Raw genomic sequence first — 144179 nt, 5'->3', positions numbered from 1 at the left:
TTTAACTCTACTATACCAGAAAAACTTAAACAAGATAGTAGAGCACCTTCAATCATATTATCCAGCTAAACTTCGTTCATAATAGTAGAGCACCTTTGGTCATACTATTCATAATAAACTCGGTCAAGATAGTAGAGCATCTTGGGTTATATTACCCTGCCTAAACTCAGTGGTTGCAGCTAAGTGGTCAACATAGCCCTATACCTCTGATTGTGCACATTGACTATCGAGAGCTCGGTATATAGAGTACCATAATTTTCCTTTTAAAACATATTATTTAACTAATGATTTTCAATCTTTTTAAAACAATAAATTTTTCTATTTTAGAAACTCCAACATGCTCGTAAAGCATGACTTGCAAATATCCATAATTATCTATAATTTCATGCTTTGAAAACATTTCTAAATAACATACTTTAATACTATTTAAAACCTGCTTATAAAATTAGTAAATTCAATATTCAATCATCAAAGTTTGCTTTAAACATTTGATAGATAAGTAGATTTATAAATCAATTTAAACTCATTTTATCACTCACTGATCGTAGAACAAACCTTTGGTCGATATGCTTGTACGATTTCTTCTTGTCTTGAAATAATGGAAAATAATGGGAAATAATTCCCTGTTCTCCTAAAAACATAAAAAATTTACTTAAAATTTCCCAAAACATTAAAAAAAAAAAAAAAAAAAACTTAAAAACACCATTTTGGCATGGGTTGGTGCGCATGGAGGGGTGGTAGGACTTTGGTCGCGCTAGGCATGCCAATGTGCTAACCTCTCGCACAAGCACGCCACACACCTTACTTGGCCGCATGTCTGGCGTCTCGCCTACGCCTCCTTCGCGTGCAGGGTTGGCCGCTCGCGCACCTTGTGCCTACTATGCATCCAATACAAGCCCAATACGCCTCGAAAACCTCTTTGAGTCCAAAACGCACATCCATCTCGCCTAGTCTTACCTTGTCACTCGGTCAACCTCCAACCAACCCACAAACTCATAATTCAGCAAGAATCTTAACTTTACTTTAAAGCTTAATAACTTAAAATTCAGAACTCAAATAAAAATATTTCTTTCTACAAAGTTGTGAAAAATGTCTTAATATCTTTACCTCAAAATTTTAGTGAAAGATTCCACCAATTGCATCATGTAACCTCCTTGGAGTAAAGACTATCCATTATTAGACGATTAAGCAATACGAGAGCCTCGATGCGATATAACTTGCATAATCAACTCATGATTAAGGTGATCTTCTCTTGAAATATTTAGACGCCACATTTGCTCACTTTTTGGGATGCAAATGATTGTACTTGAGTAGGCAAAATATATCTAGAAGAATTCACTTATAATACTTATAGAACTTCTCGTTTAAGGAAAATAACCTGTTTGGCGCTTAATGCCGCACTTGTTTGTCTTTTGGAATACAAATGTTGGAAGTTATCTCGCTAAGGTGGAGTTTTTTGTCAAACTCCTCCTTGTGCGCATTAGCCTTATCCTTGCTATTTGCCCTCTCGGATAGTTGGCAATTGATACTGGTCAAGCGATGAATATAGCTCAACTCATGCAATAAGACTTATAAGCTAAACTTCTTACCAAGAACTTATAACAAACCTAAGTACTAATAACAAAAAGACATGTGAACAGTAGAAGCATGGATGGATTGAAAATGTGTAAATATGTAATATATGCACAAAGAATATAGGCCTTTGACCATTGTACAATATGAACAACATATATTACAATAAAGTGCAAAATTGAGAGAAAGAAGAGTTGAGAAATACTACAAGTTAGGGGAAACGGGGAATGGACTCTTCTCCTCTCAAACTCTAAGCTTTCGCATTACAATCTGGTCGAAGAAGATGAAGGAGCGTTGTACACACGGTGGTTAGGCTAATACTTTCCACCAACTCTCTAGGTTTTGGCCCATACAGGGTCCCTTGTGCCCATACAAGCCTGTTGTTTTGATGAAGGAGAAGGCTTTATATAGGCAACTTTTTGGCGGGAAAACTTTTATTCTTCTACGTATGTCAGCGGGCCGCCGAAAGGTGTCTGTTACAAGTCACATTATCTCCAACTCCCATTCTTTATCCTCTAGTGAACCTTCCTCGCGTGATGACGGGTTCCTCGTCTGGAGATGTTAATTGTTGAATGAGTTCCTATTGAATAGTTCTTGCGCGAGATGTCTCCTTTGCTTCACTAGTTTCTTCCTTTTTATTCATCCTCCATTTAGACATGAAAACCACATAAAACAGGTGTATGCTTAAGTAAAGTGTATTTCTAAATAATGCTTAAGTAAAACCACATAAAACATAAAACATAAAACATGAAAACCACATAATGCTTAAGTAAAGTGTATTTCTAAATACTTACGTATTTACAACATAAGTTACGCATTCTGATCATCTTCTTATGCGTTTTGACCTCATTATTCTATATAGAGGCTATAATAACAAATATATCTACACGTTATCAGTGAACATATTTAAGGAGTTATTAAACCAAGCACGTAGTGAGTTATACCCCGACTGTTCAGAATTTTCATCACTAAACTTTTTGGTTAAGTTGATGCATGTAAAGATTCAAAATGAAGAGTTTGATATAAAAAACATTAATGTTGGTTAAGTCTTGAGAACTTGTCAGGTTGCACGCACATGAGAAGGTCATGGCACAGCTAAGCGACAAGGCATGCGCTCAGGCTGCATGCATGACACTGCCTTAGAAGTTAGCGCGACACACGGTGGGTGAAGAACACCACCGCGTGCGTGCCAGGCATGTGGGGGGAACTGGGTAGGCGACAAGCATGCACACAGTACCTCTTACGAGGTTAGCACGTGACATGTGCCCCACTATGAGGTTAACATGTGCAAGGCCTCCGGGCCATGCACGCTCGACCAGCCTCTACACCATTACAATGGGCTTCGTTGGACAATTTTTGAACTATTTTAAGGATCTTTTGAATATTTCCATGTTCAAGGAATTAATTAAGGATAAAATATGAATTTTCAAGACAATGAGGATTAGGAAAAATTCTCGAGACCGAGGCTATTCAAGTATTGTGAGTAACATCATGTTTCAAACGTTATCTGTTAAACATGTTTTCAAGCTTACAAGCAATAGCTTGTGAGTAACATTAGGATTTTCAAAGTATTTATTGAACAAGATTTCAAGCTATACAAGTAAAATATTTTGTTAACATGATCTCAAGTTCTTATACAAGCCATATTATTGATGAATGTTTACTAAAATGATATTTCCAAGCTATGTTATGATTTTATGATTTCAAGGAAATGTTTCAAAACTTTCAAGGAAACATTTCATGTTTTCAAATGTTTTTGTGTCATGCCCGAATATAACATGAGACCTATTGTATACATCTGGTTAACTCCATACTAATGGTACGATTGACGAACCTATTTGCAATTATAGGCCATCAGAAAGGGTATATTTTTATGCCTTAAAGGAGGAGAGTTAGTTACCCATCAATTGTCCCATCTTCGAACGAAGGGGTTAATACTGCCCGTGGCTATGGAGGATTGTCTTCAAAAATACAAAAGATTTCAATGTTTCTATTGTTTCACGTTATGAAATGACTGTTTATTGATAAACGTATTTAAGCTTCAGTTTATTACTAAAATGTTTATGAAAACTTGTTTTCTAAAACTATTTCTCACTAAGTCTTTCGACTTACCCTTTCAAAAATGTTTTCCTACTTTTCAGGTACAAATTGTGTATCTTCGCGTGTTGAACGTATTGCTGCCAGGCCAACATAGTTTTTCTGTATACAAAGGACATTGTTTCAAAATAGTCATGTGACTGTTCAAACACTTATTTGATCATATTTTGTTCATTATCCATGTTATATTTTATAAAAGATTACAAGTGGGTCACACTACAAGTATTTTAAGTTAAAATAATTTTGTTGTTAATTCTTTCATGATTCCATGTCATGTGTTAGTTGAGGTTGTTCAAGAGGCAAACAACTTCAGCTGACATCATTTCACGTCTTGGGTCGAGGAAGCAGGTGTCTGGAGCGGGGTGTGACAGCTTCCTTAGTTGAGATAGGATTTATATCTAAAGTTGGACTACTAGATTTTGAACCCCCACTATTCCTTGATTTAAACAAAAATCTATATTCAAAGAAGTTTGCATCATTTTACTCAATGACTACTTGGTTTACTAGGTCATAAAACCTATAGGCTTTACTATTTTATTAACCTATAAAGACACATTTATAGGCTCTACTAGCAAATTTTCTTCTTTAAAGGTATGGAAACATAACAAAAGCTAGACATTCCCAAGTTCTAAAGCAGGACAAGTTTGGTCTTTTATTCTTAAGGATTTTGTAAGGTGAAGCAGTGTTCTTAGATTTTGCAATTCTATTGACAACACATGGTAAGGATAGTTTCACTTCACTAATAATATGTAGCTCTTGAGTTAAGTAAAATGGTAACTACTAGCTCAGCTAGAGTTTTATTTTTTCTCTTGGCTTTACAATTCATCTTAAGAGAGTAAGACAGTCTTTTCGTGTATATTCCATGTGAGTTATAGAAAGTGTTGAAATTTTATGAGTTATACTCAGTTCCCCGATTACTAAGAAGTATTTTAACCTTTCTATCATGGTGATTTTCTACTTCACACATAAATGATTTGTAAACATCTAATGCATGATCACTTTTATTTTTTAGCAAGTAAATAAAGGTGAAGTCAGAATAGTTATCAATGAAAGTAATAAAATATCTTTTACTACCTCTAGTCAAGATATCATCAAATTCATTCATAGATAACTTAAGGATAATTTCTAATTTGCTCATGTTACTTATTATCCATTTATTAACATGAAGAAACTCTAGCATGCCAAATATTAAAAGAACACAACATATACATAGAAGATTTGAATATATTTATTTCAAGATTCAATTTGAACATGCTCTTAGTTGCATAACCTTTTTTCTAATTTTGTTTTTCTAGTAAAGTAAAAAAGATTTGCCCTATAGTAAGAGCGAACATGCTTGAGACTATATTCTTCCTTATCTCTGGGGTGTGCATAACTTTCTTTAGTGTGAGAATCTTTCTAGAGGTAAACTTGAGCTCTACATCTTCTATACCAGCAACCTTTATTGAGTGGTGATCTTCCAACAAAATATTTTTATTCTTAATCTCCTTATAAATTTTAAAAACACTAAGATCGTGACAGACATGGCACGTAACTCAAGTGTCTACACCACCCTTCAAAGCCACTGATCATATTTACTTCTATGGTCATGGCAATTAATGCATCTTCTAACAAGTTCTCCTAACCACCGGGACAACTCTTGTTCCTATAATGCTTAATCATATGTCTAGGTTTATTACAATTCACTTGTTTCTCGTGAGTAGTATTTATGTTTCTTCTAATTTTGCTGGTTGTTGGATCCTCAATCCTAGCCCTTTCGCTTGTTTTCCTTATACCTCTAGTCAAGTTTCACAACTGGGAGCAAGCCTTCTTGGTAAAAAGTTTATCTCCTTCCTCTAGTCTTGCTTTCAGGTTTTCTCCTCAATCCTTAGGTTATTAGGCTCTCTCCAAGAAAAATTCATTGGTCTTGTGCCTTAGTCTGTTTTTGAAATCCTTCCATATAGAAGATAATTTGTCAATAGTAACAGCAATTTGGAACTATCCATCAAGGGATATACCTTCGCTGATTATTTCGTGAGCTATTTTCTACAATTCATGGGACTGAACCTTCACTGATTTGTCATCCATCATTTGGAATCTGAGATAACGGTTGACAGCATATTTCTTTGATCCAACCTCCTTGGTTTCATATTTTTCTTCAAGGCATCCCAAGCTAGTTTCATTGTCTTCATTGTGCTCTAATAGTCATATAATTCATTAGTCAAAACCATTTAATATATTTTTTTTTCATATAAAATCTATTTCTTCCAAATCAGTAGCCACCTTGATTCATTGAGATTTTTTTTTTGGAACCTTCAGTTTTTTTGTGGTACAAGCATCAACAACATTCTTGATAGTATGGAAAAACAACATCTTTTGTTTACATCATTTGAAATTTGTCCCTTTAAATCAGAATGAATGGTTGAGTTCACAAGACATAACGTTGAAGTGTGCTAAAGTCATTATAGTAGATGAGGTCATCTTAGTTGTTGTTGTAGGAATCTCCAATTGTCAATAAAAGGAAACAATATCTTGTCTGTCAAACAAGAAATCTGCAAAATAGAAACTTGTTAATAGCTAAGTCGCGAAGCTTGCTCTCTTTAAAACACTTCACGACTTTGCCTTTGTTTGTGTAGGCAGTTCTGAAAGTTACCATGTTGTCCTCAGGATAAAACATCCACAAAAATTGTATACAGCCAGTTTTGCATTGGAAATGATCGCCCAAATAGAACACCTTTTTGAGTTATTGCTCGGTACTAAAAAATGTAAATTACAAAAAAAAAAAAAAAAAAGAGAATAGGCAATTGAAAGAAGAGATAAGAGGAGAGGAAACTTTGTGCTATGTTTTTTTAAAGGGAGGAGTAGATGCCTTTATAGGCGTGGCAGAATGAGTAAGACAAACTATCAAAAAATAGTTTTATTTCACTCGAATTAATAAAATAACAACAATAAAAATAGTTTTTATTAATAAATTATTTTCATTTTGACCTCGACCGAACTGATGGACGGTAGCAACACACGTGTGGAAAGAACACCATACCCTAATTGGTCTAACTCCTCAAACATTCCAAAACATGGATACCCCTCGAACTGAATGACTCAAGAAGGTCCTTGAAATCTAAAATGTGTTTTAGGTCGGGTTGAATCATTGTACCGTTTATAATGATAATAAATTAACACTGATGATGCATTGGGTATTTTGAAAAGGGACCTGAAAGCCGTAAAATTGATAAACAGATATTTACATAGGACATTATAGCAATACTAAAATAGAGCTTTAAGTCAATAACAACTGTATTGATTTGTTTAAAGCAAATGCTCTCCAGACTGAAGTATTCAAAAAGTCACATGGAGAATAAGAATACACATTAAGAAATATTGTTATGCATTGAGAACAAATGGACAAATGTATAAAGGTGTGTTGTGTTGAACCAAGTGTCCCATCCACTTTAATACAAGTGAAAGATTATTAGAATCATGTAACCTTTTTTTATAAAAATTCTATTTCACTAAATCATTATAAAATCAATGTCAAAATGAATCTACTTCATCTAATATAGTATATCTATTAATCTTAAAATTAAAAATTCACTTTTCCTACAATATACTATTATAAAATATATATATATATTATAGTCAAAACAAATGCAACTCAACTAAGATATTATTCTACTTGCCTTCAATTTGTCGTTCATCTTTTTCACAAACAAAACATTAACCCGCTTTACTTAAATACTCTTAAAAATACCCATATTCAGGGATGTTTAATTTAAATATTATAAATAAAATAAATATTTCGAGAATTATTGTATTTTTAAAAATATTTATTATAATAGTGTAGTTTTTAATATTTTTAAAAGTATTTTGCATTGGGTTCAACTCAAGATATTACATTCTTTCTCCAATTTGGTTATTTTGTAAATTTATAATTGTATTTTTTAATTATTAAAAATATGAAATATTTAGTTATTTAAATCTGGTACTTGAAGATTTATTGTAGTTGAAAAATATTTAGTTTAATATTGTATATATTTAAATAGGTTCGGTGTTGATGACGTGACCAATATTAAAAAAAAGTAGATGTCTCGTGTTCAAAACGAGATATAGGCCCCAACAAATAATAATATATTCTTCTTCCTCCTCTCTCTACATTTTGAATAATAAAATAATAAAAAAAAATTATCTGAAAAATAAATTAAATCAATCCTTCATTTTTCTTTTACCTACATGTTTGAGATGGAAAATGAAGAATAGAATAATAAATAGGTTTTAAAAATTTTCAAAATGGGTTTGAAAACTTTTTCTTTTCGTAAAAGATTAAAATAATAATTTTTTAATACTTTAATTTCTCTTCGGATGAAGATTAAAAAAAAATAAAATAGAAAATAGAAAATATGTTAAGAAAATAATTCTAAATAATAAATATTTTTTTATATAGTTATATTGGATTAGATTAATATTAAAAAAAAGATGAAAAAGAGAAAAATCATCGTTAATTTGAGAAAAAAAGTATGATCGTTATTGAAATGATAAGTTTCTTTTCATTTAATATTAATCTATAATGTTACGATAATAAAATTATTAATTAGAAGCATATTAATAGTAGATCTATGATTTCATTTTGATACTAAAATTATGTTAAATAAATATTACGATATTATTTAGGGTTTTACATATTAGCAGTGGATCTATGATTTTATTGTTGTGTTATAAGTTATAAGAGTTATACTATTAAATCTATCATATTTTGGGTCCATATATTAAAAAAACATATAAATGCTAGAAGGAGATCCTAATATTAAATCAAGTTTTAAAATTAGATATATATATAATTATAAAAAAATCCTAAAGATGAGACTTTTAAAATTGAAGATAAATTAAATCTTTATGCAAAGCATCGAAGCAAGATGTTTGTAAAATTGCTGATCTGTTGATACTTTCTTCAAATATGGGCTTCGAGAACGATTTTCCACAACAGCTCCACAACTTGTACATGGAAACGATCATCTACTACTTGGATCATCAACTTACGCAATCCAATTTTGTAACTGTAATTTTTATTATATAAATTGTAATTTTTTTTATTATAATAATTTGTTATAAATTTTAATTGTTGATTTCGAGGCAGAATCGAAAACTTATTACTCACAATAACAAAAAATATATATATATATATATAATAAAAAATATATAAAAATTTATCTCGAAATATATAACATGTTGGCATAAGGGTTTTCCTTCGAAGTCCTTTCCATGACATCGGAGAAACCTTTCTTCGACGTCGCATCGGGACATCATTATCTGACATGAGGAGGTGATATCAGGCTTACCCCATTGTCGACGTAATCTTTACGTCGGCATCAACGACGTTAGAGATAATACACGTTTGATGTCGTTCCTTTAGCATGTCGGCAAAAGTTCTCTCGACATTTTACTTCTGACGTTCTGGCTGACGGGGTTTCTCTAACGTCAAGAGTACTTTTGCCAACGTTTTTTCCATTTTTCCGACGCGCTACTATGTTGACAATGCCCATTATCCTTGTTGTGATATTATGATTAAGGGGTTTGTTTTTCGTCTTTATACATGGATGTTGGCCGACGAGTCTGTCTATCCTTGTAGTGATATTAAGATTTAGGGGTCCAAATATTTGTACTATGAAACACCTGCACAGGTTTCATATCGACAAGAGTACCAACAAGAACTAGAGAATCAAGAGGAGCCAAGACAACACAAGAGTTCAGAATCAACAGTGACAACTAGCTCAAAATCGATAATGTCCAGATTGTGAGAAATACATTTATTTTATTTTATCTTTTAAATAAATGTAATTTGGTTATTAAAAGATATTTTAATTTACATTTAATTTTTTCAATTACAGGTCATTGTTAAAAAAATTGTTCAAAATACAATTATAAATTTTTATATAACTCGTGACAAATGAATGAAAGATAAAATACAATTGAAATTTCAATATGATTTGATTTAAAAAGCCAAAATTTCTCCTAATATAATTATTTAAATTTACATATTTAAATATATATATATAAAGGCAAGGCTGGGTTTAAAACCTCACCTTGTAGAGAGAAAAAAAAAAGAGATAAAAGTATTTAGGTGAAGTGAACCTTTTTATATAAATTTATCCATATTCAATTAAAAAAAAGAAAAAGAAAAATTGTTATTGATGACCATTTTAGGAATAATAATTAAAGATATAACAACATTTAAAAAGAATTGCAAATATAACAAAACTATCACTGATAGACTTCGTATGATCTATGAGTGATAGACAAGTATTTGCAACATGGTCTATTGGTGATAGAATTTGAAAAATTTTGCTATATTTGCAAATGTTTTAAAATATTGTTATATACTTAATTATTTTGAATCTAATTGTTAAATTTGTTACTATAAAAAAAATCATCCTTCCGAAGTGCGTTTCCAGACTTTTATACTTTTATCAAACTTTTTTGTTTTTTTTGGTTAGAGAAAGAGAAAGAGAAAGAGAAAGAGATATGCATGAGAGAGAGGAGACCAAGACAGGTAGATACCCTATCAAGAGAAGCTGGAAAAGAGAAACAAAAAAAACAAAACAACAAAAAGGAAGGAGAGACAGTAGAGTTTAATTAGATTAAGTACTGCCCCTTACTTTGATTTGAAGTTCATTATGTTTTGTGAATGAATGGAAGAGAGATGATTTTCAAGAATAAATGAAAAAAAAAAGAAAAGAAAAGGGTGTAAATGAAGAAGAAAAGGTTGGGTTATTATGTAAAGAGAAAGGATCCAAAGCAAATGGCATTTGGCAATTGCAATAAGGGAAGAAGCCATACCAACTTGGATTCCAGCCTTTCACTTTGTGTTGTATATCTCTTTTATTATTTTTGGCCTGACAGTCCTTTTGTTTTCTGACACTTTGTGGCCCCCCACACCCCCATGTGCTTTCCCTTCATTTCTGCCACCCCCTCCTCCACTCCTCCACCCTTCCCTTTGCCCCATAATCCCATCTCTATCCCCCTAACCAAATTATTTGAGACCTTATGCTTATCTAAACTATCAATACTACTCTTACGGTCATCCACTTGGATGTCATATACTCTACTTTATGTTTCCTGTTTACCTTCTAACTATAACAAACTTAGTATTACTCTATTAAATTTTTCCACTTTTATTACGTTTATTATTTCTTTCCTTTCTATTTACCTTTCCACTACTATAATTCACCAAAAATGGAACAATCAACCTAGCACCACAAATATTATTTTGTAATTATTTTGTAATTTTCAATTAACCACGTGATATAGTATTTACTATTTGCTACAATTTTTATTTTTTTACCTCTTAACATTTTTTATTCTTATCTATAATGTTTACACTTTCTTCCCAAATTAAAATAGCTTACATTTTAAATACATATTATCATAATCCAAATTAAAATAAGGAGTGTTTGCAAAAATAGCAAGGATAACTTTTTGGATAGTGATTTGATATCACTGGTTTTTCTGTCTTGTGCTGTGCTGTTTTTCAGTGGTTTGGTTAGTTTATTTTAGTTTATGTTTAGTAGATTTTGAGAGATTGAAATCTGGAAAGATTGTATTTCAAACTGGCATTAGAGTTTGAATCTACATTTGAGGAGGAGAATGAGCATTTTTTTAGTAGTTAAAACAATGTGGTTGACTATAGTAGATTGTGTAAAGTGTATCCGTGAGTTACCATTATCAACGAAATACATCCATTAATAACTTTTCTGTGTTCAAAGTTGAAAGTGAAACTACTCTCTCACTCTCTCTCTCTCTCTCTCCCCTTCTACCTTCTTCTTCTTCTTCTTCTCCATCAGCGTTCTAAGCTCTGCTTTAATCCATCTTCTTCCCATTTTCATCTCTCTCACACTCTCCTTCTCAATCTCTATGGAGAAGAAGAAAACCCATTTCGTAAACAAGCATTTTCTCATCTTAGCCATCTTCTCAATCTTCCACTCTGTTGAACCCCAAGAACTTAGCCCTGATGCTCCTGCAATGACGGCTCTCAAAAAGAGCCTAAACCCAACTGAATCCCTTGGCTGGTCCGACCCCAACCCTTGCAAATGGAACCACGTCCTCTGTTCTGATGACAATCGTGTCACTCGAATCCAAATCGGCCGCCAAAATCTCCAAGGTATGCTCCCTTTAAATCTCCAAAATCTCACAGCTCTTGAGCGATTAGAGCTTCAATGGAACAAAATCTCTGGCCCTTTGCCGAGTTTGAGTGGATTAACCTCTTTGCAAGTGCTTTTGCTTAGTGGGAATCAGTTCACTTCCATTCCGTCCGATTTCTTCGCCGGAATGACCTCTCTTCAGGCCGTTGAGATCGACGAAAACCCCTTTTCAGCTTGGGAGATTCCGGCCAGTCTACGAAATGCTTCTACGCTACAGAACTTCTCAGCCAACTCTGCAAATGTTACCGGTCGGATTCCGGAGTTTCTCGGCGGCGAGGACATTCCGGGGCTTACTAATTTGCATCTTGCTTTTAATAATCTTGAAGGGGGTCTTCCTTCCAGCTTTTCTGGATCTCAATTGGAGTCTTTGTGGGTTAATGGACAAAACAGCGCTGATAAACTTAGTGGGAGTATTGATGTTTTGCAGAACATGACTTCTTTGATTGAAGTTTGGTTGCATTCGAATTCATTTTCAGGTCCTTTGCCAGATTTTTCGAGGTTAAAGGATTTGCAGGCGTTGAGTTTAAGAGATAACAAGTTTACTGGTCCTGTTCCAAGTTCTTTGGTGAATTCTCCATCGTTGAAAGTGGTGAATTTGACTAATAATCTGCTTCAGGGTCCAATTCCTCTGTTTAAAACAGGGGTTGTTGTGGATATGACTAATGATTCCAACAGTTTTTGTTTGCAAGATCCTGGGGAATGTGATTCACGAGTGAATACATTGCTTTCTATTGTGAAATTTATGGGTTATCCTCAAAGATTTGCGGAGAATTGGAAGGGAAATGATCCGTGTGCTGAGTGGATTGGAATTTCTTGCAGGAATCAAAGCATAACCATCGTAAACTTTCAGAAAATGGGACTTTCTGGTATGATTTCTCCTGAGTTTGCATCTCTTAAAGGGCTGGAAAGATTGGTTCTTGCTGATAATCATCTCACAGGCTCTATTCCTGAGGAGCTTACAACTCTTCCTTTTCTAACTGAGTTGGATGTTTCGAATAATCAGCTTTCTGGGAAGATTCCTAAGTTTAGGAGTAATGTAATGATGACCATCACAGGTAACCCTGATATTGGGAAAGAAAAAACTGATTCTTCTTCTAATGGTGCTTCACCGTCAGCGAGTTCGAATGACACGAAGGAAGCAGGGTCTAATGGTGGTGGAAATTCCGGAGATGGGGAGAAGAAACCTAGTTCCATGGTTGGAGTCATTGTTCTTTCTGTTGTTGGTGGTGTCTTTGTTCTGTTCTTGATTGGATTGGTGGTTTTGTGTGTGTATAAAATGAAGCAGAAACGATTTAGTCAGGTGCAAAGCCCAAACGCTATGGTTATTCATCCACGCCATTCGGGTTCCGATAATGAGAGTGTAAAGATCACAGTTGCCGGATCGAGTGTTAGGGTTGGTGCAATTAGTGAAACACAAAATGGTGCTAGCAGTGAGACTGGTGATATTCAAATGGTTGAAGCTGGGAACATGGTGATTTCAATTCAGGTGTTGAAAAATGTCACCAATAATTTCAGTGAAGAGAACATTTTGGGACAGGGAGGGTTTGGAACCGTTTACAAAGGAGAGTTGCACGACGGGACAAAGATTGCAGTGAAGAGAATGGAATCAGGAGTCATTAAAGGCAAGGGACTAACAGAGTTCAAGTCTGAGATCGCTGTTTTGACAAAAGTTCGGCACCGACATCTCGTCGCTCTTCTCGGATACTGCTTAGATGGGAACGAGAAACTTCTCGTTTACGAGTACATGCCTCAAGGTACTCTTAGCAGACATCTTTTCAACTGGCCAGAAGAAGGATTGAAACCTTTGGAATGGACAAAGAGGCTGACCATTGCATTAGATGTTGCAAGGGGTGTTGAGTATCTTCATGGTTTGGCACATCAAAGCTTTATACATAGGGATTTGAAGCCTTCAAACATTCTTCTTGGAGATGATATGAGAGCTAAGGTTGCAGACTTTGGTCTTGTCCGTCTAGCACCAGAAGGTAAGGGTTCCATTGAGACGAGGATTGCTGGGACCTTTGGATATTTGGCACCAGAGTATGCAGGTACTTCCTTTGAATTTCTACCTTCAGCTTGGTTTGCCACTTGCATCTTGTAAAAATAACACATTCAATGTTAGATTTAAATTTACTAAGTTAGTCTTCTTCCATGTCTTAGTTAAAACTTAGAACGTACATATGGCGATTGTGTAGTGACAGATAGAAAGGAAGTGAATGGCCAATGGAACGAACTTTTGCCTATAGAGTAAGTTTGTTCCATTGGAATTTATCTGCCATTGTCCGTGAAGCTTAGAGTTTGTGCCCTTCAAGATTCTGAAATTCACCATCTTATAAGGATTCTTTGGGCTCGGGTATGTGATGACTTGATACTAACATAGAACTCCTTTTCTGCAGTTACGGGTCGCGTAACGACTAAAGTTGATGTATTCAGCTTCGGTGTGATTCTAATGGAGCTAATCACCGGGAGAAAGGCTCTTGACGAGAGCCAGCCTGAGGAAAGCATGCACCTTGTAACTTGGTTCCGTCGGATGCAAATCAACAAGGACTCCTTTCACAAGGCTATTGATCCAACCATTGATCTTACCGAAGAAACGTTTGCCAGCATCAACACCGTGGCGGAGTTGGCTGGTCATTGTTGTGCTAGGGAGCCATATCAAAGACCAGATATGGGTCATGCAGTAAACGTACTATCATCTCTTGTTGAGTTTTGGAAACCAACTGACCAGAACTCCGAAGATATATATGGCATTGACCTTGAGATGTCATTGCCTCAAGCTCTCAAGAAATGGCAGGCTTATGAAGGTAGAAGTCAAATGGAATCGTCTTCATCGTCCCTCCTTCCAAGCTTCGACAACACTCAGACCAGCATACCAACAAGGCCTTACGGGTTTGCAGAATCTTTCACATCTGCAGATGGGAGATGAAAACTATATCCAGTGTAAAAGGTTATCTTCTTCACTTTGCAAGTTATTCTTCATTTACTTCTTGCAAAAATAGTGTTTATATGTAATTGTTCTCGACCCTTCAATTTGCCCCAATTTTTCATGTTTTTAGCATGGATGCAAAATAGTTCTCGACACTTCAATTTGCATCAATTTTTCATGTTCTTAGTATATGCATGTGTATTAGTATTTTGAAAAAAAAAAAACAAAAACTTGTGAAAAGGATTATTTAGATTTATCTCTTCGATCCTATAACAAACATTTTGGGTGCAACCTATTAGAACTAAAACCTCCATTTTTGTTCTCTAGTATCCAAGAGTTAATTTGGTTATACATACAAATTACTCAACAATAAGTGACATCAAACTATTTGTAATGATGTTTTAAATTTTTTTTTAAAAAAAATCTTAGACAAAGTAAATCATAGAGTTCAATTTTCTTTTGCAAGTTAGTTCCTTCTCTTCAAACTTGTACATATTGTTCGAGTGTTGTCAAAGATTACAACGTAATGTATTGGAGACACGACCAATGTTAAAAGAAAGAAAAAAACTTTTTTGATATTAAGTTTTAAAATGTTAAGCATTTTTTATTTCAATTTAATCTCTAAATCTTAAAAGGTTAGAATTTTACATTTTCAAATTTGAATTTCATTTAAATTTGGTCTATAGAATTCTAGAATTCAAAATTATATATTATGAATGTAGATATTCATAAGAGACATTTTTAAAAATAACAAAATAAATTAAAATACTTATTAGTTATAACAAAATTTTGGATTCTATTAATGATAGTCTTCTATCACTATAGTAAATCAATGACTATCCATTAGAAAATTTGCTATAAGTTATAAATATTTTTATAAAATTTGCTATTTTTGAAAATTCTTCTATCCACAACCTATATAGGTTATCAATTGTTATATAGCTACCATTCAATTCCAATATGTAACATTCAACCTATTAAATTTTATATTGTAACATATACCATCACATGTCCTATAAATAGAGATATATGATGTATTTGTAATAGAAATCACAATTGAGTTCAATTGCTATTTTTTCCTTTCTCTCTTCTACTTCATTGTAATGTTTTGCTTCATTATTATTACTGTTTATATCATTCTTTATTTTATAACACATTATCAGCACGAGTCTCATCATTTTGAAGATTTTGTGAAAATTGGTTTTGATTCATGTTAAAGACCCATTGAAATCTTTCCTATAGTTTTGAGGTACTTAGAATCTCATTCAAATATGGTGGGTATCATAATTTTGGTTATTTTTTCATATGTATGTACTTGGTGTATTCATCGTTTATCTTCTCCCCACCATTATTCATCTTTCTTGAATTTAAACATAAAGGTCAAAGAATGTGGATGCTCTACTTTAATCATATATGTAACTTATGTGTTTGCAAATTGATTGTTAAAATATATTTAATTTTACATTTTATATTGGTTTAATCAAATGCTAAAACTCGCATTGAAATAATCTTGAACCGTAGATTGAAAGGCATTAGGTCAAATATAAGACATATACTTGGTGGATTCTAAACCACACTCTCTAAAAGTTTAAGCTTTTTAATCAAACTTATTCACATACTGAATATATGCATCAGTCTTCCTCACAATTTTTTGCATGGTTGAAAAATAAAACAAAATTTGAAAAACTGAGTGATCCAAAATAGAAAAGAAATTGAAAATCAACTATTTCTTGAGTTTTAATTTTAAGTTAAATTTACATCAATATATTGTTTATGTTTATGTTTAAAGTTGCCCTTTTAGATTAAAAGTTATGATAGATGGCAAGTCATATATCTTATTTTAAATATAAACTTATTCTTTTTATTATTGAAAGATTTGATTGAAATGGTTTTTGGAATTTATATTTTTATATCTTAGAATAAATTGTTTTATATAGCAAATTAAATTAGGATATTTGTTTTCTTAAATTCGATCACATTATTATTTTTATAAATATTGTGGTAATATTTATCATTTATATGCCTTAAAAGACTATATAATGTTAATATTATTTTTCAAATATGAGTTTGCTAGAAAACAAATGCACAACAAAATATGGAACCAATATTTTACGCTAATTACACCTAGTTAAAATGCATTACCCTAAATTATAAGAATTAGAGTTTTACAAGAAATTACCTTTGTAGTTTTCGAATCACTTAAATTTTCTCTAATCACAAAATCAGACCACCACGAACGAAGAATCGGATTATGGGATCGAAGGAAGTAGGATTTGAGTGAGAGAGATTGAAATTTAGGAATGGTGAAACATTATGATTAATTTTTTAAATTAGATAAAATAAAATAGACAAAAGATTTTAATATTTGAAAAAATCATTCTTTTATAAACAAATTACATGCAAAAACTATACGTAATTGAATCACCAAACCTCAACCCCTCACAGTTCACTAATCATTGGTGGAATTTTCTTCCTTTGATTTTTCTAAATTTTTCTTTATCCCCCAATTTCTAAAACACGTTTAGGGGGCGTTTGGTGTACATGTTTGAAATCAAATGCGTGAGAATTAAATGCATGTGGGCTTATTTTATTGAGTTTTGATATCTAGGTATTACACATGCCTATGTGCGGAGTACAAAATTTGGAAATTTGGATTTTTTTTATGGCTGTGTTTAGAGTGCTGGTTTTGAATTCCTGGACTTAGTTAATTTGTTTGGTTTTTTTATTCATTGTTCGTCCTAAATTTATTTTGTATCAAATTTTTAATTAATTTATTTTAATATTTTGTACCTCTAATTCAATTTTTTGACTCTATTGGTTTTGATGAAAATAATGTAAAAACGAAAAATTTTAATATTAGATAACAATAATTTTGATTACAGTTGCATTAACATGAAGGGTCTAAGTAAGAATATTATAAATCATTCACAAAATATAACAAATCATGTAATTGAATGGAGTTTACGAAAGTTCTAGTTAAACAACATTAAAAATAGTTTAATAGGTTTCAAAAAAAGTATAATAAAAATGGTCATGGAAAAGCGAAAGTCAAATAGAGATACATTTAACCATAGTTAAGGTTGTTTTTTTATGACACATGCAATGTATTATAAACCACTTTTATTAAAAGAGGTCTAAGTGAAAATGAGTTTTTGTTTTTATAAAAATAAATTTTTCTTAAGACTGAATAAGTCTTTTAAGTCTTCTGATTAAATTGATTAACAAAAGAACAATTGAAAAATATTATTAAACTAAAAAAAATGGTATATATGTGATATATAATTACACCTTTTAATATATTATCAATATATTAATATTTGATTTATACTCTAAATCACAATATATAGCTAATCAATTTTCACCTTGAAAAATATAAAAAAATAAATAAAATCTACTAAAACAAAGGAAAAATTAATTTTAAATAAATAATTAAAAAGAGATAATTAAAAAATGATCTAATAATAATAGTTATAAAAAACCTCTGTAAGAAAAGCAAATGAAAAAAATGTGAATTTTAAAAAATATTATTGTGATTAAATCAAACACATATATGCAATGATTCAGATAAAAAAAGTTTTCAAAAATTCATTTTTATTAATTTTTCAAGGTTTGTAGCAGTTGCAAAAGTGGTGGTCGAAGGTTCGCTGACCAAGTTTGTCAGAAATGACACCTTGGTGGTCAACCGATAATGGTCGCTAGGGTGGTGTTTGGAGTTGTTTGATTAATTTTAAGATTGAATTAGAAAAAAATGTAATTCGATTGCTTGAATAGTGTTTACTATTCAATCCCATGGGAAAGAGGGTAGGAACCCTTAGTAAAGACACTTGTTGATCAATGGTGAAGACGATCAATGGTCGTCAATTTTAAGACGATTGGTTGGTTGTTGACCATCATAGCAATCGGTCGTCAATGGTTATGACTATTGATCATTGACGATCACTACGATAATTTGTTAATAGACATGAGATCGATAATTAACGATAATGATTGGTTGTCGTCGATCAAGATGTTCACCCCATGACAATAACGTCAAAAGTTATAGGTCACAAGCAATTAAGATTGATCATCGACGATCAAGACGATTGATAATCAACGGTCAAGATGATTTGAAGTCGACGATCAAGAGCTAAAGTCGGTGGTTAAAACTATCAGTTGTTGTGACCATGATCGTTCATCATGGTTGGTCGTGAAGTTAGCTAACAATTGTTGCCAACGATTATTGATAAGATGTTGAAGTGAAAAGTTTTCTAAAAAATATGACATTCAATAATTAAATATATATATGTATATATATTCCAATCCTAAACCCAAATTCGAGAAGTTTTATTCCAAGTGGACAAACGTAGGTTCTGAGCGGATTTATTTTAATTGAAGGTTCTGAGCGGACGTATACCATTGACACTGTGAGTTTGTTTGCTGCCTCTTTTTCTGCTTCTTTGTCTATATGTTACTATACCATTATTTATTGGTCTTCTAATTAGGCCTTCCACATAGAAAGTTAACAACTTAGCCTTTTACTTGTATGCCTAAGGTGATCACTAATGGAGCCAAGTCAGGGCCCTATGAACTCTAAGCTAAATTATGATCCACAAAGTCAGGACCCTTAAGTTTGGGACCATAGCTATTAACGCCCAGAAATCAGGCTAAAATCTTATAACATGAAGCTTAAAAGACCAAGGGAATATTCTTCACTAGAGATTTTTTAAATCTTTTGCTGTGAGAAAAACACTAAATCATTTCCACTCTCCCCCTTTTGTAGCTAGTTGGAATATGTCAATTATCATTTCCAACCTGCAGTTATTAGATCATGATTTATTTTTAAAGATACTTGGTGATTATGTTTTTAACAAAATGTATCCAGATTTCGTGTGAATGTGGAATGGACAAAGAAAACATCTATTACCTACTGATCCAACCTTACAGTCGTTGCCTTGCTCATTCTAGTTCTCTTCAATTGTGTTTCCCATTTCTATAGTTACTCATAGATCTGAGTTGCTACCTTTTGGTAGCTGTGTAGGATCCATCATTGGTCAATACATCTATTGTCATCTATATTACCCTTTTATCTTCTCTTGGTAGTTGGTTTAAGTTGTTATACTTGACGGGGAGTGTTAGGATGGCAAATAAATTTCCACATTAGCTTGGAAAGGTCCCACATTGGCTAAGGTAGAGAAAGATCGATATTATACAAGTAAGGACAATTATTTTCATTGGTATGAAGCTTTTCAATTTTACCAATCGGAAATTCTATATGAAAATATCATATATGTAACCTATCACATGATAATTTAGTTTTATTTGGAGCATTGCAATTGGCATGATGAGATTTTGATACTGTTGGCAGTGCAGACATTTAATGAATCACTAGTTACAGCTGGAGCAAGAATTTCTTTAGTTGATTCAGTGGTGATTTCTCAACCCAGCACGTTAGTCACTTCTTAATGATAATTTTTTAATTTTTGTATGTTATCCCATATATTTAGCCAAACTGCCAATTTGGAGGGAGATTCTAAGCTTTCTACTTTTAAGCATTGAGACGTTAGATTTTAATTCATATTTCCAATCATTCACAGATGCATAAGTACTTAAAGTTTCATATTTGTTATACTTGGTTTCAGATCAAAGCGTCACAAATCTACAAGAATTCACCAATTGATTTTGCATTAATAAGGCCTCTAGAACATCGTGTTGTCCCCAAGGGATCGATGGGATTCTGTGTTTATTGGGAACATGGCTATTGCACCTTGTTATGCTCGACTTGAACCCATAATGATGAAGTAAAAGAATCGTACGAAAGTTTCGTTGGAACATTTTAAATGAATACAGTTCTTTATTTCTTTTTTATATTATAATTTTGAAGATTTTCATTATAATTATTATTGTAGATTTTGTTGAAATGTGAATTACATAGGCAAACTACTTATATAAATGTGTACATGGTTATAATATGATTTTACAATATTATTTGCAAAATAAAATTGTAAAATAAAAAAAGTTCATTAACATTAAAATTGATGAATCATGCTCTAATAAAAACAAAATACTTTCAATAACGTATATAAAAATATCTGTAGAACATCTTTCATAATGTTTTTTTATTGCTATAAAAACTTTTTATAGTACTTTTTAAAATATAATGGAATGTTTCTATAACATTGAATTAAAGCTACTATATATTAACTTTCCATGGTGCTATTCATAGCTCTACAAAAACGCTATGAAATGACAAATATATTCAATAACATTGATTACGACATCATATACAAAATGCTACAAAAATAATTTTATAGCGTTTTTCAATATCATTAAAAAGGCTATTGAAACGTTTTGATAGCGCTTTTCCATCGCAATAAAAGAATGCTAGAAAAATTTTTTAATAGCGCTTTTCTTTCATGCTATGAAAAGTCTTTATGGCAACAAATATGTGCTATCACAACCAGTTTTTTATAGCATTGTAAAAACGCTATGGAAAAGTCATGAACTTTCAATAACATTGGCTACGACAGCATTTCGAAAACGTTATCGAAAGTCTACGATAACTTTTGTTTTAGGCTTCATAACTAAAATTTCTTGTAGTGTGGAGGCAGTCAAGCGTCAATTTACTGCCCTTTCTTTAATATTTTGTCTTTCTTTTTATTTTGATTTCTAATTTCTAGTTTTTACATTATAATAAAACTAAGATTTTTTTTTCTTTTTACAAGAATAAAATTTTGCCCAAAGACACTTTGCATACACGGAGGAGTTAATGCTTTCTTCATGCAAGCTTTCCATTAAGCAAACATCAAGATACATCTAGGGGAGTACACCATTCCCTTTTCTTTTCTCTTCCTCTTTACTTTGCTCTTCAAAAGCTTGAGGGCGAAGCAAATTTTTAAGTGGGGGGTGGATAACATGTTTCTTGATACTTAGCTTGCATGTGTATGAATTTGGGGTACCTTTTTCAAATATTATTAAATTTTTTCACAAAAATTGCAAATCTTCCCAACCCTTGTGCTGAGCTAAAAAATATATATATAAATAAAGGATGTAATATGCATTAAAGAAAAAAGCTCGTAAAAAAAGTGAGAAGTCAGGTAGGTCAAGTAATTGTGTTGAGTTCCCTAACTATTAGAATTTTTGGGAAAAAAACTTCACTTTTGACCTAAGTAAAATTAGACAACCTTCTCTTAGTGTTCTAAACATAACATTTAGTTGGACGAGGACTTTGGAAAGAGGAGGAATCCTTTCCGATTTAGAAGTAGGGAGAAAACGAGTATAAGGTATTTTAAATCTTTTCATAGCATGTCGAGCATCCGAGTAGCAAAACTTGAGTGTCTTTCTAAAATGTGGTTGTTCTACACGAACTTAGTTAAACCCAAACCTCAATCGATAATTTGTAATCTCTTTGATAATTTGAACTAGGTTTAAGCATAGGTTTGGATGGACTGTTAAGAAATTAAGTCAACTAGGTGTCAAGTTCTATTGGATTCAAGATAGTCCATTTCATCATTGATTGCTTCTTACCATAAGTTGACATCTACTGAGGATAAGGTTTCTATTAGATCTTTTGGATCTTCTACATTATACATTTCAAAGTCTTCTCCAAAGTCCTTTATGGTTCTAGATCTCTTGCTTCTTCTAGGTTCAGGATCTACTTCATTGTTTTCTTTGTTTAAATCCTAATTGAAAGTAGACTACTTGAACTTGAGCCCCCACTAGTTTGAATATTTAAGCTCCCACTATTTCTAGATTTAAAGGAAATCTATCCTCGAAAAAATCTATGTCATTTGATTCTATGATTACTTTGTTTTCTAAGTCATAGAACTTATAGGTCTTATTATTTTCAGCATATCCTATGAAAACAAATTCGTAAGCTCTACTGGCTAATTTTCTTCTCTGTGGATCAAGTATTCTAACATAGGCTAGACAATCCCAAGTTCTAAGATAAGACAGGTTTGGTGTTTTATTCTTAAGGACTTTGCATGGCGAGGATTTACTGTTTGATTTAGGAATCCTATCAAGAAAATAATTAATAGTCTTAATTATTTCACCCCACAAAGATGGTGTTGCTTCTGATTCAAGTAAGATAGCAACTACTAACTCCGTTAGTGTTCTATTTTTCTTTTATGCTTTTCCATTCATTTCAGGAGAATAGGGTGCAGTACTTTCATGTATTATTCCTTTTGAGTTATAAAACTCATTGAAGGCAACTAAATAATATTATGTTCCTCTATCACTACGAAGTCTCTTAATTCTTTTGTTAAATTGATTCTCTATTTCAGTTACATACACCTTGAACATGTCAAAGGCATCACTTTTATCTTTAAGTAGATAAATAAAAGTGTAGTCGGAAGAGTCATCTATAAAGGTTATTACATACCTTTTACTGTTCCTAGTTAATGTGCCATCAAATTCACATAAGTCAGAATGTATTAATTCTAAAGGCTTTGTTACTCTATTTATAGACTTATGTGAGGTTTTTGTTATCTTAGCTTGACTACAACATGCACATTTCTCAAATTCATGCATAGATAACTTAGGTATGAGATTTAATCTACTCATGTTGCTAGTTAGTCTTTTATTAATATGACAAAGTCTAGCATGCCAAACATTAAAAGAAGATAACATGTGAGCGAAAGTTAAATTCTTATTCGTTTCTAAATTTACTTTAAACATGCCTTCTGTCACGCAGCCCTTTCCCACAAAACATTGTTCTTAGTTAAAGTAAATAAATATGACCCTATAGTTTACAAGAAGCTAGCTTTGTTGAGGAGATATCCAGAGATCAAATTCTTTCGAATTTCAGTCCTGTGAAGAACTTCCTTTAACACAAGCATTTTGCCAGATGTGAATTTCCGTTCTACTTTTTTAATGCCTGCCGCCTGAGTCATGTGATGATCTCCTAGAAGGATATTCTTATCCTTTATCTCATTATACTTTCTAAATAAATTAAGGTCATGACTGACATGGCGAGATGCACCTGTGTCTAGCCACCAACCTTCTGATCCCCCAATGAAATTAACTTCAGAAATCATAGCTACATATTCATCTCCTACCAGGTTTGCCTACGCAGTAGGATAATTTACGTTTCTACAATTTCTAGCTAAAGTGTCCAAGCCTTATTACAATTGTAGCAAATAATTTGTACTGTACTTCTGGACTAGGGTCTTTGCGAATTTCTTTGCTTGTTGGATCCACATTTTATTTTATTTCCTTTAGGCTTCAGATCTAGTTTCAGCATTGCGTTTGACTTCTTTCTAGAAATTGTGTTCCCCTCTTCTTTTTGGTCATGTCTTCTCGCCTCTTCCTCAATCCTTAATTGTGTGATGAGACTTTTCAGCGAGAACTCCTTGGTTTTGTGTCTTATAGTATTTTTGAAATCCTTCCACAGAGGAGGTAATTTATCAATAATAACCGCAACTTGAAATTGATTGTGAAGCGGCATATCTTCGTTTATGATTTCATGTGTTATCTTTTAAATCACATACTATTGATCCTTCCACTGATCTATCATTAGTGATTTGATAACGCAAGTATCGACTTTCTGCATACTTCTTAGATCCAGCTTCCTCAATGTCATACTTCTTTTGTAACGCATCCCAAACTTCTTTCGCGGTAGACATTACGCTGTAATAATCATACAACTCATTAGTAAGACCATTAAGTATTAAATTCTTACATATAAAATTGGTCTCTGTCCACGCGATATGAGTTTTGACTTTCTCTTCAAATGGATTGGAGTCTGAGATTTTTTGCTCTGTAGAGGTACATGCGGTAGCCACCTTCTTCAAAGTAAGAAAAAACAGCATCTTTTGTTTCCACCTCTTAAAATTTTCTCCTTCAAAGAGAAAAGGATGGTTGAGGTCAGAGGAACTCAAATCGCCTTGTAATGATCCGGCCATTGCAGCAGATCGAAACGTCTTAAAATTGTTCTTGCACTTCGCCCTATATCTCACTTAAGATACCGTTTACTCAAGTCGCATATTGATTATCTCGTCAAGTGGTCAAAATGCAAAGCTAGAAAACAAAGAATTGTTAAGTAATGACTGAGTCATGGATCACACTCTCTTTAAAACGTTTCACGACACTGCTTCTTTATGCAAACAAAATTATTGTCTCGTCGTCCCTAGGATAAAACAGTCTTTGTTCTTCAATTGATTTTACACAAAAATCAATTGGAATCTCAAAACAGTCTTTGTTCTTCAATTGCTCGATAAACTCAAAAGGAGAAGTTTGAGAGAGTTTTTTTTTTCTTATGAAAATTTTTCGCTGATATAATGAAAGAATGATGAAAGTGTGTATATAGTGTGAGGGAATCCATAGACTGTTAGAAATTATTTTTTGGAAAATTAATTTTGTAGCCTTTTTATTTATGGAGAGATTATGTTGACTTATTAAATACAAAACGATAATAAAATGTTTGATTCTTTTAGATATGAAATAAAGATCATGACATTAATATATCCCATCATGCTTGACCATCTCTCCTAGGATGTTAACATATGCGATGAGATATTCTAACCTTTCACATAGCTATCTCGCATAACTCATGTTATCGCATAGTCACGATCAATATTACATAGTTGAAAATTACAACACGAAAGACTCAAGTTTTCATTCACATAACATTTGAAACATAGCTATATCGCATAGCTTAGTCTTCTTGCATCGCATAAATAATTAGCATTTAAAACATAGCTATATCGCATAGCTTGGTCTTCTCACATAAAGAATTTTTCATTCAACAGTTAAGGTACATAACAACAATGGAAATTCATATACCGAAACATTAGAGAGTGATTAAATCCAACCCTTGTTAGCTAGCATATCAAACAATGAATTACAAGTTCTAGGTGCAAAAGAGAAGGAAATTTCTTTAAATAACCAAGAGAGGTCCAAAATTTTCGTTAGCCAGTAGGAACTTTCTCCTCTTGTTAAAACTTTCCTGTTGATTAGATTCATGGTTTCTAAACTATAAATTCAACTATAAGTTTAGGAATGCCTAGATTGACAGCTGGTGCTGTAAACAAACACTCATGAAAGACTAACTTGTTCTTATTCGTCTATTTTCTTGGATACAAAAGTATCTACAGTGAGAAGCGTGTAGTTGTAAGTCTTCAATGGAGTGTACATATAGTTAACAACATATAGTTAATGAGCTTAGCCAATTAATCTCATATCTTTGGATCTTCTAATCTGTTGGTCCATTTAGGTCATTTTCCTATGTCTGCCAGAGTATTGAGGTTATTATTCCCTAAATCAAGTACTTAAGAAAATGTAGATTATAATACATGTATTATTGTAAACCCTAAATCTTGTAGTTTTAAATACCACCATTTTTTCTAATTTTTTTTTTAAATCACTGTTTTTTTTCCCAAATCACTCATGTAGTATTGAGGTTCCTATGTCGGCAAGAAAACGTTGTTGTTGTTGCTATTATTGTTAAAAATAAAGGTAATAGGAGATGGAAGGATAAATTGAAGGACATGATATAAATCAATAATAAATCAATTGTGTAATTAAAGAATAGAAAGTAAAATATTTTTTTAATTTTATGAAAAAAATAATTTTTTTTACATGGATTTTGTTATTTTAAAATTTTATAATAATAATAATAAAGATAACAATAATATGGATAATAATAATAATAATATAAATTAAATGAGGTCCGCTAACGCCGTTCTTTTCCTTGTTTTCCATGGCGGAAGAGAGAAAATTTGAAAAAAAATAAAAAAAGACGCATTTTAATAATGTCCAAAAAATTACCGCTTTTATCAAAATAGTTTTTGAGTTTTTTTTTTAAAAATCACTCTTTTTTAAAAATCACACTGTCCATTTGAAAATTCCGATCTCATAATTGACTTTTGCTTTATTCCCTTTCTTTATTCTCTTCTCTTTCTTCTGCCCTATAACTCTGCATGTCTCTCCCGAAGAAGACCAATGAAAATCATTTTCTTTCTTTACATTTAGTTAGTTCTCTCTCTCTCTTCTATAACCCTTTTCTCTCCCAAACTCAAATCTTCTCTTAATAATTTCTTGCCCTATCACTTCTTTGTTTTCATATATGATTGGTTGCTTTTATTATTATTATTATTATTATTATTATTATTATTATTATTATTATTATTATTATTATTGTTTTCAGTTTTTGAGTTTAGGGTAATTTAATTTAAATATGCCTAATATTCAAAGGGTTATAAATATTGAATCTTCTTCTTCTTCCACCCCATTTCTTGATCTTTCTCTTCAAATAAGTCCACCCACTATCATTAATCATCATTCTACCTTCTCTACTAATACTATTGAAACCTCTTATGGATCAATTAACCAATTGTTTACTCCTCATTACACTAATAAATCACTCCATCAAATTAATAATGGGGTTTCCCTTGATCACCATCATGCTTACCCTATTAATGCATTCCCAATTCATCCCAACCCTTCAATTTTCTACTCTAAACAAAGGCCTACTTCTCCTGCTCTCTTTGGGGCCTCTTCATCTTCTTCAATCTCATACTCCGAAACCTCTACTTTCACTTTGCCGCCGTCCTATCTCCACTACCATTTGAACTCTGATCGATTGTCAGCTATGGCGAGAGGACGATCCATGAGGGCACCGAGAATGCGGTGGACGAGCAGCCTCCATGCTCAGTTTGTTCATGCTGTTGAGCTTCTTGGCGGCCATGAAAGTAAAATTATTTTTTTTTTCTATCGTCTTTATTTATATTTATATTTTGCTCTTTGTTCTTTGTTCTTTCTAATTTGATTAAATAATGTTGTGTTCGTTTAAGGAGCTACGCCTAAATCAGTTCTAGAGCTCATGGATGTGAAGGATCTAACATTGGCTCACGTCAAAAGCCATTTACAGGTTTTTTTTCTTCTCTTTTTTCTTTTTTCATATAATTTTTAATTTAGTATATTAAATTCAAATTATTAATCTACAATTTGGAATAAAAAACAATTATTAAACTATGCTCGATGGACAGATGATATATAGGGAATAATTGAAAATGCAAGGCTACAAAACTAAATGAATGCAAATAATAAATGCCCGTCGTCCCTTCTCATCTGACACAGTAAGCCCTAATTCACAAAGTGAGAAAAAGAATATATGATTTATCATTATTTCTAATCAATAATACAACCATCATGGATATCACTCTATTTTTTTTTTTTTTAATTGTTTTTCCAAATACTGTTTCAAATTGTGAAAGGATAGAAGGAAGTTTCAAATCGTGAAAGAATAGAAGGAAGAAGGAAGAAGGAAGAGCCATTGTTAATTTTTCAATTTGTTTTGGGTTAAGAAAGTTTTATAAAAACATTAAGTTCTCGTTTACCAACTTTATTTTAGGGTTAATTTTTATAAATATAATCTAAATATTTACTAACAAAAACAAAAAAAGCCACCATTTTTTCAAATATTTTAGGTTTGTTTTTTTTTTTTTTCTTTTCATCGTCTTTTTTTATTTTTGCAGTTTTTTTTCGAACGGTTATTTGGTTCAAGATCGTGTACCAATATAAAATATCATTTTTTTCTTCAAATTGCTATTTGGTTGTTCCACATATAATAGATTGTGAAAAATCATTGAGATATTATAAAAGACCGTAAAACAATCGTCGAGATATTGGATAGTAAAATCTAAACGATTGTATACTAAAATAGCTAAAACTAAACAATCGTGTACAAAAAATCTTTAAAAAATCGTTTAGATTTGGGTAGCCAAATTTAAACGATCAAATTTAAGCGATTGTATTTCTAAATATAAATGATCGTATACCAGATGTAAACGATCGTTTTCTAAATATAAATGATTATATACCGAAAAATCTTGAAAAAAATTGTTGAGATTTTGACTATCTAAATTTAAACAATTAAATCTAAACGATCATGTAACAAAAAATCTTGAAAAAAGATCATTTAGATTTAGACATATCTAAACGTAGTAAAACCTAAACCATCATTTTTCAAATATATTATGCGTTGGATATCAATTAATCACGAGTATTTTTGGTATTTCTCATTGTGAACTTTTGTAAATATTTTGCCACTTTGTTATAGTTTTAAAAATATCATTTATTTTACTCTACAAAAATTATAACTATACATTCTCTTTTCATTGTTAAAATTCTTATTTTATTCTCAGATACTTTTTTAAATCAAGTTAAGAATTTTAAACTAAAGAAATCAAAATATATTTTTAGAATTTGACTAGGAAAACAATTCTTTACTCCATAAAGAAAAGGATGCTTAGTTTTAAGCTTAGTTAAGAAAATTTATGACTCCACCATGCACAACGAAGGGTTAAAACAAAAAAGATAAGAAATATAGTCATAATCATAATACACAACTTTCTAAATGAAAATTATCATAATACTTTTACATTTTGAATCCTTAACCTCAGTCACTTTTTTTTTTCACTTAAGACCACTTTCTACATGCTAATTATAATTATTCTCTTAACATTTTGAATCCTTAAATCTCTCTTTAATTTTCAGCTTTTTATAAGCTAAGAAAAGCAAATGAGTAAACTAATATCAGCTCTTATGTTATAGTAAATAAATGATTACTTTTGACAAAAACAACTTTTGATTTTAGATGTTTCGGGCACATAAGACGACCGAAAAGCCTGCAGCTTCTCCAGGTAATTAATCACTTAACCTATCCCCTTTACCCCTTTTCCTTTTACCAGCCTTATCTTTTCTTCATTTCATATTATTTTTACTTTAGGAAACAATTAAAGTAAAAAAAAACCCTTCAAAATAGGGTGATATCTACATTATACGAGTCTCAAATTTTACATAAGTGTTTTTCAAACCTACACCTAACGCAGATTGATCAATAGGTCCTACTGTAATTCAATTAGATTATGTTGTTTGCAAGTTGCCTAAAAGAAGTGATGCGTTGATAAGCTTTAACGTTTAGACAAAGATGAACGCGTAATCTGTTGGTATATCGTCTAGTCAAAATGCCTTCTCTCTAATTAGTTTGTGTAGTGGTTAAATCACCAAACGATCACTTCGCCTACTGATCAACTTCCCTACTAGTCAAAATGCCTATTGATCACCTCTCCTATCACCTAGTTAAAACGTCTAAAGATGAAAATGTCTGATCAAATCACCTGGTCAAAATGCGTACTGCAAAACAAAAACAAGTTAGAAAGTGCCTGAGTCGTGGATCTCGCTCTCTCTAAGACGTGGATTTTTAAGCAACAACTCCTCATGTTATATTAAAAATATAACCACTTGTAGCCTTTGACCGATCTAAAAGGGAGTTCCAATCAGTATCGTTGTAACCTTCAAGTACAGCAAAAAAACTTTTGATAATGTAATCCTAGGTTTTTATCTCATTACTCTTTCTATAGCGTTCTAGTGTTCTAGACTAGGTCTGCGAGTAAACCTGCAACATATGTTATGCAGTCAGTAACATATCTCAGACTTCCTATGATGCTCGCATATTCAGATTGATTAACACTGCTTTAGTGTTTTTGAACAACTTAACACTTGAATGATAGAGTGTACAAGCTGGTTTGCTTTCAAATTAGTTGTATTTTTTTAGAATCTTCTCTATGTAATGAGATTGATATAAAAAAATTCCATTTACAATCTTAGGAATTTTGATGCCTAGGATTACATTCACTTCTCCTAAGTCTTCATGTCAAAATTTGCACTCATCATTGATTTTACATCATTTATGGCGTGCAAGTTTGATCCAAAGATTAACATGTCATCTACGTATAAGCATATGATAGTATACCAATCTTCAGTCTTATAGTAGATACATTTGTCATTCTCATTTACTTTGAATCCTTTGGACATAATTATATTGTCAAACTTTTCGTGTCATTGCTTAGGAGCTTGTTTTAGGCCATAAAGAGATTTATCTAATTTACAAACTTTAGATTTTTTACTATGAATTATGAAATCTTCAAGTTGTTCTATATATATTCGCTTCTTCTAAATCACCATTTAATTATGAAGGCAGTCTTAACATCCATTTGATGTATTAAGTGAAGCGATAAAAGACTTATAGCAACATAAGATTTTATAGAACTATTACTCAATTTCATTTGGAAATCCCAACATACAAGCACATTGGCAAAAATTTAGAATCAAAATTGTAAATAAAAACTAAGCGTGTTTTTTATTTAAAAGATACAAATAACTTATTTTTGTTGACATCTCTGAATCTGAAAACCACCGACTTTAGGACACTACCCGTTAAAGACCTTCTTATCCTCTGAGATGAGATTAATTTGTGGGAACCAATTGGGATAGAAAAAAGTTATATTATCAAATCTACTAGTTAATTAAAAATTAATCAATTAATTAACAATTAATGAAATCATATTTAATTAATATTTGATTCAAATCTTATTTGATTGAATATCTCTCCAATATCTTATAGATTTAAATTAATATAATTAATTAAAATGTCATTCGAATATTATTTGAATGAATATCTTTTCAATATCTTATAGATTTATATTAATATAATTAATTAAATTATATTTAATTAATATTTCATTCAAATAAGATTTGAATATCTCTCCAATATCTTAAAGATTTAATTAAATAAAACTAAACTATTAATTAATTCACCAATTAACAGATTTAATTAAATAAAACTAAATTATTAATTAATTCTTCAATTAACTAATAGCAAAATTAAACATCTTATATTTAACTTAAATTAAATTTAAATCATATTCAAATATAAGTTTCTCTCATGACCAATAATTTTAATATGAATCCAATTCACATTAAATTAATATTTGAACTCATTCAAATAATTTACCTCTCATAAATTAATTTTGAATCATATACAAAATTAAATATATCTAATAAAGTTTGATAAACTTTATATTAATGTATCACTATACATTAAATTAATTGCCAAAGTAAATTTGAACATTTCAAATTACAACCAATATGAATAAATTTCATTACCCTGTATGAGCTAGGAAGAAGACCTAATGGATCTACAGATCAGAAGCTACAACGATATGAGATTAATTGGCTAAACTCATTAACCACATTAATCAATATTTGTTAACTCTGTGTACACTCCACTAAAGACTCATGGTTGGACTCTTCTCACTATAGATATATTTATGTGTCCATGAATATAGATCAATAATAGTAAGTTAGTCCTTCACAAGTGTTTGTAACACCAACTGGGTCAATTTACCGTTTTACCCCTAAGTTACCTCTAATCCTTAAATATCAGCGCTCCTCTAATGAACAACCTATTTATGGTCCTACCAATAAAGAGAACCCTTCTCGTACCATAGAGAGGGTAGAGCCGTTTGTTCAAGACCTGAAGACACCATTTAAGGGAATACTCATCTACTTACCCTAAAATACGGAAAGAGTTAATTACGTCTCTTGTGTAATTATGTTCCCAGCTCTTCACTTGGTCTTGTTCCCAAAACTAATAATATAATCAATACCACTTTATTAATAATGGTCAATGGATTATATTTACAATCTATGAGTTTCAGCTATAGAAATAAACACTCTAATTGAGGTGATTCTAGTAATTGGAGAGAAAGTGTCGAAGAAATCTATGTTTTTCCTCTTTCTAAAATTTTTTGCTACTAGTCTAGCCTTATACTTATCTACTGATATCCATTGGGTTTGAGTTGCTTCCTCAAAACCCATTATTTACAACCTATTGTTTTTCAACCAAGGGTAAGTCAACCAGATGCCAAGTCCTATTAGATTCCAGAGAGTTTATTTCATCATTGATAGCTTCTTGCTATAAGTTTCCATCCAGTAAGGATAAGACTTTTGTTAGATCTTTCCAATCTTCTACATTGTACATTTTTCGAAGTTTTCTCCAAAGTCTTTTATGGTTCTTGCTCTCTTGCTACTTCTAGATTCAAGATCTACTTTCTTATTTTGGGTTTGGATCCTAACTGGAGATAGACTACTTGAACTTGAGCCCCTACCAGTTTGACTATTTAAAGCCCCATTATTTCTAGATTTAAAAGAAAATCTATCCTAAAAAAATCTACATTATTTGATTCTATGATTACCTTATTTTCTAAGTCATAGAACCTATAGGCTTTATTTTTTTTCAGCGTATCTTATGAAGACACATTCATAACTCTACTAGCATAGACTAGACAATCCAAAGCTATAAGATAAAACATGTTTGATGTTTTATTCTTAAGGACTTCATATGTTGAAGTTTTACTCTTTGATTTAGGAATCCTATTAAGGACATAATTAATATTATTATTTCACCCCACTAAAATGGTGTTGCTCCTGATTCAAGCAAGATAGCAACTACTAACTCAGTTAGTGTTCTATTCTTCCTTTCAACTTTTTCATTCATTTTACAAGAATAAGGTGCAATCATTTCATGTATTTATTTTTTAGTTATAAAACCCATTGAAGGCACCTGAATCATACTCAGTTCCTCTATCACTAGGAAGTCTCTTAATTCTTTTGTTAGACTGATTCTCTATTTTAGTTACAAATAGTTTGAACATGATAAAGGTATCACTCTTATTCTTAAGAAGGTAAATAAAGAGTAAAGTCAAAACAATCATCTATAAAGGTTATAAAATACCTTTTACTGTTCCTAGTAACATGCCATCAAATTCACATAAATCAGAATGAATTACCTCTAGAGGTTCAGTTACCCTAGTTACAAATTTATATGAAGTTTTTGTTATCTTAACTTGACTACAACATGCGAATTTTTCAAATTCATGCAAAAATAACTTAGGAATAAGATTCAACCTACTCATGTTGCTAACTAATCGTTTATTAACATGACAGTCTAGCATGCCAAATATTAAAAGTAGACAACATGTAAGCAGAAGTCATTTTCTTATTCATTTCCAAATTTAACTTAAACATGCTATCAGTAGCGTACCCATTTCCCACAAATACATTAGTTTTTATTAATATAAAGAGATCTAATCCTATTGTTTGAGTGAAGCCAGCTTTATTGAAAAGTCTCATCACGCGTTTTACTTCCTTTCGGCTTTAGATCCGGTTTCAGAATTGTTGTAAATTGCTTTCTAAAAATTGCGTTCACCTCCACTTTTTTTATCATGTCTTCTCGCCTCCTCCTCTATTCTTAAACGCGTGATGAGACTTTTCAGTGAGAACTCCATGGTTTTATGCCCTAGAGTATTTTTGAAATCCTTCCATAGTGGAAGCAACTTGTCAATAATAACCGCAACTTGAAACTGATCGTCAAGTGGCATACCTTTGCTAATATGTGTTATCTTCTTAATTTCATGTGATTAAACCTCCACGGATCTATCATCGATCATTTGATATCGCAAGTATTGGCTTACCACGTACTTCTTGGATCCCGCTTCCTCGTGTCATACTTTTCCTATAACGTGTTCCATACTTCTTTTGTGGTCGACATGGTACTGTAATAATCATACAACTTATCAGTAGGACCATTAAGAATTAAATTCTTACAGATGAAATCTGTCTCTATCCACGTGGTAAGACTGATGATTTGCTCCTCCATTGGGTTGGTTTCTTGAACCTTTGATTTTTCAGTAGAACATGCGGCGACAACTTTCTTCAAGGTGAGGAAGAACAACATCTTTTGCTTTCGTCTCTTAAAGTGTGCTCCTTTAAAGCGGAAAGGGCAGTTGAGGTAAAAGGACATCAAATCGCCTTGGAAAAGATAAGCCATTGCAGCAGAATGAAAATGTCTTAAAATTGTTGTTGCAAATCGCCTACAAGGAGTGATGCGTTGAGAAGCTCTGGTGCCTAGACAAAACGCGTAATATGTTGGTATCTCTCCTTGTCAAAATGTCTTCTCTAGTTAGTTCGCATAGTGGTTAAATTACCAAATCATCACTTCGCCTACTAATCTCGCCAACCGATCAACTCGCCTAGTGGTCAAAACGTATAGTTATTAACTCGCCTGTCGCCTGGTTATAACGCCTAGTGATGAAAGTTTCTGATCACACCTGGCCAAAATGCGTATTGCAAAACAAAAACAAGTTAGAAAGTGGCAGAGTTGTGGATCTCGCTCTCTCTAAGACATTTCGCGGCACTGCTCTTTTGTGTAAACAGATTTGATCGCCCCGTCGTCCCTAAGATAAAACAGCCTCGTTCTTCGATCAGGATTGCACTATAAAACTTATCAAAATTCTCAACACTCAAATAGACACTCTAATGCTCAGTATACTAAAGAGAATTTTGGGAGAGAACAAAATCGTTGTGCTATTTTTCTGAGTTAGTAAGAAGAGAAGAATGAGACTCAAATATATAGTGAGTAGGGAGAGAGATTCCAACAGCTATAATATTAATAACAAAAAAAAAACCAATTAATAATTGATAATTCCCATTTATTTTGAAAGGTTTTGAAGATTTAATTTACAAAGACGTTTATAACATAAAGAACGGTTTTGATAATTAAAGATAATTTTTAGCAAAAGGATAATATATTGTTATTTTATTCTTGTCCTCTCCTCAATGTTTGACAAACGGCGACGCACGTGTAAATATATCCGAAAACCTATTTTTGCCTATCTCCTCACCTCTTCCTAAACTTGGGTGTTCTTAGGACCCAAACTCATGCATAAATATTTGAATTTATAAAGGAGACTTCCACGTAGCGACATGAAAATGCATATTTAGAATAATAATAAATATTTGCTTACTCAAAATTTTCATTTAACAATCTTTCACTTAAATTTTTTTTGTACTATCAGATGGACACATCTTTAGTACTTTTATCCTATCTCAAAACCAAAAACCAAATGTATTGAAAATAAAAATATAGGCAATAAGCTAGAGAAGTGCTTAAGTTTTTTTTATGAACCTTCATACTATGAAAAGTAGAATTTAATATATACATTAAAGAATATATACATTAAAGAAGATTTAGTGCACCAAACACTCACTTATATATAATGATAAACATTATATACGGTTGAGATTTGGTTCTTCCGCTTATAATAGTTGTAAAAATTAGACCTTAGCGAATAAACAATGATTCTTGAACATATATAATTGTAACAACTTTTACAATCAAATTTTTTAAATTGAAAGCTTTAGAGTATAATTTTAACCATCAAGATACTGTTTAATTTCTACTGATTTAGTTATATATATTCTTTATTTTTGTACCCTCCCTCATGCATATTTACCAAGTTCTATTGTTTGTTTGCTGTTTTCAATAAATTTACAAATATGAAACATATGTTCTCTGTTTTTCCAAACAAGGTTCTAAGTTATAGGTCAAGTACCTTCTAAGTCTATATAAATTATGCATGCACATCATATTGTTCTTTATATCTTTTCATTTGATCTAATTTGTCAATGTGTACAAATATATGACGTTTAAAGAGTGACAAATATTTTTTTTCGTACTCGTTAACTATAAATGATATTTTTAAAATTGCACCACATACGTTTACATGTAGTACTAAACAAGTGTGTTTAAAGGTCGCTCAAAAGGCAGCTCGGGCTCATTGGAGGATGATATGTTTTCTACTCAAGGGGATAATGTAGGCTGTTCTTCCTCCATTACACCTCTTTGCTCTATGAACTCCATTGAGTAAATTATAAAATGTTTTTCTTTCTTTAATCAAATCATTTTTAATATATATTAAAAAAATGTATACAAAAAATTAATCTTTAAAGTTAACTATTTGATAAAAAGGTTATTTAATGTTGATGATACGTGAGAGTAGGTTGCCTTACTATAGATTTGCCAATAATATGTGATTTTGACTTTTCTAATAAGGTTTAAACAACTACCACAATATTTTATTTATCTAGACATTAAAGAATAGAATTCTTAAAAGCAAACACAACATGGTTGATGGACCAACATAATAAAGTGCATTTTGGCTCTCGGGTTGGGTGAAAACCCAACCAATAGTTTGATTCTCCAACAATTAAAGAGGATTGTTTATTGAACTCAACTATTTTTCCATCTCATTATTTGTGTCAAATCTTCTAATTACTCACCTTTTATAATATAATTACTAGCTCAACTTTGCACGTCAACCGTTAAATTTGAGTCTCTCTTAAAAGGATGTTTCAAGTAGCAAGTCTTCCAAACTCCACTAATAACGTAGGATAGCCATTTAGTTTTTTTATTTTTAGTTTTTTAAATTGAGTTCCATACATGTTGATTATTTTAACTCTTTCTTTTTTGTAATTCTTATCCATTTTTTACTGATGTTTTCAAAATTTAATCCAGACATTGAAAACTAAATGAATAGTTTTTGTTCTCTTTTATCCTTAAATATTAATATAATGCAAACCATATTAGAAAGAGAGGGAAAATAAGTTTGATTTTTAAGAGCTAAAAGGAAAAAAAACGTCTTAATTTCTAAATTATTACCTGTATATCTTATGTCATGCTATAATTAAACTCAGAAAAAGAAGATAAAGAGGGGAAGTTTTCCTTTTCAGATGTTTTGAAACTTGTTTGAGCTCTTTTATGTAAGTTTGATATTTATAGTTTAAAGAGTAAAAATGAAAAGGGTGTGACGGGTTTTGTAAGATTCATTTTGCTTTGGATTCTGTATGGATCTTCAAAAAGAAGAAGATGAATAATTTTATAAATAAAGAAAACAGTGGTGTTGTATGAACAAAACTTGGCTTTATTTTGCTTTCTTTATGTATATCTCTCTCTTCTTTCTTCTTTTCTGGAAGTTTTCTTAGTTCTTTATTACACAAACGTTGCTATCAAATGTCCTAAAAGAAAAATTACACAAACTGAAAGCTCACCTTCTATAGTTTTTTACTTCCATTCCATTGTTACTTTTTTGGGTTATAAATCATTGAGTTCTAAGTTTGAATTGTTTGCTACCCTCTTTCAACTTTCTATCTTTATTATTTCCTTTGTTTTAAATTAAGTCTACAAATAGGTATTTTCATCTTTTACGTTTTAACAAGGTATTTTCAAATTTCAATACAAAAAATAAAATTAAGAAAAAAGGTTTAATAGAAAACCAATGTTTCTTAATTTGTAGTCTTCAAAATTTGTAGAATATAAACGTTTGAGTGTGTTATTGTAACTCGTTAAATATATGTTTGATTTCCTATTATTAGGGTTTAAGATTATAATTGTTTTAACTGACACTTAACTCTATAAAAACTATTTCTGTGTTTTAATAAATGGGTTTATTGAGCCTTCTGTCTCCTAAACCTGCTTGTTTCCTCTAAAAAAACTATATAAAAACTATTTAGACATTCTCTTTAACTACAGTGAAAATATTGTAGATATATTTTTTCATAATGACCACTTGCATGGCTTTTGTTTTCTTTTTGTACGTTCAATTATACATAGAAATACGTTCACTTAAATTTTTATGGTTTTCCTATTTTTACTTAAATATAAAATAGTTTAGAACGATAAAATTACAAAATATTGTTTTCTTAAATTAAAGTATAAAATGTAGACAAATTTGAAGTTTTTGTAATTAACTTTAACTTCTTTTTTGTTTATATTTAGTATAGTTAATGAGAAAAATAAAGTATAAAATAAATGTATTCAAAATCCTTACTTAAATAAAGTATATAAAAATATAATGAAAAAAATTGAAAAAGGTTGACTTTTAAAAAAATTTAAAAATACAGTTATTAAAAAAGTTGATAGACTTCTATTACTATCATAATATTTTGGATTTTATCAATTATAAAAATTGATAGACTTCTATTACTGTATATCAATATCTATTATTGATAGAAATATAAAAAAAATTTATATATGGTAAATATTTTGTCAAATTTCTTATTTTTGGTAACTGCTCCTCATTTCTAATACTCTTCTTCTCCCCTTTGACTCAAATTTATTTAAAACAAGCGAACAAATAAATAGACAAATATCAATTTATATCTCTAAACTTTGAGATTGTATCAATTCAAAACCACAAACCAATAATTGTATCGATATGAACCCTAAACTTTTGAGATTCTATTCAATTTAAACCCTAAAATAATAGTTGTATCAATTTGAACCTTAAATTTTAAAAAATGCATCAATTTAAATCACCAACTTTGAAAAGTCTCCTCAAATTTTATATACATCAGTTTAGATGGATGTATTTATATAAATTCAATGACTAAATTGATATACTTAAAAAATTTAAATTGCAAAGTGATAATTATTAATGTGGGGCTTAAATGGATAAATGTGTTGTATTCATAATTATCATATATGAATGTTATTCATTGCAATTGTTCATAAAATCAAATTTATGAATGTAGGGGGGTTGATTTGAATGTTGATGAAAAGCTAATGTGAAGATCATCAGTTGCATTTGGATTGTCACAAACTCTAATTTGGAGGTGGGTTTAGGCAGAGATGATCTAATTTGGCATATACTCAAGCAGATGTCTAATTTCTCTTTTTAATCTTTTTTTTGTCCTTTTTTCAGTCACGTACTTAAGTATAGGGTCACTCAATATATCTCATTAATTCATATGTATTTAGGGGTTGGGAAGAGAATTCAAATCGATTTTGCATTAAATTGTTTGATCACTTTTTAGTTGTTTTTCATTTTTTTAGTACAGTATATGCAGATAGAGATGTTTAACTTTACAAGAGAGTAAATGCCAATTTTACTGCTTAACTATGCTTACTATCACATTTCTCGATTGATTCTTATATTGGGTTACTTGTTAATTATTTGTGATATTTTATTTTTGTAGCTTTCGAAATAAGGGAAATAGTTGCAATGTCATGGTTGAAATTATTGGAGGTATCAGGTTTTAATCTTTCATTGTTCACAATCAACAAAAGTCGTCTCCAAAACATATATATAATCAAATATGGATTGTTTCCCTAATTACTTGCCCATTAAAATAATTGTAAAATCTAGCTTAATTTGAATTCATTCGCAGGTGTTTGATTCAATGACATCTTGGCCTTCCTAAAGAAAAAAAGAAAAAAAGAAAAAAATTCAAACAAGTTGTACTCAAATATCTCAATACTTAAAGTGAAGGATAGTTAAAATAAAGGGCATTTTTGGTGATCCATTTGTTATGTGTTTTATAAATTAATATTTAAAAATAATAAGAGTTTTTGGTAACTAATATTTAGAGGAGAATTTTTAAAAATAGTAGATTTTACGTAATATTTACAATCTACAGCAAATTCTATTACTAATTGTCATTGGTATGCTAAGTGATAGAAGACCGTAAGTGATAGAACCCAAAATTTTGCTATTTTTAAAAATGCTTTAATAACCTACTTGTTTTTAATGGTGGGAACGAAAATTGAAAATGAAAAAAAAAAGAAAGCTTTCAAAAAATACATTTTACTTTTTTAAAATTAAAAATAATAACTACCAAATATCATATTTGATTTTTGTTTTTAATAAATAGAAATAAAAAATAAGGCGTAAGAAACTTATAAAAGATTAGATAACAAACCTCACAAATTGAAATAACGAAAAGGCTTATGAGTTGAAATCATGAAGACATCAATAGTTTGATTTTTGACAACATTAAAAGAAAGTAAAGTAGATAACAAATCAAGAAACTTAGAAAAAGGGAGCATTTGTAAAATTAATTTCCATAATATGACGATAAAAAAACGTCAAATAATTATTAAACACACAACTTTTAACATTATCGGTATTATTTGAAAGACCACGAGACGTAATACATCTACTTGGAAAATTAAAAGAGCTTTAGAAAATTACCTAAATTTAGAAGAAGACATATATGTGGAGCCATGCTTACAAACTCAACCATCAATATAATAAGTGTTACTCCTTATGCAACCCACATGGTCAAGCCAAACAATGACAGTAGGGGACATATTATGAACGCAAATTGATATGACAACTCAATTTTCAATATCCAACATGTATTTGCATGCCATCACCTCTCTATCATATGGCATATGATCCATTTATCATAGCTTCAAATGAGTGACCACTCTATATCACATTTCTACCTGAACCATGTTCTTCCAATTGAAGATTTCTTAGCTTGAATTGTGAGGTACACCCCTACCTCTCGTTTAATACACCACAAACATTGAGGATTCCTTTGACTTTGAAAAGGGTTAGTGGCGACACCTCTCAATTTTGATTGGAATAAATATGTTTTTTTTAACTAACTTGAAGAGACGTGACTATTTGAATGACCACGAACTATCTATGAATATATGTCTTTTATTCAAATTATTCTTTATAACTTTTTCACATTAACTTTGTTTTAATAAAATATTTATCCATTTTGTATGCGTTTTCAAGTTTGGTTTATTTTTATAAAGTAGAATTCATGGGATCTTATGGATGAACCATTGCTTTCCTAAAAAAGGTAATATGTTATATCCTGAGAGAGGACTGCTTATGAAATTTAAGTAGGACCATTGTGGAAAATAGTCAAGGTAATTTTGTTCCTCCCTATGTTTTAAATAGTTGGCGCATGTGTATCAATTATAGAAAGCTAAACGAGGTAACTCTTAAAGGCCACTTCCCTTTACCTTTTCTAGATCAAAATGATAGAACAATTAGGAGGGAAATCTTACTTTTGCTTTCTAGATGGATTTTATGGCTTTTATCGTCAAATACCCATAGCATGCGTAGACCAACACAATACAACTTTTACATGTGAATTTGGAACTTCTACATTTTTTTTAAAAATGTCTTTTGGATTATGAATGCTTCTACAACATTTCAATGATGCATGTTAAACATATTAACTGGTTTCATATGAAAATGCATAGAAGTGTTCATGGATGATTTCACAATTTATGGGAACAATTTTGATTCTTGCTTGAATAGTTTAGAGTTGATTTTAAAAAGATATATGTATTCATACTAACTTAGTGCTTAACTTTGAAAAATGTCATTTCATGACTTCTCACAGTTTAGTACTAGGTCACTTAGTATCATCTAAGGGAACAGAAGTTGACAAAACTAAAATAGGTGTCCTTCAAAACTTGTCCTACCGCACTTGTTTAAAGGATGTTAGGTCATTTTTGGGTAATGCTGGATTTTATAGAAAAGTTCATTAAAGTCTTTTTAAAGATAGCTTTGCCCTTGACTAATTTGCTTCTTAAAGATGTCCCTTTTATCATTATTGATAGATATATGCATGCTTTTTATACTTTGAAAGATCGATGAGTTGACTTCTTCTTCTATCTTGCAAACACCTAATTGGAACTTGTCATTTGAGATCATGTGTGATGCAAGTGATTTTGCATTTGGTGCAGTGCTAGGACAAAGAGTAGATAACAAATTGCATGCATACATTTCAAGAGTTCAATTTGACAATCAAGTCAAATCTTTGCTCTTGACAACTGAAAAAGAGTTTATTTATAATCTTTGCTCTTGACAAATTTCGTAGCTACATAATTGGATAAAAATAATTGTGTTTACTGATCATGTAGCTATAAAATATCTTTGCAAACAAAAAGGAGAGCAAGGCAAGGATTATCAGATACTCCTACTTCAAGAGTTCAATTTGACAATCAAAGATATGAAAAAAAAAATGGACAACCCCATTGTCGATCACCTAGGTAGAATCATTTATAAACAAGAGAAAAATCCGGTAAGGGAGCATTTCTTTGATGAATATCTCTTCAAGTTAGATTTGCACACTCCATGGTACGCTGACATTGTTAATTATTTTGTAACTGGTAAAAAACTTCCTTCTCACTTCTCTTATAATAGAAAACGCAAATTAAAAAGTGAGTCAAAACATTATGTTTGGGAGTCTCCTTATATTTGGATAATAAGAATAAACCAAGTTGTTAGAATATGTGTTGCTGAAAATGAGAATGAATCTATTTTCTCATTTTGCCATGAAAGACCATGTGGTGGACATTTTGGTCCCAAACGTACTGCAAGAAAGATTTTAGATTTCGGATTTTATTGGAAAATATTAGTTCTGACTCTAATGCATATTGCAAATCATGTCAAAATGTCAAAAGTTTGACTATTTCCAAAAGGAATGAGATGCCATTGAAACAAATTCTCCCTTGTGAAGTTTTCAACATTTGGGGAATTGATTTCATGAGACCATTTCCTTCTTTAATTTAGAAATCCTTTTATTCTCCTAGCAGTCGATTGTGTCCAAGTAAGGATGAGGCAATCTTTACTAGAACTAACTCTTCTTTTGTTGTTTCCTCTTTCTTAGTTGGAAACATTTTCTCTAGGTTTGGTACTCTCAAAGCCATAATAAGCGACCAAGGAACCCACTTTTGCAACCGAACCATTGAGGCATTGATGAAGAAATACGGAGTACAACACCGAGTTTGAACTCCGTATCACCCTCAAACAAATGGCCAAGTAGAAACTTCCAATCGAGAGGTAAAGTCCATTCTTAGAAAAATTGTTAATCCCAATAGAAAAGATTGGAGCATTAGATTGAATGATGCACTTTGGGCTTATAGGACAACTTACAAAACACCCATAGGCACAACACCTTTTAAATTAGTGTTTGGTAAAGCATGTCATCTTCCCGTAGAATTAGAACATAAGACCTTTTGGGCTATTAAAAAGTGAAACTTATGTCACACCCCAATCTACAAAATAATCAGAAAGCATGAATGCAGATAAGACGTGATTTAGCTTAAAAGCTTAAAATTGGTCTTATCGCCTAGTTCAAACTCAACTCCTTTTAAACTATCATGCGATAGAGATAAACATAACGCTCAGAAGTCAACTTAAAATTTTATCCAACAACAAGCGTTTTGACACGATTAAACATCAAGACATTCATCTTAAATCTTTTACCTTGTTTAAACGCCAAATACTTTAAATAACATGCTTTATGCGTTAAATTTTAACGCAGTCAACATAACCAAAGCTTAAACTTTATTAACTGCAGGTGTTTCATACATAGTATACAATTACAACATCTTGACTATAACAAATGACATTAATCAAAACTCTTAAATGCCTGATACACTACTACAAAACTGACAATACTTCACGCCTGCAGTTTTGATATACTTGACAGTTTTTAAAAACTATCAAGTAGAAAAAAAAACGTCGAGAATAACCAAAAGTGAAAAAATGTATAATTTCTTATTTTTTACTTTCACTACTTGACAGATCCAAAGCGTCAAGATTAATTTTAATTACTTGACATTTTAATATGTTTTTTTCTATTTTTTAAAAGCAAAACTTTTTTTTTCCTAAATTTTTTCGTTTTTCTCCTATTTCTAAAATTAAAATTTTCCCTACTTTTTCCCTAAAATTTTCTTTTTCTCCAAATTGTAAAAAAAGCCCTAGTTTTTTCCCTAAAATTTTCCTCATCTTTCTCCCCATCCACGATTTCTTCATCCTCTTCATAAACTTTACTGAACGAAATCTCCACGATTTCTTTCCCTTCTTCGAGCGAATCTCCCACCATGCCCAAGCCTCAACACCTTTTTCGACGTCTTCATCGAAAGCTCTATACGACCACTCATCGTCTGTCTGTTCGCGTTCTACCTTTTTCATTTCTTCAGGTTTCATTCGATTAGTTTGTAATTTTTCTTTCATTTTTATGTTCTTATTATGATTTGGGTCTCAATTTTCCTAGGATTTTTAATTGTAGCTTGTTGTGTCACATTCCAACCTAAAGAGTTCTTCTTCGTCGTCTGTTCAAAAAATGTAACTTGCTCTTCTTAATCATCTACTGGTGTAAGTATTTTTTTGCTTTCTTTATATTTCTAATCAATTATCGACTCCTTAATTAATCAACAAATACTTGGTTGAAAATCAGAGTTTGTAATCTTGGATATCTTTTAGGAGAAGATAGTAAAACTAACACTACTACAAAAACAGACTCTCTTGACGTTTTTAAATTGTCAAGAGACCTTATTCTTGACGGTTTTAAAAACGTCGTCGAAGCCAGTGTCAATAAAGCCAAAGTTCTCGACGGTTGATAAAAACGTCAAGAATAGTGAAAGTTGACGTTTTATAAACGTCAAATATACATATTTTCATGACATTTTAAAACCGTCAAGAATGAACTTGTTTATGACATTTTAAACCCGTCAAGAATGCACCTGTTTATGACATTTTAAAACCGTCAAGCATGTTTCAAATTTTTTTAAAAAAAATTGCAATTCAATTATATTTTTGTTCATGTATTGTTCTGATTAAACTTACTAATTATGGTTTTATCAAATGGACACAAATATATCTATAGTGAGGGGAGTGCAACTACGGGACTTTAGTGGAATGACCCGTTAGTTAACGAATGTTGATTAACTCGGTCTAAAAGAGTTTAGCTAGCTAATCTTGAATCGTTGGAGCCATGATCTATAGGTCCATTAGGTTCCCCTACTAGCTCATATGGATTAAGCTTAGAACAGTGTGATGAAATAAGTCGAATTGTTCGAATTGGAAGAAGAAAGAGAAACCGACAAATATAGTGATATAGTCGTCGGTCTTCTAATTAGAAATAGAGCTTTATGTTTTACATACTATAAGTATGAATGCGGATTCATACTAAAAAGCTCGGAATTGATGGAATAGGTCAAAAATAGTAAAAAGTCAAAATGTTGACTTTTTGACTTTGAAAAGTCAAACTTTGACCGGCCTTATATTCAAATGTGATTTGAATTTTGGAAAAATGAATGCAGATTCATGCTCGGGAGGTTGGAATTAGTCAAGACGGACAAAATGGTAAAAAGTCAAAATATTGACTTTTGACTAAGAAAAGTCAAAGTTTAACTTTTGATTTGAAATATCTAATGACCATTTTACACTTTGACTAAGTTAGTGGGAAAATCCAACACTTTGTTGGATAACTCTTAGTGGGATATGTGGCTATATGAGATATAAACACCTAGCCCACTAAGTTCCACTAATTGTTAGTGGAACATTAGGTGTTGAGATTTGGCAAATTAATTACATGCATTTTTGCATGTAATTAGGTTATAAATAGGGAAGTTTTCAAATGGTTGAAGACTTTTGCCTTTTTTTATTATCCTCCAACATCTCAACAAAAGAAAAATTTCTACCTTCCAATTCCATTTTATCTCCATTTCTTTCTACACCAAATTGGGTCCCACAACCCGGTTCTTTGTCAAAGAGGATAGTAGTTGAGTACTAGTGGTGGTCTCGGTTTGAATTGACAAGAAGGTATCAAAGTTTTTTGAAAGCTTCAAAGGTATATTTCCTAAAACCCTAACTTGATTAGTTTAGGGTTACATGTTAATTGTGGCAATTAGGGTAGAAATTCTATTCTTTTTTCCGCTGTGCATGTCTTAGTTCTATCAAGTTACGCATTTTGATCCTCTTCTTATGCGTTTTGTCCTCATTATTCTAATAAAAGGAGCTATAATAACAAGATTTATACACATTATCACCCACTCGAAACACGTTCCTCCCTCGTATTCCTAGGTGCCACTACAAGAAATCAGACTTTTCCCGACGCGTGAAAAATTATCGGAAAAGCAAATGTCGGTAGAAGGTAGTTTCTACCGACGAACAAATACAGACGTTAGGGGATGCCATTTTCCCCCGTGCATATCAATGCACGTCGGGACTGTCTGTCATAATTAATTATACCATCGAATTTTTTTCGACGTGATGTCAAAAATGTTGGTAAAAAGAATATCTATTCCTGACGCATCCCTTACGGCGTCGGAAATATGCAAGTTCTCCCGCGTCGATAGTTCCGCGTCGGAGGTGGGGCAAATAATTAATTGTACCATTTTGGCCTTCCTCCGACGTGATGTCAGACACGTAAAAAAAAGGTTACCTATTCCTGACGAATCATTAATGGCATCAGGAATAGGGTGGCTATTCTCGACGTATTCGGGAAGCTTCAGGAGTTCTCCTTTCATTAAACCCACCTCTTTTACAAAATCGAAAGAGAAAAGAGAAAGACAAACGAGAGAGAGGGAGACCGAGAAGAAGAAGAGGAGATTCATCACTGTTGGTGCCTGCTGCTTGTTGCCATTTCATCGTTGTCTTCCATCGTTCCCGTCGCATATTGGTATATATTAGTTTGATGTGATTTTTTTTTATTTAGATTAGAAATTATGATTTTAAATTAGAAATTTGGTTTTTGTATTAGTTTTTGTTTTAGGAATAGGATTTTGAATTAAATTATGTTTTAGGAATAATATTATGTTTTAGGAGGGGATTAGAATCGTTGAATTGATGTGTTTATGTATATCTTTAAATTGATTTTAGGTGTAAATTCTACATGCCCTTCGAATTTACGTAGATTCTACATTGAAAAAAAAGTCTATATTATTTCACATCAACTACATTGTATTTTGTACATGTGAAAAAAAAATTATTATTGTTGTAATTTTGAAATTGTTGGAATGAAAGTTGGTGATAATTAAGATGAACATATCAAAAAATTAAGTAAATGTATATTAGGTTATTATATGTATTTTAAAGGTGTAATGTTTATTTAGTTGATGAAATTGTATTGTTGAAATACAAAAGTACTTATTGAGAATATTATCATCTAAGTGATTATTATCGTATTTATACGAGAGAGGTACAACAACGTAATTCAATATTTTTTTTTAGTTCAACAATGTAATTCAATACTTATATATGTTTTGAAATAACACCATTTAAATTTAATTGTATAATGGACATGTATATATATACTAATTAGATTTAGAAACTAATAACATATTTAAAAAACTAAGAAAATTGAAGAATCTAATGGAATAAATACACCTCCAAACCTAAATTCACATCTGTTTAGGAAAGGGATTAAAAGAAAATTAAATTTATTGTTTATTACATTAGTTGAACTAAGAAAAAAAAATATCTTTTATAAGGAGAAGAATAGTAAAAGTTGAGAGATTTTTAAAAAATGAAATTAAACTATATTAAATTTTTTGGATAATGATGCTTGAATTTTCTAAAAATCATATGTATATTCTTTTAATACTTGTAGAACATATTTTAAACTTTTGAAAACTTAGAGGTATATTAGAGTATTTTTTTTAGAATTTAATCAAATATATATTCGATATAGATTATAAAATTTTGGATGAGAAAATGAAATAGGGTAAAGAAAAATAAAGGACAACTTTTGGAGGTAGAATAGTAATTTGAGTCTTATCGTTGTTTATTTTCTTAACCGTTTCGTTTGTTATAACTAATAAGAATTCGTTGTTGATTTCTTATGACTATCGTGCTATTAATTATGTTAGATATAGAAGGGTGTAGAATTTGTGGTTGGTTCCTTATGACTATCGTGCTATTAATTATGTTAAATATAGTAGGGTGTTTGGTTAGTTTGTTATGGCTATTATGTAATTATGGTAGTTTTTTTTGTAGTTTGAACTTAGCTTTTAGTTAAAAGAGTGGGAGGAGGAGGATTTGACATAGCTTATTCATGGAATAATTAAGTTTAGGGTTTGATAGGAAGAATATAGACTAGTGATCAAACATATTTATGTTTTAGGTCTTTAACGATGGACATGAGTTGGATGAAAGTTAGGAATAAGTTATCGGTTGAGTATAGAGAGTGTGTGTCCCAATTTTTAGAGATTGCAAAGTTCTAGGTCGATGCTTACGGACGAATAAGGTATCATGTAAGAGATGTATGAACTCAAATTAGTACTCATTAAAGAGTGTGTAGCGACATCCATTGACCATCATAATATCCCCTCCTATATAGAATGGTTGTATCATGGAGATGCAGGGAACTTTTATAGAGGTATTGAAAGGTTTGGTGAAGGAATTGATAGTAACCCTTTTGATGAAGGAACTAGTAGTAAACTTTTGATGAAGAAGATGAAATATTGGATATGCTTAGGGATTGACACGCTAAGTTGAGTTTACCACTTTTGTACAGGCATATAAAAGGAACAATCAATCTTTTCCTTTCTAAAAAATTTAATGTCACCATGTTTTTCAATTTGTAATGCTTTTATAGATTTTATTTTCAATCTTTTCATATATTTCTATTCTTTTGTTTCAGAAATATTGCAGTAAAATTGTAGGAAATAGCCACAAAGATGGTCTCGTTTGGAAAAAATGGCCAAAATATTTTCTCCACGTCTCTGGCAATAGATTTGTTGGATTATCTCATCCCCTCAAATTTTGGTTTTTGATTTTTTGAAAATCTCATTTTGCATTTATGACATCCAATCTTTTCAAATCTATTACTCTTATTTCCCTTCACATTAGAAACCCAATTACAATTCCTTTTCCAATTCTTCAAATACTATCTTGATCTATCTTTTTATCTTCTTTATGTTTATATTTTTTTCTCAATTGCAATGAAAGTACAATAAAGGAAACAAGAGTAGAAAAAACAGAACAAACTGCTGTTATTTATTAGAACATCCATTCTAGCAGATTCCTCAAGTACATGTGAAAACAAGCATACATTTAGTACAAAGCAACCCAATGTTGGCTAACCAAGTCACTTCGAGGATACAAAACAATTTCCTTAAGATCAACATTACTTTGTGCAACATCCATTACCAATCCTTCATATTTTGGTGTTGAGATTGTCCCATCAGCCTTCAAAACCCATCTTTGTGAAGCTAAGCCATTGCATTTAGCAATCACAATTCTCTGTTTTGATTCAATTGAAGAAGCTGTCATACAAAGACTATGGTCGTTGTTTACTCTAATACTTCCATCACTAAAAACTGCCCAAGATTGTTCAATCTTGTTCTTCACACATTCTTCTAACCAAATATTTGTATTTTCCTCGGTTGCTTCCAAACACATTTGTTTCACCCCAATAATTGAAGCTATAATTGGTTCCACATAATTCCCAACTCTCCACCCTTGATTTCCACAATATTTGTTCTTCTTCATTGACAAACTGTTGTCATTGATTCCATTTTTTGATGTCAACACAAGATCATAAGCTGGGTTCATGATTGTCCCACTAATTGAAACATCCCAAGTTGCATCTTCTTGGCTGACCTTATTACAATTTTGAATCACAGCTAAAGGATTTGCTTTGGACTTATTCGGGATCAAACATTTGTCTGAGGATCGAATGGTGTGATCCCTATGAAACGTCCATTGTTGATTTGCTTGTTGTCCACATGGGGATGAAATGACGTGAGAACCATCACGAGCTACATCCGCACAAAGCCCATCTTGTCCGCTAATCCGCACGGTTCTTTCCTTGACATAACATCGAGGATTTTGATGATCGGCGACGGTAGCGGTAGGCATCTTGATGTAATCTTGGATATTGCAATGGTATAATTGCAATGCAAGATTAGAAAGTATGAGTGGGTAGTATATACTATCCACTTCAACGGCTTCATTCTTCGAGTTGTATAGCGTTACGCTACTCCCGAATAGTCCTTGTAAAGAATTCGATGCTTGGATTTCTAACGAAAGTTCCGACCAATTGTCTTCTAAGCTCAACATTGCGAGGTCGGGTGTGAAGGCTTCTCCATTCGTTATGCTATTAACGATGCGTTGTTCGATAAATTTGAATTTGGCGGATTCGAAGACCATTTGAAATACAATGAGGAACGAGACAGGGGCCAGAACAGGATCGTAATGAAACAAGTTGGCAATGGCTGCATTCGATGGTTTGAGACCAAGGGGAGTGGCTTCTCTTGTAGTATTAGCTGCTATTTCAATGGATTTAAAGGAATTATCGAAGTTGAGAAGATTTTGATTAGTTTTGGGGAAGAGAATATCAAAAGCAAATTTTGGAGCATTCGAAAAGAAGTAAGAATCATTATCTCCCGCAAGATATGCAACAACACTCATATCTTGTGCATCAACGGCAAAAGTGATTGTATCGCCGGGTTCGTTGCCGGCGTCAATGAGATGAAAACGATCAGAATTTGATAAGGAGTGGTGGAGCACTGGAATGCCATAGAGTTTATGGGTTTTAGACCCAAATTTTTGACGAATAGTTTGGATGTAGCTTTGGTAAACATCAACAACGGGTCTCTTCGATAAGGCGTTGGTGGCGATAGAGAGTGTCACAATGAAAGCTAATAAAACTCTCATTTTTGTTTTTGCTTAAACTCACTCCCAGACTAAGCTTCTTCACTTGCCTTTTATAGTATTTTAAATTTCTTTTTTTTTTTTTTTGTAATTTTTTTTATTACAATTTCTCTACTTCTAAAATAATTTTGGTTTATTCCATACTTCCCTTTTTTATTTTTTTTTTCCCTCTTTTACCCAATTTTTAATGTTTGTTTTTAGAAAATAAAAAATGTTAAATTAGTTTTGTTTAAAATATTGTTGTGTTTTAATAAAAATTACTAACATTTTAAAAAAGTATTGTGTTTTTTAACCTAAAATAACAACGAGAACTAAAATGGTGACTTATTATATCATTTAAATAACAATTATTGTTAATGAGTTTCTTTAGTGAAGTTTTTTTCTTTACAAAACTCCAATAATTCAAAATTGTCATACCTTTCTTTTAATTTATTGTACTAAGGTATGAGAAATCTTCTATTGTTAAATAATTTGAAATTTAAATATTTTAATTTCAAATTTTTATAATTGTGATGATAAAGAAAAATCACCCTTTTCGCTTTTTCTTGATTAGTCATTATATTTTCTTGTTTGATTGTATTTTTTAGATTTACAACATTGAAATGCATCTTAGCATTAAGAACCTATATTAAATAATTGCTACAGTTAATCTGATGGACAGTAAATTCTAGTTTTGCAAACTTTGTCATGGTAACCTTGTCTAAAATACTTTAATTACTAAATAAAGTCATTGATATGCTATGGTGATAAAATTCAAAATAAATATTTTAATTTATTTTGTTATTTAAAAAAAAATGTAATGATAGTTTTTGGTTTTGTTTCCTATTTTTGTATATATTTTGCTGTGTGTGCAGTTAGCATGCATTTCACGTGGTGATGCATATAGATTTGTCAATTTATATTTGTGTGGTTTGCGAAGTTTCCATGCTTTTCACGTGGTGACACTTTATACATAATACAAATACTTTGGGATTAGATACTTTTATATATTTTCACATCGTAATATGCAGAATATACAATGGTACAAATTTCCTAATTTATTTATCAAATTAAATATTCCATACTCAATAATATAATTCTTTTGCAACATAAACATTACTTTTAGTACACCCAAATTTCCCCATGTCAATAATATTTAGTAAATGGTAAATACGATCTTTTTTTAATTAATTTATTTGTCTTGTTTGCTAGTTGGGTTTATAGTGTGATGTCAACATGAACTTTGCTCAATTGACACCTCTATGTTTCTGTGAACTCGATTCTGGATTCAAATCTCCTCACCCTTGCACGTTTATTACAATAGCTTTCTCGAAAAAATAAATAAATTATATGTGATATCTTATTGTGAATACTTTCTTGTCGACATTTTGTTTTCAACCACCTAAAACAAATACAAAATGAACAAATTAGTGTAATATTATCAGAAGACGACCCAAATTTAAAATAACATATATGTATTAGATGATTATTACAAACTAATTAGATATATCATACGACTATCCAGAGAGCTAGATACATATCGAAAATGTAACTATTAGAAGGCTACCAAAATTTAAAACAACTCATATGTATCAAAGGGCTATCAAAAACTAATTTGATATATCATACAACTATTAGAGGCCTATTCGACATATATCAAAAACTATAAGAGGGCTACTCAAATTTAAAACAATATATATATATATATATATATATAGCTATAAAAAACTATTAGATGGCTACTCAAATTACGAAAAGATTGTGCGCAATAAATCTGGAAAGAGGGTAGTTTCATTTTTTTCTTTCCCGCCTATGGACGATTTTGGATATTCCTTTTAAATTTATTACTTTTGCAATTTAGAAAATGTACTGATATAGTCTCTAATATCATAATTGTTTTTTGCAAGCAACTCTTTAATATACGTAAATACATATACATATATTCATAGGTAGAAATATTGTACGAAGAAATTCTTATCCTCATAAGGTATCATCTTCAAAGTGTGTTCCTAATTTTATGATTGTATATTATGAAACTATTGAGTATTATTTGAGATCACTAATCACTTTTGCTCATATAATTGTAATAATGGGTTTAAACATAATCACAATGATATGTTTGTATACACTAAGAATAAATTATTGAAGGATAATAAGATGAAACATTTGAAAAAAATAGCAAAATATTATAATTATTTACAAAATATAGTTTAAAGGATTTTTTTATATTTTGTATTTCCTGTTTTCTTTCTTTTTTTCTTTTTTTGCTAAGTTACCACACCTTTCACGTGGTGGTGCTTATAGATATCTCTATTTATATTTTTGTAGTTATTGAAGTTTCCATGCTTTTCACGTGGTGACGCTTTATATATATATATACACACAATACTTTGAGATAAGATGGTTTTATATATATATATATGCAATATTTTCATTTCTTTTATTTGACAAATATAATACTATAAAGTTATAATTAACCATCTCTCTCTACTTTTTCATCCTTTGAAAATAAATGACTTATGCGGTTGTGTCTTCTTAATATGTCAAACTATTTATAGATATGACCAATGACAATAATAAATGTTGATACCAATATATGGATAAGGGCACTCACTTGTGACCATTTCTATGTTAAAACAAGAGATGACTTATAAAACAAACAAACGTGGCTTGGATCACCTATTTTATAGACTTTGAATGTTGGGTTGTTTCCTACTCGACCTTGGTTTTGGAATACGTGGAGCAAGTCTATGTTGGTGTTTTTAGTACCTTTATACTCGTGTTTGGCTCGAGTTGGGTCGAACTAGGCTACACCGTTCCTTTGGATTTAATCTCGACTATCATAACCCATTTCTGCTCTTCATTGCTTTGTCTAGAGATTCACATGTTGTCCTTCGATCAAGATAATCTTACAACATTAGCCATAATTTCAAATCAAAATCTATAATGCAACCTATACATTTTCTAACATTTGTTTTCACCTTGGTCAACCTTGATCGCATGATTATCCAATATTAAAGTTGAAAAGATGTTGAGGAAAGGATGCACAACATATGTTGCTGAAGCTTGGATCAAGATATTCTTGTGGTGAATGAGTTCTTAGATGTTTTTTTCGACTATTTATCATGATTGCAAACTAATAGGGAAGTAGAGTTCACCATCAAATTGTTACCAGGTAGGGATGTTCCTGATAAACCGACCACACCCACACACGCATGCACGCACGCACGCACGCACACACACACACACGTAGGCCGCAACACGTTACATGCCAACACTACGCGCAACACAACCTTCCCTCTCAGCCTCTTTGCATTCGGTGACCGTTCTCGTTCCGATGAGTGTGACTTGAAAGTTTGTTACCCTTCATGTGTGTTACCGTTCTTGTTCCCCCTAAACCCTCACATTCTGGCAACCTCACTTTGATTTCTTCCGTAAGTTTGCAAGTCTTTGTGATTTTTGCAAATTCCAATCCCTCACTTTTGTATTTCGATAAATTAAAATATTAAATCAAGTATAATTTTAATTTTCTTAACACTTTGCAACTTCAAATATTTGGGTTTCTTTAAAACTTGTCACCACAGACACGGTATCGGATACAGCATAATCACCATTATCTAACTCTATGGTAAGTTGAATGTTTTGATACTTAACTTTTTTGTGTCAAATTTATGTGAATTTTAGTTGGAATTAGATAGTTGTTCAAAATATTTATAAATGGTTCCTGAATTAATATCAAATGTCTACTAGACTGATTTGTGCTGACGTGAATTTTGATTTGCTACACTAAACTTGCCGCACATGATAGGAAAAACTGAAAAGTTGGTTTATGTTGGTGTTGAAATTAGATATGTATATGTTTAATTTGTATAGGTTGGTGTTGAAAGTTTCGTTGGTTTTTGTTGGTGTTCGAAGTTTAATTGTTGTATGTTTTATTGCTTTATTTTATAGATGGATAGCAGTAGTGAGAACGCAAGTGCTACCGGTAATAATGAAATGCCTCCTCCCCTTCCTCCTCCTCCTCCTCCTCCTAATACAAGCCAAACTAAAAACCATGTATCACCTCTACCTTCCAAGTCCAAAATAAAGAGACCTAATAAACAAACTTCTTCTGTGTGGGATCATTTCACAAAAATGGAAGCAAGTGTTAACGATGAAGCTAGGTGCATGTGTAATTATTGTGGCAAGGATTATGCATGTGATAGTAATAGTCGTGGAACTAGCACTTTGTGGAAGCATTTAAGAAATCAATGCAAAAAGTATCCATATAGAGAAGAGAATAAAGGACAAACTACCTTAACTCTTATACCTACAAAGGATGGGAAGGGAGCCAATGCTACTAATTTTGTGAGTACATTGTTTTTTTAGGAACTTGACGTAGGTTGACATCTACTCTAACACATCAACAAATGGGATATTGATGTGTAACTACTTCAGGACGTTGAAGAATTTGAAAAATTATTGTTCGTCGTCTTTCTTCTTTAGGCGACTATGAAATGGAGTTGCAGTAAGGAATTGGAGCTCATCGTCTGGTTAGACTAGTCGCCACGTTGTTATTCTCATCTCATGTACTCCATTCCTCATCCAGCACGTTTTTATTGTTCAGACTTTGATTCGCAGATGGTCAAGTTCCTTCCGCTTCTTAGTGTCATTGCTTGACACTTTTCTTTTCGTAAACCTCCTCCTTGATTTGGTGTTTTGGTATTTCTAGGAAGGGATCCCTTTGGTCTTTCGGAGACCTCCTTGGCGAGTTGCCCCAGTTGTGACTTTAGATTCTTAATGAATGAGGCTTTACTTTGTAGCAGTGCATCATTCCTCTACATGTACTCGCGAAAAAGGGCTTCCATTGATGATAATGAAGAAGAAGAAGGATTTGGGTTATAGTGGTGGTTGTGGCGTTGAGCTTGCTGTTGTGGCCTTTCCTGATATTGTCTTTGGCGATACCCAGATGCTTCACCGTAATTCGATTGGCCAATTTGTCACTGTTGAACATTTTGCTCCTGACCTCCCCAACTAATGTTGGGATGGTCTCTCGATCTTGCGTTGTATGTATTAGAGTAGGAATCATTTCTTATGTATGTGACAATCTCTTTCTTTAATGGGCATGCATCAACACCATGAGGTCCACCACATTTCACACAACCAACTTCAGACATTTGTTGTATCGATTGTACTAAACTCCCCGTAGCGTTGACTTGCGATCAAGCCATTGACTAAAGGAGTTTGTTCATTTCAGTACTTGTCCTTGCAGTGCCACCATTGTGTTTATGTCTGTCCCATCTTCTTAAAGGAATAAAAGACCTATGAAAGCGAAAGATTTTAGAGAACCATTACTCAATTTAATTTGGGAATCTCAAAATACCAGTAGATTGGCAAAAATTTAGAATCAAAATTCTAAATAAAAACTAAGCATCCTTTTAATTTAAAAGATGCAGAGAACTTATGATGACGTCTCTGAATCTACAAACCATCGAATTGGGGACGCCACCCATCAAAGCCTTCCAATCCTCTAGGATGAGATAATTGGTTTGTGGGAACCAATTGAGATAAGAAAAAGTTTAGAGGTATTTGAGATAAAGTATTTTCTTTTTCCATAGAGTAAAAGCTTTGACTTTATTTTATTTTATCAATTAGTTTATATAAAACTGTTTTTTTCTAGATATATATAAATCTTTTCTTCTTGGAATAGGAAAATGAGTAAGAGAGAATCATGAGATTCTATTATAAAATCTACTAATTAACTAAATCATATTTCATTCAAATTTTATTTGAATGAATATGTTTGCAATATCTTATAGATTTAATTAACTCAAATTTAATTAAATAAAACTAAACTATCAATTAATTAATAATTAAATTAAATATCTTATATTTAACTTAAATTAAATTTGAATCATATTCAAATATAAGTTTCTCTCATAGCCAATAATTTTAATATGAATCCAGTTCACATTAAATTAATATTTGAACTCATTCAAATATTTTATCTCTCATAAATTAATTTTGAATCCTATCCAAAATTAAATTTATATAATAAAGTTTGATTAAAATATAAACTTTATAGTATGATGTATTTTCCAAAGTAAATTTGAACATTTCCAATTACAACCAATGTAGATAAATCTCATTACCCTTTACGAGTTAAGAAGGAGACTTAATGGACTTACAAATCATAAGCTACAACGATATGAGATTAATTGGCTAAACTCATTAACCACATTAATCAATATTTGTTAACTGTGTATACACTTCACTAAAGACTCACAATTGAACTCTTCTCACTATAGATATATTTTTATGTCTGCGAATATAGACCAATAACAGTAAGTTACTCCTTCACGAGGGTCTTTAAGTTGATCTCGAACATTGATTCTTGTATGTCTCTACATACTGTTCAAGACTCATCAAACAACTTAGGATGCGAGTTTATTGGATTTTGGCTATTAAAATAAAACTAATATAATCAATAACATTTATTGAAATTATAATAATAAGACTTTATTAATAACGATCAATGGATTATATTTATAATCTACAAGTTTTAGGACATAAATCTCAACATACATAAGGTTAAAGGAAACCATGTATAAAAGGCATGCATGGTGAAATGAAGCCGACTAATGTAGAAAATGATTAAATTGTATTAGGTGGCCTGAGCAACAGGGATGGATCTGTATGTTCTAGGATGTTGTTAATACAGTAGTCTAAATGCGAAGTAATAATTAGACCAAGCGTAGAGAACGATTTAGGATCCTTAGCGAAATAAATGATTATGACTAATGGGTGTTTATGCCAAAATATATATTGATGTGATTTGTGAGTTGATCTGATTTTATTGTAAAAATGATTACATGCGTTTTGATATGTTTTGTGAAATGATGTGTTTATTGATAAACTAATTTGTGTTAAAATGTATGATTTGACGAAAAATGATTTATAGAAAGGTATTGCGAGAAGGATTTCATAAAACCTCATTACGTCAATTAAACTTACATTTTAAAATTTCATCTTCCAGGATCAGGTGTTTAGGCCAAGTAGAAAAAAAGGTTGAAGGGCTTGCAGCGAGTTGAGAAAGCTACTACTACTACAAAACTAGCAATACTTGATTCTTAAAAACTGTCAAATATCTGTTTATTTGACACTTTTCAATATCTGTTTAACACTTTTCAATGTGTCAAGTAATCCAGTGTCAAGAATAAGGGAGGTTTACTTAACAGTTTTTAAGCGTAGAGTACAATTATATTTTACAAGTAAAAAACGCCAAGTATATAAACATTATTTGACGCTTTTTATGAGTCAAGAATAAGGGGTTTTTTTGTTTGACAGTTTTTTACGCGTCAAGTAAATATATACTTGACAGTTTATAAACGTCAAGAATTTGTTCAAATTCTTGACACGTTTTACATGTCAAGACTTTTTTTTTTTCTTTCAAATGAAAAATTGTACAATTTGAAATACCCATATAATTATATTGCACCTGTTTTGAAGTCCAACAATGTTATACAACATGGTCAGTTGAACTATTTACATTTCTGGAATAAATCCAAACATTCAATCAAATAACTAATAAATTGCATATATATTATTGAACATATACATATAGTTGGTCATTACAATACACTTACAACATAGAAACATGTCGTTCTATTACAAAATGAGTTATGAACATTGTTCTTAATCATATAAAACACAAAATATATGTAATATTTAAGTGTTGTTCACAATTAATAATAAGTGTTCACAATTACAGAAATCACATCATTATAAGATCTTCAATAAATCACATCTGAGTAAAATGGATTTAAACATGTAACAAGATTTGGCTCTTGCTCCATGAAGAAAAGCTTAAAACTTTACCCAAAATTATTTGTTATTCAATTGCATAACAATTACTTACAAGTACACAATCAAATCACATTAACAACAAGTAAAACACATATAGTGAAATAGATATGAACTTTCTTCCCAAGAGTTCTAGATTGAAGCAACTTATTTTTAAGAATATTTTCTTAATAATGAAAAGTACTCAAAGGAAAGTCAGTGTCTTCACTCTCTTGCACATAATAGAATATGAAGTACCAACACAACTTTGCAGACTCATGCATATTAGTCAACAAAACCATGAGAAGAACACAAACAAACATAAGTTTATGAGGATAAAAATAACAACACACCCTCCCACCTAACAAAACCAAGGGAAGCTCTGAAGTAGCACTTCATTAAGTTCTGAAAACTTTCGCAACAGTGCGAAGTGTCTATTGATCCCTTCAAAACCGAGAGCATTTTTCCAAAGCAACTTGTAAGCCCAATATTTCAGCTTGCTTTCTATCAATCTCCTCCAACCATCTAAAAAGGCAGAAACTTAGATATGATTGAAATAGTCAAACAAGTTTGAAACTAAAAATTCTTGGTACTAACACAAACTCACCCACAACCCTCCTCAACAAACTCAGTGAGCTGCTTCTTCAGTACTTCTATGTAGGTGTAGTCTTCAACGACAGATGTGTTGGAATTTATGTCCTAAAACTCGTAGTTTATAGTTAAAATTATATTCTATTCAATAAAGTTGTTATCGAGAATTTATTAGTTAAAATTGAAGGTTATAATCTTGAATCCAATAAACTAAGTTCTCAAGACTTCAACTTTATTTAGAGACATAAACATGCATCAAGTTTGATTATATAGCCTAAACAGTCTATAGTATATGAATAAGGTTGAGCGTCTTATTCTAAGGAAACTATGGATACAACCCTCTTTGTAGTTTGTACAAACGATGTGATCTTGAATTCTTCATGCAGAGACATGAAATTAGGTACATCCTATGTAAAGAGTTTACATAAGACTGGAACCATGAAATAGTCAATTTTAATTTATAACATCGTTGACTATGTAAAGCTAACTATTTCGATTATAATCACCTAAGGTAAGTTAATCGAGCTAACTATGAACTTATATTTAATGTAACTCTCCTTAGATATGCATAGGTGAGGCAACTCAACAGCGTTGACCAAATAGAGCTCTCATTTCAAGGGTAAGATCGGGTGGATGGTTAGAAACATATGGTGCAAGGCGAAACTCACTCCTACTTGCTTTCGAGTTAGTAGATAGATTGTTTCCTTAAAGACTGAATTCAAGCCTTGAACAAAGAGCCCCACCCTCTCTTTGGCTCAAGAGGGATTCGGTTAATAAGTTGGACCTAAAATCAATTATTCAATAGTGGATCAATGGGACTTAAGGAGCAAGACGAAATTGTCAGAGTAAAATGGTATTTTGACCCAGCCAAGGTTATGAACAACCGATGAAGGATTAACTTGTCGATCATGGTTTATCAGATGGACACAAATATATCTATAGTAGAGAGAGTGCAACTACGAGACGTTAGTGGAATGACTCGTTAGTTAACGTTTGTTGATTAGTTCGATCTAAAAGGATTTAGCCAATTAATCTCGGATCATTGAAGCCCATGATCTATAGGTCTATTAGGTTCACCTGCTAGCTCATATGGAATTAACTTAGAACAATATGTTGGAATAATTCGAATTGGTTGAATTATGTAAAAAGAGAGAAATTGACTAATATATATGATATAACCGTCGGTTATCAGTTTGAGATAGAGCTTTATATTTAAATATGATTTAAATATTAAAAATATGAATACATATCATATCTGGAAGCTCGAAATTGATGGAAATAGTCAATGTTATAAAACTTAAAAATTTTGACTTTTAACTTTGAAAACTCAAACTTTGATCGACTTTATATTCATACATGATTTGAATTTTGGAAAAATGAATGTGAATTCATGCTTGGGATGTCAAAATTAGTCAAACGGACAAAATGTTAACTTTGGACTAAGTTAGTGAAAAAATTCAACATTTTGTTGGATAATTCCACTAACACTTAGTGGGGATAGCCACATGAGATGTAGACACCTAGCCCACTAAGTTCCACCAATTGTTAGAGGAATGTTAGGTGTTGAGATTTTATGAACAAACCACATGCATTTTTGCATGTAATTTGCTTATAAATAGGTTCTTTTTTGGAATTATTTAAAAATTTTGCAATTTTTTTTATAATTCTAATTTATAAAATTATACAAAGTTTTTTCTCTCTCCAAATCTCAACCCTAAGTCCCTCCTTCAAATTTCCATCTTGCTTTCCCATTTTTCTTCACTTAAGGGATCTTACAACGTGGTTCTAATTTTGGAGAATAGCATATCAATACTAGTGGTTGTTTTCGGTTCTAGTACGTGAGAAGATTACGAGGAACAGGAAGCTACAAAGGTAAGATTTTCCTTTAATCTTGATTTTATTTTAATTAGGATTGTTAAAATATGTTAATCTCTAAATTGTTTAGTTACATTTAGAGTAAACTTTGATATGTATTTTTGCTATGCATGTCTCATATATTCCATCAAGATGCACAAAAGATGTAGCTACAGAGGTGCCTTGGTGAATAATACCCTTATGGAGTCGAAGGCACTCATCTCAACCATGGTGGTGTTGTAAGGCATAATACCTCATTTTCATACAAGGTGCATAATGTCGTGACACTTTGAAATACAAATGTGTACGATTTCCATTTAGTAACACTATTCCTAGTGTCCCAACACTATCCCAGATCTAGAAAGGAAGATTTTTGCCACTAGACTATTTCACATTCGATTTCAACCACTCCCCGTTCGAATTCTCTCTATTTTTTTAGTTTTCTTTTCACTAGTTTATGTACCTAAACATTATCTTATTGATCAACATGTCGATAATAGGCGAGGGTACCTTCTTCTAGCTTGAGTTTCCAGCGATTTTCCTTAATTTCATTGTATTTGCGAGAGTTTGAATTGAATTACTTGAATTGTTGATTTTAATATTATTTTTAATGATTATTATTCATATTGTCGGACCTTTGTAGACTATATGATGTATGCTTTCACTTGATGTGCAATTCAGTTTGTTAGATTGTACGTAATTCTAAGAAGCAAAAAGTTATGTTAACTTACTGTTCTATTTATATTGAGTAATCAACATAGAATTGAACGAAACCATTGATTAATTAGACACTAAATTAAGCTCTCACAACCTAACTTAGCTCTAGATCTTAATGCTATTAGTAGGCATTGAATCTTGCAATCTTAGCCCTCGATCTTAATGCTATTGGTAGAAATTGAATCTTGCATATTCTTGCATATTTTTCGTAGGATCAACTCAGACTAGATAATTGATTGCAACAGTTTAATTAGCTTTTTCTTTAATTAAATTGGTTAATGTTAGTAATTATTGAATTCAGCGAAAAGAATTTTATGGTCAAATGCTGAGAATAGAAAAAGATCTACACAACCCAAGTTAGCCTATCTCTCCTACCAATTTACAACTTTTAATTTCCATTTCTATTTTAAGGGCTAAAATAACATGTACTATAAATGTAACATTTATGCAAAATAGTAGCATAGACTATTCAAGTAAAAAATAGAAAAGCTACTTATTTATTTACTTATCTTTACTTATTTTGGTTTAACCTATTTTAATAGATTTAGGTTGACTTTGATTGACACATGACACAATTCGATTGGATGAACTAACATTACTTGATGTTAATTTTCATGACTTAAATTTTAATTTGTCCCTTGTTAAATTTTAATTTCAGGGGACACTGATCGTAATCATTTGTAATCTCAAAATTTTTCTAGAAAAAATTGGAAATGGAAGGATTCAAACTATGGATCTTGTAATCCTCAATATAACATACATTTGAGTCAAGCTCTGGTTGGCATTAGTAATTTCACGTTTACACACATCTAAATTTATAAAATCACATTTACACACATTTTGAATTTATATAATCACATTTACACACTTGAATTTATATAATCCATTCCCTTGAACAATCGAATACATAAGTTCCAACCTCAAACTTAGGAAGTCATTGAGTCAAACAAACCCTGATTGGACTCCTTAAATTTTAATCCTATAAAATTTTGACAATTACAGTTCATAGTGAAAGAAAAAGAAATATACTTAAAAATTATGATTATAGTTCATGGAAGAGCTATCTCAAATCTTAGTACTTTCATCGCCAATAAAGAAGCCCATAAAGTAGATAATATACTTTTAAAAGATTATTTACATTGTAAGATTACACATTATGGATACACTAAAAAGGCCTTCGAAAACTCATTATAATATATGCACCAGAATTTTGAGAATAACATACCCCACTTCATAGCATTCATTTAAAGGATCTGAAACATTTACCTAGTCTTTGTGGGCACGCCTAGCATAAGAAAATGCTGAAATTGCTGAATTGCTCGCACTCACTGACCGCTTCGCAAGACCAAAACTTTTGCGTATTGCTAGCCAAACCATACAGAAGAACCCAATCCATCCTGAATTTTGAGAAGGTAAGATGTTAGAGCACAGAAAAATATGGCAACCGCCCAAAAGTGACCAATTGACCCAAGGTCTACTCTCATGAAGACAAACAAAATCAGTGGAAAATCATTGACTAGTATGTGCATTTGTTTAATAGAAGGCAGAACTTCTCTGGATCCTCCGATTCGTTAAGAAACTCTTAGCTTACAACATTTTCATTGGTGTGTACAAGTTAAATTCATCCTAATGATTGAAGATACAATTTAAATTGTGGGTAGAGAAAAGGAAGAGTAGAAACAAAAAGTTATCAAACTGCTAACTATACGATTATAAGGCTTTCGGCAAAATATTAGAAGAGTAGCAAAGACTCATAAAAATGAACTGATGAGCCTAAGTAGTCTTAAGGAGTAATCCTCCAAGAATCAAATTATGAATCTTTTATTAGAATGATAACAATTGTTTCATACAAGAGGGGAAGAGTCTTACCAATAGAATTTTATTACAGGTGGGAGTAAAAAGAGAATTAACCTAGAATATTACCCAAGTACCCAAGTAAACCCTATTCTTCTTACATCAAATGGGTACCAAACACTATAAAGGAGCAGCATTTTAAGCTTGGTTACTGAGTGTACTACTCTAGTCAAAAAGCAGGAAAAGGTGCGTGAGTGGTGGTACATCAAAGTTTTGAGAGAGAATTCTAGCAATCAGAATCGAGAAGAGAATTGTCTGTGGATGTAATAATTCTACCCGTAGTAGATTTCTTTATGGGGGGCATTAAGAATTTTCCATGTGATTTTTGTGTTTCCACTGTTATTTTCTTTTAACATCTCGATTATATTTTGTTTATTCCTACAGAAAAGATGGGAGGATAATGTTGATGTTTTTCGTTTCCCTTATGAGACTGAGACCCAACCATTTCAAACCAATACGTAGAATTTCATACCAGTTGGTTAAGAGGTTTTCAAGAAACGTGATTTAGAGAAGTGTATATTATTGGTACCTGCGGCGATCACCACTGCTACAATTGCTGAGATTGTTGCAGTAGATATAACAAACAAAGCAACTCCTAATGCCCCCACATATATGGCTGTTACGCAAGCAAAGAAAAGAGCCAAGAAGCCTCCAACTGCTGCCAAGGATACAAGAAGAGAGATAATAATGGCATTGAGAGTGGCTGCCAGAAAGAAGAACAGAAAGATGAGCGATCCCGTCATTGCAAGAAGAACAATTGTCCCAACCTGCAGCAGTTTCAGATGTAAGTAACAACTTAAAGGGGTGCTGGTGAGAACATAAAAAAGCACTTCAGTTTGTCTCTGTGTGTGGAAAATAGAGAGGACAACTACAGTGAAAATTTTGCAACAGATCCAAAATAGATAAAAGCAGTCAAGAGGAACCAAGGCACAATACACATCATTCATCAGTATCAAACTATCCGATACCCATGCATGACTAGTGTTATATACCAGTTCAATGGTTACATCCTCCTTGAATCAAGTGTCAAAAGCCAGAATCCTTTCTAATTCATCGTAACAATTCTTGTGGAGCCCAAATTTGAATATCAAGAATGAAAATTATTCTGATGTTATTGATGGGATGAAATCAAACAGTACAATATGGTGAAATATAGAAGAATGAATTGAGAGAGTCTCAATTCGGTAACTAGGGCACACTCTTCCCTCTCTGCTATCCTATCTCTCAAGGATGAAACAGAAATTCAGAATACAACTAACTAACTCTCCCTCCCCTAAAAGAGACACTATTTATACTTCCAGAATTAGTAACAAACTCTAATTAATTTGGATTCCCACATGATCCCCTTTTACACGTTCCAAACCTTTCTTTCCTCTCCTACTGTACTGCAGGACAATAGGTGGTCTATCAAATTCCTATCAATTTCTCCTAATTTAATCCTCTCTTAGATTGAAAAGTTTTCATTAACAGAAAAACTAGGAGAGGGAGGTGAGATGTCAACGACACATAACAATGTTAAAAAAACACGGACTATTACAATTGGCACCAATAAAAGAGGGAGTCAAAATTACAAAAGAACTTGAGAGATCTCCATATGGAATACAGAAATTTAAAATCTCTCACACATCTTCTCCAACCATAAAAGTACCCAATGAAGATCCTATAACGCTTCTGTATCCAAACTGCCCAAAAATAAAAGAATTATCATAGGATTAAAGCCAACCTAAAAACATATCAATAGGCTTCAATTATAACTCCTGTAAAAATGCACTACAAGGATCATATCATAAAGAAAATCCTTGATTGTGAGAAATAAATAGAGTTTGAAAATCTTTACATGCCACTATGAATATTTGTTCTTAAATGTTTTTGTTAAATTGCCTTTACCCATAATCACTCTCCTAAAAGGAAGTAAAATTGAACCTGAAGCTAATAAATATATCTTTCTAGGCTATGTCTCTAACCAAAAGAGATGTTACCAAAAGATATATTACTCTCTCATGACGAAGAAAGTTTACTTTTCCATGGATGTTACCATCGATTAACCAAACTTTACTACAAAAGTCAAACTTCCAAGAGCTGTGTACTTCAAAGGAACAAGACCCCAAAACAAACTAAAAAGAAACCCTAAACCACTCCAGCTTACACACAGTTAATAGTCCTTAAAAAATAACAAAATCAGAACAATGAAACTCAAGAAAATGGACATCAAAGAGAATCTGTTGTCTATTGAAGACAAAACAACAAAAGAGAAGTTAGAACCTTCATTCAATTCATAAAGTCAAAATCCTCCAAGTATGATTTACATGATCTCAAAACTCGATGACAAACTTGATTTGCCAAATGCATGAGGGAGAGAAGTTAGAGCGTGTAAATTCCTCCAAAACAAAGAATATTGGGAAAATGTGTCAACTTGCTCTAGACTGAACATTTGCCACGTATTTAGGAATAATAAAGTTAGCATTTGAAGTTGTCAAGGAATTCTCTATTTCTCAACAAAAAAAGAAAAAGAGCCAATCTCATTCCAAACGTCATACCGACATAAGGTTCACAATCTAGGTGAAAATGCTTAAAAAATCCCCCCCCCCCCCCCCCCCCCAAAAAAAAAGACAAATAAAATGAAATGAAATTCTACCGTTGCTGTAGAATAGATTGAAAAAATGGGGTACGCATTCTCAGGATTGCTCAGGTATTAACATATGAGCTATCTCCAATAGCTGCAACCATGAAAATAATTATCTTCAACCAAAAAGGATGGCAACGTATGAGAATTGGAAGTTTACGAAGCACATAAGTACAATTCCAATCTTATACCATGCAAAGGATGGCCAAGGGCCAAGGAACAAGGGATCACCTCCCTCCACAGGAACAACACTTGATAACGGGTACTAGAAGCCAAACAGCAAAAGATGGGGAGCATTAATTGGATCTGTGTAAGAACGAAGCCAGAGGACTTTTTTGGTTCAACTACAAAGAGTGTATAAAAAGTAGTACGCAAAGGAATCGAACAAAAGCACTTCAACAAAATCTTTTCTCCAAAAGTCAAAAACACGGCCACTCAAGCACTCTCTGCAATTTTGGCCATGAGCTGGAAATTGCTTGACAGTATTCATTACCAAGTAAAACATATTCTTATTAACAACAAATCCCGTCCAAATCAAGCGAAACCTTAAAAGAAAAACCAAAAAGCAATAAAATCATAATCTCGAACATTAGCACACAATCCATTAATTACTGAGAGAAATGCACTTTAAACACAATAAAAAAGTTCATACATCCACAACTTTAGAATTATCGGCAATACTCACAGAGATAACAAGGAGCGCTCGCAGAGGACTGCCCCTACGAGTCCAAGAAAGAACGTCGCGACCAAAGTTTCTGCAAGCTTGTGCAACGGCAGGGCCATTATCAGTGACAGAGACCTTGACGCGATGAAACAAAGAACCCTTAATTTCATCGGGAAAGAAAATCTCAGCGATCAGACGGCGGAGAGGTTCATAAACGGTCTGATCCTCCGTACACACTCCTTTGGATTGATGACTGGATGCATCTTCTTCCTCAACCGGCACGGTGGTATTCCGATCATCGGAGTCGTGCGCTTCCGCCATTTCTGAGAGGCTCCGGCGACGCTTAAGAATCAATAAATAGTGAAAATGTGTAGTGAGTTAATAATTTGGGTGTCGCCTTTTCTCTGGATAGAAGCGTATCGTTAGATTGACGGAGATGCAAATAGACTTAACACCACGTAGCACATGTGCATTTATGATCAAGTGATATTTTAACACATGGCCTTAAGATTTGAGATAATTCCACACTATTGATTAATATAATGTATAGTACTTCCAGAAATGTTTGTGATATATTTTGATTTTCCGTCAAAATCCTACATCACTCTTGTTGTTTTTCAACTTGGTACCTTTTTATTTATGTCACCAGTGCTCCTAAATTTAGCAATTCAATTTAAATTAATTAAGTATATAATAATATTTTAAAAAATTTGTAAATATAACTAAAATTGTCAAATTCTATCAATAATATAAGTCTATTGTTGATAAACTATGTTGTAAATATTGGTCTATCACTGATAGATCATACAAGTCTATTAGCGATAGTTGTGCTATATTTATAATTTTTTTATAAATATTGTTATATCCTTAAACATTATTTCTCAACTAATCATTCACTACAATTATTCTTTATTTTTACCGTTATTTTTATAATGCATGTATGTCTTTTTTAAAAAAATATATATAAAGGTTTGAACCCTAATACATTTTCAAAAAAAAATAACAAAATTTAGAAAAGATTAATGTAAATATTCTTTTGGGAAATTTTAATAGATATAATAAAATTGAAAAATACTTACTGTCTATATAACAATTTAGGAAAAATTCATTAAGAGTGATTATTTTTTCAAATTTTATATTTGCTCTTATTTGTTTATAATGATTTTTCAATTCTTCTTCTGCTCGATCTTTTCATTTTCTTTTTGAGTTATTCATATCCTTTTTTAGATATTTTTCATCCTGATCATTCTTTCTCTTTTTCATTATCTTTGACAATTCCTTTTGAATATTCTTTCTCTTTTTCGTCATCTTCAACAATCAAAATCATTTATATTATTCTGTCAATGTCGTTGCAGTGATCTTGTTTTCGGTGAGAATTCTAAATATCGTTTGTGTCTGAACTGTTTAGACAATTATAAAATTACGTTAAGAGTTTTATCTTTTCATATGAAGATCGTTTTTGTTTTTGTTTGTGGTAAGAATTGTAAATTTTGTTTTCGTTTCACATGTTTAGAAAATTTAAGTGTTACTGTAAGACATTGTGTATTTCATTCTAAAGATCGTTAGATTTGAAGTTTTTCACGGTCGTTTACATCGACCTAAGAATTTTATATTTCATTTTGAATATCGTTTTTATTTTTTGTTGTTGGTAAGAATTCTAAAGGTTTTTTTTCGTTTCGAATGTTTAGAAGTTTTAAGTATTATTGTAAGAATTGTGTATTTCATTCTAAAGATTGATAGTTTGAAGTTTTTCACGATAATTTACATTGAATTACACGATCATTTACCACTATCAACATGATTGCTTATCCATATCAACACAATCGTTTACAATATTCAATACGATCACCATGATCAAACGATCATGTACCTAAGTCAACACGATCATTTTCTTTATTCAATACGACCATTTACTTCATTTAACATAATCGTTTAGCATTATCAAATTATCATTTATCATGGTTAACATAATCGTCTAATACATTTTATTTCATTGCAAGATCGTCTATTTATTCTTGCATTGTGTTTATTATTATCGTTTGGTACATTTTATTTAGTGTTAGATGTTTGTCTTTGTCTATCTATTTCTTTCTATCACCATTAAATACTTAATTGTATTTTTTTTACAGATTACAATGTATATTCCTATTGTTGTTTTTATGGAGGTCAATGGAGTAGATGCAATGTTTATGAGAATTACTCAGTTGCTGAAATTCTGGTAGATGATCGAGTCAGCTTTAATGCTTTGGTTGGTTTAAAATGTGAACATATGCAATTGGATTGATCAGTAGAATTATTTATTTTACTTTATTTTGGTAAAAGCAACATTCAAACTATGGTGCTAATAAAAATAGGCAATGATATTGCTTGGTATTTAGCTTTTGCTAAAGATGCAACTAGTAGACATCCATTAGTTGCTCATATAAGTGTTAATTCTTTGGGAATGTCTTCTTTTTCTTGTAATGTACGGAAGAATGTTGATATGTCATTGAATATTGGTTCTCCTTCTTTTGTTTCAAGTGATGAAGTTATAAGAGACAAATTCTTATCATTGTGATTTGAAGGAAACAAGTTTATTTGAAAGCAAAGAAATGCTTTCAAAGTATTTTTAATTTGCATATAATAGCAGTGTAAGATCAACTTTCAATTTAGAACTACAATATCAAATTTGAGGTTTCTTGAATTTAGATGTCTTCAAGAAGGGTGCAAATGGTATGTTAAGGCATCTCGTTATAAGAAGAGTGAGTTGTGAATGCTACAAAAATACATTCATGACCCTTATTGCTCATTGAATACTACCAAAAGTTGTCACGTGCAAGCTTCTTTAACAGTAATTGGTTGTTGCTTGATATATGATTTTAAGTTCATGTCTACTGATCGTTCCATTCCAAAAGTGATTGTGCATAAGGCTCGTACAAATCTTGAAGTTAATATAATTAAGTTATTAGAAAGCTTGAAGGGCAATAAACACATCATAAAGATATTAATTAAAATGTGACGCAGTTGAATCACACACGGTTCAAAGCTTCTTTGATAAATCTGTTGAATCAACCCAACTATGATCAGTTTCGTTTATCAAATTTACATTCATTTGCAGATTAATGGGGATAGACAATTGTCAACGTCTATCTAGATAGACAAATTTTAGCATTTATCACAGTCTATATGTTCTTTTTTGTTGGTGCTGATAGAAATGTTTTACGATTATTATAAGTACATCCACTCCTTTAGAGATTGATGATAGCGATCATTTCAAGTTTTATGGCTTTTAGTGCATCAATTGAGAGGTGAAAACATTGTAGACCTATCATTTATGTTGATGGCATGTTTTTTAAGGTAAGTTTGTGAAGGGATAAAAGTCATTAGTAGCGGAATGTTTTACAGAGATCTTGTTTCAATTTAATTTGAAAATTCCAAAATACCAATACATTGGCAAAATAATACATAAACTAATTTTCTTATTATAACTTAAAGATTAAGCATGTTTTCTAATTATAGATCAGTGAAAGAAAAACTTACGTAGTTTTAGGCATTTGATTCTACAAAAACTTCATATTGGAACACCAGACGTTGAAAATTTTTTAGAGAAACTATTTTTTCAGAAAGCAAAAATATTGCTTAACTTGATTAAAAAAAACTGTTTTTCTTCTGTATTTATAACTCCCTTTCCTTGAGGGAGTAGGAGAGAATCACAAGATTCTATTAATTTCAAAAATATTAAATTAATAGAAATTTCAAACCTACTAATTAATTAATTAATATTTAATTATATCATATTTAATTAATATTTCATTTCAATCATATTTAATTAATATTTCTATCTTATAGTTTTAAATTAAATTAAATTAAGGGGCATTTTCAAAAATAGCAAAATAAACTAAAATATTTACTAGCTATAGCAAAATTTTGAATTTTATCACTAATAGTCTTCTATCACTATAACATATCAATGATAGAATTTACTATAAGTTGTAATTATTTTGTAAAATTTGCTATTTTTGAAAATTATCCTTAAATTAAATTAAACTATTAATTAATTCTTCAATTAGTTAATAGCTAAATTAAATATCTTATATTTAACTTAAATTAAATTTGAATCATATCCAAATATAAATTTCTTTCATAACCAATAATTTTAATATGAATCCAATTCACATTAAATTAATTTTTGAACTCATTCAAATATTTTATCTCTTGTAAAATTAATTTGGAATAATATCCAAATTTAAATTTATATAATAAAGTTTGATTAAAAAATATAAATTTTATATTATAATGTATCACCATACATTATACTGATTTTCAAAGTAAATTTGAGCATTACAAATTACAACCAATATAAATAAATTTCATTACTCTTTACAAGCTAGAAAGGAGACCTAATTAACCTACATATCAAAAAATACAACGACATGAGATTAATTGGCTAAACTCATTAACCACATTAATCAATATTTGTTAATTGTGTGTACACTCCACTAAAGACTCACAGTTGAACTCTTTTCACTGTAGATATATTCATGTTCAACGGATATAGACTAATAACAGTAAATTAGTCTTTCACGATTGTTCGTAACACTACTTTGGTCAAATTACCCTTTCACCCTAGATTACCTCTAGTCTATAAATACTAGTGCTCCTCTAATGAACAACATGTTTATAGTCCAACCAATAAATAGAAATCTCTCTCATGTCATAGAGTGGGTAAGGTCATTTGTTTAAGTCCCGGAGACACCATTTAAGGAAACACTCATCCACTTACCCTAAAGTCTGGAATGAGTGAATTCCATCTTGTGTGATTATGTTCCCAACTCTCCATTCAGTCTCGTCTCCAAAATGATAAGCATATTGAGTCGATAATCTGACCACTCTCACCCATACAAATCCAAGAACAATCTCTCGCGAACAAAAGTTCATAATACACTCAACATTAAGACTAAGTTACATGGGTCATCCTAATGAAATACAAATCCAACTAGTTAACGAAGTTGCATCTAGTGGTTATTATTTTGTGGTTCGGTCTTATGCAAACTCATTGCATAGGATACCCTCACTTGCATGTCACCTACACGAATGTGTTTGATCATTATGTTTATAACAAATACAAAGTGAGTTGTATCCATAATGTTACCAGGATAAGGTACCCAACCTTATTCCTATACTATAGACCCTTAGTTGATCTTGAACATTGATCCATGTATGTCTCTACATATTGTTCAAAACTTATCAAACAACTTAGGATGTTAGTTTATTGGATTTTGGTTATTAAGAAAAAACTAATAATATAATCAATAACATTTGTTGAAATTATAATAATAACACTTTATAAATAACGGTCAATGAATTATATTTACAATCTGTGAGTTTTAGGACATAAATCCCAACAGTTTGATGACATCTTATTAATAGCCTCATCACAAGATGGTAACAATTAAATCTTCCCTCTTGTTTTTGTTATTGTAGATTCTAAAAATGATGCATCATGGACATGGTTTTTTTAGAAGATAGGAGGTAGTTTTTCAAAGCGAGCTAATTTAGTCATTGTTTCTTATAGGCATCTTAACATCCGTAAAGGAGTTTTAAGAGTGCTTCCTAATGTTGAGTATTGTGTGTGTACAAAACATCTTTTAAGTAACTTGAAACTCCATTTTAAGGATTCACTACTTGATAAATATTTCTTTAGTTGTGCTTATTGTTTGTTTATTTTTTGTTATGTAATTGTGCACATGCAAGTTAATCATGGTCAAAGTCATTGTTATGATTACGGTTAAAGTCATTGTTCTTCTTTCAAATGTATAATGTTTTTTGACATTCGCATTTAACTCAAAAAAACTTAAAATACAAACACCATGACCCTCTAATCTTCAAAATACATTTTATCAACTCAAGATAATTAAACATAATAGAGGAAATAAGAGACAAGAATATGGGTGAATGAAATATAAAATGCAATGTATTGAATAACATAACTTTAGGCCTTCCGACTTTCAAATACATAGTACATTACAGTATAATACAAAAAGAACATGAAGAGAAGAAGAATGGACTATACCTTAGAGTATGATTTCTCATGCTCCTTGGCTTTGATTTTTGCTTAGTACTAAGGGGGAAACGGAGAGGAAGAACTCGACCACTCTTTTGTTTCAGGCTCTCACCTAAAAACTTAATGAAATAGAGGATGGACGATATTTGCGCTCACTCTCCAGCCAAAAATTACGCACGCTTGTTCTGAAGTGAGAGACTCTATTTATAGGCAAGAGTTGATGTTAACAAGAAGCCACGCGTCATTAGTGCTCTAAAAAGCTACAGCAACGCTTCACAAATTGATCACTTGTGCTTTTTCAACTTTTGAGCCAACCAATTTTGTTTGCTAGTGCATCTAAACGGCTAGCTTTCTTCTTTGAACCCCTTGGTTGGACGTTTCTTCTCACCTAAACATCGAATCGTTGAGCTTCATTTCTTTTGCTTAAAAATACTGCGATTTAGTCACTGAAACGTGGTAAAACAGGGAAAGAGCTTATTCACGCTATGTTATTCACAAGTTAGCTAGCCAATGGAGTAATGGTAGTCGATGGAGAGAATAATAATTTCTACGGTGTTCTTGATGAAGTGTTAGACGTTCATTATCCCATGGGGTGACGTGTCTGGCTGTTTAATTGTAGGTGGTATGATGCAGACAACAACAAAAGTCATAGAACACATGTGGAGTTAGGTTACAAATCAATCAACACGTCCCGTTTTTTGTTTGTTAACAAACCAGTCATCCTTGCAATGCAGGGACACCAAGTATTTTACATAGAGGACGCAAAAAATGGTACAAATTGGAGGGTTGTTCAAGTGGTACAGAATAAATGGATTTGGGATGTGCCGGAAGTCGATGATGTTGACAATGAACAACTAAATATAGTAGAAATTGTTGACAACGAACATCAGGTCGGAGAGACAGTTGAGGATGACACTTGTACAGACCCGACGTTGATCTTACAGTTGTTGAAAGACCGATTTGTTTGAACGTTGCTGACGGCTTCATTGACGATGAGAATGATCAATTGTCCCATCAAAGTGAATCTACTGCTGACGAATGATGTTAAAGAACCACGTATATAGATTTAATTATTTTATACATTCAGTTTCATGTACTCATATTTGTTTGATTAATTCTGAGTCATATGTGTACAGGTACTATGATTTCTTCATTCCCACATAGTAACTTTGAAGACACAGATGCTCTATTTCTCTAGTTTGACGACGATTTGAACAACGTGAGACTGACGACGTCCTCAGTGGGTGACATATAGGGTGAGTGTTAATTATGAACAATTTTTTTAGTCACAATTTGTTTAATTTTAACATAACTTCATTTCTACAGTAGAAGTGTCTCAACCTATTCTGATTCTCAAGAAACGTCAACAGTCTCGAAACTTGGAGTTGGAGAGGTGCGTTCAGTACAATGGTAGAATTCAAATTACTATAGCTCTAGGAGCAAAGAAGTAAATATCTCCACATGCTATCTAGTTCAGCAACACCATTGGTGTGTGTGTTCGTTGCCTTAAGTGGGCTGATGTTCACATGAGCTAACTATAAACTCATGTTCACATGAGATTACCCTTAGATCTTCATAGGTGAGGGCAGTTTATCAGTGTTGACCCAATATGTCTCCCACTTCAAAGGCAAGATTAGGTGGATAGCTGGGGACATAGGGTGCAAGATGGAATTCCCTCCTGACCTTATTAGAGTGAGTAGATAGGTTGTTCTCTTATGCATTGTAACCAGGTCTTGAACAAGGGACCCCACCTCTTATTGGCCCGAGAAAAATTCGGTTTATAGGCTGGACCTTAAACCAAATGTTCATTAAAGGATCAATGGCACATAAGGAACAAGAAGTAATCTCAAGGGTAAAACGGTAAATTGACCTAGTTGAGTTTATGAACAACTTGTGAAGGGTTAACTTACTAATCATGATTATATCAGGTGGACATAAATATACTACTACAAAAAAAGGGTTTACTTGACACATTTTACTTGTCAAGTATTTGTTTACTTGACACTTTTGAATGCATCAAGTAATCTACTGTCAAGAATAAATGGTTTTTTTTTTACAGTTTTTAAACGTCAAATATATGATATTAGTTGACATTTTTTATCCATCAAATAATACAGTGTCAAGAATAATGGGTTATTTTCTTTAACAATTTTTAAGCGTCAAGTAAAGTTATAGTTAGCAGTTTATAAACATCAAGTATATAAGATTAGCTGACATTTTTTACATGTCAATAATGTGTTTTTTTTTTCAAATAAAAAATTGTACAATTATAAAGGTCCATATAATTATGTTGCACCTGTTTTGAAGTCCAACACAATGATAACTCAAACAACACATAAACAAGAATTTAAACTTTCCATCAAATGAATTATTTAAGTTTCTTTAATCAACTCAAACTTTCAAGCAAAAAACTAAAAAATTGCTATATATCCTTGAGCAAACATATAGTTGGTCATTACATACTACAATGTAGGAACATCGTCCTTATTCATATTACAAAATGAGTTATGATCATCGTTCTTAATCATAAAACACAAAGTATATGTAATAATAAGAAACAAAGACATCACCCTCCTCCAAGCACCGAAACACTATTATATAACTCCAAACTCAAAGTCTCATCGATTGTTATCTTCAACTCCTTGAAATCTACAAACAAAATGAGAATAATATTAAAACTAAGAATTGAAATTTAACTTTCAAGTCTAAGAATTTTTAATTATAAAGAAATAGAAGACTTTCAGCCCGATAAGAAAGTGTCCCATGAAATTTAGGTCACTAAATCTTTTTGTTCCTTATTTTCCTTAGTTCAACTGATTTTTATAACTATTCTCCATACTGTCTATACATATACACAAATGGTGTTTCCCTTCTTATATTATATTGGACTTTTAATATATATATACTATTATCTCCCTTAAGTTAAACAAAGGACAACTGGTGTATTTGGTTGGGTTATTTGCGAACGGGTATTTTTCAATTTGATTTTGACTTAGACTCAAGCTTGTTTATGAATGGATGAAAGCCCTTGACAACGAAAGATTTTACAAAGACCTTAGATTAATTTATTTAGAAACTTAAAAATATTGTATATTGGTAATAGTTACAGAAACAATTTTCTAATTGAGACTAAACATGCTTTAAAAGTATAGATTAGAGAAAGAAAAACTCACATATAGTTTGATTGATGCCTTTAAATCTACTAAAATTCCAAATTGGGAACACTACCTGTCAAAGACCTTCCTATGCATTGAGATGAGATTGGTTTGTGGGAACCAATTGGAATGAAATTTTTTTGAGAGAATTTGTAGAGAAGCAAATGGCTTAGATTCTTAAAATAACTTGTTTTCTTCTAGGTATTTATAACTCTCTCTTATTCACGAAGTTTGAGAGAATCATAAAAAATTATTTGCTCATACGAAAATAAAGATATCAATCCCTACCAAGATAATTGGAAGTTCCAACCAATAAGATTCTATTAATTTAAAAATATTAAATTAACTAATTTGATTTAATTAATATTTCATGAATATCTCTCACATATCCCATAGTTTTAATTTAATTAATTGAATCTAATAAATTTAAAAGACATTTTTAAAAATAGCAAAATAAACTAAAATATTTAAAAATTTTGGATTTTATCACTATAGCATATCAATGACTATTAGTAATAGAATTTGCTATAGGTTGTAAATATTTTGTAAAATCTACTATTTTTAAAAATTCCTCTAAACTTTTTTATTAATTCTCAAATTAATTAATTGTTAAATTAAATATCTTATATTTAATTTAATTCAAATTTAAATCATAGTAAAAAATAAATTTCTCTCATAACTCGTTTGAATATGTATCATATTCGCATTAAATTTTAATCTATAGTTTACATTTGAATCAAATTCACATTAAATTAATATTTGAACTCATTCAAATATTTTGTATCTCATAAACTAATTTTGAATCATATCCAAAATTAAATTTATATAATAAAGTTTAATTAAAATATAAACTTTATATTATAATATATCACCATACATTATACCAATTCCTAAAGTAAATTTGAACATTTCAAATTACAATCAATATAAATAAACATAATCATTGAAAATATATTATTTCATTACACGATCGTGTAGTTATGATAAACAATCATGTATATAGATTCGATTATTGTTTAGATTATATTATACAATTGTTTATCAATACCAAAATGATCTTGGTACAAAATCGTGTACCAATATCATTTAAATTTGGTGCAAGAGTGTTTAGATGTTATATCATGTATCAAGATGTGAATGATCATGTATCAATATCCGAACAATCATGTATCAAGCTTTTCACATGTGTGTGACCAATTAATAAAAAAAAACTTTGTTATTTCATATTGTGTATTTTCTAAACATATTTTAGTTTTCGAAATTGTTTCATACTAAATAATTTTGAGTTTGTTATACTTTTTAAAAGAACCCTTAAATTGAAAATGTTTACTAAATCTAGTAAAAAAAAAAAAAAAAAAAGGTTAGATGAGCTATATAAATGTAAATAGTTTCAATTTCTTTATTTGAAAATGTACATTCTAAAAAAAGCAATAGCAGTTTTTTCTTTGTCCAGCGCAGGTTATTGCGTAAAAAGGAAATTTAGAAATTAATCATAAAACTTTTAAAAGTCTTCAACGCTTGGATTTTTCGTCGCTCAAGAGCCTCCCCATTGGACTTCGACAAACGACCAGATTCTTCATCCCTCCTCGTTCGGTACAACTCCTTCGATTACTACATTTTTTTTATCACTAGTTCTTGCAATTGTTTGATTTCTGCATGAATCCATTTCCTTTCGAGAATCTACGCATTAAGATTTCCGAGAAAATCATTCCTCGATCTCCAATTTTGATTCATCGAAACGGATCTTTGAGGTTCTGGATTTTCTGTTTTTCAGGTTTTTTTTTTTTTTGTTTTGTTTTCTCCATATCTTTGATTTTGGAATTCAGAATTTTCAATTATGTGGGAAGGGTTGGTTTTGTTGTTGATGGAAGGCGTTGGAATTTCTCAGTTTAGATATGCAATATGATTGTTAAAGTTTGCTGTTTATAACTTACGAGATGTTTTCTTTAATTTCTTTTTCAATGACAGGAGGTAAACATGGGCTTAAAGCAGACGATAAAGAGTTTGGATGCGTTTCCCCGAGCGGAAGAGCATTTGTTGCAGAAAACACAAACTGGGGCGTTTGGTAATATGAGAGGGCATGGCTTCTCTCTTTGTATTTTTTCTTCTACGATGTGTTATTGAACAATTTATGCTTCTTTATCTCCAGTATGGTGGTAAATTTGAAGTGTATATAGTTCTCTTTCCTGTTTCTCTTTATATATTTCTTAAATAAATGTTAGGCTCATCTGTTCTGTTTTGCTCCCCTGATAATTTTCCTTTTTAATGTTCACAGTATCTGTTGTTGGATTAGTCATAATGGCCACACTATTTCTGCACGAACTGAGATATTATCTCTCCACATATACTGTTCATCAGGTTTTTATTCTCTCTATTTGCTACCTGTATCACATTTTCTTTGTATGTGTACTTATTTGATAGATATAGTTGCGTACTGAATTTTGTTTTTGTTTATATCTGATAAGTTACTGAAAACGATGTAAAGTATTATGAGAAGTCACCTCGACGAAGAAGAATCCTAAGGAATATCGTTAAAGCTATTGTAAATCACCTTTGGTGGGCATTCAATTCCTTTCATCAATTAATTTTTTGTTTTCCTCTCAAAAAAAGGAATATGAATACAGCATGTTGACAAATTTCAATTATGTTTAAAGCTATTTATTGAAAAGAGAGACAACGAGTTCACACCAATTTACGTGGAAACCCGAGTACCAGGAGAAAAACCACGATTGTTTGTTGTTATTATTTTCTAATGAATAAAACAATAGGTACAAGGGAGAATAAATAGAGTACACAATGGAATAAAAAAGGAAAAGATTTAGGAAAATAAGGAATACATTCCCATAATCTTTCCATAATTATTCTAGGATTCTAACAAGGAAAAAGCCTAGAAAAAGGAAAGAATTCCAACACTATTAATAGAGATAGATTATTGACATGTTTTGGGACAATGAGTTTTAATTATTAAGCTATATGTGAGCCTATGTATAATTCCGTCTCCTTCTCTGGAAAATCAATTTGGTTAGAGTATAGCTGTTGAATTCCTTAGAAAGAACGTACTAAGAAGCTTCATGATGTTTAAGACTTTTAATCTTTTCTTCCATTTAACTTCCTTTTTTTCTTTTTTTAATTTTTAATTTGAACATATTTCTCTCTGCCCGTCTACCTGATAATTGCTTTGATAATGCTGATCCACAATCCATAATTCATCCGCTCTTCTATATAGTCCATAGCAAGTAGAAAATATAACTCTTCCCGCAATCATTCAAAACTTTGAAACATAGCTTCCTAATTTTTCTTGCTGTAAAAGCTTTCTAATTGTTAGTGAGGAAAAACTATTTTCTACCAAAGGGTTAGTTCCATATTCACTTATGTGATAAAGGATTGCGTCCTCTCCATTTTCTCCAACCTTCTCATTGGTTGATGTATATGGTACTGGTCTTAGAAAGAAGAAATTTCCTTCTTCCTTTGTTAGCTTGCTTGAGATTGCAACACGGACATTAAATGTCTCTTGTTGAACTTCTCCAATTTCCTTTGGAAAATAAGTTTTGTAGAAAGTTTATGCCTAAAAAAAATGAGATGAGTAGGATTTTTCTTTTTATCATTTTGGATTGTAAGTCAACATTTTTACTGATTTGTTCAAGAGGTAGAGAATGAGTAGCAGGCTCCACAATGGATGTTTTCCCCATACCTAATTTGACTTTGTACCATTGGCTCGGCAACCATTCATTATGTCTCCATCCTTCTGGAAGAATCTCAATGTCTCTTGTCGTGTATAGAACATTTTCTGTCATTCCCAGTAGTGATTAAACCATCTTCATTAAATTTTCATTTTCTTGTGCTTTAGTGTTTGTATTATGTTTCCTCCAATCTCAATGTCTCTCTCCGTGGATAAAACATTTTCTGCCATTCCCCGTAGTGATTAAACCATCTTCATACTAATTTTTATTTTCTTGTACTTCAGCATTTGTTTTATGTTTCCTCAATTGTACCACTTGCAATCTCTCAAAACTCATTTTGTTGTTGACTTTCTAGTGTGGTCTGGAAGCTTTTGTTCTTTTTCATGTGGGTTCTGTCGTTATCTTTCCAGTAGGGAAGCAACAGATGTGGCCGCTCTTCTTTCTTTACTTGAGGATCATCCCTTTGGATTGGGGAGAAGGGATGTCAGATTTTGGAGACCCAGTCCTTTGGAAGGGTTTTCATGTAAGTCTTTCTTTCATTCTTGGTGGATCCTTCCCCCTTAGGTGAGTCGGTCTTTTTGGTGCCTTGGAGGTTTAAGGATTCTAGAAAGGTGAGGTTCTTTACTTGGTAGGTTCTTAACAGTCGTGCCAAGACACTAGACAGGCTTGTCAGGAAGCAATCGTGCTAACATGCTGGACAAGCTTGTCAGGAAGATGACTATGCTCTTTGGGCCTTTTTGTTGTATTCTTTGTCAGAAAGTGGAGGAAGACTTGGGCCATATTCTTTGGGTTGCATGTGACTTTACAAGTGGCGTCTAGGGTTCCTTTTTCCAGACGTTTGGTATGAGTGTTCAGAGATGGTGCTATGATCGAAGAGTTCCTCCTCAAGCTGCCTTTTAGGGAGAAAAGGTCAGTTTCTTTGGGAGTGCGGTTTTGTGGGTTTTGTGGGGTGATAGGAATGGTAGGGTGGTTAGGGGAGTGGAGAAGGATCCTAGGGAGATCTGACCTCTAGTACATTTTCATGTTTCCATCTAGGCTTCGATTTGAAGGACCTTATGTAATTATTCTATTTGTGTGATTCTGCATAGTTGGAGCCCCTTTTACTAATGGGGTTCTTCCTTTCTTGGGGCTTCGCCGTTTGTATGCCTGTGTTTTCTTTCATTCTTTCTCGATGAAAGTTGTTATTTTAATCTGAAAAATAAATAAATAAATAAATTGAAAGCTAAAGCTCTGGTACCAGTGTACTACAGGCTCCCCTATTCACATATTTCCACCTAAAACCCCTTCCCCCAATGGACCTACTTTTATCTGGCATTGAAGTGACCTCACAGCCCTCACTTTGCACTCACTCCCTTGTGGATGTAAGTAGTTCCAATCAGTTGATTTCATTGTATTACTCCTTTTGTTGGTAAAATTGTTTTGAGTCTTTGTCTGTCACTGAGTTTTTGTATCACTATCACTTACCTACTCTACCTCTTATTCGCTAATTGTTTTATAATCATCTTTAACATGAATTTCAACACATATGTTGAAGAGCTACCGTAGTTGTACATTTTGGCAAACGATCTTTAATCCATCAAGTCATAATACGTGCCCAAAGTAAACACCTTTGAGAGAGAATCAGCATCTATAAAGCAGGATGATCCATTTTGTTAACATGCCCTTATGTCTCTAAGTAGTTTGTCAATGCCAAGTTTACGTTGAGTACAAGATTATGCTCCAGTCATATGTGCACGGGGCATACAAATTTCACCCAGAATGCACACCTATTATGGAACTACACTCGACCTTTACTAACACATGTATAGTATAGGAATGTTTAGTCCCAGTGCATACCCTATATACACCCATATTTTGATCCTTGCATAGCTTCAAGGTCCTCCCTTATGCCTTGCCGTGCACATTCATCTGCTATGACGGGTTAAATGGTAGTTTATGGCCTGTGCGCTACTACCTTGCTTAGCAATTATGGATTCACCTACCTTGCTTAAAATGCCCAGAATAGGCTGCTGGAGGGTCAGTTTTTTTTTTTCCTTTTGCAGTTCATGTGTCCTCGGCGTGTCCCAACCATGTCGGAAATGAGAAAAACAATAATAAAATAATAAGCATGCCAGCTGGCATGTTGGACACATGTTGAGGGGTGTCGGTGTCGGACACTGACACTTGAGTGTCGGTGCTTCTTAGCAAAAATATTGTCTTCAATCTAGAGTACATTCGCGCAAAAAGAATCTTAATTATAATCATCCGCAAGTCCAACCCAATTAAATAGTATACAAATGAATACACCCATCTTGTCATTTCTGACATTATTGAACTAACAGTTAAATGTTATCATTTAATGTTTAGCTTTTGTTGTCCTCTTGGAACTGGTTAAAAGTTAGGAGATGTTTTCAGTAGTTTAACCTTGTTCTTGTGACAGATGTCTGTAGATTTGAAACGTGGAGAAACTCTTCCCATTCACATAAACATGACCTTTCCTTCTTTACCTTGCGATGGTTAGTATTAAATGTCTTTTTGATCATATGCTGTGTTGGTTTCACATGTTGTTTTGCTTTCAATGTATCTATAATTTACAATTGTTTCATAGTGATAAATGGTCAAATGCTCAGTTTTCTATATTGTTTTTCAGTCTTAAGTGTAGATGCAATTGATATGTCTGGCAAGCATGAAGTGGATCTTGACACAAATATATGGAAAGTAAGATAATTTCTCAATAATTTTTTTATTTTCTTGACTTCTTTCCGCTTTGCATATTCTTGTGCATAATGCATGAAGTATATATGTGTTAATTAAAACGAAACTGTTGAGCACGAACATGAAAGTAATTCGAATTATATAAATGTATGTCTATTTACATATAAGTAACATATTAAATAAATATGTATGCAATAGATGGATCCTAGTTCGGTTGAAAATCTCCATTACTGAAAATTTAATCATATGTCAAGAAATCTCCTTTACGAGTCTCTACAAGAGAGCACATCAAAGAAAATTAATTACATCCTAATAACACATCAATATTTTATAATTCCATTATTTCCTCCTGATTTACTTGTTTACCAAATGCGTTGACTCCTCTATCCACATGCCTCACAAAACTTTCCCAGCATTAGTCCATAACATTTTAGTTCTCCTTTTAGACTCATAACCATGTACTAAGTAGGATATATAATTATTGGCATCCAAATGAGTGAAAACTTTATACTTGGATGAGAAACTGAGCTTAGGTTGAGAGTTAGGGATGAGGAAATTAGTGAATTTTTATCATAGACTTGTAAAAAAATTCTGCTGGGCTAGACATTTTGAGAAGAGGAAAGTACCTCAATTATGTTTGAAAACTCCCTTTATTCAAGGCGAACCCCCATAATGATAATAAGAATGAACCCCAATGATGAATTGATAATCAACCCCAAGAAAGTTACACAACTTTGGGTTGGAAAGATAAGATCAAGAAGAAAGGAGCTCCTGAAAATTTGAAAATTTTCACAATCTAAGGATCATACTAGATTGAAAGTTCTAAAACATGCATTCTAAACACAAGAATATAAAGAAAGCTCAAGAGATTGAACTCTATGATAAATTCATTTAAACTCCAATTTTACTTCAAATATGAAAAATGACCTTACTTGAATAGGTTCTGTTTTATAGGTTGTACAACTATGTCCTTGGGTTATACTTCAACATGAAAACCACATTACTATCTAAACTAAATGAAAGGTCACTATATCAGGACACGACCCTTCATCTATATTGTCTGGGTTCATCCAAAAAGCTGCAACTCCATACTTAAACCGTCAATACACGAAATTAAATTGGTACATAATGCATTAAGGATGGGATGAATCTGGATCTTCATATTCATTGAATCTCTTGGTAGCCTTGAAGCTTGAAGGGTTGAAAATTTTCAACTTAGCTTGGAAGTAAACATTCAATGCTTCAAGAAGACTTTTAGCTCTAGCTCTTGACATTCCCACTTATTTCCTTATCATTCTCCTTTTCTTCAAGAAAATTCTTCCTCAAATCTTAAGGATCTCCTTGTGGAGGAACTTTATTTTAAAAGAAAAACAGAAACAAGAATTTTCATTGAAGTAATAAATGTGGTTGATGCTAAAAGTACATGAGATAAAACAAAAACAAAAGTTCCAAACTTGCCAAAACAAGGCAAGAAGAGAACCATAATACAAAACATAGACTGAACTTCTTTTTTAGTCATTATCTCGTGCTCAATTCAACACCTGGATTGTAACATCTTCTTTTGTATTAAATGTGAACTTTACATGTGAAATAATTCACTCCTTTTGCCATGCCTTGAATGAAGCATCAAGAACACAAGCAAATTAGTAGGAAAAAACATTATTTAGAAAACAAATTCCATTCTCAAAAGGGATATTGCTCAATTATGCTGGAACATTAGATTAAGTACATCCATATATGCCTTTAGGTTTGAAGGGGTTATATTGAAAATCAACCCTTACTTCCTTTTTGTCACTCAGGCTTCCCATGTCACACATGCCCCCTGAAGTGAAAGCCTTTTGCAACATCAAATCTCCTATTACCCATTGAGGAAAGGAGCAATGAAAATTGATGCTCCTGCCAATCGACCATCTACTATTCATTTTAGAAACAACATTCATCACATTCTCCATCATTCTATTTATTGTTGTTGGAGTCAGCTTTCTTATATGTCCATCCATCCTCTTGTATGTCCGGAAGAATATCTGGATTTGTAGGGCGTTGGTCGTCTTCAATCACATTGTGCACCTGGTACTGCAGCCTTAGTTCCAATCTAATGCAAAATGGTGATGGGATCTTCTTTCTTACCACCTTCACCCTCCCTACCCAAGACCTCATGCTATTGTTTTTTTCTTTTGAAAAAAAGGCTTTGTTTTGTATTCTGTTCTTTTTTTATATCCGTGAGAGTCCAGGCCAGCTTACGCGCACCTCAACTAATCTCATGACCCTACAATATTTTGGTGTCAATCACCGTAGATATTTTTTAGAGAAAGAGAAAGAACATCTGTTACTCTTTTGACCAAGGAATATGGTATGTTTTCCATGAAAGCAATGAAAAGTTGTTCTCTTTCCAAAAATAGGAAGTAACAAAAAAACTTCAGGGTTGATCTTCTTATTAAAGATGTATCTAACCTTATATTTATACTCCTAAGTAGGGATATTCCCCCATTCTCCATCCCTGCCTTTTTCCCCTTTAAATTTACTATTATTATTGGTTGTCGTCGTCGTCGTCGTCGTTATTACTATTACTATTGTTAAAAAACTTATTCTCCAGTGACAGGGATAACTTGATGTGTCATCCAACTATTTATAAGGATAATTAGATAATTTGATAGATGGTATTGTTTTATTTCTGTTAGGAGGTTTAATAATTTTCTTTTTAAATGTAGATTCTCAAGAATTAAGCATTTAAATGAAAATATTCTGCAAAACTTAACTATTTAATTAAAACGAAATTCTGAAGAAAAAAATTCATTTAACTTTAATTAGTTTGTATCAAGAAAAAGTATGGAAGTAACAATTCTTTGCAAGTCTTCAATTCTTCACAGGAATCCCCTGCTAAATTTATAGAAATTATTGTGGGGACATGCCACATCCCCGTGCTGCCCATGATTGATCTTAACTAAATTTTTTTTTTTTGAGAAAACATATCAACTAAAAAAACATTATATCTTAAAATACTAAAAAGCATTCTATCCTCACTAATCTTTTTTACTGGGAAATATTAGAAAGAAGAGGAAGACAAACACAAGGTATGCGTGGAAAACCCTAGTACATGGAGAAAAAACCACGATAGAAGCTGCTCTTATTATTTTCTAATAATCCAAAGAATACAAGGGGAAGAATATATATATAGGCTACAACAAGCCCTAACAAATAAGGAAATAAAATTAGGGTACAATAAAATTCAAAAATACCTTTGAGCCATAGACAATCAACTAGTCCTTATTTCCAACAGGAAAACATATCTTAACAAGCATTATATGTTTATGCTTCCTAAGAAGCATTCTTTGCCATACTTGCAAGCATAGTTTTGAAGTAATTCCATAGTCTATGCATGCTGATTAGTCCAGAGTTTCTTGCTTTTTGCAGCTTCGTCTTAACAGCCATGGACAAATCATTGGCACTGAATATTTGTCTGACCTTGTGGAAAAGGAACACGTTGATCACAAGCATGGTACTGCCTTTTTCCATTATCCACATAATTATTGGTCTATAAAGTTCGATTTTCCCTCCTTATGTTGCTTCTTGGTACTTTAAGATAGTATTCTGTCATTGAGAGTTAAACCATCTAAGTAAAAGATAAATGTCACTACTTTTACAATTGTGTTGTGTCTCAAATCAATTGTAAATTATCTCAATGAAGAGGGGGAAACCTCATTTCTTTTCTTTGAATGGTAAGATGTTCTGACTGTGACAGATTTTCATTGAAAGATGAAGATTACATAAAAGGGTAAAATAAAATAAACACCAATTTTTACATCACTCACGCCACCTTAGGTTTTAAAATATAAAAAAAGAATTAAATACTTTCCTCAAGAAAAAGGGCAAAACAAAAAGAAGATGAAGTCTAATGATTTATGTGTGTAAGCGTGAACGTAAAAAAGCCTAGTGTTGGTTTCTCTGTTTTGTTATTTACTTTACAGAAGTGTTTAAAAAATTAGGTCTAGTGACAACACTGATAAAGAAAGAAGTAATAAGACTCAAAAATTTCAAAAATCAAATAGTTATCAAACTAAGTAATTTAATATAATTGTTGTCACGTATTTTAAAAAGGTTGTATACTTTTAAAAGAAGTCTTGAGCTTAACTTGAGAATGTGTGACTTCTCACTCTGGTTAGGCATACGTTTACCACACTAAGCCCCACTGTTTCATGAGAGTCCTAGTTTCCGATTTCATGAGAAGCCTAGCTCTGTTGTATAAGTGAATTGTGAATCAGGAGATTATTAGATGCGGTCAATTTTCTTCTTTATTTCATAAGGTCACCTGTAAATAACCTTTGGCAGATCATGATCATGACAAGGAGAAAGATCATCCTCATATACACGGCTTTGATCAAGCTGCTGAAAATTTGGTCAAAAAGGTTAAGCAAGCATTAGAAGAAGCACAAGGCTGTCGGGTAATGTATATGCTATTACTGGACTGTAAGATTATTTACCTCCTGGTTCTTCATAAATACAAGACAAGTGCAATCTTTTTTGTAGGTTTATGGAGTTCTAGATGTTCAGAGGGTTGCTGGGAACTTTCATATTTCAGTTCATGGCTTAAACATTTTTGTGGCCCAAATGGTCAGTTCACCCTATTTTTTTGGTGTAGTTTCTCTTTCTTCGCCCTGATTTTGATCACCACCCTCCAATATTTATTGACATGGGTTCATGCCATAGAAATTGGCACAATTTTGGGAGTTTAGTCCGAATGCAGAATGTGTTGCTTTCATATCTTCCTCTTTTTTCGTGATGTCTTTCAGTGAAGCATATTCCATCTCACTGTTCCAATAATTATTTTGACCATTCTCTGTTGTCTTTTTGCAGATTTTTGGAGGGTCCAAACATGTGAATGTCAGTCACATGATTCATGATTTGTCCTTTGGCCCAAAATACCCTGGAATTCACAACCCACTTGATGGTACAGTTCGAATTTTACGTGACACAAGTGGGACCTTTAAATATTATATAAAGGTAAAAGTCCAAACGGCCTTAAGATACATCAGGTGCATAATTTCTTTTTTTATAGTTTCGAAGATAATCTGATGTATATTACTCTACACATATTGATATTGGAGCTGAGAGGCTCCCTCCCTACCCTTCCGATCCTTTCCCTCTCTCACATGGTAAGGGAAATTGAAATTTATTTTTTCATGGTAAGTAAAACCTGTTATTGCCCGTGTAGCTCATATTGCAGAATAAACTAATTTGTAAAATCAGGAAATCGTACTACATGACATCTAAGAAATTTGATGTAATTATGAGATCCTTACAGTCCACCTGGATCTGCTCTGTTTGTTCCAGTTAGGAATCTTCTTTTTCTTGATCGTTTAATTATGCTCTTATTAGCTATTAACGGTATACAATTAACCAGTGAACACTGGATTTAAACTATATTACATGTTTTTCCATGTTTTATTGCAGATCGTTCCAACTGAATATAAATATATCTCAAAAGCTGTGTTACCTACCAATCAGTTCTCAGTCACCGAATATTTCTCACCTATGACTGACTCTGATAGGTCATGGCCAGGTTGGTTAATGAATTTCGTATTATAAATTTAATCTATAATGGATCACTTTACAGTCACGAATTTTATGTTTTTTTTTTTACCATGGATGAGAAATAGGTTTAGAAAAATTATATATAAAATTTACACTAATTTATCAAATGTTATAGACAAGACTAAGGGTGTTTTGGGAGTGATTTTGAGAATAATTTTTCTCTTGCCAAAATCATTTTTCCTTGAAATGATGGTGTTTTGCCTAAACTAAAATTGATTTTAGAAAAATCTAAAATCATTTCAATTTGATTTTGGAGGAATTAGTTGATAGGTGATTTTTGTTAAGGGATTGACCAAGAATCAGTCCCAAAATGGTTATCTAATTCAGTTTTTGTAAAACATTGTTGGTTGCTTGACAGTATTGTTTGTCATTGAATTGTTAATAAAATAAACAATGGTATATGTCCTGAATTTTCTTTCAATATATATTAAACATTCATCTCAATCAAAATATCAAACCATGCATGTGGATTTAATGATAAAATAAATAGAAATAGATATTTACCATAATTATTTCTCAAATAGAAAATACAATTCTGAGTAATTCAGACTCTAAATTAACTTTTTGGAACTCAACATAATAATTGAAAAATCAATTTTAAATATAAAATCACTTTTTATTTTGGTGCGCAGCATAAATTTAATTGTTTAAAAATAAATTTTACAAAATTATTTGTTCCTAAATCTCATTTTCTAAAATCACGGCCCTAACTATCACTCTCAAACACACCTTAAATGTGTTCATATAGTTATTCAAACTCAAAGGCCAGGTTGAAACTTACCATTGTTTTCAATGATGTGCAGCTGTTTACTTCTTATACGATCTATCACCAATCACAGTGACCATCAAAGAAGAAAGACGGAGTTTTCTCCACTTCATAACTCGGCTTTGTGCTGTATTAGGTGGTACCTTTGCTGTGACAGGTTCGAGAAATTATTGATATGTTTTTTCAACGATTTTGGAATCGTGTGACCGTGTTAAGCATAAGTAACAAAGAATTAGACTTCCTTGTTTAACCTTTCTCCCAGCCAAAACAATGATATCTTCTGCTAAAATCACAGGAATGTTAGATCGTTGGATGTTTCGGTTTCTTGAGGCTCTGACAAAACCAAAAAGAAGAACCCGTTGAGACATATTTGGGGGTTAAATCTCCACGAACATTTGTTCATCAGCAAAAGAAACCTGATGCTAAACTGCTAAGAATAGATCTCAAGCGTCCAAGCGTGAATGCACAAGTTTATAAGGTGGAGGCAACTGATTATAAACTAACTTTGGGCTTCTTTTGTAGAAAGTGATGCTTGAACAAAAGTGCTGGTGCTCGGCTCTCTTAAAGATTTTCCCCACTTTCTTGTTGCAAGTAAAATAGTGGATGCCTCTTCTTTTCTCTAGTTTTCAAAAGAATTATACGGGGATGAGGGACTATTGTACCAATTATTTTGATAATTCATAGGAGTTTGTCATCTGTTATTGCTTCATTGTCTACCTACAACCTATATGATTTTAATTTATGAATATCAATTACCATTCTTATGAGCTTGGTCTACTTTAGACGTTTCACTTTTTGCTTCCAATGAATTTATTTTTTCCTTTGTCATCCATGGCAATTGCCTACATTTGGAGTTCTTTTCATTGATGAAAAAACGTTTCTTTTCTCGTTAACCATTGTAATATTTTTGGAGTTTGTTTTAATTTATCAATGCCGTTTCATTTGTGTTGTAAATGGAAGTAGAGTGATTAGGAAAATCCTGAAATTGGTTGAAAAAATTATAGGCAAAATACACTCTTGATTCTTGGACTCTTGGAGTATATTTGATCCTTAAAATTTCAAAACAAAAACATTAGAATTTGCCTTTTACAAAATACTTCTAAATGACTTTTAATATAAGTTAAAAGGAAATATGAATTAAATCGTTAAAGGGTACGTGAATTAAATCGATAGTTGTGGACTTGGATGTTTTGAGTGTGTTGATGACATCTTTATTTCTTTGATGAGTTGGAAAATAAATTATAAAACAATTTTTAATTGAAATTTCAAATATTAATAAATAGTTGTTTCTCCGTTATAACATCTTTTCCTTGTTCCAATTTCCCACCTTTAATTCCCATGAACAGAGCTACAAACGTTGGTTCTGTTCTACAGAGTGAACATTGCAGCCAAATGGAATAACTTGAACCCCTTCATCGTTAGAGCATTTAGATGAGAATTTTTCTTTGGCCATTAATTGTTCTTATTGCAAAAACCATTGTCGCAGTAAATTTGATTGGACCTAAAACTTAAGAAATACAAATTGAGTTTTTTTACTACTTGTTTTTCCTAACTTCGGATTTCCCAAGAGATTTATGGACAAAACTCATAAACAAAATAAGTAATTAACTCACGAAGAGGGGAGGGGATGCAGAAAGTGACGTGGATTAACAAAAGTAAATTAACTTATTGATCAAAATTGCCACCTCGCCACCGCCATCCCATTTTGTCCATATACTATTTAGAACTATTTTACAAATCAAAATTGTAATTATCCAATAATCTAATAATAAACAAAACGATCAAAAAGAAGCTATTTGTAATTCAAGTACATTGTCCGTAATCAAAATTGATCTAGATAAATTGTAACATTAATATTATTTACATAGGTGGTTTACTTTGCAAAAATTCATCACGAGTTTGGAACAGAAAATGCAAACCATTTTTCACATAAGGTGATCTTTTTTTATTGCAACCATGCACTGTGATTTGTTTTAAATTTTCTATCCTGTATTGATGTCGTTTCAAATTATAGGAAAATTAAAAGTAAAAAGAGTTAACGAGCTTTTGCAAGAAAGAAAATGTATTTTTCACGACATACAAAACTTGACAATGTGAGTTAATGACCACTCGTTCTTGTACATTCTCAAAGGGCGACTCTTAACCATCTTCTATTGAACAAAATAAAAATGAAATTTTGGTAAAAGGGCAAAATTTATAAATGACATGCCATACACAAGTCTAATACATAACCTTATTTAGACACGACACTCGGGGAATCAATCTATTGTTGTATTAAAAAGGAGAAAGATATGCCGAATAATCTGACCTCCATTCGCAGGTGAAAAACTGATGACTCGAGATATAGATACTGAATTGGAGCAATTACATGAAGTCGTAATCATCAACATCATCATAAGTATTGACAATTAAGTCATCATCTGCCTTCTCAACATGGAGCTGCTTCTTCTTCACAGCTGCAGCAGTTCCCCATAACAGCCAAAATAAGGAACAGTTAACATTCACATACAAAAACATCAGAAACTCATTTGATCCATTTGAACTTTGTAATAATTTGGAAAAACGTAAATACTTACATGTCTTCTTTTTACCAGTGTTGGCATCTTTCTCGGCCTTTAGTTTTTCATTTGCAAGGGCGGTGATAGAAGAAGCAACATCTTTTGCATCTGCTGCTTTTAAAGAAACCATCGACAGTCTAATGGCATCTTTGAGCAGATTAATATAATGAAAACTTTTCTGTAACAAGAATTTTTTTAGGAAAGCTCGTGAGAATTAAATTATAAACGACAGAAACAACAATAAAGGTGCATCGTATAAACCTCATAGGGACGAAGTTTATGAGAGATCAGCTCTGCATATTCCACGAAGTCACTCTCAGATTTTGGAATGAAATTATCAAGAGTCTTCTCATCGCCCTTCTTTTTAAACAATTCTGTAGTGGACTTGTAATCTGCTTCTTCCACTAGCCTGCCAAAATTTGGAAACATAAAACAAAGACTCAGCAAAGTGATTAAGATGTAATGTAATGCATACCGCTAATCCAACCAAAGACTTGCATAAGCCAAGAAAAGACATTCTTTGAGATCTTATCAAGCTTATAAGAGGAGAGAAAACGTGGAAAAGAAAAAAGGAGAAGAAATCAATCCAACGCACAGAGTACCAAAAGGAGGTGCCAAACAGAATAATATAGTCATTAACATTCAGCCAGATTCAAAGGGAACTAAAGCGTTCAAGCAGAACATCAAGGACCAAGCACAACGTGAAGGACCAAGCACAACGTGTAAAAAAACCAACTAATTCAACTCAGTGGGCTCTCTTTCACTCCTTGTCTATTCCAAAGTGCTCTATCATCGAGCAAAGTGAAGATTGCAGTGCTGTCTGTTGAGCTTGCTGATGTAAAGGCAAGTTGTGGTTTTGTCCAGCCTTTGGCCAGCATAGGCCCTTGCAAGTTAAGAAGCACAGAGACTGACATGACAAAAATACAGGAGCATGTGACCAAATAGCTGACATAAAAAATGTATTTTTTTAAAAATGACTACAAAAGCAAGATGGCCACCTGTTCGTTTTTTCTATTTTGAGCCCAAACATTCTTCCAATAAGGAACTCCAGGACCATGAGCTATAAAAGCAAGCACTCCTCTCAACGATAAACATGGCACTTCTGGAAGTGGCTAGAATCAAGAAGTCTTTTTAGGGTTGAGCATTCTTTCAAAAATGAAATCTAGAACCATCTCATGTAGAAACTTGCAGATGTTGCTTAATAACCCTGATCCAACCATAGGAGTGAATCCCAACCTTCAAATTAAGTGAATTACTTGTAATTACTTGGGGGTACTGCCAACACTTGAGGTTCTATATGAAACCACCATAACCATAAACAAAGGAGGGAAATATTTTCACAGCTCAATTTCCAATCCCTTTATCCTCTCACACAACATCTTGGCCAGTCACGGAAAAGGCTTTTCTGGACCAAATGCAACATATTCCCAGAAATATCTCATATTTCTTTCAAACTTCTATAATTAATGACTAAATCGACACTCATCACTAACTAGATATAGAAAGCATGACATTCATAATTCAAGAATTCATTCTTAATGAAAAGTCCAAATCCAAATACAGGACCATTAATTATTAAAAGAATCAACTAGCTCAGTTTGATTGTACTTTCATAAAATATAGACAGAGAAGAACAAAAAGCAGTTTCTAACTTTTTTATCTTTTATAAGTAACTGGCTTTTCTTAGGGGGAAAAGTGAGTACAGGACAGCTTCCCTCTCTACTTAACTTGGCATCTATATTCCCAAAATGTAACTGTCCTAAATATTGAAAGTAGAAACAACTATACAGAGAAAATACCACCCCAAACCCCCTTCTTTTTTGTTAAAACAAATGGTGTCTCAGAAGATAACTAATGACTGAGATAACTCTGCTACAAAAAGTTTCCGGAATTGCAAAGATAACGTAGAAAGCGCATTAGAAATTGTTGCTCCTATGTCCAACTTTCCACAGGATATTGGCAGGAGGGATGGTTCTCCCATCACAATAGAACAATTCACAAAAGTTACAATTTCAAATTCCTACCTCACAGTTATTTTCCTTCCAAAGAACCAAAAAGTAGATACAAGTTACGTCAAGGTTCCAAGTTCCAACAAACCAAAGCAAATTAATATTACCTTTGTTGGCGAAGTTTCTCAGCTAATGGATCTAGAGGCCGTTCAGGTTCTACGTCAACAATTTTCCCTTTCTTCTCAGTAGCTTTTGCAGCTGGTTTCTTCGGGGCAGCTTCAGGAGGTTTAACTACTGGAGCCTGGAAGATCAAAAATAAAAATAAATATAAAACGGTGTAAAATATTACTGATACAAACCCCAACGTTAACATAGTTTTTACATGAACCATAACACAAACTTAAAAAGAAAAAAGTCATCAGTTTCTGCCAGTTCTAGGAAATTCAACAAACTGCCTACACAAAAGTAAAAAACTCGCCACAATTTTTAAGACCTTTGACCATCGATGGTTAATTGTCATCATTAACAATCACCTATATACTTTGTCATCATCTTAGGTCTTAACATTAATACTCAAACGAAACACAATATTAGCAAGAGAATCAATAAATTCTAACTGGTGCAGGTTCATCTTCATCCTCCCAGGATTCCTTCACATCGTTCTCATCCACATCCTCATCATCCCATTTATTTTTTGGCTGCTCCTTCTGGAGTGGTGGAATGTTCTCATCGTCTGAAAGAAAACATATACATGTATACGTAAGCAAAACATCCTAGATGCTTACACATAGAATCACACAGTTAGAGCAAGAACAATTACAGCACAATGTGTGACTATGTTCCATATTTGTTTTTTACGCCCCAACTATCATATGTACAAACTATACAGAAACTCAAGAAATTGCTAAATTTGCCACAAGATGTCTCCATTCCCAATTTGCATTGCTAAGAAAAAATTGCACAATGCAAAAGTAAGATGACTACATATATATATATCAATATATTTGCACAGTACGCAGAAACAAATTTGCTTAGTTTTATACTTTAGTTGATATACTGTAAACAACATAGTATCATTTTTCCCCAAGTATGACATAAACAGTAAATTCCAAACAGGTTACATTCCAATTAACCCGATTCTTTTTTAAAAAATACTAAGCTAAAATGGAAAGGTGGTTAAACAAATTTTGTTCATCGACAAACTAATCACAACTCCAATAATTATTCCTCTTCCTTCATCACTTGACAGAATGGTCAACACCACACTTCTGCCTCTCGCTCAAAATGAGTAATTTCCATCTTCACAGTAGACCTACCAAAACTTTCCCTCATGGTAAACTAAGCTACTACCTGAAAAGGAAGGCCAGTAATTGTCTCCCCCTCCCAAAGTGAGAAAAATTATACAATACAAAATAGTCTGAAATTTAAAAAAAAAAAACAAAAACAAAAAAGATAAAGGAAAAAAAAGAGAAATTAAATAAATAACCCTTTGGAAAGAAACACACTCTATATTGAATGGAGTTACAGTGACAGGCCCTTATGAATCATGAACACATCTAAATTCCCACATATCACATGCACTGATGTAAAAGATGACTGTTTCTTGAAGTTCAGATATGTTGGGACATGTAAAGAAAACCAAGGGCACGTTTTTAAAGAAAGAAAGAAAAAGAAAAACCGGTATAATAATTATACATTGTGTTCAAAAATTAAAGACATTGATCTAGAACCATCTCCTCCTTTGCTGCTTCTAAGATTGATAGATTCCTTCTTTCCAAGCCTTGGGTGGATTTCATTCGAAATGCTACTGTGGATTTCCAAGTCACCTCTGATCACTTTCCCATTCTTCTTCATTTGGGCTTATAGTCTTGGGGCCCTACTCCTTTTAGATTCAAAAATATGTGGTTGAAGCATCATACTTTTAGTAAATATATGGAGACTTGGTGGAAAGGTCTGAAGACGGAAGGACGGCCGGTAAACATGTTTATGGAAAAGCTTAAGGGTTTGAAAAATATTTGGAAAAATTGGATAAACCACCCCTAAATTATGAGGTTGGTTACAATCACACCATTAAACTTTCAAATGAATCGATTATAACCCTCTAGTTTGTTCATGGTTACAATTACCATCTAGTTTGTTAATGGTTGCAATTAGCACCTTACTTTTAAATTAATAATTATGATTGGGTATTTTAAAATAAAATAATAAACAAAAGCATAAAGCTTCTCTCTCATCACACATCCTTCACCACTCCTCTCTCCATCTTCATCTTCCTCTTCCTCTCCCTTTCCCTTCAATGTCTTTTCTTAAAGAAAGCCTTTATATCCCAACATTAAACCTCCTGAGATTCTTTCTCCAAATACCACTTAATTTACAGTTAGTTTCACGTAACTTTCCAACCTTTTTATCTTGCTTATATTTTTCGCCCCTTGCTCTTTCCTTCCAACCCAACTCTCAGAAGCAAACCTAGGAAGAATGGCGAAAATGAACTCTCAATATCAGATAAAATATTCAAATTCATTTTCAGTTAGGTTTTTATAACCGGGGATTCTTTTCTCAAAAAAGAAAATAAATAAACTCAGGATGCAGAATTTTATCCTTTAATTGAAAACTATGCAAGTTCTGGGAAATTCCATTTGATAGAGTGCGTTTTGGATAGAATGAAATGTAAAGGGCGGGTCCTTCTGGAAAGCAGTTTGATCCTAATATCAAAACTTGTAGAAGCGCTCATTTACCTTAGGAAGCTTTGAAGTTCTTTGACAGGAACTTGAAATATAAATAAGAAGATTATTACTACACATATTTCATACATAAATAAGAAGATTATTATTAACATAAGACCTTTTAGAATAGAATCTAATAGCAATGACCTCATATCAATCTAAATTTAAATTTACTAAAATTTTAAAATCTAAGAGAGATAAAAGAGAGGAAGACGAAGATCAAAAGATGGGAAGGGATAATTGTGCAGGGGGAAGAGAGAGGAGAGAGGAAGGGATGAGAGATGAGAGGGAATTTATTTTTATTTTTTTAATTTTAAAAATACCTAATTATAATTATTAATTTAAAAATAGGATTATTGTGAGTAAGCATGGCCCCCATCCCTTTGAATGGGACGAAAGGGGTTATAGAGGCACACACCAAAATCCCTTGAAGAATATTTCCTTTGAGCTTCCCACTTTCTCTCTATCAAAATTCATTGCTTTGAGGGGGATGATGTTAAGGATACGTATTTTTGGGAGGACCACTGGGTGAGGAGAGTTCCCTTTGTTCTTTATTTCCTTATCTTTATCATTCATCCTCGTTCAAAAACTGCATGGTCTCAGATGTCTGGTCAGCTTGGAGAATCATGTGTCTTTCTCCTTTGAGTTACGTCGTAATTTGACCAATAGGGAAGTACAGAGGTGACCTCTCTTCTTTCCCTGCTTGAGGGGTATATTTTTAGGGAGGGGAGAAGGGATGTTTGTGTCTAGACTCCTAATCCAAGTAGAGGTTTCACATGTAAATCCTTGTTTAGTTTCTTGTTAGATCCCTCTCTCCCTATTCTAAGTTGTTTAGTCTAGAGGGCTAAGGTTCCCAAGAAAGTTAGGTTCATTATTTAGCAAATCTTGCTTGGGCGTAGATAGGCTCTTGTTAGGAAGAAGACTTCGCTCGCCGGCCCTTTTGCTGCGTGTATTGTCGGAAGGCGAAAGAAGATCTTGATCATCGTTTTTGGGACTACCATTATGTAAGGGCAGTGTGGTGGAGCTCTTTCCATCAGTTTTGCTAACTCTAGGAGTGTCAAAGCGATGATCGAGGAGTTCCTCCTCCATCCGCCTTTTAAAGGTAAAGGGAGGTTTCTTTGAGTGGTCAGGGTATGCGCTATTGTTTGGGAAAATTGGGGCGAGAGGATTGAACAGGTTTGTAGGGGTAGGGAGAAGGAGCATAATGAGATTTAGTCTTTGGCTAGATATCATGTTTCCCTTTGAACTTCGATTTCTTAGCTTTTTTGTAATTATTCTATAGGTAACATTTTACTTAGTTGGTCCCCCTCCTGTTAGTAGTTAAGGTGTTTGGTGGGCGAGTTTTTTTTGTATGCATGTGCATTCTTTCATTCTTTTACAATGAAAGCAATTTGTTTCATAAAAAAAAATTATTAATTTAAAAAATAAGAGCTAATTGCAACCATTAACAAACTACAAGGGCAAATTGATCAATTTAAAAGTTTAAGAGAGTGATTGTAACCAACCCCATAATTTAGGGTGGTTTGTGCAATTTTCGCCAAGTATTTTAAAGAGTTGGAACAAGGTGGTCTTCAAAAGCTGCTGTCAAAGAAAAGCTTGTCCAAAAAGCTTGAGTTTCTTGATAAACATGAAGAGGAAGGGGTCTTTTCCAAAGAAAGTAGAGGGCAGATTTGGTTCAGTTGGTGGTCAAGGAGCAATGTGATTGAGCTCAAACAAGAAAGATTTAGTGGTTGAAAGAAGAAGATGAAAATTCCAACCTTTTTCATAGATGGACTTCAGCCAGAAGAAGCAAAAATGTCAACTTGATGCTAGAAGACAGTGGGGGTAGAATTTTTCAGAGAGACCATGAGATTACTGATGAGATTGTTAATTCTCATAGCAAGTTGTATAAGAAAGAAGATAACCCTTGTTTAATCTGTGACGAGCTGAATTGGAGGTCGATGAATGGTGAGGCTATGCAGGCTTTACAGGCTCCTTTCGAAGAGGAGATTTGGACCGCTGTCTTTGATTTTGGGAACATTAAATCATCAGAGCCTAATGGCATGACTGGGGAGTTAAATAAAAATTAGTGGAAATTAAAAAGCAATTTAGTTGAAGTATTCCACAAATTTTATAAAACAATACCATAAACAAAAGATGCAATGACACTTGGTTAAACTAATTCCTAATATATCATTCTATTCCTCCAAAAAAAAATTTGTTCTCAAGTTTTAAAACAAAAATGAAAGTAAAAATAAAAAAGTAAGCCACTCAAACGGAAATATCTTGGAACATTCAACATAAAAAAAAAAAAAGCCAATCTTCATGATAAACACAATGAACCCAAGAACTAATTCGTTCACAATATCCTCTATTATAAAAAAAAAATGCATAATTTTCAAAAAATGAGGAAAGACCCCCTTTGTAAGAGTGAAGAAAATCTAATTGAGGAAGGGTTCATCATAATTGTTGCAGGATCGATTCTTGAATTTTCTTGCATATTTCTCAGTCTTTCTTGGTTGTTCTTAATGACAAAAATAATAATTTCTGTCCAAAATTGTAGTAGTTCCTCTATAAAATTCCATTCTTGAAAATTCTTCATAAAAAATTGTTTTTCTTTCAAGGCTCCCCCTTTTTAAAATGTGTGTTGTTCAACAACGAGCACAACTCACAAAGCTCCATTTTGTAATCGAAGTCACGTCTTTATTTCTCGATTTTCCCTGATGGCAATAAATGTTGGCCCAAACGGCTGCTCTAATACCAATTTGATGTATAACAAATATGAGAATTTTATTAATGTTTAGAAGTTGTTAATACAAGAAGACAAGTATACTATTTACAATTGAAAAGCAAACTAATCCTATTCCTAATCCTAATCCTAATAGATTAAAGATTTGATCATAATCCTAATCCTAATGTATAACGTATGCTTGATCCCCAAAAAGAAGAAGCCTACACAGGTAAGTGAGTTCTAAACATATCAGCTTGGTAACATCTGTATACGCAATTATTTTGAAGGTCCCCAACAAAAGACTGAAAAAGGCCCTTGCTTCCATTCCATGATGCTCAAATGGCTTTTGTGGAAAAGAGGTAAATCCTTGATGCCATCTTAACTACTTCGGAATTTCTTGAAGAATGGAAGGTGAATGGGAAGAAGGGGGCTCTGTTAAAGTTTAATCTTGAGAAGCTTGTGATAAATTCGACTAGACCTTCCTAGATGCGATCCTCAAGCTCAAAGGTTTTGAGAAAAGATGGAGGGGTGAATTTGGGACTGTCTTTCTTCTATCATTATTAATGGAAAACCGCATGGGAAAATTATGGATCAGAGAGGGCTTAGGCAAGGGGACCCCCTGACCTCTTTCCTTTTTACCATTGTAGGTGATGCCTTCAGTAATATTGTTCACTATTGTAATGAAAGAAGATTGATCCATGGCTTTTCCTTTGGCAACCCTTCAAGAGTCAACACACCTTAAATGTGCGAAGAATTTGACCTTTTGCTCTTGAGTTGATGAAAATATTAGGGTTTGGCAGTCTATTGTCAATCTTTTCTTACTTGGTTCAGGCCAGTTCCTCAATGTTGCCAAAACTTACTCTTATTGAAATTAATCATTGTGATGAGGAGGTTGCTTTTAAAGCTATGGAGTTGGATTGCAAAAGTTGATAAATTACACGTTGTATACTTTAAGTTTCCCCTTGGTGGGAATGCCACAGCTAAGGAGGCTTGGGTCACTCTTGAGGAGAACTTTTAAACTAAAATTGATAAGTGGCAGAGATTGGTCCTGTCAAAAGGTGATAGACCTTATCTTCCTCAATTGGTTCTTCAAAGTTTACCCTGTTACTTTTCTCCTTATTGAAGGCTCCGAAAGGTTTTATTTCTTACATGGACAGCTTATTCAAGACTTTGTTTGGGTGGTGGATTTGATAAACCAGCCTCCCATCTTATTAGCTGGAAGTGGACCTCTCTCCCAACGATTTACAAGGAGTTGGGAATCGACTCTCTCAATCAAAAGAATTCTGCTCTCTTGATGAAGTGGCTTTGGAGATTTTATCATGAAGAAAACGCCTTGTGGATTTACAGCATGGAGGAGCATGGGTGGAGTTCTATAAAGCCTAACGATAGAGGCAACTTCATATTATGGAATGGCATTCTAAAAGAAAAAGAGCATTCTTTTACCTTTGCTGATTTTGTGGTGGGTGATGGGAGACATAAAGTTTTGGGACGATAGGTGGTGTGCAAGCCCAGCCTCTTACTTCCTAGCACCGTGACAACTACATTATTTCCTCAAAAAAAGAATGTTGTAGTGGCAGGTTGGGTTGATTCCAATCAAGCGAGGAGATTATTTGATAGAGAAATTGGCAATTATATTGCTCTTGCTTAGCTGCTGACTGGTTGGGTGGTGAATAGAGTAAGAGACAGCTCAGTGGCAGTTGGAAGCTTCAAGCCAGTTTTCTACCAAGTCTACTTTCCCAAAGTTGACCAAGGGGGCTACTAAAGTTAATCTTCCTCTGATCAATCTTATTTGGAAACTGAAAATTCCTAGAAAATCAAAGCTTTTCCTTGGGTCCCTTGCCTATAGAAGTCTCAACACCCGGAAAAGCTCCAAAGGAAGTTTCCTAATTGGAATTTTTCCCCTTCCATGTGCCCGATTTGTCAGAAGGAGGCTGAGACTGTAGATCACCTTTCTTTACACTGAGAATTTGCATCCAAAGGGCGAAATATGATTTTTCAGACCTTTGGGTTGGATGGATGTCTCTCATTGCAGGTCGATGAATGGATGATGGAACATTTGTATGGGGCAGCTTTTGTGGAAAAGGAAAATTTTTGTGGAGTTGTGCAACCCATGCTCTCTTGTGGGATCTCTAGAATAAAAGAAATAGCAAGGTGTTCAACGATAAGTTCAGCTCTTTTGATTCTTTTTGGGCTCTTTTGCAGCATACGGCCTCTTGGTGGTGTTAGGTGTACAAACTACACAAGGTTATTTTGTAATTACAACCTGCTCATGATTATTAACAACTGGAAGGCGCTTATTGTCATGTCCACGTCAGTAATTTATAGCCCTTAGAAGTTCATTCATAATTAGATCTATTCATCGGCTCCTTGGATAATAAACTATAAACTCCTCCTCCCATATCTTACACCTTTATCCAGTCTCTCTCAATTCACAACCCTAGATTAAATATGATCCCTTATACCATGCAGATAAATCCTTTTAGTATTAATTTGTACAATCCTCGTCATACTTGACTCCAGCAGTTAAGATTATGCTAATCCATTCTATTGTCATTTTCAAGTGTTTTCTAAATTTATATACCAGTAGTAGACAATATACACAAGTATAAATAAGAGTAAAACGAGTGACCAGATATAATGATCAACACAAAATATATACTACACACATCATCTTTCTATTCTTCTGTATCTCATATATTCTTCCATATCTCATCTCTTATTCAATCACCAAGGGAATAAATGATAGTCTAAAATATGACCATATAGCATTACCCCAGTCATCCATTGACTTGAATCACGTTCTACTCAGAAAATACAAGAAATTCAACTCTGTGCCGCCCAACCCTGCTCATAATACAAGAGATGTATATCAGCAACATTAACGTAGCACATGCAATATACAAATCCGAAGGCCAATAAGAATCTAAATATCAATAAAAATGAATATACTTCGGAATACAAGCAACTAGAAACAAAAAGATACTGGTTTTTTCAAAACTGGAGAGAAAATGAAATAATAAAAAATCAGGGGAGAAGAAAACAAAAGAAGGTCAAACAAAAGGACCCCAGTCAAAGCTAATTACAGAAAGGAAAATATCGAAACTCCATGATTATAAAATACAAAGTAAAGAAAAAATCAACATTCAGCACATTTGATCTCTTTCCCACTATGTCAACCTAGCACTCGACTCAGCACACTAACTCCAATTCCCAGCCAAGAAAGTCAAAAAGCACGGGAAACTATGGTAGTGAAACTACGTAAGTTGATCTCAATCAGATCACGTAACACTTACATTCCAAAACAATAAAATCTACAAAAATTGCAACAAAATCAAAGAACCTCCTACTGCAGCTAGAAAAATAAGAAATGCAGAAACTGACATGTGAAGTAAAAAATCGTTCATATTAAGAAGAAAAAGCACCTGAATCTTCCAGGGATCGGTGGTCGCTAAAGGAAACGTAAACCAGTAAAGCGGCCAAAAATGGTATTCTCCCTGCAAATAATGCAGAAGTTAGCTGAATCCAATGACTTAAAACGGTTTCCGACAAAGAATCACGGCAGAGATGAAAATGAAAGCAAAAAAAAAAGTAGAAAGGGGAAAAAAGGTAAAGATAATACCTCAAATGAATTGAAGGATGAAGCGGAATTGAGCAAAGCAAGGGGCGGAAAAACCCTAAAGGAGATTGTTCGAGAATTGAAAAATATAGATATAAAGCGAAAGAGAAAGAATCCGGAAAGTGGGAGGTGCTAGTTAGGGCTTTTGAGCGGGCAGGGGAAGGGGAACGTGTGTGAGATGAGAGAGATGGAGAAGAAGAGAAGAAACTTTAAACGATTGGGTTATATTGTTATTCTCGTCGTCCCATACCAAACGATACGACGCTTCGAATGAGTTGGCAAATGTAACGTAAACTGTTACATAGACGCCCATTGAGTTGTCCACCCACCCGGCCCAACTGGCCCAACTCATCTCACCAACCTAATTTTTACTCTTTTTTCTTGAGATAACCTAATCGAGAATGACAAAATAATATACGTTATTTTGGAAAATAGCAGACCTAACAAATAATTTGATTTTTAGCAAAAACTGCATAATTTTACAATTTTTCAACTGATTTTATAAACTAAATGTCATTTTGTAGTGTGTGCAGGGTAAAATAATAGAATATAATACATATTGAATTCACACCATTAAATTATTAATAATGATATTGTTCTAGGTTTAGTTGGAGGATTCCAAAATTTGAATTTAAAATTATATCTTTTACCTAAAATTATGCATTTTATATGATAACAACTTCATATAAATAGTGTATATTCCCTATAATCATGTATGCAACAATTATTTCTTATTGATCATATTCGTAATAATAAATTGTTAAGTGTTATTTTATGGAATAATATTAATATAATGGCAGTGCAATCATTTTATGAGAATAAGATGATAAAAGATTCATTAAACTAATGATAGACACGTTAAATCCATCGAGATTGGGGGAATAAAATTCTTTTATGGAATTATAGTTAGATGAGGTATATTTTCATAGATATTATTTACTATCATTTAAAAATTAATTTTAAAGTTTGATTTAAAATCACAAAAACACTAAAAAAAATATTATTCAAATATTAATATAAAAAAATTGTGAGAATAATATGATATTTATCTGAAATTATTTAATTGTACTAATTTCCCTACACACTTTTTTAATCAGACTTTTATTTTGAGGTACAACAGTATTAGAATGAATTTGTTTTCAGTTTTGGAATTCTTTCACAATAGTTGTCGACTTTATTGTTCGCATTTATCGTATGCTTGTTTTGGAATGCTTTCACGGCAGTTGTTGACTGTCTTGGAATTCCTTTACCTTTGACTTCTTTTTATGGTAGATGGATGGAATCTTCTCGATATATTGACTACCGTGTGGTTGATGTATTTGTTCCATGCTCATCTTCATTTCAAGAATTCTTACTATGCATTCAAGATAGACCTTTTTCATCTTTACATATTTCTGTGTGTCGCATTACTCTTTATTGAGATGGATGCAATAGTTCAAACTTTATTCGGATTGTTGAAGACAATGACGTGTATTGGCTTATGTTTATTATGTCAAAATTCCCTAACAATAATTTTGTTTTGGTTGTTGATTCTGCACCCGTTGGGTCGATCGGAAATACATCATGTTTGAATAACGAAGTAAATACACAACAACCTACACACAATGTATCACGGATTATTAACGTTGATTCCTTTGATTCACCAAATGATGCAGTACCTATTAAGATCGGAGTAAAGTTCATAACTAAATCAATACTGAAGAAAGTGATTTATATGTTGGTTGTGAACAATAGTTTTGAATTTGTTATAGTTAGGTCCAACCGCACATCATTTGACATTCGATGCAAATATCTATCTTGCTCATGGTATTTACGTGCTTATGTGTTAAAAAAAACTATATTTGGATTGTTCATAAGTTTATGGATACACACCAGTGTGCCGTTGACATTGTTAAAAATGATCACAGGCAAGCAACATCTTGGATTGTTTATGAGTGTACAAAGTCATTTTTTAAAATGAATGGCAAGGCTCCATGTCGCCCTTTTGAAAACATTATGAAATTCAAAGAAAACTTTTAAATATACAAACACTTTTAGAAATTCACTCACAAACTTAGTTTCCCCTTGGCTAGCTTCAGACTTTTCTTCTCGCCTAATGGCTCTTCTTCTCAGGAGAGTAATACTTAAATAAATTAAACATTTTCCCCTGTCTGTCTTTACTCCTCTATCTATACTAATTCTCAAATTGGATTAGTAATCCTTACTCTCTTAATAACTTGCCAACTTCTACTCTTAGTAGTTCACATGTAAGTTTTATGTTTAATTTAACCATGCCTAGCTCTTAACCTTACACGTAAACCCCTGTCAAATCAAAATTAAATGTTTCCTCGCATGACTCCATTCTGTAATGAACTCCAAACGTCTAATGGTCCTTAAACACCGAATGTCTTATCGTGTTATCTTACTTCGTCGTGAAATAACTCAAACGCCAACTTTTTATCTCAACCCTCTACTCAAAACATTTTCTTCAAACACTTCAGTCAAATTTTGGCCTTTCTATTTTAGGTACGAGTCTCACAAAGAAAATGAGGGTTTATAAAATGGCTTAACTATGATTAAAAAAAGGGTTATCGCACAGGTTAGAATTATTGTGTTTTACGATGTGATGTATGATATCGTCCTTTTTTATTTTCGTGGCAACTCATCATTTCCTCCTTCTAGAATTTTAAATCAGACACTCTGAAATCGTAAACTCTAAAAAGCCCATGTTGCTACCCGATAAGCTTCGTGAGATGCTTTTAGCGCTTGACGCGTTATGACAGTTTTTCTAGCTCGCTCAATGGTCTTATCGTGTATCCCACATTTTCTTTTCTCCTAACTTGTGTGCAAAGAAGCTTAAAGACCTTTCCCCAACATGGTAAAGAATTCCTAATTTAAATAGTAATAAAGAAAACGATAAAAGATGTAATTAAAAGAAAACGATAAAGTAAAATAGTAAATACAAAAATGATGTATTTTGTGAAATGGTTAGGGAAATTGATACGTTACAAAAGCATCCGTGTGTTAAAGTTTCTGACAATGGATGTATGCTGGGGCTTTGTTGCAACAATGTCTCATGTAGTCATCCTAAACATGTTGCTTATTTCAAAACACTTTCAATCATTTTTTAGTTCTACAACATTATACAATTTGAATAATTGATTACATGTCCATTCTTCGAAATGTTCTCCATATAGGAGTTTGACACGTTTCTCCCATGCTGCAAATGATCGTTTGGTCCACTCTTCGCATAGCTAGTGATGATCAAGTGTTTCACTACGTCTATTGTGCATACCTTTTTGGTGATGCCTTAATGAATATCCTCCACATAAGAGGTTGAATTCTTCCCTCCAAGGGTTTGATGGACCTTCCTTGTCTTGCTTTAGTTGAAATGCTTCAAGGTTCCTCACGTTCTCGTCGAAAGATGTACTCAATTTCTAGGTCAAGTCTAGACTTGCAAATGTCTCAAGTGCTTGTAAACTCGTAAAAACGTTCTTTGATTCAACACAAATTGAGCATTTGTCTGAAATCAAAGTAAAACATTATATCTAGTTTGATGAACAAGTTTACCAACAACGATGTTAAAAACTTGAAGTGTTATTTTTTAGATCTCTATTCTCTCTGCAGATCGCATGCGAGATAGAGTACACGAGTTGGTTGCCACGCTCTTTGTCTGCTTAATAATAATTTTATCAGTTTGTTATTTAAAGTTCTATTTCTGCGACTTGTAACGCGAGGAGACAAGGTTATGCGATAAAAGATGCTAACTATGCCTTTAGGTGATGATCATGCTATAAAAGGTGCAAATCCTACTTATATGTTGCTACTTCTACTGAGTCTACGTTAAGTACAAGTTTTACTCTTGTTTTTCCAAGTGTAAGAAAAAACGAGAGGTTTCCTGGGTAAGCTAGGGTCGAACAAAGGAAATTTCTTATCAATCTTAGCTATAACGCCTAGTTCTAATTTCAAGTGGTATAAATCTAGTACAATATAAACGTAAATGCATTCTAATCCTATTATTTACATTAAGAGCTTATGTAGAATGTGGAATGGAATGAAGTGATCATGGAATGAGAACTCATTTGCATTAAAGAAATGTGTAGAACGTCTACGCTTTTTAAGTGATTTAAGCAATGTAGGATACTTTGATGCAATAAATATCATTTAACCATCTTATAATTAAGGCGAGTAACCTTTCGGTGCCTAAACACCACACTTATTCTCCTTTCATGACACAAATAATGATGAAAATGAGCTATACGATATATATATAGATTTCCTTACTTATAAGCATCACATTTTCTCTCTAATTAAGGCGAGCAACCATTTTGGTACCTAAACGCTACACTTGTTCTCCTTTCGGGACATAAATGATCGATGAAGGCACAACGCTATAATGAAGTTTGTTTCTAAACTCCTTTTTGCGTGTGTTTAGTGAGGTATTGTCTACTTATTCTCTCGAGTAGTTGGCAATCAGTGCTTGATCCCTTCTCTCGATAAGAATCAGGCGTTCGGATTTGATAGAACTAAGTCATGCACAGCGGAAAAAGAATCGAATTTCTACCCTAATTGCCACAATTAACATGTAACCATAAACTAATCAAATTAGGGTTTTAAGAAGTATTACCTTTGAAGCTTTCAAAAGGTTTGATGTCTTCTTACCAATTCTACCCGAGACCACCACTAGTACTCAACTGCTATCCTCTAGACAAAGAACCGGGTTGTGGGACCCAATTTTGGTGTAGAAAGTAATGGAGATAAAATGAGATTGGAAGCTTTCTTTTTTCTTTTGTTGAGATTATGAAAATGATAAAAGAGGCAAAAGTCCTTCAACATTTGAAAACATCTCTATTTATAGCCTAATTACATGCAAAAATGCATGCAATTCATTTGCCAAATCTCAACACCTAATATTCCACTAACAATTAGTGGAACTTAGTGGGCTAGGTGTCTATATCTCATATAGCCACATATCCCACTAAGAGTTAGTGGGATTATCCAACAAAATGTTGGATTTTCCCACTAACTTAGTCCAAGGGTAAAATGGTCATTAGATATTTCTAGTCAAAAGTCAAACTTTGACTTTTCTAAGTCAAAAGTCAATATTTTGACTTTTTACCATTTTGTCCGTCTTGACTAATTCCAACCTCCCGAGCATGAATCCGCATTCATTTTTCCAAAATTCAAATCACATTTGAATATAAGGCCGGTCAAAGTTTGACTTTTCAAAGTCAAAAGTCAACATTTTGACTTTTTACTATTTTTGACCAATTCCGAGCTTCTTAGTATGAATCCGCATTCATACTTATAGTATGTAAAACATAAAGCTCTATTTCTAATTAGAAGACCGACGACTATATCACTATATTTGTCGGTTTCCCTTTCTTCTCCCAATTCGAACAATTCGACTTATTTCATCACACTGTTCTAAGTTTAATCCATATGAGCTAGCAGAGGAACCTAATGGACCTATAGATCATGGGCTCCAACGATTCAAGATTAACTAGCTAAACTCTTTTAAACCGAGTTAATCAACATTCGTTAACTAACGGGTCATTCCACTAAAGTCCCGTAGTTGCACTCCCCTCACTATAGATATATTTGTGTCCATTTGATAAAACCATAATCAGTAAGTTAATCCTTCACAGGTTGCTCGTAACCTTGGCTGGGTCAAAATACCGTTTTACCCCCAAGATTACATCTTGCTCCTTAAGTCCCACTAATCCACTATTGAACAATTGGTTTAAGGTTCAACCTATAAACTTAATCCCTCTCGGGCCAATGAGAGGGTGGGGCCCCTTGTTCAAGACTTGGATTCAGTGCTTAAGAGAGCAACCTATCTACTAACCCTAAAGCGGGTAGGAGTGAATTCCATCTTGTACCCTATGTTCCCAGCTATCCACCCGATCTTACCCCTGAAATGGGAGGCTTATTGGGCCAACGCTGATGAGCTGCCCTCACCTATGCAGATCTAAGGATAATCTCGTGTGAACAGGAGTTCATAGTTAACTCAGGATTAAGACTAAGTTACCTAGGTCATCAATAATTGAGATAGTCAGTTTTAAACAGTAAACGGTGTTATAACGTAAAAATGACTAATTCATGGTTCAGTCTTATGTAAACATTTTACATAGGATGCCCCCACTTTCATGTCTCTACATGAACGATTAGGATCACCTCGTTTGCACTACAAAGTGGGCCGCATCCATAGTTTCTCTAAATAAGGCGCCCAACCTTTATTTCATATACTATAGACTATTTAGGCTATATACTCGAACTTGATCCACGTTTATGTTTACACATAAAGTTCAAGTTTATTTAAAAATAGCCTTGGAACTTGATTTATTGGATTTAAGATTATAATATTTAATTTCTCAATAACAACTTTATTGAACAGAATATGATTTACAAACTACGAGTTTTAGGACAAAAAATTCCAACAGGATTAAGCTCAGACTAAACATGATGAGTCTTACAAATAAAGAACCCTTATCAAGTATATAACACATACTTAAACTATTTATAATACTTCAGCAATATGATGAATAGTAAAGAGATGAGAGAATGATAATGAATAAACATGAATTGTATTGTTTGATGTAGGCCTCTCGACCATGAGAATAACAACAACATTAAAACAATAAATTAAAAAGATACAAAAATAGAAATTAAAGAACGTGGTCGAGCTATAAAATGCACGGTTGTGCATTCCTTGGCTCTTTTACAAGTTAGGGGAATGGTTTGTGAGCTTCTCTCTCTAAGCTCTCAGTCAAAAGTTGATCGGATAAGAGGTAAAGGTGGAGTAACTTCTACAGACAGGGAAGGGTTCTAAAACTTTCCTTCCATCGGTCACCCCAGAGAGAGCTTTACATGGTAAAGTTGGAGATATTTATAAGTATATTTGGGCACCAAAATAATCATGTCTTCTTGCACAACTATCCTTATCCTATGCAATTGTCAACGCATAAAGTAACTCTTTCACGTCACATCAACTCCAGCTACTACTTTTGTCTTTTAATGAATCACCGTGCATTATGAATTTTTGTCAGAATGCCTCACGATTTGGATCACCATGCAATTTCTCGTCGCCAAGTCCTTGAACATGTTTTTCTACAATTCACTCCATTTCTTCTTTTCATCATCCTACGTTTAAAAACACTTTAAAATATAATTAAACACGCATGATGACTTATGTAAGTTGCATTCTCTTAACTTTATAAATTTGCAACCAAAGCTATGCGTTTTGGTCTCTTATCTCGCATTCTAACTCTATTGATTTACCTAAAATGCCATAGTAACTTGTATTTCTACAAGTTATCACACACTCATCGTTCATGATATGGATATCTACCTGTGATCCTAAGTGGCATGTGGATAGTAATTTTGTGGAAGACATACTTGTCATGGAGAGGAAATCCAAAGATGAAACATGAAGAACAAACTGTCATATATGAATTCCAGAAGAATAATTTATTCATAAACACTGAAAAGAATACAAGTTGCTATCGACAACATACATTTGTATTTCTCGTGTAGTTAAATACCATCAACAACAATAACGAAACGAATGCCATTCAAGAATCCCTAAAGGTACATGTCTAAATCTGTGAATTTATATTTAAAGTACTGACAATCTTCTAACTCAACATTAATTACTGTACCTGGATTTGGAATATTCAATGCCACTTCGTAGAATTTAACAATAGCATATACAATTCTTTCGGTGACCCTCGTGCGAACGCCAACACATATTCCCTCATACCATAAGTTCTTCCATAAGTTATATTCATATCACAATCTCATGAATATTACCAATTATATCTCGTTTGTGGGCTAGTTGACTTTGTTTATTTTCAGATGCATTGGACCTAAATATTTTGAAGTTTTGTTATACTTAAAAAAATTCTTAAAAATAACATATTAGACAAAAACGATTCATTTTCCCAGCTATCCCTCTCTCGATATATCTTGCCACCGTTCGCCGACCACCCGCCAGCGCAGCGTAACCTGCTGCCGTCGTCTTGGACGTCCGCCCGGTCCCCCACGCGCCGTGCGAAGGATCGTTGCCGGTGAGTTCTTGATCTTTTCTTCTTTCATTTCTTGTTCGTCTCTCTCTCGATCGGTTGTCTCTCTTTCAGACCCTTCTCCATCCGTTTATCTCTTTCCCTCGCGCACAGTTCCGCCGACCGCCGCACAGCACCCGTAGGTCATCGGATGCTGCTACAGTGGTTGAAGTTTCGAGTTTCTCCCCTTTATTTTCGTTACCATGACCCACTTTGATTTTACCCACTTCGTTTTGATGTTGGATATGGTGCTTGAAATATCTCGAACAAGGACCAACAAGATTAGTTCACATAACTTTAGGTTAGGGTATTTGTTCGAGTTTATATTGACTAGGTAAATCATACTGTATTTTCTATGGCTTTTTCGTAAGAATAGCTACCGCATTTTTTTTTTTCAAAACTTACTGTTTCCTTTTTAAGATTACTTAGTAAGTACCAAGAAGGATGCAACAATTGAGAATTTGGATGTCTCTGTTTAATGGCTTTTTAATTCAAGTATTCCCACGATTACTCAACTTTACATGCTGTGGTTCTATTTCATTTGTATCATATATTAATTTCATTTTTTGTTGTATAATCTTGTTGGTTAGGTTGTTTTCATGAAAAAGTTAATTTTACTGACTTGTATATGCAGTACTAGGTCAGGATTATTCGAAAAAGAACTCATTTTAATATTTTCTAAAGCATTTTGGTCCCACAATTTAATCAAACCCCTTCAACCTTGCTTAGTTTACATAAATATTGTTGTTGATAAAGTAAGTACTTTCCATACTATTTTAAATTGTTATTTTTATGGTTGCAAAATTATCGTTATTGGATTTTGTTGTTGAGAATGTAAAGTTATCTTTTTTTATTAACTATAGTTCCAAAAGTAGCTAACGAATAAATTATTTTTATAGAACTCAAGGGCAACAATAGTTGAACAACCTATATAGAAGATATCCGGTTGTATTTATGCATTTTCTTTTGTAATGATTTTTAGTTTGATTGTGTTGAAAGAATGAAGTTATATTCTTATGAAAAAAATGGTTGAATTTCTTCATTTACTGTAAACTTGGAAGGAAAAGAAATAAATGGCCCTGTGTATAACTGACAGTATGTGAAAAATGACAACCTCATGCATGTGTTTGCAGAATTGTTTCCAAATTGTGACTATAATTTAAAGAGGAGCTGAACCTGATCTATGGATTATGCTGAGGTTGTTTTGATTATGAGCAGGTGTTGTAATTGGTTATTTAGGGCATAATTTTTTTTACTGCAACTGATCAACCTTAATACACCATCTTTGGTTAATACTGTTGCCCATGGTTGCATCTTAGCGAGTTGTTGTGGTATTGAATTGATTCATTATCTATTTCTTTGTTTGTTGAAAGAATAAGTATTTATAGGCTTCTGTGTAATATAACTTGTCTGTTTATACGTTTTTAGAACTTTGTGAGAATGTTAAATTAATGGGTGGATTTGAAATTATACTTATGTTTAACCTCTGCCTCTTGTAATTATTCTATTCTTCCATTCTTTGCTAATTTTCAATTCACAGTTTTTGTCTATTTGCACAATACTTCTGAAAATTGATGTGTAGAGTTTGGTTAATAACTACAGAAAAGTAGCAAAAGAAGAGGTCTCTTGTGAGGAATTTGATCCAAGACGTTTTCACCTTTGGGTCATCTCAACTCCTTAAGGTTGTAAAGGACAAAAGCACTATAGTTAAAGGAAAGTTGGAAATTCTCAATGAGCTTAGTAAAAGTGAGAACATGTTCAACGTTCCCATTAATATGAGGTACTACTAGCTAGATGACTTTCACTTTCGCTCATTTTGATTGAATCTTTTACCTGCAGTCTCTTCTGGCAAGCTTCTTTGGAATGAATTATGATGGTATTAGAACTTATACGTTCCCACATATCAAATTTGTGGTATGAAAAAACAGTTCATTTTCTTTTCATTTCCCCCCAAAAGAGAAACAAAAAAGCGAAAAAATGTATTTTGTGATAACTATCTGATTCTTTGTGTCAAATTAGGATAGTTGATAATAGAAATCATGTGTCACATGTTAAAAAGAATAACTTTCTGTCAATATAGCCAGCAAAGTCAGGGAGAATTCACCCTTCCTATCATGAAAGAAATAATTACTAGACTTTGCTGATTATGTTGATAGAAAGTTATGTTGGGGGGTCTCATTGTGGTGGAACTTATATAAAATGTTCATTATGTTCTTTTGATTTTTTGTTTTTTTTTTTTTCACTACATCCTGGTGGTGGTTAAAAAGCAGCAAAGTCAGGGAGAATTCAACAACTATAAACATTAGATTTATGGAAATGCTCAGTTACACTTGCAAGATATCCTTGTTAAAAACTAGATTTGTTCACATAATATTTTATTGTATACCCGTACAATGTAGTCACAAATGGAGCAATTTGAGTTTGTGTAGGCATTGTGAGCTTACGCTACTGCAAGTATTTCTTTTAATGTATTAATAATGTATGGAGTTTACTTCTTTGCTTGCAGTTGACGAGGCAAACTCACAGTATAGTCGATTGGATTTGGACGAGCTAGAGTTGAATAGTATACGATATATATGATGTTTGTTTGTCAATTATGTATAGAAAACTTGTTTTTTTTGGACAGAACTACCACTTTCATTTTGTAATACAACTTGTATTTTTGTTGTTGGTTAATGGAAGTTTATTATGATGATTTTGTTTTGATGAAAATATTGTTGAAAAAATGGATACTTTTGTAAGTGTGTTCTATGTTGTTCCTGAGATATTCTAATTTCATCCACGGTTCATGATATAGGCCTTACTTTATGTAGGTCATCTTATGGACAACTGTGAGGGGGCTCGATTAAATATAGAGAACTTGACTTTTGAGAATCCAATGCCACCTGAGGTTCTTGATTGGGTAAGGGTGGAATCCATAAGCAGCTTACCAGGCACCTTGGCAGATGGTGTAGATAACTTTGGTTCTGCTGGTGTGGCTGTAACTAAGGTTAAAAATGAGATGTTTGATGACTTTGATGAAGATCTTGATCATGTTTTATTGATAGAGCGACTAAGGATGCTGCTATCAAGGTTCCACATTTTCTTGGTGATCATATATTCTCTATCTGTAGTTATCTGTTTCTATTGACTTGGTCTTTAGGCCTATACTCTTTTCCCCATACTTAGACAGGGATTGCATCTGGTTCTTTTTTGGTTGAAATACTGTTTTAGTCTTTCTATAATAGTTCCTAATTTTTCAATTATTTCAACTTAGCAAGTCAACCAAAATTAATCTTTACCATTAACTTCTTTAATAGAATTTAATAATTAGGATGAATAATGTAACTCATATAACCACAACAACATAGTTAACCACCTAAATTTAATTAAACATTGTCTTTAATGAAGCTAGTGAAATATATATATATATATATATGTTTTTTTTTGTTAACAAGAAAAGAAACAAAGCTAGTGAAGTAAAATTTCCCCAACAATTTCATGTTTTAATTTAGTTGACTACAAACGATTTTATTATTAATTTTTTCCAGATAGAATATTTATACGACGTGTTTGTAGTTATTTAGCTATATGTTTAAAGTTGAGAGATATAATTGAGAACACTGAAGTTGAGGGATTAATATGAAATCAAGTTGAAGTTGATCATAAAACTTATTTAGATGGTTTCTGAATATCCTTTCTGTGGAAGATTAGACTTTCTAGTTTTGCTGATGTTATTTTCTTGTTCCCATTGTAGGCGGGCATTGGGTTTGACAAATCGACATGGGGAGGTAATTCACTGGTCTTCTGTAATTTTGTAGCAAAAAATTTGCAATTCTAATATCATGGGTGAAATTTCACACAAGACTGGTCTTTGACAAATTGGTTTCTATTGTATGATAGTGAGCAAGATGAAAGTGGAATTTTTAGCAGTAGAACATTGGGATGTGAAATTAGGCGTTGCTAGTTGGTTCTTTGTCAAGCAGAAATTTATGGGTCAAAGTTGAAGATTTTTTTTTGATAGAGGAATGTCAAGTTCTTTCATAAGAAGAAACTATCTATTTTAACCCTTATCAAACAATACTTCTCTTATTCTCAGCTGGTCAATAGAATTTTTGAAGACATCTTGCACACTGGGGGATTTTATGGAGAATGGAGGACCTAAAAATTCAAAGTCTCCATAATGTAAGAAGATATATCCCCTCTTTTGGTATGAAATTTTGATCAAATCCACACTGGTTCTTTTTGACTTGAATATGAGCATCGCTACAATTTGTAAAATTCAGGGTTTCTATGCCTATTTCTATGAGGCCTCCAAAATTATCTCCAATTGCCTCGAAAATATTTCTACACCATAAATCGAGGGGAAGGTTCTTAACTTTTAAGCCAACCTCCATAACCTTTCAACATTAGTGGTCTACTATTTTTCAAGCTGTCCCATTTTTCAAATTTAAGGTGGAAATTACCCCATTCCTGCCATTTAACTTCCGCATCGATGCGGTCACTAAGGGAACCTTTATCAAGACTGATAAGGGCATTGTCATCATATAGGAGGTTATTAACAATATTGACTTGGAATTTAGATTCCAGAAATTTGCCGATCGTCCTCCTGTCATCAGAAGCAAATAGTTTCGAAATAATCTAGAGGTTATCAAAATTAAGCTTAGCCATCTCATGGTTTTTAATTAACCATTGTTTTTTAATTGGGAGGGGATGATGAACTGAAACATGAGTATCTTTATGGTTGAAAGTCGGGCGGGGTTCCATTTTTCCCGGCCTTGATACTGTTTGGTTGGAAAGTTTGGACTTGACCATATCAACATAACTTGGTTTTTCCACCGGAGGTTGGGAGGGAGCTTTGGTAGAATTATCTAAAAACCATCTCTATATCTACATACTTTTTCAACATTTTACAGAAGGCAGACCAGCCTTGCTTATTAACTTTGGTAGAGTGATCTCCTGGATAAGGCCAAATGTCGCAACTAAGGATCCAACCTGAGTTAGTTTGGAGCTTGAAGTTCTTCAGCCGCCCTCGGTCAATTTCACCATCTTTCTTGAAGAAGCGGTCTACTAGATTATTGAGGAGATCGGAAATGGTATGCAAAGTCCATCAATGTTGAGCTTCGGAGATTGATATGGATTTGTTAGCTTCCACATCTTCAATAATAAAGTCTTTGTTCTCTTTCCAAATACAATAATGTGATTGATTAACTTTGCAGCTAACAATTTCCTTGCTGAGGAGCTCGCAGAAGAGGCTGGCTAATCTGGGGAGGATGGTGGAGGAGGAGGGAGGAGAGAGGAGAGAGGAGAGAGGGGAGAGAATGGAATAGTGTAATATTGTTCTTATATATTATGAATCAAATACAAGGTTTTCTTATATTAGAAGAAAGACCAACTACCAAATAAGGAAAAAGTATTACATTTATAAACGATGAATATACACAAAATAAACATGTTGCAATAGAAAAACAGATATCCAACATAATATATTGCACAAGTTTTGTTATAGAGATGCTTAAAAAGCTTGCCTTAAAATTTTCTTTTGGCCCATTCTTCACTTGCAGGTTTTGTAAATATCAGACAAGCTTAGGTTTTTGTTATGGATCCTTACTTTTATCAACCAAATTGGTCAAAAGCTTCATGTTATGACCCCCAACTTTTGTGATTAATTTATCCAAAAAAAAAAAAAAACTTTTGTGATTGATTATACGACCTTTCTTATTTTGTTTATGCTTGTTTGATTTGGGGGCCTTTCATGTCTCCTTTGTGTTTTTTTTTCTCATTACTGAAACATTAAGTTTTGTGACAATTTTTCATGGTTTTCTTTTTTGTGGTTTAGAGTTTTTGGTAATTTGATATATTGTTGGACTGTGCAGGGTGGTTTTGGTGTGCGTTCGGGAGAACTACAATGCTTCTTGAAGAAGAGAGAGAAATCCATGTTTGCTAGTGAAGAAAGGATGGAAATTGAAAATGTGTTGCATTCTAGAACTGGAAGTCATGCTCCTTGTCCTTGCATTCCTTCAGAAGTTTGTTCACCTTGTCTAACTCTTACGGGATCATATTGCTCAGGCAATCGTTGTGTGAACAAGTCAACTGAATCATGCGATGATATGGAACTGAAAGAAGATAAGATCTGCTCAACAGAGAAGGTTGCTACAGAATTAGGTTCACGGCCTTTGACTGATCATGTTCCTAAAGCAAATTTATTGAGTTACACGAAAGTGAAGGATGAACCCTATGATCATGTGGATGACAGCAACATATATGGTAAGGATATGAATAATGTCTTCAGCGACACTGTGTCAATAAAGAGTGAAGCAACCATTCCCGATGAACATTATGAAAACAAGGTAGACAATATGCGATTGCAAGATCGAATGAAGTTTTTCTCTTCACAGAAGGATTTTGGTTTTACACCTATGAATTATGAGCATCCAAAACCTTCTGACCCTGGATGCAGCATTCTTGTTTCAGAACCTGCTAGTTTAATGAACATTAAACGAAGACGCAAACGGAAAAAAACTGTCACGTATGTACTTGGAATTTTACATCGAAAGTTGGTTCTTTGTCCCCCCGAAAAAGTGTTTCTTGTGTTTTTCAATCTCTTTGTACGTGCGTATTCATTTGCAGGAATTCAGTTGAAACAGCACTGGAGGAAGATGCTCCTGGCCTTCTCCAGGTATTAATATTATGTGTTATTAAATTTTGCTTGCAAATTTGGATTGTATTCTATTGTGATGTAACATTAGTCTCTTTTCGTATACTTAATCAAAGTTTTTATCCTTTTCAAAAAAGTTTTGGATCATATTTGTTAGAAATAGTGGGCTTAGGTCACGATGAAAGCCCATGGGTAGTTAAGTTTTACTTTGCCCTATCTTTTATTCTTTTAATTAGGCTCGTGTTGCCTATAAATTTTCCCCCTTGTACCATTATGAACTATTAGAAAATAATAAGATCTTCAACACCGTGGTTTTTTTCCTTGTACTAGGGTTCCACGTAAATTTGTGTGTTCTTTGTCTCTACTTTCAATAATATATATTCTTATTTTATTTGCAGATACTAGTTGACAAAGGTGTACTAGTTGATGAAATCAAGCTTTATGGGGAGACAGAAAGTGATGAAGATCTAGATGAGTCTTTTAGCGAAGACAGCTTTAGTGAGCTTGACGATGTGATATCGAGGGTGAGCATTGACACGTTTATCTATTTTTTATTTTTTCCAACAAGAAACTGATCTTTCATAAAGGAAAATCTCATGTATGTCTTTCATGATCTTGTTTCGACCTAAGGTTTTTCCTTTATGGGCTATATGCTATAGGCTTTTCTAGCCACAAGCTTTCAGTTTCCTTCGCCTACAATATTTTTCACGCTTAGGAAATTAAAACTGTGGGATAATGATTAATGCTTCTCCTCTAGGGTTTTAAATGTATCAAACTATGGTTTTCTAGACCACAAAATACAAGTTTCCTAATGTCATGAAGGTGAGTTTATATTACTTAATTAACTAATATAAATTTCTTATGATGCATGGTTCTCTCCCCTCTCTCCTCTCTCCTCTCTCCTCCCCGGCAGCCAGCCCCCTCCGACCACCACCAACTCTCTTAGAATGGAGGTTTTTAGTTGCAAGATCAATCAGTCTCATTATTGCATATGGATGGAAAACGATTATTGCATCATTGAAGACGTGGAAGCCCATAGAATCCTTCCCCTATATGATAACCAAACCTGATGGCTCCAGGAAGCCATTGTCGAACTACTCAAATTTCCAGCTGATCATTTCTTTAGAAAGCACGCAGACATTGATAGAGGCTGGCTAAAAGTCTCTTAAGTTTCAAGCAAATTCCGACAGGATTCTATGTTGTGACTACTAGCCAGGAGGACATTCCATGATTAGAGTTAGTTCAGGGGAATATTTGTAAGGTTGGTGGTCTTTCAACATGTTGATTAAATTTGTAGAAAAGGTCAACTACACCAGCTGGTTTTCAGATAATTTCCCGAAGTCATCTCCATAGTTTCCGGTGAATAGACCTTCCTATGTAGAGATGGTCTATTCTTCTAGCACTACCTCTCCAAACAAGGTACTTTGTCCTTGCACCACCCCACTTAGAACTCATCAAGTTTCTGTCCAGCCTTCTCTCCCTAAACACAACCAGTGGCTTATCAAGAATTGTGAAGTGGTAAAGGTTGACTTTCATAGTTTATGGATTATTACAAAAAATGTTTGCTTCCGATGATTGGAGATTGATTCGCAAACAGTTGGAGATGCTTTCCCAATCTAAAATCATTATAAACCCCCTCTATGACGATAATGCTCTCATTAGTTTTGACAAAGTGTTCCATCCAAGGATCTCATCGAAGAGGAAAAGTAATGGTAGGCTTGGGGCAAATTCCAGATCAAATTTGAAAAATGGGTCTCAGTTCGACATAGTAGGCCCCTTGTGATTAAAGGTTTTGGGGGCTGGATGAAAATAAAAGATCTTCCTTTAGATCTCTGGCAAAGAAGTATCTTTGAAGCTATATGTGACCATTGTGGAGGCATAATTGACATAGCCTCGGAAACATTAAACCTTACTAATTGCAGTGAAGCTCGGATTTTGGTCAAAAAGAACATTTGTGGTTTCGTTCCTTCTACCATTGAAATCTCTGATCTTTAGAGGGGTACCATCTTTTCACACTAGGGTGATTTTGAGTTTTTATATCCAATCAATACAAGCACAACCACCTAGTTTGCAAGAAAATTTCAGTAATTCAATTGACCGGTTGCATGTTAGGAAAGTTATGATTGACGAAGGTCTTGACATTTTCTCCTTTCCTCCAGATATCAATGTACCAAAGTCAGCTTTCGCGGTTCTCCCCAGTGCTAGGAATCCGTTCAGCCTCCTGAAGCACTTTCCGGCCAGTTCACTGGTGCCATTGCCAGAGAAGAAGACAGAAATCGGTGAACAGCTGGCTTTTTTTTTCAAATGAGCGAGTAACTGAACAGTTTTTGTCTTCCTCCAATCCCTTGCAGCACAACTGTATCCAAAAAGCTATGGGGCCCACTGATTTTAAATTAAATCCTCTTTTTACGGCTGTTAATGACCCACCAGGTGTGAGAAACATTGAAAAAGGCTCCCCACTTACATCCTTGAGTATTAAAGAGCCTCCAACCTCTTTATTTAAGTCCTCGGCCAATCCAATTCAGCAGCCAACTCCTGAACTGCTCACTGTACCGTTGAAACAATTTATTAGAAAGCACACTTCATTTGATAATGCTTGGACAACTTTACTAAAATCTGAAGCTATTGCAGCATGCTCCTTCAAAGATCTGGAAAAAAGATTTTAAAAAGAATCTGCCAAGTAAGGCCTCCTTATCTCATGAAAATCCAGATTTCTTGGAAATTTGTACCTCCAAAATACAATCAGTTTCAGATAATATCAGGTCTCTCTCCCCGCCCCGCTTCTGCTCGTTTTAATTACTCAAGCGTCACTGACCCTAACACTAAAGTCACTTTATTACAAGGTTCTCCATGCCATTCTGTTGAGTCAGTGCAGAAGCTATCAAATACTGAAATTATCTCCCCTTATAGTGTCAGCAGTGAAGACTCTCTGGGTTTAACTTACATTCAAGATGATAATGCAAATGTTGAAATTGAAGCAGTGGATCTAATTTCCCTTTTCGAAGTGGAAGATGGTGTTTTTAGTAATTTTCCTTGCTCCTCCCCAATCAAATAAGTGGAAGATGGTGTTTTTAGTAATTTTCCTTGCTCCTCCCCAATCAAATTAGCAGAAATTCCAAAGGAATTGTTGCCAATTATTAAAAACTGTGAAGTGATATTGGTTTAAGAAGTCTGTGTAATTCATATGCTCAAAAATTTCACCCATGAAGGTTATCTCTTGGAACACAAGAGGCCTGAAAGATCCAAATAAATGTTCCGCTCTTAAGAAGTTTTTTAAAAAATTCATCACCCGGACATGGTACTAATCCAAGAATAAAAAATGGAAATTCTGGAAGTAAATTTCATTAAAACAATTTGGAGTTCTATGGATATAGGATGGGAAGCAGTGGAATCTTATGGCGCATCCGGAGGCATTCTTACTTTATGGGATAAAAGTAAAATCACAGTGGTGGAAACCATAAGACGACGTTATTCCCTCTCAATAAAACGTGTAACTTTGTGCAAAAGGTGTTGTTGGGTTACCAATGTTTATGATCCGTGTGGTTATAGAGAGAGGAAACTTGTTTGGCCAGAATTATTAAATATTGATTGCAGAGAAGAGGCTTGGTGTTTGGGAGGAGATTTTAACACCACTAGATGGGTCTATGAGAGGTTTCCAGTTGGCAGAAGCATAAGAGAATGAGACAGTTTAATGTCTTTATAGATTCTGCCAATCTAATGGAAATTACCCTTCAAAATGGCAAATTTACTTGGTCAAGAGAGGGTGGCACTGGTGCAAGATCTTTGTTGGACAGATTTTTTATTAACAGTAAATGGGATGATGAATTTGAAAACTCAAGAGTGACCCGTAAAGCAAGAATCTTCTCTGTTCACTTTCCTTTATTATTAGAGGCAGGTGCAATATTATGGGGGCCATCCCCATTCAGATTTTGCAACAGTTGGTTGTTGATAAAAGAGTGCAACAAGGTCATTGGGTGGGGGTGGTTTCATTCTTCATAAGCAGCTTCGTAAAGTGGAACTTGCTGTTAAAAATTGGCATGCTACTCATTTGATTGATATAAAGCAGAAAGAGGAAAGGCTTTTGAGAGAGTTAGAAATCAGTGGTGTTGGTCTGAATGAAGTGGAATTGGCTCACAAATCAGCCATACAAACAGAATTGCTTTGTATTTACAGAACCGAATAAAGAAACTTTATACAGAAAAGTAAACTAAATTGGCTTGCTGTATGAGATGAAAATACTGACTTTTTTCACAGATTCCTCAAGGCAAAGGAGAGGAAAAACCTAATCACAGAATTGGTGGATGAGTAAGGGGTGATAACGAAGTCTTTTCGTGACATTGAAAGGGTAATATTGGGGTTCTATGAAGGCCGGTATAAATTGGGCGACATTTTCTATCCTCAAATCCGTTTGGGTTTTTGATGGTTCGTTTAGCACAAATGTGCTCCAATTATTGAGGGGGCCTTATTTACCAAAAAAAACCTTTTCTAATTTGGGTTAATTTGATAAAAGTGCTTCTAGCTGAGATTTGGTTGAACGTAACCATCACATCTTCCATGATAAAAAAGGGATTAGGTTGACATTGTAGAGATTTCTAAAAAAAACGCAGCAGCTTGGTGTTCTTTAAATGCAAAATTCAAAGATTACTCCATACAGGACATCTGCCTCAATTGGACCACCCTCATTTGATGAGATTCAATGTAGTTTCCCCCGATTGCCAGTTCAGAATTAGTGCTTCTGTAGTTTGGATGGGCTTTAATATGTATTTCTGCTGTTATGTTTTTACTTTTCAGCCTTGCTTTTGTCTACTGTAGGTAGCTTCTGTTGTTATTTTGGTTGTTACTTTAGTCTTTTCATGACCTTAGTATTGTTCTTGTTCTTTGTATTTTGGATATGATGAGGGTGCTATGGGGGTGTCAACCTAGTTGAGATGTTCGGGTGCACCTACTGATCATCTCTTTCAATCCTATTTCTTGGCTTCCCTATTATTCTCATTGTATAGCTCTCTTGTACTTTGAGTTTATTAATAATAAAGAAGCTTGTCTCATTTTCAGAAAAAAGATAAAAATTTCTTATGATTTACTAGCGGTAATGAACTTATTTTTACTTGAGTGGTTATTTCTTGGAGTAACTCAGGCTGTCAAATAATGGTAGGAAGGGAAACATAAAGATCCCTGTACTTCTAATTGTAAATAGAGGGTGGTGAGATCCTAGTCCTTGCTCAAGAAGTTTACAAGGAAGCTTTTCTAGTACTCCCAGACCCTTTATTGAGGGTGAAGATATGGTGATTTTGTTGTGCATTAAGAATGCTTGTGTCACTTGTAAAGGAGTTGCTATTTTGAACTTTGGAAGGAGAAATGCTAGTGTTCATTGGAAGATGTCGCAGATTCCTTACCATGACTTGATTAGAGTTAGGAATTTTCTTCTTGATAATTGGAATATTAAACATTTGAGCAATAATCATATATGTGATACATGTGCTGGTTTTGCAACTTTTGCTCAGAGAATGGTTAGCAACACAAAGATGGATTTTATGGAGGCTGTCATCAAAGTGAAGGACGGTTACTATGGTTCCATCACACCAGCGATGTCGTTATTGTAGTTGGGTGGTATGGATTGTAGGTCATCTAACGCCTAGTTGGTATGTAGTTGAATCCCAATACTCAAAGTAATCCAAAGGTTTTTTTTGTGTAGGAAACGAAGTAATCCAAAGAAGGTGGCTATAGCTTTTGATGAATTCATGTTGTTACCCAGTGGATATTTCGCCAGTGTGAGATTACCTTGAGCATCTTTTCAAGGAAAATGGTTAAATTCTTGAAAGAACTTGAGTTAAGGTTTTTGGATGTAATTGCCTCGTGATTTTTGGCTACAATGTTTTTAGTAGGAACTAGTAACATTCCGTGGGGTGGTGTTTCCTTTGCAAACATCAAGTTGGGATATTGATCATCATTTTCGGGGTGTTTGTTTTCTTTCTCTCTGTGGAGCTGTTTTAGTTTCTTTGGTTCCCACGTATGTAATGAACTTTACAATTGAGGACATGGATGAACTCTGATTTCTGGATAAAGGGAAAAGTCTTGTGGCAGGCTGGTTATTTTACTTTCTTGTGGGAGTTGTGGCTCAAGATAAATTGTATAATTTTTAGAGAGAACGAGAGGCATTTGGACGGAGTCTGAGATTTATTGTGGTTTGTGGGATGAGGTTGGGGGCACATAAATATGTGTCTTTATGCGCAACCATTTTGGTATCTTTCCTTTTAGATTGGATTCATTCTAAATGAAAGCTCTGTTTCTTACCAAAAAAGAGAAATTGTTGTACCAGGAGGAACTTTTTTTCTTCTTTTCATTCCATTATGATTCTTACTTTGGATCGTCTATGGTTTGAAGTTTGATGACCATGTCACCGGTTATACAATTATACGAGGGACAGAATCCAAGATTAACCAACCTGCACCACGTGCCATCGGAGGATTGCATGTTTGGTGCTCACACATCTTTGGTTTGTTTTATTCCTTAACCTTGTGCTGATGTGTGTGGGCAGAATGGAATTTTGAAGGTTTTAGAGGAGTTGTGGAAATTTGGGACAATACTACCTTCCTTATATTTATTCTCATCCTTATTAAGTTTTTTCTAACTACGTTTCTTGAAATTATCAACTAACATAACTATGTTTTTTTTTTTTGCTTTTGTTCATATGTTGATTTCTCAATGTCAATGATATTTGTTTGTTATCCAAGAAGAGAACTCAAACATTTTATTTGATAATTTTGTTTGGTTTCTAGCATTTAGCACTACTTTGCTTTTTGATTGATGGTTGGGATTTTTTTATGTCAGTTTGTCCTAGTACTCTATCTATGCCCTAAAGTAATTGTTTCACCATGTGCTACAGCTTTTTTCTCAACGCCATTCCTTTATGAAGTTTCCTTCTATAAGATGCATGAAAAGTTCAAGAGTAAGCTATTGTTTAGCTTGTCTAGTTTCACTTATCGAGCAGGTAACAAGCTTTTTTTTCCTGTTTGATGCCTTGACGGTTTTGAATTATTTTGCATTGGAATCATTTTTTTTTTCTATTAACATCTATTTAGTTCATCGTTGCAGATGATGAATTTTCTTATTATCTCGAACTTTTGGTCTCTTCTATGTGCAAAAAGGATCTTTTATTCTCTTTCAACCTCTGTTTAAACTTACTTTCCAGTTTATTCCTATCTGATGATTTTCATTTGTTGTTTGCTCTTCTTTTATAGACAAGATATCTTCAGTTCCGAAACTGGCCCGTCGAATGGGGGTGGTGCCGGGATCTCCAGTCTTTTATATTTGTATTTGAGAGACATAAAAGGTGCATTTAGTATCATTTGCATTTTTGTGAACTGATTACTGAGATATTGATTGTGCTGCATTTGAGTGCAGAATAGTGATGGAACGTCCTGAGTATGGCTATGCAACATATTTTTTTGAGCTTGTGGATTCGTTACCCATCAATTGGCAGATAAAGCGGTTGGTGATTTCCATGAAGCTTACGAGTTGCAGCAGAATTTCATTACTTGAGAACACACCATTATTGGTAACAATTTTAGTAATCGTACTTCATTTTCTCATCTATATTCTTATTATTATTACTTCAGAGGAAAAAACAATCATTGAGGAGCGAAACAATATAAATAAGCCACCAAAGCCAAGGTATCAGAATAAGGTTTCTGTTTGGGTTTAAATCATGAGAATAGGAAAATTTCGAGAAGACTAAAAAATTTGTTCAATTGTTTTTCTTCCTTCTTTTGTTTACTGCTGCTATATATCATAGTAAAAATTCAATAGTATGAGAGCCCTAAATTTTTGGGGGACGTGAGAATTAGTGAGATAATATCCCAGAAAGAAATTGAGTGATGCATCTATGAGAATTGAGTGAAATAGAATTAGGAGAAGACAAATGTGAAGTGTAGGTGTCATTTAATGATGCACATTGAAGGAAACATGGCGACAATGTGGACTGTGGAGCACATGTTGCATGACAACAAGAAGATTATTTATTTGTGGGTGCTTGTTACTTATCGGTCACTCCGTATGACATTTGGTTGGTTGACAGTGGGTGTACCAATCGCATGACAGGTGGCTAAGTCGTCTTAAGAGATTGACAAGTACTCAAGTCAAGGATGAAGATAGAGAATGATGAGTATCTAGAAGTGAAGGGGAAGTGCACAAAATCAATAGTGAGTTGTGCAGAAACTGAGTTGATTGTTGAAGTGTTTTTGGTTCCTAAGATTGATATAAACCTACAAGTGTTGGTCAACATCATATGTTGGAGTTGGGAAGTTTGTGTTTGGGGCTTAGACGCTGCAGCGTTGTAAGATGAAGTTGCTTGATAAATCTACAAAGTAGAGAAAGAGGGGAAGACATAGTTCCTCGGTAAATGTGAAAAGTAGAGAAAGATGGGAAGACGAAGTTGCACGATAAATCTGAAAGACAGAGAAACAGAAGAAGATGAAGTTACTCAATACATGTGCAAACATCAATAGTAAAACTTTAATAGTGTTTACAATTGAAATTGGCCCGATCGTTCAACTTGGTGCTCTGGCTCACCTATTTTTTTTCCCCTATTTTGGTGGAAGGGGGTTTTTCAAAATAAAGATGCAACAAAGTAGATTCTCATTTTCCCATCAATGCTAGCATCATCAACTCCAACAAATCCATCGAGATCCGAAATTTTCTTGGCGAGAAGAAGGTGCGAAAAGTAGATATGCTTGATGGAGTATCTATTGTTCGATCTTAGAAAGTCAAGGATGAGTTAGTCTTGGATGGTAACGATATTGAGCTTGTATCTCAATCTACTGCCTTGATTAACCACAAATGCCATGTGAAGAACAGAGATATCAGGAAGTTTCTTGATGGTATTTATGTCAGCGAAAAGGGAACCGTCGTGGAAGAAGAGTGATGAAAGAGTAGTTTTGTTCAACCATGCATTGGCGTTTTTTGATAGTTTCTTTTTATATATTTATATCAAATTCGTAGACAAAATTATGAGAGCTGGTTTTTGAAGGGACAATTTATCGTAGACAAATTCACAAGCATTTAGTTGGACACCAATTGTAATGGGCGATAGAGTAAATGCCAGTTTTCATTGTTTGGTTAAAAAAAGGGAAAAAAGTAGATTCTCATTAGGTCTGCTCGAGAAGGAACATATAGCAACAAAGTATATTTTCCCTTGATTAGCTTTGAAGTCCAGAGAACGGAAAAAGTCACAATTTCTTGCCATGTCAAACCAGTCTACATTTGGATCTTGCCTTGGGGTAGAATTTTCCAACTTGGGATTCTCAAAGTAAATACTTGAAATCACATTCTTTCACAGAAGCGCCTTCCTCCTGAGTGTATTATATATTATTATTTTTTTTCGGTGACAAGCCATAAGCCCCAATCCTCCTTCGTATTGAAGGGGAAGAATACTGTGTTAAAATATGCATTTCTCATAGGGATGTTATTAGGAATCCATTCTCTATTTGTGATTTTCTGGTTAGTCATTGCAGTTCGAAATAATACATTGAGGTTTTTTATTAGATCCACTAGCGATGACTTTCCTTCACTTTTGTCATTTCTCTTTGCAAGGTTGGGGAAGATTTGACTGAAGGCGAGGCAGGGGTTTTATCGAGCTATGGGTGGATGCCGAATAGTGGCTTGGGTACAATGCTGAACTACCGTGGCAGAGTTGTTCATGACCGGAATAATGAGGACATCTCCGAATGGAAATCAAAAATAGGGAAGCTATTGATGGATGGTTATAATGGCGGAGCTCTTTTGCTAGAAAATACTTCAATAAAGGTTGCAGAATACAGCAGTTCCCAAACCACACAAGTTAAGTTGGAACTCTGATTGCCATTATTAGTTTCTCAATACTTTTACCGTTTCCTTACAATTTGTATAGACAATCCATTGCCATTTAAGTTTTGAATAATTTCTATCTGTCCAAGCTTGTTCATTAGAATTATATATATATTTTTTTGTATACATAAAACGTTTGTATTCAAATCAAACGTTTTTAATTGTCTTGAGCTTGTATTATGAAATTTTTGTTCATCTTCTCTTGCATCGACTTTAAATAACGGCTAAACATAAATAAAAGATTCCTAATCCTTTAGACTTTGATTTTTGATCTCTTAGAGTTTCAATTTTATGGTGGGACAAATTCACTCTAATCCTTTAGACTTGAGTAGAAAATTTGTTTACAAAAAGTTGACAATTATGGATCTATTTTTAGTCATTTAGTTTTAGTTTTTGTTTTTAGATTTATGCCTATTTCCTCTTCGTTCCTTGCAATAATTTGTTACTTTCAAGTACAACTAGTTAGATTTTAAAAACAAAAATTAACTTTTAAAAGGTAGTTTGCAAAATTTGGCTTCGAGGTGAAAGAAGTGTTTGGAGGTAGAGGTGGTGTTTATAGGTTTAAATTTTAAAAACAAAAAAGCAAAATGGTCATCAAATTCAAACTTATTTTTTAGTTCTCCTACTTCATCTCTTTTTTTTTTTTTTTTTTTCATTTGATGTCTACATTTTTGGCTAATTTTAAGTCTCATGGAACCTAGACTTCATTCACCAAATGTATTTCGTTTTTTCATAAAAAAGTTTTTGAAAATTACATCTTTTTTTTTTTGTTTTTAAGATTTGCCTTAATTTAAACCTCCTAAAACATATCCTATAAAACTTGAAAACCGACCTGGACTTTGTAGGCTTACTTTTTAAAATATCAAAAGTAAAATTTCAAATGATTATTAAATGAGGTCTTCCATTTTTAAAAACTTAATTTTGTTTTTGAAATTTGTTCAGTGTTTCATCCTTTTACTTACAAGTCATTGAATTTGAGTGAAACTGATAGTAGGCCTAATTTCTAAAAACCAAAATCAAATGGGCCTAAATTATTGCTTTATTGTTCTTTTTTGGGTAAATCTTTATTGATGTATCTGGAAAATTAAAGATGTTATTCAAGTGTTACAAATGTTGCACATGGAAGAAGAAAAAGCTTGTTACACATGGAGGATAATACTAAATTTGAATTTCCCATAAGTAAAATTTATCTCTCTCCTGTTCTGTACCTACTACTTTATTTATGTTATCAAAACTATAATCTAATGATCTAATGGTCAAGAAGGTTTCTATTCAACAAAAATTACATTGAAAAGAATTGATGTAATAAATGTAAGGTTGAGGATCTTATAAATAAAAGCAACACTTTATTATTAACAATGGTATTAGAAATAATTCATTGGTAAACCATCCACAAAATATGACATGAAGTAGTATCCATTGTATTCATGATCCACCCTAATTCCAACAAATGTCTACCCCAACTTGTGGCTTTTCAAGGGATCTACAGACTTCCCAAAATTCCAACCTCTCTCAAATTCTTCTCCATTAAAAAAAAAAAAGGGAAAAAGAATTGATTTAAAAATGTGATTTTTGTTAAAAGAATGTGTTTTGTTGAACTTGGAAGACACATGAATGAACCACAAGAGATTATGAAAATTGCAAAAGTATATAATAAGTAATAACATAGTCATGAGAGGTTTAAATCATGAGGAGGTCCATTTTCCTTTTCAAAATCTTACAAAGAATCTGATTACTAAGCCTGCTTTTTTTGTTAGTCCAAATATTTAGCTTTCAATTCCATCTTCTTGATTATTTTATTATAGCTTCAATTGCATACCACTTTCTTGTCATTTCGTCTTATGAGATGTTCAGTAAAACACACATAAAAGCTCTACTAATTTACTTCTATCAATACTTTTATAAATATCTATTACAAAATGTAGTGAGAAGATTTGAATCGAAATATCTTGTCTTCAAGTACATAGCATGTGCTAATTGAGCTAATTGAGCTAAGTTGTGGTTAATTTACTTATTTTTATCCTTTTATAAACAATACTTCAAAACATATTATATTTTATAATTCATAGACAAAATTTTAGATTTCTTACTAAACAAGCAAGATTCTTAGCAATGGAGTTTTATTAATTAGAATTTTTTTTCCGTCTAATAACAATATATTTGTAGAGATGACATCATAAATTAGAGTAGCATTGTAATAATTGGCTATATATAAACATTTAATTTACATATTACAATCTATATTAATACAAAAAATTAGCATTAAAACAAAGTGAGGCTGCCGACAAATCCAATTGATTAAAAGAAAGACTAAAGTTTAATTAATACGTGTAGAGATTGGATTAAGTGATTCATTCTAAGTTATTTTATCACTTGATAATGGAAAAAAGATTGCAATTGATTGTCAAAATGGATAATCTCTCCCTTTACACCTAAAAAAGAAAGAAAAGAAAATGATAGAACTTTACAATCTTCAAGAACATTGTAGAAGAAATGTTTTTCAATTTTGTGGCTACCCATATATAGGGTTTCTTTTTCTAATTTTCAATTGCACTATTTTATTACTATTATTATTATCATCAATTAATTTTCTTTTTTTATTTTCAACTCTCATCATTCAACTTTTGAAGTGCTCAACACTATATATTATTACCACTTTTCTTCATTAACTATTATTTCAATTCATGAAATAATATTAATACTTCACTTTTAAAACTTTTACTTCTAGGTGGAATCAATTTTTATTCTAAATTAGATTTGAGTTTTTACATTTATTTGTTCAATTTTTAGTTTATTTATATAGTTAAAAGAAAAGGTAAGAATCTCTACAAAACAAACCAATACTCAAACTTCACAAAATGTAGAAAAATATTCAGCTTTCCCATATTAGTTTCATGCAAGACAGATTTTATAATTCGTAACAAACACATATATGTATTTCTCAATCATTCATCAAACAAAGCATAACATAAAATAAAATCCAAATACTTTTAATATAAATGTTGAGATAAAAAAGAATGTACGTTACTAAGTTTAGAGTAAGAGGTTGATTTATTTCTCTAAAAATATATCACAATACAAATTAAAACATATCATCATAATAATTTAAAACTCAAGACTTTTAATCATAATAAAATCCAGGTTTTTTTTATAAAAATAACAATATGCAGGGATGAAAGAATGTAAACATTTGAATGTTAGTTTGGGATTCCATGTTTGACCAATTGAAGTATTCATAAATTATTTGTTTTGAGTGGAAATGTAAACCAATGATAAAGTTTGAATTGTTGTTTTGTGGGGGAAAGAGTAATTGAATTCAAAGTACACAAAAGCAAAAGCTTAAAACCGCGTAGAGATGAAGATTATCAAAATGCACTTTTTTTTTTAATTAAAAAAATGAGACAAAATTAAAATATGATTGATAGAGTTTGAAAAATTTGTTATATACTATAAATATTTTGTCAAATTTACTATTTTTAAAAGGGCATCGTTTGTGAACGGACTTAATTATACGTATGCAATTCAATTATTTGAATCCTAAAAATTAAAAAGCAAATGATGACATTGTGAGTTAAGCAAGTTTTAGAAGTCAAATATTGAATTGGAAATTAAGCAAAGCAAATACTTTTAACGGCACAAAAAATAATTGTTATACCATTGACAGCAACATGTAATTACAATAATATATATGTCATTGTAACCACTGGATTAACAGAGAAATATATGGCCATCTAAGAAGATATAAATTCACTCATTTCAGAATTGATTTCACTCAGCTCATCATGAAATTCACACACACACATATATATATTAAGTACAATTATTTTTTCTTAAAATAAATAAAGAAAGAAAAGAGAACTGAGAGGGGACACATAGGGTCCCAAAGTCCATTATGAGTGCCAATAAAATGAGTACACGTGGGGGCAACTGACCAATGAGAACCGCCCCAATGAAGAAGAAGAAGAAGAAAGTGGGTGACAAAGAAGAAGAGATGTGGTTTAACTTTTATATGATCATCTCTTTTCTTTCTTTATTTAATTCCTTTTGCCCTTTTTCCATTACCATTTGTCTAAGTTTTGGTATGTGCTTTGAGTTGATATGGACTATTTGTTTTTGTGGAATAAAATGATAGTTTTGTTAGTGGAGGGTTCTATAAGATGTCCTTGCCTTTTCCTTTGTCTTCTTCACATGTTTATACAAATGAAAAAGAATATGGTATATATAATAAAATTAGTTTTTGTGGATATGTATAATTCCCTAAATTCCTTTCACAACACACACACATATGATTCTAAACTATATTATTGGTTTATAATGATTATATTGATATGATATGGAAAAACCTTTTTGCTTTTTCTAAAATATTTAAATTTATAATATATGGATAATAAAGACACGATATATAATTAGAACTCAATTACCATACGAAAATTCAAATAGGGAAGTTTGTATATATATATATAGTTGACATATTGAATTATATATAGATATTATACATAGCAATTTGGTAGAGTATATATGGACTAGTTCATCAGTATTCATAGTGGTGGAGAGATGGAGAGATTTAAGTGATGATTATAATTATATATGATTGAAGCAAATAATTTGGTATATCATCAATTGGATTAATCTTTTTAATACTTAATCTCATAAATTAAAATACAAACACATTTTCTTATAATAAACATTTGATAATATCTTCTGTCCAAAAACAAACACAGTCTATCCCAGAATCTTATACATTGGTTAGAGGAAGTAAAATGTGATGAGTGATGAGCCCTTAGTTACCTTTATGATGACAAACTTTTTGTGAAAGAACAATTGTGGTAAGTTGTTTTAGTTGAACATGATGAGCTTTTAAAGTTTGTGTTGTTAATTATGACGTTGGAGCTTATAGGTGTAGTTTTTTTTTTCTTTTTCTTTTTTTTTTCTAGTGGATTTTATATTTTGCTTTTATTGTAATATATTTTTTGGGACAATAACGAACAGTATAATAATTTTTTATTTAAATTGGTAAAATAGCAAAATCGAAAAATATGAAAAAATAATTGCAGAAACAATGTCTCGATTACCTAACAAAAAAATTTAATCTTATACAATTATTCAAGAAATCACAAATACCTTCTAATTAAAATCAAACTCTCAACACACAATTAACACCTATCAAAATCAAACTCCCAACACACAATCAAACTTCTATGCCACAAACCCACAACCAACTTCGAACGTCGTCAAATGCTGCTTGAAAAATCTCATCGTCGTTGACATCGAAACTCCAACGTCTTCCTCTCCATCAGCTGCACTTTTTTCCTCTCTTGTTTGCAAGAAAAAATCTCTTTCTCGTTGTGTTTGTCTCTTGTGTCGGCTACCCCAAGAAGAGTCCACAACTAAACCAACCTTTGACGGCTCGAAAACCATTATTAAACCATTCGTTAAACCCGTTGTGAAGTTATCGAAACAAACACTGGAGCCATCGTAAACAACCCCAAAACTCTCATTTTCTGTCCACCTTGAAACCCACGACTAAACCTTTAACGTCTTCCTCTTTGTCGACCAACGTCTCTCTTCCTGTTGGAATGTCGAAAACCGTCTGCACTGCACTCTTCTCTATCGATCTTTTTTGCTAGAAAAAACTCTCTTCTATGTTTTTCAGCTTGCGGCTACCCCTCTTCCTATCTGCTTCTTTTTCTTTTCTCTAATTTAAGAAAGATTCAATTGATTACAAAAAAAAAAAAAGCCATGGAAGCATAATTACAATTTTTCCCTCAACATAAAACCCATTTTAAACTACCACTTAAATATTTATCATTTTTCTACCGAAACTTATCAAGATATAAAATCGAAAGTTTTGAATCTTTGAGATACTTTTGAAATCCTTTATGTTTTAATGTTTTTCAATTTATATGCCTTCAAGATTGATGATTTGTTAAAATTGAGCGATCCTAATTAACTTACAAGATATAATGCTTAATGAATGGGTAAAAAATGAAGAAGAGGAAAAAAAAAATTTAAGGTCATTTAAGGAATTGTAATAATTACCGATATTATTAATAAATTGTTTAAAATATAAACCTCAAAATCTTGTAGATATATTTGTCATGCAATGTTGTTCAGCAACAAAATAGTAGATTTAGTTAAGATTTACTAAATCTAAATTTTGTTTGCAAAATACACTATCTTCGTGCTATTTCCAATATCCTGTCTCATTTTTTTAGCTACCCAAATACACTGTATTTGAAATGTATGATTATCCTATACCAAGCGGAATGATACCATACCTTGATGACAATTTTTTTTACCTTTTCGTGTGTCCCAAATATATTATTTATAACATCATTCATACTCAACATATACTATGTTTGAGAAATCTTAATTCTATTGGTTATTATAAAGTTTGGTTAGTTAAACAACCGTTATTATGATTCAATGACACTATTTAGGAAATCGTTCTTATTGTTGGTTTTGTAACAAATCTATTTTAATGTTAAGTTTCTTGGATTGCAAAAGTATATGATAATATGAACAAATAAATATTAATATTTGAACACGTGATCGTGATACAGAACAAATAGTTTATCACATTATTTAAAAGCATAAAATTATAATGTAATTGTGTGAGCAACATATGCTATACATTCTGTCAAATACTATGGAGCTAATCTGAAAAGAATAATATTGTCATGTAGTATGTACAAATACTATGGAGCTAATCTGAAAAGAATAATATTGTCATGTAGTATGTACAAATACACTGTAACTCTATAGAAAATCAACACAATCAATTTAACCAATAAATTAATTTTATTCAATTAAGAAAATTGAAGTTGTTATTAAATTGATAAAAATAAATGGACAATCGTAGTTAGCATTATTTTAGGGGGATGATCTAAAATTTGAATTAAAATTTTTATTAAACTGCTTGGAATATAAAGAACCCGAAAATTTTGTATTTATCTTTGACATTATTTTAAGGAGAGGATTTAAAATTTTAAATTCAAATTGTTATTAAAAATATGTATTATCTATTATTTAATAAACTTTTTATAACTATTTTTGGAATATAAGTTGTTAAATTTTAAATTATAACCATTTGAATTTAAATTTTAAATTCAAATTGTTATTAAGAATTTATCTTTTGCCATTAATTTAGGGTTATTATGTAATATTTAAATTTAAATTGACGATTTTAGGGATGATATAAAATCTAAATCAAATTATTATTAAAACTATGTATTATGTATTATTTAATAAAGTTTGGATAAATAGTATGAAATATAAAGAATCCAAAATTTTTGAATTTATCTTTGCTATTATTTTAAGGGTATCATCTAAAATTTGAATTCAAATCGTTATTAAACATATCTATAATGAATCATAGAAATAAATTGTTAATTGGTTGATTTAAATTCTAAGAATTCAAAAATTGGGTAGAGATTACAACCATATTTTTGGGGAAAGTTAATGCAATCTTCTCAAGCAATAATAGATCATATTTAGTTAAGATGTACCGAAGCTGAATGTTGTTTACAAATACACTGTATTCGTGTATTCAAATATATGTAAGAAATGAATTGTCTTATTTAAAGGGATAATCGAGTATACAAAAATAAAAAAAGTCTGCCGTCGACAATTTTGCTATAAATCTTAATATTTTTGGGATTTGTTATTTACTATTTTGCTATTTAAACAATTATCTCATATTTTTTTGTTAGAACTAGTGGACTTAAGCCCAAGAAAAGGTTAACCCTAATATTCTTTTCTTTTCTATCTTAATATTGTCTTTTTATTTTCCTTCATCGTAGAACTTGTTTGTTTTTGTATGTATATGATAATTTTGGCTCTAAGTTTGCTACTCGATTAGGTGATTACGATAGGTTCATGTGAGAAAAGGTGGTACCACCTACCTAAGCGTTGCTAATTTTAAAGATACATCGCGTAGATACAAGTTTTTCTCTCTCTTATCTAAGTGTAAGCGAAAAGAGAGGTTTCTTGAGTGAGTTGAACATAAAAAATTAATGCACCGAAGGTTTTAATTATATGTGATCTAATGTCATGCGGTATCTATACAATATAATTTTATAGATAGTATTATCTAACCTACGTATACCTATACAACTATGTGTGTTGGAGAAACAAGATGGACATGGCTGTAGTGATTTGTGGAATGTGAACTTAGTTATATTTAGGCATGTGGGTGTAAGAATATCTAAGTAACCAGACACACTACAAGGGTGATTCCATCAAAGCGATACAAGGCATTCATTAGCTTCAAATATAAGGCAAGCAACCTTTTAGTGCTTTTGCCATACTTACTCGCCTTTCGGGATCCTAGTACTTGAAGTTAATAGATGATTTATATCTAATTTCATCTAACTAGATTATATGCAACTTATCCTATATTACAGTGAGCAACCTCTCACTACTCTCCACGACCTATATTACAGTGAGCAACCTCTCACTATTCTCCACGACTCTAGTAAAATGTTGAGGTTGGTGTGAGTATTCTTAACGCCATTAGTTAACATCAGGAATACCCAAACAAATCTTGATGTGGCATCAAGAGAAAGGAAACATTTAAATAATTATTAATTTTAGTCCGATGCCATGCATGTAGATGTCGAGATTTGTTTGGGCATTTTCAATGTTTAACTAATGACGTCGAGAATATTAGGGAACTCCTAACACTTATTGTGGTACATCGAGAGTTCCCCTATAAAGAAAACCCTTTTCTAGATCTGGAAGAGAAAGAGACAGAGAGAGTCAAGAGACAGAGACGATCGATGAGAACCGTTGCTAGTCATTCAACCTCAACAAAGTTTGTCTGCTACTCGTCGCCGCCTTCTTCTTGTAAGTATATGATTTTTTTTTTCTTTATTTTGGTTTAGGGTTTAGAAATAAGGTAATCCAAGTATATGGTTTTTTTTCTTCTTCGACTTTAGAGTGTGAATCATGAATATTTGTTTTCATTCTTTATTCTGATAGTTTTTAATGTAGAGTTTGAGTTTATATGACTTCCCCTAATTTGCTTCAAGTGATTGAAGAAAGGGAAAATAGTTAGAGGAAGAAGGTATGGAATTAAATGAGAATTATGTAAAAGTTTTCTAAGGGTGATAAATTTAAGGATTGCAATTGTGTATTTTAGTTTGTACTTGAAATTGTAAGATTTTTTTAAGGTATGAAAATGTTGTTGGTGAATAGTATTCTTATGTATGTTGGAGTTAATTGTTGGTCGAAAAGTGTTTGTGAGATAATTTGTTATTGAATGAGATTAATATTTTTGTTGTAGAAGTGGAAGTTTGTGGCTAAATATCGTTGGTCATTATTCTCATTAACCCTTTTTTGGTTAATTAGTGGTTGAAATTATGTGGAGTCTTTGGGGAAGAGAAAAAAATAGAGTTTTTCATGGTGTGAAGAGGGACCTATTGAAATTTGGTCCTTTGTACAGTTTTAGTTTCATGTTTTTGTTTGGACATCAGTTTCGAAGACTTTTTGTAATTATTCCCTTAGCAATATCTTATTTAGTCTCATTCTGAGTAATGAAAATTACTCACCAAAAGTAATAGAGATCTTTTTTTTTTTATTATTCAAAATGAGAATCCAATATCCACTCATCAAAAGCCAAGGTAATATTATCTCTTAGGATTTATTCCTTTCCTTGAAAGGTTAACAACTTATGCCTAGGAGTCACTCACCAAAAGCCAAGCTAATATTACTCACTTAGTTGATGATATATGTCTCTAATGATATTTTTTTTAGATTCTCTGAACTCTATTTTTTTTCTAACTTTCAATAATTAAACATATTTATGTTTTAGGTCTTTAACGATGAACAAGATTTGGATCAAACTTAGAAATAAATTGTCTATTGAGTGTAGAGATCTAGGAAGTGTCCCAATTTTTAGAGGTTTCAAAGTTTCACTTCGATGGTTATGGACGAACAAGGTGTCCATTCAAGAAATCTATGAACTCAATTTGGGAGTCATTAGAGGGTGTCGAGCGACATATCTATTAACAATTGGAATATCCCTCTACTATACAAACTGAGTGTATCATGTAGAGCCAGTGAACTTGTGTAAATGTATAGAAAGAGTTGATGAAGGAACTAGCAACCTTTTTAAAAAAAATGAAATGTTGGATATGCTTAATGAATTAGAAGTTCTGATTGAAAATGAAGAAGCAATAGAAGAAGGTTTGGAGATTGAAATGACCTTTAATGGTGAACCACAAGATACAATAAACTTATTTGAGGATTTAATGAATGAAGCACGTAATAAACTGTACTCTAGTTGTTTAGAATATTTCTTCTGGAACTTTTTAGTTAAGTTGATGCATATCAAGGTGCTCAATGTTTGGAGTAACAAATGCCTTGACATGTTACTAGGACTGTTACAAGTAGCATTTTCAACAAGTACTACTATACCAACTTCATTCTACGAAGCTAAATGAAAATTGCTTGACTTCGGCCTAAGATATGAGTCTATTCATGGTTTAAGCGCGATTGTGTATTGTATTGGAAGGAATTTGACGATTTGCAACATTGCCCAATTTGTGGTATGTTTTGGTATAAAGTTAATTCACAAAGGAAAAAAAATTCCACATTAGGTGTTACGTCACTTTTTGTTAATACCGAGATTAAAGCGATTGTTTGCTTCTAAAAAAGGCTCGTCTGACATGAGATGACATAAAGATAAACGTGTCGAAATAGAGGATGTGTTAAGACATCCAAGTGATGTAGAGGGCTAGAGGCATTTTGATTGTGAATTTCCTTATTTCACTTCAGAATCATGGAATGTTCGTTTGGGATTAGCATCAGATGAGTTTAATCGGTTTGAGAATATGAGTACCTCATACAATATGTGGACTGTTGTGATGATCCCTTATAATGCGCTACCTTGAAAATGCATGAAAGAGTCGAACTTCTTCATGCGTCATTGCTCAAGCCAAGTCATGGAAGAGTGGTAGTACTTTGTCGAGTTCATATTCTCAAGAAATGCGCTTTAGAGAGGTTATGAAACTAAGAAATATCCTTGAATGCTCGCAATCCCAGATTGAAGAACAAACAAACAAGATTGAAGAACAAAAAAATGAGCTTGGAAGGAAAACAAATGATTGAAGAACACAGAAGAACGTTAGAGATGAATGCCCGACAAATGGAAACCTTTGGTTAAACTTAGCTTTTGAATTATGATGATTGGTTCTAGCTATCCAACAGTTATGGTAGCCTTTGGTTAAAGTTAGCTTTTGAATTATGATGATCTGTTCTAGCTATCCTGCAGTTGTGGTAGTCTTTAGTTCAAACTTAGCTTTAGTGGAGGTTGCGAGATTGGGTAGTTATGAGGTGTAATTTGATCAAAGAGTGAGTTTGAGGGGGGGGGGGGGGGGGGGAGGGGGGGTTAAACGTTTATGTTCATGAAGTTGTTACGTTAGGAGGCACACCAAAGTGAGTTACATGTAAGGAGTTAAGGTTTTGCAGTTCTATTGTTACATTTCTACGTAGAAAGAGTCAAAGTTGAGAGGTTCAGTTGTTTTTGGGTAGTTAGATCATGGAGTGAGTTTGAGAGAGATGGAGAGGTTAAACGTTACTTTGAAGGTTTCAATGTAGTTGTTACCTTGGGTGACATGCCAAAGTGAGTTTATGAGAGGTTGAGTACTAGTTTAACCATGGAGTGAGTTTGAGGGGGGGGGGGGGGGGGGGGTGGAGGGTAAACGTCTCTTTGAAGGTTTCAATGTAATTGTTATGTTGGGTGGGATGCCGAAGTGAGTTTACATGTAAGGAGTAAAGTTTTTGTGATTCTATTGTTACATTTCTACGTAGAAAGAGTAAAAGTCGAGAGGTTGGGTTTTTTTTGGGTAATTTGGTCATTGTGTGAGTTTGATGGGGGAGGGAGTGTGAGGATGGTAAACGTTACTTTGAAAGTTTACATGGTAGTTGTTATGTTGGGTGCCACGCTGATGTGAGTTTATGAGAGGTTCAACGTACTTAGGGGTTGCACTTTGATCATGGAGTGAGTTTGAAGGGGAGTAGAGAGTGAGGCTTAAACGACACGTTGAAGGTTTAAATGACATTTTTAGGTTTGGTGGCGCACTGAAGTGAGTTTATGTGTAAGTTGAGTCTCTATTGTTGGTTACATTTGTAGAAAGAGTGGAAGTTGAGAGATTGATACTTAGGGGTTGTACTTTGATTATTGTTTGTTCCTAAGTTTTGGTTTTTGGCATCCATGCATTTTTCGTTCTTTGAATTTTGAATAATACACTTTACTTTCATGTCATTATAGGTGTGAACTTGTTCGAAGATGGCGTCTGGGACGATGAGAGATGATGTTTTTTTTTTCAATATAATTGTTTTAAACAAAAAATATGTACTTGTTCAAATAGTAAGACACCTTTTTGTTGGAATTATGTTCTAATTTTTTAAATGAAAATTTGGTATTTCAATGTAATTATTAATTTTGTGTTTGTTTTGTTTGAAAACTTTATTTAATTTAAATCGAATTGGAACTAAAAAATGCACCACAGGATAAAAAAAATTGAACATAATAAATGAAAAAAAAGTAAAAGAACATAATCTCTCGATGCACATTAGGCGTCAGAAGTTGGCCACATGTCCTTACATCTCCCAACATTTTAAGCATTGTGTCTGGAGACGAGTTCCAGATGTGTACATGAAGCGATGTCAGGAGTTACCTTTTCTCGGCGTGCTTCATTCCGGTGTCAGAAGTAAGGAATTCCCGATGTCGCTTCATGTACCCTTAGGAACTTGTCTCCCAAAGAATTTCTTCTTACTCGTCTTCTGACCATCCTATATGCATCGAGGATCATTTTCTGATACATTTGGGTATATATGCCGATGCTTTTATGCGTCAGAAGACCCATTAATTTTTGAAGTAACTACTTAAAGGGTTTATAATATAGGGGTAAGGTTGGGTACCTTATCTTAGTAACACTATGAATACGCCTCACTTTGTATTTGATACAAACATAATGATCCAACACGTTTGTGGAGGTGACATGTGAATGAGGGTGTTATGCAATAAGTTTGCATAAAATCGAATCACGAAATAGTAATAATTAGATGTAACTCCATTAACTAGTTAGGTTTTTATTTCATTAGAATAACCTAGGTAACTTAGCCTACACGGAACTAATTAAGAAAATTAGAAGGGCCTATAAATAGAGATAAAAAAAAAAAAATTAAGAATATAACAAGAGACAGAAAATTGTCATAAAAAATCTCACCCCCACTAAATTATATGTTGTTTCTCCCTCTCCATAACTCCACAAAATAGCATACATGACTCACTCCAGTCTCATCACAGTGAGTTGATTCATTATATGTTCATTGTACAATCTTTGCTTGCAGAATTTTCAAGTGTATAAATATAGTAACTCTCAAGAGCCTATACAAATAGGTAGGAATTTAAATACACAATTTTTTTTCCATAGATCATCAATTATGGAAACCCATGATAAACAATGTCATAAGGAGGACAACAATTTGCTTAGAAATATAATATCTGGGATTGTGCAGCATAAAATTTTAGACAGTGTCCATGTAAAATGTATCGACTTTAGAATAACAAGCCTAGATAAATGTTGATAAAATATAGAATATCCATCCAGAAGGCTACTGTACCAAGATAACATATTAAATCACCAAAATTACAAATAGAAAATTGACAAGACGCTTCAAAATTTCATCATGAAAAGACTATCATGGTTTATCCTAAATGAAATATTACTTCCAGATGCATAAAATACACTCAGCATTGTTGAAATGAGTGAATACAAACACACATTCTGTTCAAATGCATGAATAATATTTAAAGCTAAAATAAATTAGAAAGGTAGAGATACCTTCTCATATGGCCCTTCAATAGTCAAAATAAGAATTCCAGCTGCACCAATAATCAAGTTTAAAAGCAAAAGCCAACCACCTTTAGCTAGAACGTATGCTATTGAGCGTTTACTATATTGAAGAACACCCAAAGTGAAAAACTTCAACGTTTTGAATGGTTGATTTACCAACGTCAAATTTTCAAGTTCTTATTTCAACTTTCTACATAGTTCTTCAAATTATAACAACTTCATTAGATAATATATAATACAATGTGAATGACCCACATTTAGGTTGAATCTAGTAGAACAATTAGTTCTCATTAGTTCCATAAACGTCAAGTGAAAAGCAACAACTAAAACAATCCTCAGACATAAATCATTGAACAAGCAAATACTCAATTCTCGAATGCATTTCACTTTTGGAACTCAAATATATCCAAAACTAATAATTATGTTTCCACGTTCTTTTGAAATTAATCCACAATAGAGCCAATGAATGAAAGCCCCTTCTTGCCCCTAACAAATCACTTCATTTACACACTTCACCCAATAAAAAGTTTCAAGTCCCTTATAAAATTTCCTTCTTCCACTAGAAGAAAACCTGTCTACTATGACAGTTATATATCTCAAAAAATGAATGGGAAAATAATAAACTGTCACAAAATAGAAAATTTCGCGTTTTTGGCGGGAAAAGACGGAATTTTTCGGAAAACACTTTCCGCCACAGTTATTTAATGTCATAGAATGTTACCATTAAAAAATTTATTATTTTATATTTAAAAAATTAAATTTACATATTTCTATTTTTAAAAAAACACAAATTTTCCCAAAATTTTTCCCCAAGTTCTTCCTCCCATCCGCGCGCGTTGTGCCCTAAATTTCCCCCATTCCTCTCGTTCGCGTTTCTCCCCATTCCGACCATCTTAAGTCCCGTCGCCACCACCACCCCCCTCCTGCTCGTCCGTCCAAACCTCCTCCACCAACCTGTCGCCACCACCCCCGTCTTCTCCAAACCTTTGCAATCAACTCGAAGCTTCAAATTGTGGGCGTCGGTCGTCACCCCTCCGCCGGTAAGCTTCTCTTCCTTATCTCTTTCTCTCTCTCTCTATGAAGTTCTTCTTTGTCTCCATGGGATTGTTTTGTGAGTTTCAGTTTTTCCCAATTTCAGTCATTAATCGTTGAATTTCTGTTATATGACCTTAATTCGTTCTTGCAACTACATGAGATTATTTGGTGAGTTTGAGTTATGCCCAATTTCTGTTTTCTAACTGTTCATTTCTCTTCAATTTTAATTTCTGGCAGTGTACTGTGGTACAATCTAAAATTGGTCTAATTACTTGTACAATGTAATCCAAATTACTTATACAAACCTACCCTAATCAACTAACTAAAGACAAACTATTGTTATAATTAATTGTCAACTAATTCCCTTCATCATTCATCATGTCTGTAAAGGAAATTGTCCTTCAATTGAGTGTAAAACTTGAAAGAACAAATGTTTTATGCTAATTGGGGGTCGTTGAACCTAGTCCAGAAGTTTCCTTCAAGATGGTTCCATCACTGATGTGGTAATGAGACAACCTTTCAAATTAATGTAACAAATTTCATTAGTTTTCATCCTGGCATTCAAGTGGTTCGTTTAATAGGGACGAAAGTCTTTAAAACTGTCAAAGTCGACAAAATCCAATAGGGGAGGTCTGAATTGACTCAAGTCTTAGGAGAATGTTTCATGGTATTCGAGTGTTAATAGGTGGATTTGTTTCTCTCAATCTTAAGTATAATGTTTATTTCTCAATGATTGTTTACGAGGAACATTTGATTTTGAACATTTCTTTTCATATAGCACATTTTTGTTATAAATTCAAAAGTTTGATCTTTCATTAGAAGGAGAAAAATCAGCATCATATTTAGATAAGAATTTGATGAACTCTGATATATAGATGTGAGAAATTATGGGTGGATTGAAAAGCTGAACAATACCGCTCATGTATTTGGTTTTGAAATTTAGAGGATCATTGAAGTTATGAAGTATTCTTTAGTATACTTTTAAGACTAAGCTGAAAACCAGCTGTTAGGACTAAGTTTGATGTTGATTACGATATTTTTTTCGTATATATAGTTATAATATTTTCTTTAGTATATATAATTTTGATGTTGATTATCTATTTTGGAAAATATACTTTTTTGTGTCTATGTGTGACGCTTTTTCCTACCACAACCGTTTCAAATACAGCTAGAAAATTCCTAAATTGTATGAAATAAATTATTAAGTACTTTGAGGATTATCTACCGTTTTGAAAGTTTGAGTTTTAAAAGTTGTTGCCCATAATCTCTTTTGTAATCAAGTTTATTTCGAGGCCAACTTAGACCTCTACACAATGGACAAGTCATGGATGACCTAAAATAGGATGTCAAGAGAATATGATTTAGGAGATGAAAGGTTAATTAAATTTGGGTTGAGTCATGCCAAAGGTCTTAATTCAATTAGATGTTCATGTTTGAATTGCGGCAATTGTTTACTTAAGGATGTCTCAACAGTTCGGTATCATTTGCATGCCAATGGAATTGATAAGAGTTACAAGGTATGGTTCTGGCATGGTGAAGAATTGAACTCAGATAACGTTACCAACACGATGGAAAATACAGTGGATGAACTGATGAAAACGACGATTTATTTAATACAATTAATATGGTTCAATCAGTTCAAGAACAATCTTGTAATGCATCAAATACCTTCGACACTATGTTTGATGACGCGAAGAAACCCTTATACCCAGGATGTAAGAAATTCACAAAGTTATCAGCCCTCGTTAGATTGTATAACCTGAAGGTTAGGTATGGTTGGACGAATACTAGCTTCTCTGAATTGCTGTCCATAATCAGTGATCTATTACCTGATAACAACGAAATTCCATGTTCTTTGTACGAAGCAAAGAAAACACTTGGTGCCCTAGGACTGAGTTACCAAAAAATTGATGCATGCCCTAATGATTGTTGCTTGTACAGAAAAGAATATGAAAAGTTGACCAAGTGCCCTAAGTGTGGTTTGTCAAGGTGGAAGATCGCTAAGAACTCAAAAAGGGAAAAAAATGGTGTGGCTGCTAAGCAGATGTGGTACTTTCCAATAATTCCAAGATTTATAAGAATGTTCAAGAGATCTGAAAATGCTAAGAACTTGCGTTGGCATGCGATAGATAGACAAGTTGATGGTATTTTGAGACACCCGGCTGACACTCCATCATGGAGGTTGATAGACCATATGTGGCCAACCTTTGGGTCAGAACCGAGAATTCTCTGTTTGGGTTTGTCTACTGATGGAATTAACCCATTTGGAGATATGTCGACGATGTACAGTTGTTGGCCCATCATCACTACAATATACAACCTTCCACCATGGCTGTGTATGAGAAGAAAACATTTGATGTTGACAATGTTAATATCAGGTCCAAAGCAACCGGGATACGATATCAATACGTACTTAGCACCTTTAATTGATGATCTACAAATGTTGTGGACGGATGAAGTTCGTTGTTTCGATGCATATAAGGAAGAATATTTCACACTGCGGGCTGTCTTATTGTGGACCATCAACGATTTTCC

The 144179-nt window shown here is 32.6% G+C and overlaps 7 protein-coding genes across 17 annotated transcripts; 4 read left to right on the top strand and 3 right to left on the bottom strand.

The window, feature by feature from the left end:
- Nucleotides 1-11354: 11354 nt before the first annotated feature.
- Nucleotides 11355-15016, top strand: LOC101211586 (receptor protein kinase TMK1). Its single transcript, XM_011656941.2, has 2 exons — nucleotides 11355-13882; nucleotides 14231-15016. The coding sequence occupies exons 1-2, from the start codon at nucleotides 11551-11553 to the stop codon at nucleotides 14758-14760; spliced, it is 2862 nt and encodes a 953-aa protein (XP_011655243.1). The 5' UTR covers nucleotides 11355-11550; the 3' UTR covers nucleotides 14761-15016.
- An 11735-nt stretch (nucleotides 15017-26751) lies between these two features.
- Nucleotides 26752-36854, top strand: LOC101207488 (probable transcription factor KAN2). Of its 3 annotated transcripts, none has more exons than XM_011656940.2 (4): nucleotides 26752-27428; nucleotides 27531-27607; nucleotides 29336-29381; nucleotides 36175-36854. In XM_011656940.2, the coding sequence occupies exons 1-4, from the start codon at nucleotides 26915-26917 to the stop codon at nucleotides 36288-36290; spliced, it is 753 nt and encodes a 250-aa protein (XP_011655242.2). In that variant the 5' UTR covers nucleotides 26752-26914; the 3' UTR covers nucleotides 36291-36854. The 3 variants fall into 3 exon arrangements, with proteins under 3 accessions (XP_011655242.2, XP_031741144.1, XP_031741145.1); XM_031885284.1 differs by lacking the exon at nucleotides 36175-36854 and adding an exon at nucleotides 34273-36061; XM_031885285.1 differs by lacking the exon at nucleotides 36175-36854 and adding an exon at nucleotides 34045-34264.
- A 12077-nt stretch (nucleotides 36855-48931) lies between these two features.
- LOC101207729 (seed lectin) lies at nucleotides 48932-50653 on the bottom strand. Its single transcript, XM_004140309.3, has one exon. It carries the CDS (start codon nucleotides 50619-50621, stop codon nucleotides 49017-49019), a length of 1605 nt encoding a protein of 534 aa, XP_004140357.1. The 5' UTR covers nucleotides 50622-50653; the 3' UTR covers nucleotides 48932-49016.
- An 11800-nt stretch (nucleotides 50654-62453) lies between these two features.
- Nucleotides 62454-67186, bottom strand: LOC101212066. Its single transcript, XM_004140247.3, has 3 exons — nucleotides 66743-67186; nucleotides 63964-64201; nucleotides 62454-62977 (listed from the first exon to the last, which is right to left on the bottom strand). Exons 1-3 carry the CDS (start codon nucleotides 67040-67042, stop codon nucleotides 62847-62849), a joined length of 669 nt encoding a protein of 222 aa, XP_004140295.1. The 5' UTR covers nucleotides 67043-67186; the 3' UTR covers nucleotides 62454-62846.
- Nucleotides 67187-77353: 10167 nt separating this feature from the next.
- Nucleotides 77354-89425, top strand: LOC101212309 (endoplasmic reticulum-Golgi intermediate compartment protein 3). 3 transcript variants are annotated; one of them, XM_011656938.2, is made up of 12 exons: nucleotides 77354-77512; nucleotides 77888-77984; nucleotides 78195-78277; nucleotides 82019-82094; nucleotides 82229-82296; nucleotides 85705-85789; nucleotides 86620-86732; nucleotides 86818-86901; nucleotides 87145-87291; nucleotides 87742-87850; nucleotides 88686-88805; nucleotides 88944-89425. In XM_011656938.2, exons 2-12 carry the CDS (start codon nucleotides 77897-77899, stop codon nucleotides 89009-89011), a joined length of 1041 nt encoding a protein of 346 aa, XP_011655240.1. In that variant the 5' UTR covers nucleotides 77354-77512; nucleotides 77888-77896; the 3' UTR covers nucleotides 89012-89425. The 3 variants fall into 3 exon arrangements, with proteins under 3 accessions (XP_011655240.1, XP_011655241.1, XP_031742099.1); XM_011656939.2 differs by lacking the exon at nucleotides 77354-77512 and adding an exon at nucleotides 77544-77670; XM_031886239.1 differs by lacking the exons at nucleotides 77354-77512; nucleotides 77888-77984; nucleotides 78195-78277 and adding an exon at nucleotides 78379-78475.
- Nucleotides 89426-90692: 1267 nt separating this feature from the next.
- LOC101212554 (eukaryotic translation initiation factor 3 subunit J) lies at nucleotides 90693-102423 on the bottom strand. The gene is made up of 8 exons (XM_004140249.3): nucleotides 102208-102423; nucleotides 102011-102082; nucleotides 101361-101432; nucleotides 93773-93888; nucleotides 93323-93456; nucleotides 91468-91615; nucleotides 91225-91384; nucleotides 90693-91104 (listed from the first exon to the last, which is right to left on the bottom strand). Exons 3-8 carry the CDS (start codon nucleotides 101371-101373, stop codon nucleotides 91013-91015), a joined length of 663 nt encoding a protein of 220 aa, XP_004140297.1. The 5' UTR covers nucleotides 101374-101432; nucleotides 102011-102082; nucleotides 102208-102423; the 3' UTR covers nucleotides 90693-91012.
- A 7619-nt stretch (nucleotides 102424-110042) lies between these two features.
- Nucleotides 110043-126939, top strand: LOC101212787. 7 transcript variants are annotated; one of them, XM_031885517.1, is made up of 12 exons: nucleotides 110044-110252; nucleotides 111380-111444; nucleotides 111849-112026; nucleotides 113060-113318; nucleotides 113983-114016; nucleotides 116102-116754; nucleotides 116856-116904; nucleotides 117282-117407; nucleotides 123767-123871; nucleotides 124122-124213; nucleotides 124285-124438; nucleotides 126472-126939. In XM_031885517.1, exons 4-12 carry the CDS (start codon nucleotides 113068-113070, stop codon nucleotides 126733-126735), a joined length of 1728 nt encoding a protein of 575 aa, XP_031741377.1. In that variant the 5' UTR covers nucleotides 110044-110252; nucleotides 111380-111444; nucleotides 111849-112026; nucleotides 113060-113067; the 3' UTR covers nucleotides 126736-126939. The 7 variants fall into 7 exon arrangements, with proteins under 7 accessions (XP_031741378.1, XP_031741377.1, XP_031741376.1 ...); XM_031885516.1 differs by having other exon boundaries at nucleotides 111380-111464; XM_011656936.2 differs by lacking the exon at nucleotides 111380-111444 and adding an exon at nucleotides 114325-114410 and having other exon boundaries at nucleotides 110047-110252; nucleotides 113060-113334.
- Nucleotides 126940-144179: the final 17240 nt, after the last annotated feature.

Source organism: Cucumis sativus, chromosome 5 (genome assembly GCF_000004075.3).
Source record: "Cucumis sativus cultivar 9930 chromosome 5, Cucumber_9930_V3, whole genome shotgun sequence".
NCBI lineage: Eukaryota > Viridiplantae > Streptophyta > Magnoliopsida > Cucurbitales > Cucurbitaceae > Cucumis > Cucumis sativus.
Note: the sequence above shows the minus strand (reverse complement) of the source record. Positions and strands in the feature narration are given on the sequence as shown.

Coding starts and splice junctions, on each gene's coding strand:
- LOC101211586 (XM_011656941.2), top strand. CDS start 11,551: ATGGAGAAGAAGAAAACCCATTTCGTAAACAAGCATTTTCTCATCTTA. Junction 13,883..14,230: donor TTTGGCACCAGAGTATGCAG/GTACTTCCTTTG, acceptor CCTTTTCTGCAG/TTACGGGTCGCGTAACGACT.
- LOC101207488 (XM_011656940.2), top strand. CDS start 26,915: ATGCCTAATATTCAAAGGGTTATAAATATTGAATCTTCTTCTTCTTCC. Junction 27,608..29,335: donor ACGTCAAAAGCCATTTACAG/GTTTTTTTTCTT, acceptor TTTTGATTTTAG/ATGTTTCGGGCACATAAGAC. Junction 29,382..36,174: donor AAAGCCTGCAGCTTCTCCAG/GTAATTAATCAC, acceptor GTGTGTTTAAAG/GTCGCTCAAAAGGCAGCTCG.
- LOC101207729 (XM_004140309.3), bottom strand. CDS start 50,621: ATGAGAGTTTTATTAGCTTTCATTGTGACACTCTCTATCGCCACCAAC.
- LOC101212066 (XM_004140247.3), bottom strand. CDS start 67,042: ATGGCGGAAGCGCACGACTCCGATGATCGGAATACCACCGTGCCGGTT. Junction 64,202..66,742: donor GAGCGCTCCTTGTTATCTCT/GTGAGTATTGCC, acceptor AAACTGCTGCAG/GTTGGGACAATTGTTCTTCT. Junction 62,978..63,963: donor AGCAGTGGTGATCGCCGCAG/GTACCAATAATA, acceptor CTCAAAATTCAG/GATGGATTGGGTTCTTCTGT.
- LOC101212309 (XM_011656938.2), top strand. CDS start 77,897: ATGGGCTTAAAGCAGACGATAAAGAGTTTGGATGCGTTTCCCCGAGCG. Junction 77,985..78,194: donor AACACAAACTGGGGCGTTTG/GTAATATGAGAG, acceptor TAATGTTCACAG/TATCTGTTGTTGGATTAGTC. Junction 85,790..86,619: donor ACACGTTGATCACAAGCATG/GTACTGCCTTTT, acceptor AACCTTTGGCAG/ATCATGATCATGACAAGGAG.
- LOC101212554 (XM_004140249.3), bottom strand. Junction 93,457..93,772: donor ATGAAGATGAACCTGCACCA/GTTAGAATTTAT, acceptor TTGATCTTCCAG/GCTCCAGTAGTTAAACCTCC. Junction 91,385..91,467: donor ATAAACTTCGTCCCTATGAG/GTTTATACGATG, acceptor TTCTTGTTACAG/AAAAGTTTTCATTATATTAA.
- LOC101212787 (XM_011656934.2), top strand. CDS start 113,068: ATGGACAACTGTGAGGGGGCTCGATTAAATATAGAGAACTTGACTTTT. Junction 113,319..113,982: donor CTAAGGATGCTGCTATCAAG/GTTCCACATTTT, acceptor TTCCCATTGTAG/GCGGGCATTGGGTTTGACAA. Junction 114,017..116,101: donor TGACAAATCGACATGGGGAG/GTAATTCACTGG, acceptor TGGACTGTGCAG/GGTGGTTTTGGTGTGCGTTC.